The sequence below is a fragment of the Cynocephalus volans genome, chromosome 6, assembly GCF_027409185.1.
Source record: "Cynocephalus volans isolate mCynVol1 chromosome 6, mCynVol1.pri, whole genome shotgun sequence".
NCBI classification, from domain to species: Eukaryota; Metazoa; Chordata; class Mammalia; order Dermoptera; family Cynocephalidae; genus Cynocephalus; species Cynocephalus volans.
This window is the reverse complement of record NC_084465.1, coordinates 135613549-135757727: the sequence shown is the minus strand read 5'-3', so window position 1 is coordinate 135757727 and position 144179 is coordinate 135613549. Positions and strand designations below refer to the sequence as shown.

General features: G+C 34.5%; 1 protein-coding gene across 1 annotated transcript; it reads left to right on the top strand.

The window, feature by feature from the left end:
- The first annotated feature begins 52958 nt into the window (after positions 1-52958).
- On the top strand, positions 52959-134480 carry MINDY3 (MINDY lysine 48 deubiquitinase 3). The gene is made up of 15 exons (XM_063100547.1): positions 52959-53230; positions 64019-64098; positions 67826-67886; positions 69607-69777; positions 73010-73061; positions 73985-74099; positions 76894-76967; positions 77847-77926; positions 94530-94600; positions 99078-99158; positions 118214-118286; positions 123661-123733; positions 126544-126631; positions 130967-131038; positions 134218-134480. The coding sequence occupies exons 1-15, from the start codon at positions 53137-53139 to the stop codon at positions 134365-134367; spliced, it is 1335 nt and encodes a 444-aa protein (XP_062956617.1). The 5' UTR covers positions 52959-53136; the 3' UTR covers positions 134368-134480.
- Positions 134481-144179: the final 9699 nt, after the last annotated feature.

The window sequence follows — 144179 nt, the reverse complement described above, 5'->3', positions numbered from 1 at the left end:
ATAGAACTATTGTACAACCCAGCAATCCCACTTTGGGGTATTTATCCAAAAGAAATGAAATCAGGATCTTGAAAAGATATTAGCATTCTCATGCTCATCAGAGCACTGTTCACAATAGCCAAGATGTGGAAACAACATAAATGTCCTTTGACAGATGATTGGCTGTCACTTTTGCAGAGCAAGTTGACGAGAATCACAATCCGCTACACACAAACACACACAGAAGAACCAATAGAAACAAAAACCAAGTTTTCCCAACCATCTCATTGCAAAGAGGCACAGCTCTTCCTTGCATTGAATCCTAGTGAAATTGGTAATATATAAATCCACTGGGCACATAAAGAAAGTAAAATGGATTGTCGAAAGTGGATGGTAACTGCTACCCTTTCAGGAAGTTTTCTCAATCTAGGCCCAATGAGAGTCTGCCTTAGAGCTAAATTATGCATTAATTTTTATTGTTCTTTTCAATACAGATTTTTTAAATCTCACTTTTTATATCATGCTGAGCACAAGCTCTTGGGAACCACAGATGTTGACCTTAATGTCTCCCCCTGCAAAGTTAGAGTTTTTTTTCTAGCACAGAAAGTTCATTCCAAAGACTAACATCATGTTGTATTATCTACTTGTGTTACAAATAACACTGAATTATTTCATTGAGTTGGTGGAAGAAATTATTTTCTTCTATAAGGCACATTTGTGAATAGGTAGAAATACAGGGTTGTCTCTGTAATGTAATACAAAAGGTACAGAAAATCTATTTTTCTCATTCACAATACATATTTCCAGTACATTCATATATCATCCCAGTGTACTAAACACACACATGTATCTGACATTTCATTACTTTGGATTAATAGATAGTCTGTTAAAAATAAATAAATAAAAATACACAGAAAAAAACTAATGTGAAGTTACACTTTTAGTAGATAAACCAATCAAGTTTTACAGAATACCTGCTCTATGCTCACCTATGTGTCCAGGCATTATGAGAGATACAGACATTCCTGCTCTTAGGCAACAGCTAATAGTTTGGATGGAAAACAGGATAAACCCATGAAACAACATCAAACAAAAAAGATCATATTACCTGAACTCCTAAATTATATCATCCCAACCAGAGGTCAGTAAACTTTTTCTGCAAAAGGCCAGATAGTAGATATCTGAAGCTTTGCCCATAGATGGTTTCTGTCAAGACTGTTCAATTCTTCCCTAGTAGCATAAAAGCACCAAAGACAATCCTAAATGAATAAGCATGTCTGTGTTCCAATAAAACTTTATTTATAAAAAAAGGTGATGGGCTAGAATTGGCTTACTAAGGTAGCTTACTAACCCTAGGTACACTTTATAAATGCTTTTTGATTATGTTCACGGTGTCTTTGGAAGAGCAAGAGTTTGTTTTAAAGAAGTTTGTTTTATCAATTTTTTGCTTAAGAGATGTGATTTCTCTGTCCTCTTTAGGAAAACTTTTTGTAACCAAGACCACCATGGAAACATGTCAAAATGACCCAAGAGCCAGCTTAAGGGTCTTCTACTGGCCAAACTATAACAGTTTTGAGCATTGAAAAGAATAAGATATTAATATAATTGTTGAGTATTCAATGAAATTGAATCAATAAAAATCCATGAACCCATAATAATATTTGAAAAAGGAAAAATAGGAAAATTCCCTCATGGTTCGCTTTTGTATTTGCTACTAAATCACTGTTTTCTTTGAAAACTGAAAACCAAAGGGAAAAATTAAATGAATGTATATCTCTGTCTTTCCAATAGGAACTTTATTTCAGAATAACAAATGACCCCAGTTCATGAGGAAAACTCTACTTTATAGAAGATTGCCAGCTAATAATCATAGAAGGAAGGATAAAATTAGAAAAGAATCATCACTTTGCAATGTCTAATAAAATTTTGCATTTTATACCAGATTGAAAATTAATTTAAAAACCATTATATGAACAGTTTATTGAAAATTGGATACATATATGGTGCCAAAGTGCACCACACAGATTATTAGCTGGTTTAAAAGGAAAATTTTAGTGTGCGCAAAGGTACAAGACTGTCATTGCCCTAATATGTTGGTCAATTTTTGGTTTTAGTGATGGTAGGACAACCAGTATAACATGTTTCCAAATGAACTGCAGTACAATATAATTTATAGTGTATTTCACTGAAAAATGTGTAGCTAAATCTAATCAAGACTTTGGAACTAACTTCCAGGTTACTGAAAATATAAGGTATTGAGTCATAAGTTAAACGACACCATGAGGAAGAAATAAGGCAATGTCCAAAAGGTAGAATATTTAACAAGACTATTGGCCAAGTCCTTGTGTTGTGAAATTGCTTTTGATCAAAAGAGAGACTTAAGAGACAGGTCAATAAGTTGCAATATATGACCCTGGATTCAATAATGTTTGTACAAAGCAATTGCAAAGGACATTTGGGGAACAATTTGGGAAATTTAAATATTGATTGGCTCTTAGATGACACCAAGAAATTACTAATTTTATTAAGTAAGATAATGTTACTTTGTCTATGTGGTAAAATGTTCTGACTTTTTAGACTTGCATATTCATTTCTTTTAGGTTGAATGTTGTAACATCAATAATTTTCTTTAAAATTATTTAGAATAACAAGGGTTGAAAAAAAGTTCAAAGTGTCCTCCAACTACCCCACACCCTCCCACGCTCCAACCCCTGTCCCACTCTGTAGCACACATTGTATTGTTTTCTCCAGGACAGTTATTATTAACTGGAAAGACTGTTTGTTTATTTACCATATCTCTCCTACAGAATGTAATGCAAGAGCTGGGATCTTGCCTGTCATATTCAGGACTGTATTCTTAGCCCTTGGAGAAATGCATGGTGCGTAGTAGATGCTCAGTAAACACTGTTGAAAGTTTTTTTTTTTTAAAGGAATACTTGTACTAAATCACAGTTAATGTTTTATTTGTGAAACTTTTAAAGATTTCCTTTGCTTAGTTAGACACGTACTTTCCTGTGGAAATGTGTTGACAAAATTGGGAAAGGAAAGCTTTTTTATTTAGCATATGAATGGAGCTTACCTTGTGTACTGCCAGTTAACAAACTAAGAGGGGAAAAAATAGAAAGATATGGGATTCTAATTCAGTATTTCTTGAAATCACATGTGAACAGTCTGCTGTGCGCAGCTGGAAGACATCCCTATGAAGTTCAAAGAGCTGAGTGTTCTAGCACCTGTTTCTAAGCTATAACCTGTTTACACTTTTCATAATAAGATGAAACTCAATGTTTTTAGAAAGCCAGTACATGAGTGTTCTAAACATATCCTGTTGGAATTAAATCTTCAGTCCTAAAAATAAAGCTTGCAGTGCTTAGATGAAAGAAAATGAAAACATTTTATTTAAAAAAATGTGACACTGAAAATTGTAATCCAAAGTAACTGTACCAGTGTGAATAGGAACATCTTTTCTATCTACAGGAGGCATATATTATATTCAAGATCAGATTTAAATTTATAGACTACAAAGACTCTTTGGCTCAAAAAATATTAGTAACAGATTTTTGTCATATATAAAAAGACCGGATTCCAGAGTAAACTAATAATAATACCATATGCTTATCATTTTATGATTTGACATTGAAAATTTTGCCTGAAATAACAAAAGCCACCCAAAGAAGAACCCTAGGCGATGGGTCTGGTGGCAGCATATCTAATGGATTACTCTGTATTTCTTACTCTAACCCAAACATGGAGAACTAGGAGTAAGTGTGACTGGTACTGACATTGCAACAGGAAAACAATGGTTTCATGACCACGTTTTCACCAGGATACGACTTTTTTACAACCAGAAATGTGCCTCCCACTGAGCTATAGTTGGCATTGAAAGAGAAGATAAAAAGAGGTATGGGAATACACTCAAGGTAAGATCTACTCAATAATGAGAAGTCAAATCTATCTTTTCCTCCAAACCATGGTAACCACATGTATTCATTAAATATTTAGTGAAATTTTACTACTTGTCATACACTATATATACTAGGAGCTGAGAATGCAAAGAATAAAACACAATCTTTGTCCTGAGGGGGCATGATCTTTGTCCAGAAAGGGCATGTATTGTAGTGGAAACTGCCCTGCCCCCCTGGTATGTCTCAAAAGAAGCTCCATGGAAGGAGCAAAATATATCCTAAAGCTCTGCTGAATTAGATCAGAAGGTCAAGGCTTTGATGTTAGTGTTTTTCTTAAGAGGCACAGTGTAATCTGTTAAATAACCTGTTAATATGTTAAATTTGTGTATTACCTGGGGATTGATAAGGTTAAAGGAAACGTTTATCAAAATTTAAGGCATTATGCAAATGTAATAAAAGTATTATTAGAAAGAGTCATCACCAAACTTATTTACTGATAGTGTAATTTTCATTGAATTTGGATACCTTAAGACCACAGCGGTGAGTTAGACTTGCAGAGGGAGAGAATATACCTTGGGCTGCTACAAAGTGGAGTTGGGGGGAAAGGGGGAGGGGGAGGGAGGTTGGGAATAATTGTGTGAGGGACACAGGGTACAAATGCAATTTGTGGTAATGGGCATGTTGCCAGTATGAATCTGGCCTTCACATCTTGGGTACAAAGGGTGACAATCAGCACTGTATCTCATGAATAGTCATAACCAATAAAAAAAACCATACACCTATCTAAAATATACAAATGCATAAAGATAAAATTAAACAACAAACATACCAAGATCAAATAGGGTTTGTTCTGGAAGTGCAAAGAGATTGCAGTATAATTTACCATATTAATATAACCATCTAATATGGATTCCCAAAGGTTTATGAAAAATCCACATTCACTTAGAGTAGAAAGAAATTTTCTTGACTTGTTAAAAAGTATCAGAAACCAATAGCAAACTCTATACTTTAACAGTGTTTCCTCTGTTTCCTATATGAAAAGCAGTACCACCTTCTAGCTTCATTGTGAGGATTAAATAAGTTAATACATATAAGGCACTTAAAATAGTGATTGATACATGACTAATAGTAATTTTTACTTTTTATATTTAAAAGTGTTAAAACCATTCCAAGTTTTTAGGTCATATCAAAATAGGCTAGATTTGGCCAATGGGCCACAGTTTACCAGTACCCAATCTAGAACTCTATAATTGGCAAAAAAAAAATGTTCATTAAAAATTAAGACAAAGGATTCTGGGAAGATGGAGGAGTCGGAAGCATCTGGAATCTCTCTCCACCTAGATAATAATTGCAATGGCAGAATCTGTCTGAAGAAATAATCTTGGAACTCGGGTGACTAATGAAAGCTTGCTGCTTCCAGTGGAAGTCTTGAACAATATATTGTGGTTAACTTTTGTCAATTTAAGCTCTTAGCACAATAGCAGCTACCCTTTCTCCACACCCAGCACCATAGCAAGAAGCTGTACACATGTGTTTCTGGAGCAACTTACACACAGCTTGTGGGAGCCAGAGTGTCTCCCAAGTATCAGTGTGATCTGCACTTGCATTGCTGATTGTTGCTTCTCATCACAGAGATACAAAGAGGCAGGTGTGCATTGTGGGTGCAACTCCCCAACATGCTGCAAGTCTTTCCCCCTCTGACTGAAATGACATCCAGAGGATTTAAAGGGCTTACACTCTCCCCTCTCATTATTCTCTTTTTTCCGTTTTGAAAGCCAGAAATTAAAGACCAGGAAATTCAAACACAATGGGGAAAATTAGAATTGACCACACACGCTCATGGAAAGGTACAGGCTCAGAAAAAAACACAGAAGACCTTAAGTTTACTCCCCAGGCTGATTACAGAGACAGCCTACAGCAATTTTTTAAAAAAATAAACAAAGAAAAACAAACAAAAAGCAAACTCTGGGGAATGGGGAAAATCTGATTTTCAGAGTTACCATATCATTATATTCAAATGCCCAGTGTTCAACAACAACAAAAAATTCACATCGTATACCAAGAAACAGGAAAGTATGACCCATTCAAAAGAAAAAATATATACCAACAAAAACTAAAGAGACCTGATGGCACATCTATTCAATAAAAACTTTGAAGCAACTGTCTTAAAGATGCTCAAAGAACTAAAGGAAGATGGCTAAAGTTAAGAAAACAATATATGAATGAAATGAAAATATCAATAAAGAGATAGAAAACCCAAAAAGTAACCAAAAAAGAAATTAAAGAAATTATGGAACTAAAAAGTACAACTGAAATGAAAAATTCACTCAAAGAATTCAAAGGCATATTTGAGCAGCCAGAAGAAAAAAACTAGTAAAATTGAAGATAGGACAATAGAAATTATTAAGACTAAAGAACATAAAAAAAAAAAATTAAAGAAAAGTAAAGAGAACTTAAGGGACCTGTGGAACACTATCCAGTAGGCTGACATAAGCATTGTGGGGATCCCAAAAGGGACAGAGAGAATATTTGAAGAAATAATGGCTAAAAAATCCCAAATTTGATGATGTAAATATAACCAAAAAAAAAGCTCAACAAATTCCATGTAAGATGAACTGAAAGCCACTCATACCAATATACATTATAATCAAAATCCTAAAAGCCAATGAAAGAATCTCAAAAACAGCGAGAGAAGCAACTTGTCACATATAAATGATCCTCAAAAAAATTATCAGCAAATCTGTCATCAGAAACTATGAAAGACAGAAGGCAGTGGGCCAGTACATTCAAAGTTCCAAAGGAAAAAAAAGACTGTCAACCAAGAATCCTATATTTAGCAAAACTGTTCTTCAAAAGCGAGAAAGAAATTAAGACATTTTTAGATAAACAAAATGTGAGGAAACTTGTTACCACTAGACCTGCCCTGAAAAAATGGTTAAGGGTTTCCTACAAGATGAAATGAAAAAACACTAATATGCATGGTATAGCCATTGTAATCTTATGGGACAACCCTCGTACATGTGGTCTGTCATTGACCAAAATGTTAAGTGGCACAAGACTATATACATGCATGTGTGAGTGTGTGTGTGTGTGAGTGTGTGTGTGTGTGTGCGCACGCGCATATGTGTGTGTGCATGTTCTGTTTCTCTGGAGAACCCCAACTAAAACAACTATTTTATTTCATGAGAGTTACTGATGTTAATTATCCTGTACGTTAATCTAGACTCTATCATATTGTCATAAGAATAGATAAATAGATTGATGAACCAGAATAGAGAGTCCAGAATACTGCCAGACATGTGGGATCAGTTGACTTTATACAGGAGCACAAATCATTTCAATGGAGGAAGTAAAGACTTTTTAAGAAATGGTGCTAAGAATAAGATAACTGTCACTACACATACAAAAATTAACTTGATTCTAATCATAAACATGAAATCTAAAAATTCACTAACTCAAAACATAAGAGAATATATTCATAATCAAGGATAGGCCAAGATTAAAAAAACAAAAAGTATTAACCATTAAAAGAAGGTAATTTAGATTTCATTAAAATTTAAAATGCTTATTCATGAGAAGATACCATAAAGAAACTAAATTAGGGATGCCCTTGACTGGAAAACATATTCTGAGTGTACATATCTGGAAACAATATATATGGAACGCATACCCAGAGTATCTAAGGAATTCCTACAAATTAACAATAAAAATATGGACAACTCAAAATTTTTAAAGGGAAAGAGATTTGAACAGACACTTCACACACAAAAAATGTACAATACTCAATAAGCAGGTGAAAGGTTCTCACATCATTAGTAATTATGAAAATGCAAATTAAAAGACAATAAGATACAACTATACACAACAGAATGGCTAAAGTTTAAAAGACTGACAACACCCTAAGTTTGTAAGGATAGAAACAATTGCAATGTTCATGCGTTGCCAGTGGGAGTATAAAAAGGGACAACCACTTCAGTAATTTTGTAGAAACATTAAGCTTTTCTATATTCCAGTAATTTCACTCCTAGACATTTATTGACCATGACTATCAGCATCATCATCAGAGCAGCCTTATTTATAAGGCCAAAATCTGAAAACAACTTATCAAAGGGTAATGGGGAAACACATTGTAGTATATTAGTGTCATGAAATACTATTCTGCAAGGAAAAGAAATGAACTATTGAAAAACACAAGAACAGGGATAAATATCAAAAAGAAATTACAAACAAACAAAGGCAGACACAAAAGAGCAGATGCTTTATGATCCATTTATATTAAGTTCAAGAACAGTTACAGTTAACCTTTAGGGGTAGAAATCAGAACAGTGGTTGTTCCACAGGTTCTGGGTCAGAAAAATCTGGGTTTACATGGTTCTTAGTTTGTACTGCTATTACAAAATACCCCAAACTGGGTATCTGGAAAACAATAGACATTTATTTCTCACAGTTCTGGAGGCTGGAAAGTTCAAGGTCAAGGCACTAGCAGATTCAGTATCTGGTGAAGGCTGGTTCTCTCTGCTTCAAAAATGATGCCTCTTGCTGCATCCTCACATGGTGGAAGGGATGAACACTGTGTCCTCACATGGCAGAAGAGACAAAGGCACTTCCTTTAACCCTTCTTATAAGGTCCCATTCATGAGGTCAGAGTCCTCATGATTTAATCACTTCCCAAAAGCCCTGCCTCTATACCACTACGATGGGGATCAGGAATAAATGAATTTTGGAGGGACACATTCACACCATAGAAAAGTCCAAATCTGAGCCCAAAATACTTCCCAGTCATCCATTCTGCCTCATTTCCTTCTTTCCTCCCTATTTCCTCTACCTCAGCTCATTTTACCCTCAGTACAATGTTCACAAAGGAATCTCTAGTTAATTTATAGTACATCATCTGCATATTGAGACATAGTTTCTGTACAGTTCGGTCCAATGAGTTTGCTGGAGAGGAGAAAGCTTTTTAGTATCCCTTCAAGCCTGAGCTTCAAGACAAACTCAGAACTGTCACATTTATGCATGACTGTGGACCTTTTTTGCAGTATTTCCCTGGCCCAGGTTCCCTGGCACTATCACTCTTCAAATGGCCTATACTCCTTCAACAACAGAAATTTGCCTCATATACTTTTTTCTTTCCCTTTTCTTCCTTCCTTCCTCCTGTCCTCCCTTTTCTCCTCCTCCTCCTCCTTGGTTTTAGGCAACGTCTCCTTTAGAAGTAACACTGATTCCAGAGAGTTTCTGAGAAGCTGAGAAGCACTTTAACAGCCTAGGAGGACCACAGGGAGGAGAACTGGGTATGAGACCCCCACACTGGGGAGGAGAGGCGTGCTTTAGGTTGGGAACCCAAAGTTCTGCAACCCCGAAATATGGGTGAACTGGAAGCTGATAGGCCTTCCCTAGACGTGCGGTCCAGTTGCAGAGCAACTCCATCTCTGAAATTGGTCTGAGATGATCCCAAATTGTAGAGCTCTCAGAGGCCTGCAAAAACACATGTAAAGCCCGCCCTGGAGGAAGATAGGACCCCAGGCCTGAAATTATTTCTATAAATCTACAATTGCAATATCGGACACAAACTAAACAATAGCTAAACACCAAAGGAGACATAAAAACATGAAGGTACATGAGCAGAAATGTTATACAATATAATCAGTACAAAAGGAGCTCTAGATATTAATGTTAAAAGATAAAGATTTAAAAATAAGAATGAATCAATCAAATTTCATTTCCATTCCATTCATAAAAATCACCCTTAATAAATTGATCAGAAGGGATCCTAAGAGAAATGAGAAGTAAGGCAAGGATCTGGAGACCCTCTGTCTTCAAGTTCTGTTCCTGGGCACAGAAGGAAGCACCCCTAGAAGGCCACATGGTACAGTCATGCCACTGATGGGAACGCAGAAGGAATGACTGGGATTTGGAATCTCACATTGTCCTCACTTCTCTAGGTAATGTGTCCATGAGGCATCCAAGTACCTGTGCCTCTCTCTGGATACATTTCAGGATTGCTGACCCAGAGGTTTAAACTTGGAAGGGCTCTCCAAGAGTTGAAGAATATGACAGGACATCTGTATTAGTCTCTATTGCTTATGACAAAATACCTGTAACTGGGTAATTTATTTTTTTAAAAAAATGAAATTTATTGTTTACAGTTTTGGATGCTGGGAAGTCCACAGTCCAGGGAACACATCTGATGAGGTGACTCTACACCAATGCAAGGTGTCACATAGCAAGAGCAAGAGAGAGCTAACCTCCTCACTTGCTCTCCTTCTAAAGACCTCAGATCCACACCCATAACCCCCATTAAACTATTCATTATGGCAGGGTCCTCACAATCTAATCACCTCTTTAAGACCCCACCTTTCAGTTACGATAATAGGATTTCCCACCCTCTTAACACTGTCACAACGGGGACAAAGCTTCCAACACAAGAAACTGTCAATCCATTGCAACATCCTTGACAATTTGGAGAAATACAAGATTTGCAAGAGCTAGAATCATTCATAAGGAGATTGCGCATTCAGCCATATCACCATGAGCTTCACTCAGCAAAGTATCATCATTACCTGCTTAATTGAAAGCTTCATGATAACTGGATTATATCTCTCTTATTCAATATGTTTTTCCCAATATTTATCATAGTGCCTGGTATTGAGTAGAGGCTCAATATATGTTTGTTGGATAAATACATAGTCACAAAAATTTTAAAAATTAGGTGAGGCATTCATTAGCATATTTTGATGTTGATTAAATTGAAATATATTGATATTAAGTAACCTACACAGTCACTTAAGTCAGTGAATAAAGTGGTACTTAATTCTACAATTAATGATAATAGCTAATACTTATGTAACACTACTATACTCGTATACCAAGCACTAGTCTAAGAATTTTACATATATTAACTTTTAAGGCCCCTTACCACCCTACTTAGTATCTGAGAATCCCCATTGTACAAATAAGAAAACTGAAGCACAAAAAAGCTAAGTAATTTTCTCCAGTTCCCATGACTGGGGAAAAAAAAAGGGTCGACCTGGGATTCAAAGGCAAGTAGAGCCCAAGAGCCCAAGCTATTAACCACCACCTCCAACTCAATGGAAAAATATTGTTTATTCAGTCTTAGATTTCCTATTTCTAGATGAGTTCCATTATACTGTGCTGCCCCCTTTCTAACATAAAATCAGTTCAATTAGGGCTGTCAAATTTGAATCTTGTTCTCTGTGCAAGTCTCATCTTTTGTATTTTTGTTTTTTATAGTTATTTAGTTAGAAGGTTAAGTATTTCTATTTATTTTTTAAAACATATATTTATCGATATATCAAATCTAAACATGCAGTGACCTAAATGAGTTGCTTTTTAGTGAAAATTAGTCAGTCCTATCTGTGACAAAACCTAGCCCAACTTTGACAAAACCTCCTAAACTTATATTCTCACTACATGAAGTTTTCCTTAAAACTTGTTGATTAACTTGCTGGCCATACTAAATTAATCTTTTCCAAAGGACTTCAGATTTTTCTAATTTAAATATTATATACCATGCAATTATGGCACATATGTTTATGATGACATAGTAGTTTGACTCTACCGATTTGCACATGGCTGATGACCTTTAAACTACCAGTTTAAGTCATGAGTCTACTGCCTAAACTGCTTGCCTTTCCTATTTAAAGGTCATTGGAATGTGTGTCAGAATAGAAAACTGTGCTTTCTATTCCATGCATACGTATTTTTAAAGGCATATTTATAAATTGGCTTTGTCAGCATGCCAATTTCAGGTATCAAATATATGCTTCATATCTGTGTTGTGATAAAATCAATATGTATAAAATCTTCTATTCTCAAATTTATTTAGACATCAATATTCTTTTTACCCAGATATGTGAAAATTGTTATCTACTAAGTCCAATATAGAGCATAAAGAGAATTTTCACAGAACTAAAGCATCATTTACTCAAATTTAAATTGAAGGTGGTAGACTAAAATAATATAGCATTTGAAGAAATTGCATATTGCAGGCAATAAACAGTGAACCCAGTTGGAGAAATTGCTCCACATTATTAAAATGACTGATGCCAGAGGAAAGTGCTTTAGTGCATTGAGAAATACATTCCTTTATGGGATGAAATATCCCATGAGTGAAAATGTGATCTTGAACTCTATATGAAGGCAGGTCTGAGGTCAAAGGCAATGCAATCTCTGGTTCACAATTCACCCACATTCAGGCTAATATTTTACAACAGAAGGCTTTCACAGGCTCATAATATCTTGTTATATCGTGTAGTTCCTGAAGACTGGAATTGCTTTAATTGTACTTGATAAAAACAAATAGAAGGCAAGCCCTGCTACTGTAGGCATTTGTTTGCTGATTTTGTGACTTGTTCAGCACAGTAGATACTCCACAGCGTAAGTACCTTCATTGTAATAAAGATCCACTCTCCATCCTTGATCCTGCTTTTTGTCTTAGGAGGTAACATGTAAGAACAATAGCAACACGTTGTTCTGCCCTCCTGTTTGCTCGTGGGCTGGCCAGTGGAGAGCCCAAGCAGACAACTAAAGAAAGAGAGTTCTTTAAAGAAAGACAGTGCAGTTGGGTTGCCTCAGGGTGGTCATGTCTCTCCACAGGTCACAGCTCTCCTCAAAACACATGACTTTCTTTTTCCAATCTCCGCTCTTCCCCTTGGTCCTAGAGGTGGCCACATTCATGCTATTAGCCCCAAGTCACTGCATCATCTATTGGGATTTCTCTCTTCCCTGATGAATACTTTTATATCGCCCCTTTAAAAATGCCTCGTCCCTCATGAATTATCTTAGTTTGAGTGTGCCATCAGGTTCTACTTGGGCCTTTACTAATAAAAATTAATGTCAGAAAAATGTTTTAAGTTCTCAAATGTAATAAATAGTATTTAGAAATTGTGTTCAAAGTCTTCTGTGAATCAAGAATGTACAACCTCTTTGGGCTTGTAAAGTAAATAATTAAAAATATTTTAACTAAAATGATTAAGGAGCTTACTAAATCCTTTCATTATCCTTTACTGGACAATATAAATGACTCAATATAAACCTCTGACTTAAAAGAACATCTTCCGTTCGTTATTGAGCATCTATTATGTATCAGGCATTCTGTTAAGCAATGGAGATGCAATGATTGATAAGAAACAGTCCCTGCCTCTAAAGATCTCAGATGTATAAGCCAATAATTACAATGCCATGAGACAAGGATGATGACGAATAAGAGAAAAAGTATTATAACTCAGCTTGGGATACAACTGAAAGTCTTCTGCAGAGAGAGGAAATTTTTTTTTCCAGATAGAAGAAATGGAGCCCTTTTATAGCTTGGAGGAAAGCAGCAAATTTCTGGAAGAGATGCCAGAGTATAGAGTTAAGAGTAGGAATAAAACTAAGGTGCCATAGCTAATTACATATCTTTTTTAAAAACCAGAAAAACTTAAACAAGTGATACCTTTTGCTTATATGGATGATGCAGGGTAGAATATTTTAAATTATTAAAATCAGTTCAAGTGCTACAATCCTGAATGACTCCATCTCAACTTGAGGATTTATTATCACTCAGCCATCTGTGATCAATAATCCCTACAGAATTGTTCCAAATGTATTCTCCAAAGTTAAATCTATGATGGAAAAAAAAAAGAAAAAAAAAATCCTGGCACCCTCTCAGTAGGTGAACAACATCTGGATTCATTTTGAATAACAACGAACCAGACAACTGATATTTTAAATTTTTAATGATCATAAGGAATAATGTGGAAATATATTATTCTATTGTAATAAAGTAGAAAGCATTAATTAAATAAATTGGAAGAATACTAAACGTGATTGGAATGTTGAAAGGTCTACAAAACTGCAGAATACAATTCTGAAGATTTAGTTTTTAAAACAGCAGGCCATGGAGAAAAAAACATTCAATTTAAGATTTGTAGACCCATGTTTTGTTTGAATTGGAAGATCAGTCACTTTAACCATTTTCGTTGAAAATACATTCCAAATGTGAATGTCTTCATGTTAGATAATGCACATATGATATGGTTGGCAAAGGTGTAGAGTGGACTTCATTCTCAGAGAACAAAATATAATTATGTAAAAAATATTTAATTATAGGCTCCTTCAGACGAAGGAACTAGAGAGGAAGAATAATCAGAAGCACTGGGTTGCATCTTTTTCTGGCAGTCCTGATCACTGGGAAAACCTATCCAAATGTTCACTCTGTCTACAGGCCCACTGCGCTTTCTCTGAATTCACTGCAGGGATCAGTTTAGATGAATGTGAAGTTCCTAATATTTCAACCTCTAATCTGTCTTGATTATTATCTGGAAAAAGGTGGAGGAAAGGGATCTGACTTCCCAGGCCGCAGGAATAGACACAGAGCAGGCCTCCCACAAAATACTATGACCCATCTGCACAAGAGGGGTGGGGATTAGGGTGGGAGAAGAGAGAGGTCTCAAAAAGAGGCAATAGCAGGGCCAAGAGGTAAATGGTCCCATGTGAAAAAGCAAATCCTGGGCCAATAGTGCCTGTCCACCAAGGTCAAAAGCAGGCCAGCAAGGGGAGTTCTTCAGGTCACTTCAGCTGGGCTTTGCCACCAAGAACTGTGAACATCCCTTCCTGCCTCAAAACGTAACAGGATCATCTGTATATACGTCTTTGTATGAGTTCCTGTATATTTCTTTGGGGAGAATTGATAAAAGTGCTCTTACTAGGTAAGATCTGTTATACATTTAAACACAGGCACATGAATGTATGTATATACATAACCATAGCCAAGATACTTTCTAGAAAATGTAAAAGTTTTCACTCCACCAACGGTCTATGAAGTGCTGCCAATATTAAGTAGCATCATTGTTTTTTATTTTAGCTGGTAGGTAAAGAATTGTATTGTATTGTTATAAACTGTATTTCTTTGTGGCTAATGAGATTCAAATTGTTTGCAACTTTGGATCACTTGAGATTTTTAGTGTGTATGTACATATGTGCGTGTGTGTGTGTGTGTGTGTGTGTGTGTGTGTGTATCCCCTGCTTTAGACAGATATTCTTTCAAATTGTCTGTATCAGTATAATCAGATCAGTATAATCAGTATATACTACTATCATGTCATGCTGAGTGTAATGGAATTTGGTCATAGGATGATCCAGTTGATGACTTCCAAGTGTCAGAGGGAGGTTTTAGAAACTGCAAAGTATTTACATGTTGTCAGGGGGGAAATTATGAATGTTTGCTCTATCTATTCTAGATCAGTAAATTAAAAGTTTAAGAATTTGTGGAGAAATACCCTAGGTTTGGTTTAAATTGTTCAGATTTTTATGAGGGGTCTTCAAAACATTCATGAAAAGATTTATATTATCTTTTAATTTCACTTTTCAACCACTTTTTGAAGTAACCTATATTCAGATTAAGTATACAAAATATATTTATTCAAACAGGGTAGTACCTGTACAATACTTTTTCTTTCCTTTTCAAGTCCAAGTATGGGAATAAACTCATTTTTCTAAACAATGAATAGTACTGGTATCATCTTTTTATAACTTACGTCTTGATTCAACACATAATGCATCTTTAAAATTTAGACTTTCTCTGTAAGGGATCCATAATCACTTTGCAAGAGAATTTTCTTAACCACATCATGTTTCTTAACAACTCAAAGAAATATTTTAAGGTACTTAACTATTTTTCAAATGTTCCCTCCAATTTTTATTTTTTAGTACTAAAATCTCTACTTAGCACAAAGTTCTTTCTTACTGAATGAATGAATAAAAATTCACTGTCAACACGTTAGTGTGATACTAATGCAGATCATTTAAAAGCAGTTATCGTATGCAAAAGTAATAGTCCTTCATCCTACAATAATTTAGCCACATATTAAATTTGACTTTATCATTTATTGAGCAATGACTGTGAGTTGAAACCATACTCTGTGGTTATGAATATAAACAAGACAAAGACTCAGCAGTCAAAGTGTTTATGATTGGAATTGCCAGATTTAGCAAATAAAAATACAAATGTCTAGTTAAATATGAATTCTAGTTGAACAAATAATTTTTAGTATAAGCATGTCCCAAATATTTCATAGGATGTACTTATATAGTTGTCCATCAGTATCCATGGAGGATTGCTTCCAGGATGCCCACAAATAACAAAATCCATAGATGCTCAAGTCCCTGATATAAAATGGTGAACTATTTGCATGTAACCTGTGCACATCCTCCCATATACTCTAAATCATATCCTGATCACTTATAATACCTAACACAATGTAAATGCTATGTGAATAGTTGTTCTACTCTTTTTAGTTGTATTATTATTTATTTTTCATTGTAAATTTTGATTTTCTTCTGAATATTTTCGATCTCTGGTTGGTAGAATCTACTGATATGGAACTTTCAGATACAGAGGACGAACTGCACTAAAGAAAAAAAATGTTGTTCATCTGAAATTCAAATTTAACTGGGTATTTTGTATTTCATCTGGAAATCCAATTATGATCTAATAAAATAATAATAAAAGTCATGTTTTATTCTAATAAACAGCATTCAAACAGTTGTATTAAGTGCATTAAAACAGGAACTTAAACATGATGTAGAAATTGAGAGGTAGAACATCAGAAGATTTATTAAAGAGTTCTTTTTGAACTGGGTCTCAAGCAAGCACGTCATATTCGGGCAGATGATAACCACTGGTGTTCCAGAAAAGGGAGAAAGCATAAGTAAATGTGGATGTAAGGAAAAGGGCCACAGATATTCTAGTAATGTTGTCTATCTTGCCTGGCAAAGAAGTTCATCTTGGGAGATATATAACAAGGATTATAATGAATAGTGTATGAAAAGCCCATGTTTTAAAGTATAAAAGAAATATACACCAATTACATTTCTAGTTTATTAATTATAAGTTAAAGGGTACAACAGTTCAACAATATAGTATAGGTTGGTGATATGACATAGTACAGTACAGTACAGGTTACTAGTGTATAGTATTGTATAGTTTAGTGCAGGTTATTTCTGCCTGAAAAAAAAGATGGCTATTTATATCAAGTGTTTTAGCTCCCTCTACTGATGGAAGAAGAAAAATCCTTTGTTGATATCGAAGATAAATGTAACAGTTAGAGAAAGATTGGAGATTACATTAAAAACCATTTAGTAATATTGGTAAATTCTTAGACTATCTTATTTTAAGCTGCGCGAGTGTTTTCTTTTTCACAATTCAAAAACTAATTAGTGGTAGAAAAAAACTTTAAAAATTAGAGATTAGTTTAAAGCCATAAAACGGAAAATGTCCAATTGCTTAAATGAAGCTCACCAAGGTTCTTGCTTTCTTCACCAAAATTGTTTTTTCTGTGTAGTCTGACTGAAAGTCCTCAGAGGGCAAACACTAACTCTGTTAAATACATTTTCTAATAAATAAGACTCATTCTGTGAGCTTGTAAAAATACTGGTTCTGTACCAAACCCACTAAAACATAAACGCTGAAAGAGGGGCTCAGCGATCTTCGCTTTTAACAACTGTCCCCATGTGATTCCTAAGAGGCCAGCTTGGGAAGCACTTCTCCAATGCTAATATTCTCTAATAATCTAAAATTCTTTCACTGCTAACTTGTAGCTGAACAGCTGATTGACTTCCAAGTATCCTCAATTCATTAGCACCATCTGTTTAACAAAAGCAAATAGCTCCCTATTGTCTATTAGATCAACTCTACAATCTCTGTTTGGCAGGAATTCAGTCTTTCTACCAGCTGGTCTTGTCTCACCTGCTCACATACCTGTCCAAGGCCTCAATTCCAGCTAGGCTTCTCTCTCTTTGACCAATCATCTCCCAGCAGAAAAATCACACCTGAAGGAAAATGTAAGTTCGTTTCTTTTGAGGCCTACCTCAAGTCTCAACATGTAGTGTACTTACTACTATGCCCTACCATGGTCTTAATGCTCCACACTCTACAGCTCTTTGTGTTTTAAACTTTCTCCTACATGCTGAGTAGTATTTACTGGTTTCTTATCAATGTATGGGCCAATACATGTGTGGGCACCCATGGCAGGCTAATAATTTGGCATATTTCTAATTCATACTAGTTAAATGTTAGTTCAATATTCAAATGTTTGTTCAATCTTTATATAAAGGAGAGGTTGACGTGGTATGGGGGCCACAAAAAACCTCCACAGAAGAGACCACAGAGCTCAATCACTACTCTACAGTTGCCAAAATATTCCTGCTCCACTCCCAAAACACAAGCCATGCAGTATGACACAGCCTCTACGAATCTTACCATCCTCTTCCTCATCTTCAAAAAGCTACTGAAGGATATTTGTTCCAACCACACACAGTGCATATCCATTGAAAAGTTCTGTTAATGCGGTCTTCTTGGTCTTGTTATCTACCTACCAATGTTTGGCACACTCTAGAGACTGGTGACAGTGCAATTGCCTGGCTAGACTTCTGTATGGCCAGCTCTCTATATATTAGAAGTATGTTTTGGCTCCCCAGCTAAAATATCTAGGCATTTTATTTTAACTTTCTGTATGTACCATGGGATCTATCATGATTCAATGTACACTAAAGCATGTAAATACTTGAGGAGTTTACCATAATCGTAAACAGTCATCATGCTGCTGTCAAATATTTCTAGTTCAAAGGTATTAAAGAGGTTATAAATTCAGCATTTTGATAATATTATGTTTATGTTTTCAGGCGCTAGAGTATGATTATTTTTTAAAAATATATTGCTTCAATAAAAGCATATCTTACTTAACATATAGTCACTTAGCAATTCCAAACCTAAAGCATTCTTAATACTTCCTTTTCTAGCTGTAGTACTGACTAGTTAACCCGAAAACACAAACATTAAAGCATTAGAAAAGCTAAAAATAATTAGCAAACATTCTTTTAAATATATCAGTCCGAATTTCTTAAAAAATAAGGGAAAGAGGGTATTATCCAAAATCTTAAAAAATTTAAAATGCCTGACATATTTGACAAGGAACCAATCAAAACATTAACTAGAAAATGAATGCTAGATCAGAAGCCCCTACATATTCAAACTTTAAGCCTATTATGTTTACTTCTTTGACATAAAATTTGTGTCTGCAATGATGTCTCTGCTATTGTGAGCTAGAACATCAAGTTATTCTGCTTATGTACATTATATTCAGGACTGAATTTCAGCAAAAGCCCAACATAAATGATGAGACATGGAATATACCCATTAACAGTTTGCTACTTGGTTTTTTGTTTATTTTATTATAACATAGTTGATTGTACATATCTGTGGTGTGCAGAGTTGAATGTCATTACCTATATACAATATGTGATGCCTCTCTCAACATTGGATATAACATCTAGGCAACAAATAAAAAGAGGAACACAGGATTTAAACCATACTTTAAGTCCAAGACCAATTGGACTTGGCAGACATCTACAGAACAACTCATCCAACAATTACAGAATATACATTCTTCTCATTAACACATGGAACATTCTCCAGGATAGACCACATGTTAGATCACAAATCAAGCCTCAACAATTTTTTAAAAATCTGAAATCATTTCAAGTATCTTCTCAAACCACAATGTATTAAAACCAGAAATAAATAACAGGCAAAATTCTGAAAATTATACAAACACATGGAAATTAAACAACATGTTCCTGAATGACTATGGGTCCAAGAAGAAGTTAAACAGGAAATCAAAAAATTTCTTGAAACTAATGAAAATAAAGACACATCATGCCAAAACATATGGGATACTGCAAAAGCAGTGCTAAGGGGGAAGTTTATTGCAGTAAATGCTTACATCAAAAGAATAGAAAGATTTTAAATGAAGAGCCTAACCTCAAAGAACTAGAAAAACAAGAACACTCCAATCCCAAAATTAGTAGACAGAAAGAATAATTAAGATCAGAACAGAACTAAATGAAATAAAAACCCTAAAAATGACACAAAAGATCAATGAAACAAAATATTGGTTTTTCAAGAAGATAAACAAAATAAACAAACAATTACCTAGGCTAACAAAAAAGAAGAGAGAAGACACAAATAACAAAAATTAGAAATGAAAAAGGAGGCATTACAACAGATACCACAGAAATACACAGAATCATAAGAGACTATTATAAACAACTATATGCCAACAAATTTGAAAACCTGGAGGATATAGACAAATTTCTGGACACATGTAAACTACTAAGACAGAATCTAGAAGAAATAGAAAACCTGAACAGATCATTAGCAAGCAATGAGACTGAAGTAGTAACCAGCTGCTGTGGATTGATCAAATTGTGTCCGCAAAGTTCACATATTAGAAGCTTAATCCCCACTGTAACAGTTGAGGGTGGAAAAACCTATTACAGTAATAGAAAGGTGGGGCCTTGAAAATGTGATTAGATTGTAGGATGGTGCCATAATGAATGGATTAATAATGGTGGTCAGAGTCAAGGTTGGTTCTGAGGGCTTCAAAAGAAGAGCACATGAGAAGTTCGCTCTCTCTGCTCCATCATTTTCTGCCATGTGAGACCCCTGGGTTACTGTCACCACCACCAAGACCCTCACCAAATGTGTCCCCTGGACTTTGGACATCCCAGACTCTGAAACTGTAAGCAATAAATGTTGTTTTCTTTATAAATTACTTAGTTCAGGTATTTTGTTAAAAGCAACAGAAACAGACTGATACATCAGCAGTCTCCCAAAAAAGGAAAGCCCAGGACCGGATGGTAAATTCTACCAAACCTTACTGCTAAATTCTACCAAACCTTTAAAGAGAAATTAATGCCAATTCTCTTCAATCTATTCCAAAAAATGGAAACAGGCCATTCTTCTAATTCTGTGAGGCCGGTATCACCCTGATACCAAAACTAGACAAAGACACAAAGCAAAAAGAAAACTACGTGCCAATATCTCTGATGAACATAGATGCAAAAATCCTTAGCTACTTGATTTGAAATGACCAAACCTCCCTGGACTAAGCATGCTGATCTAGGTAACAATAATCAATCTGATGTGGGAACACCTATTATCCACTAATTAAATAAATAAACAGAAGCAGAGCAGGACATATATATCCAATTTATCCTGTGAGGCTGTCCATCATGTGCAGCAGTTGCCCATTGCTACAAAGCAAGTTACTACAAACTCAGTGACTTTAAACAACAGTCATTTGTTATACCACAGCTGGGTGAGTTAGAGGGCTGGGATGGCACAACTGGGTTCTCTGCTTAGGGTCTCTCAAGACTGAAATTAAGATGTCAGCAGGTTGTTCTGGTATTTGGAGGACTTGGAAGAGTCCACTTCCAAACTCATCCAGGTTGTTGGCAGAATTCAGTTCATTTGCAGCTGTAGGATTGAGGTTCCCATTTCTTGGTGGCTGTCAGCTGAGAGTCACTCTTGGCTCCTAGAAGCCACCCACATTTCCTTGGTGTGTGGTCCCCTTAGTCTTCAAAAATAGCAAAGCTGCATCAAATTCCCCTCAAGCTTTGGTTCTCTGATTCCTCTTCTTCCACCAGTCAGTTAAAACTTGGCTTTGAAGGGGTTCATGTAATTACGCTATGCTAGATAATCTCCCTTTGGCCATATAATATAATCATCAGTAATCACGGAAGTGGTATCTCATCATGTGCAGAGGTTTAACCACACTTTAAGGGAATAGGATTATACAAAGTTGAGGGTCATTGGGGCCTTTCATAGCATTCTGCCTACCACACACCAAGTGTATTACGTCATCAGTAGTTTCACTTTATTTTAAAAAGATTGAGTATATATTTATTAATTTAATAAACATTTATGACACTCCAACTATGTGACTTTTCATACAAAGATTAATACACCATGGCCCCTGCCCTCAAGGAGATTGACTTTACTGTGATGAGTGCTATAATGCAGAACTCTAAAAGGTACCAGCAGTGGCAAGAAGGAGGGAGAGGTGGGTCTGAATCTTGATATAGGATCTAGGTGGGTAGTAGCATGAGATGATGAAAGCTAAGCAGCAGACCAGATGGCAGAGGTCTTGCACATCATGCTGAACGGTTTTGACTTTAATATGTAATTGAAAGAGAGCCACTGGTAGTTATGAAGCCAGGGAATGGCATGAGATTCCTGCAAACAGCAGACATCCAGACTTTGAAATTGCCACTAGCAATAAATAGTACAATGCCATCTACAACATATGCGGACTGACTCACCATTATCTTTACTGCACTTCTAACAATCTAGTGGCCAAAAATGTTAGTGCAATTTTCAAAGGAATCCAATTTATAGCTAGACCATCGCCTAGGCACTGGGAAAATCTGACTCAGCCTGGCATCTCCTCCATCAATATTCTGTGACAAATTTCTAATTTACCATAATCTACTCTGTCATGCTTCCAAAATTCCATGACTTTGCCACCCACCCTCTGCCAGGCTTTTCAACTACTCATAAAAAAAGGATTTCTTTATAGACTAGAATAAAAGTTTGGCATGCATTTAAAAAAAAAAAAACTGCACATTTTATACCTGCTGTTGCTTCCTGAGAAAAGGTTATAGGAATCTCAAGTAAATTTTAATGAGTTAGCTTCTTAGGTCTCAGAACTGACTTATGTGGGGAAGCATTTGAGATTTTGTAGTAAGTGCATGGTTGACATGAATTATCATGTAGGTGTACACTATTCCACATGCATAGTCCCCTTAGTTTAAAGAGTAGCCAAGTTACAGAAACAGAATAATTTTTAAATGTCACCACTGTTGGATCTCTGCTAACTACAAAGAACTAAGTATTTAGAAAATCAAATTTCTGCCTCCCAGAAGTGACTCAACATTAAGTTACTTCTTGTCAGTGGAATATATTGTTTTAAAAAAAATAGATGTGGGAGAGGAAGGACTATTTCCTGATTAAGATGAGAAGAAAAAAACTGAGTAACTCCTTTCTCATTACTTTCCCCACTTCTAAGTCCGTCCTGTTCTCCCTCCTGTTACCAGACATGTGTGTGACTCATGAGATCCTATTTGAAGTTTCAGCTTAGCTAGTCTCCTCCCAGAATGGCGTTTTCTGTCAAAATCCATGAGGTAGAGAAATGGAGGAGACTGAACATTCAAGGTTTCTGTCTGCCAAGAAGACAGGTCAATCTTTTTAAATAGAAAAAAATCAAAATATGAGTAAGAATTTTTAAAAGTATAATATCATCTTTCCCTATAGATATTATTTTTAAAATCCATACCATTATAAAGTAATAAAAATTTCTAGGGATTTTTTAAAATTAACTTCTGAAATATTTAAATTTCTTGAAAAGAATTTTGTTTATTCAACCAAAACAAATATATCTGAGCACCTATGATTGTGCAGGTATTACATTAGGCATGGGAAATACAACGGTAAAGAACACACCTCGCCAGATTCTATTTTAACCATAGCATGTTGGGAGTCCGAACTTCAAACACCAACTTCCCTATGGGAAGCTTCAGCAATCTTCCCAACCAGATGTTATAACTTCCTCCTGTGAGAAATTGATTTTATTTTTGCCTTTCTTAGAGCCTTTAGCCCATTATTCATATCCAAATTATTTACACAATTGTCCTTTTAATAATCATTATTATACCAACATAGTTTACTATACCATAACCCACCCCAACACACCCCTTGATGAACTGAAAAACCCCTGAGACAAAGACTCTGTTTCTGTTTCTTCTGCCACCCTTAGAGTACAAATGTTAAGAAACTATTTGTCAGATTGAAATATTTCAGTTACTTACATTTAACTGTCCATAACTTGGACAACTTAGTGAAGGTTCCTGTCCATGATGTGGGGACATGGCAAAGCTACCAAGGAGCTGCAAGGAGTCTCACAGCCCCTGTTCCTGTGGTCTTGTAGAGTTACAGAGGAATCTATTATTTTGCCTTTTCAAGGGTTAGAAAAATTGTCTAAAAGCTTCCAGCCTATTGAACAGTACTAAGGAATGATATGTTATTTTCTGATAAGCAATATTAGAAAATGGGTTTTCTACAATTGAAGGGATGTCTTGTCCTATTCTAAGAATAACTCAGTTGGCATCCACAAAGAAGAGCAGGCAAATTTCTATGAGATAAAGCCCTCGTGTGATTTTACAGGTTGAAAACTCAACTTCTCCATGCCTTACAAAAATATAATAATTAGATAATTTTTTTCAACATATGTAGGGATACTCAAATCTTTATATCAACATCAGCCAAGATACTGGATATTTTGGTTAATTTGGAGAATTAATAAATAGATGCTTTCTGGAACTTTGGAGAATTAAATAATAGTCTTCAAGAATAAAGTTCATTCATTTAGTCTATCAACAGGGGCCGAATTCACATATGACTGGTGCAAACTAGAACATCTACCTTTCAGCTGGAGTTCTACTGATTGGCAAATAATTTCTGCTCTTGCCACCAAGAGCTACAAAAGATGCTTTGTGAGTGATTTTTTTGGTGGTAAGTACCTAATCTTACATTTTTAATAATGTATAGACATGTTGAAAAACAAAAATATGATTTCCATAGTGAACCACACCCATCCCCTGAAATCAGAATCCTTGTTGCACCAGTAAATTTTAAAGAATTTTGTTTTCTTTTCCTTAATCTTTATTGACAAATAAATCTATTTTGTCTCTTAAAAGGTAATGAAGACAAAAACAAAACTCACTTTTTTCCAAAATCGCCCGATACCTTTCTATATTTTTTAAAACCTTAATCCAACAGAAATATATATATATATTGACCTATTTATTTATTATTTATTTATTTATTTAGACTATTCATGAGATACAAAGCTGATTGTCCCCCTTCCTGCCCATGAAGTGGGGGCCAGATTCATATTGGGGACATACCCATTACCAGAAATTACTTTTGTCCTCTTTGTCCCCTTCCAATTATCCCCCAACCTCCCTCTTCCTCCCCTTCTCCCCTCAACTCCAATTTGTAGCCCTGGGAATGTTTCCTCCCTCTGTTGGGTCATGGCACTACTGTAGTCTTTCTCTCCTGCCTTCCTTTCTCTCTTAGCTCCCACATATGAGTGAGCACATGGGGTATTTATCCCTCTGTGCTTTGCTTGTTTCACTCACATTTTCTCCAGATTCATCATATTGTTGCAAATGGGAGTATTTCATTCTTTTTACGGCAGAGTAGTATTCCATAGAGTATATATCTCACAGTTTCCTTATCCAATCATCTATTAATAGACATTTAGGTTGGTTCCATATCTTGGCTGTTGTAAACAAAGCTGCGATAAACATGGGAGTGCAGGTATCTCTTCGACATGATGATTTCCATTCCTCTGGATATACACCCAGAAGAGAGATTGCTGGATCATATGGAAGATCTATCTGTAATTGTTTGAGAAGCCTCCAAATTGTTTTCCAAAGTGGTGGTACTAATTTACACTCTCACAAACAGTGCACTAGTGTTCCCATCTCTCCACACCCTCGCCAGCATTTGTTATTCACGATCTTTTTGATCATAGCCAGTCTAACTGGAGTGAGGTGGTATCTCAATGTGGTTTTAATTTGCATTTCTCTGATGACTAGTGATGTTGACCATTTTTTCATGTATCTGTTTGCCATTTTTATGTCTTCCTTTGAAAAATGTCTATTCAGCTCCTTTGCCGATTTTTTAATTGGGTCATTTATTATTTTTTTTAACTATATAATTGCTTGAGTTGTATGTATATTCTGGATATTAGTCCCTTGTCAGATGCATAGTTGGCAAAAATTTCCTCCCACTCTGTAGGTTGTCTTTTCACTCTGCTAATTGTTTCTTTTGCTGTGCAGAAACTTTTTAGTTCTATATAGTCCCATTTGTTTATTTTTTCTTTTGATGCTTGTGCTTTGGGGCTCATATTCATAAAGCCTGTACCCTGACCTAACTGCTGAAGTGTTTCACCTATATTTTCCCTTAGTGATTTTACAGTTTTGGGTCTTATACCTAGGTCTTTAATCCATTTTGAGTTGATTTTAGTGTATGGTGAGAGAATACATATCTAGTTTCATTCTTCTGCATATGGATATCCAGTTTTCCCAGCACTACTTGTTGAAGAGGCAATCTTTTCCCCAATGTAGATTTTTGTTGCCTTTGTCTAATATCAGATGGCTTATAAGCCTGAGGAGTGATTTCTGAGTTCCCTATTCTACTCCACTGGTCTGAATGTCTATTTTTATACCAGTACCATGCTGTTTTGTTTACAACAGCTTTGTAATATAATTTGAAGTCAGGCAGAGTTATGCCTCCGGCTTGGTTTTTTTTTTTTCCCTCAGGCTATTTGGGGTCTTTTGTTTTTCCATATGAAATGTAAGATTGTTTTTTCCATTTCTGTGAAGAATGTCATTAGTATTTCGATGGGATTGCATTGAATCTGTAGATCACTTTGGGTAGTATAGACATTTTCACAATGTTAATTCTTCCAATCCAAGAGCATGGAATATCTTTCTATCTTTTTGTGTCTTCTTTAATTTTTTTCAGAAGAGGTTTGTAATTCTCATTGTAGAGGTCTTTAACCTCCTTGGTTAAATTGATCCCTAGGTATCATTTTTTTTGTGTGACAATTGTAAATGGACTTACTTTCTTTATTTCTCTTTCTGTTAATTCATTATTTGAATATATAAATGCTACTGATTCTGGGCATTTATTTTGTATCCTGCAACATTACTGAAGTTATTATCCAGCTCTAGGAGTTTTTTGGTAGAGTCTTTAGGTTTTTCTGTATATAGAATCATGTCATCTGCAAATATGGAGAGTTTGACTTCATCTTCTCCAATCTGGATTCCCTTTATTTCTTTCTCTTGCCTGATTGCTCTAGCTAGTACCTCCAGTACTATGTTGAATAAAAGTGGTGAGAGTGGACATCCTTGTCTTGTTCCTGTCCTTAAGGGGGAGGCCTTAAAGAATGCTTTATTTTAGTTTTATTCCCATAATATTAATCATTATTCATATTTTGGAAGAAAATCTGCTAGAGCACTGTCAGCCTAAGCCTTTATTCAACAATGCCTGGCAGGAGAAGTCCCCAAGGGATGCCTTGTCTTGGAAAGGAGAGTGGAATGTTGTATATAAGGCTCTAGCAGGAGAGTATCACAACAGTCAACTAGAGTCAGGAGGAAAGAAACTACTCTTGCATTTTAGCAGCCATTGTTTGGACAACATATTTTTTTTAACTGACACATAATAGTTGTACATATATATGGGGTACAATGTGATATAAGGATACAATGTACAATAATCAACTCAAAGTCCATCACCTTAAAAATTTGTCATTTCTTTCTGTTGGGAACATCCAACATCCTCTCTTCTAGTTATTTGAAATTATACAAGAAGTTGTTAACTATAGTAACCCTACAGTGCCACAAAACACTAAAACTTATTTTATTAAGAGGTGTGGAGAGACACAGGTACTGGATAAAGTCAAGCGAAAGAGAGGCAGTGGGAAGGGAAAGCTGCTGGACTCAAAGACATGAGAATGCCATGGTGGGAAATTCTCAGGTCTCAAGGCCTTCAGGGTTTCTCACAATATTAGTATGATGAAAGTAAAGTCTAAAACAAAATGAGAAAATTGGTTTTTAACAACAGCAACAACAGAACTCCACAGTAAATGGGTAGCTTCTAGCTCAGTATATCATTATAGTACTATACATACTACAATACATGTATAGTACATATACATAGTATGTATATAGTATATATAATACAATCTATAGAATGGTACATGGTATTACAAAATAGTACATTGTACTACAAAACAGTGAATTTTGTTAAACTCTTATCCAATTCTTACTGAGTCAATGATATTAATTTTTGTCAAGATTTTGCAAAGTGATGGAGTCATTTCTTGGTAGAAATCAATTTTGTATAATGGTTACACTAGTTCTTTTTATGATTTGAAAAAGCATTAGCCTTGGTTGCATGATCTTCATAGATTTTTCTGTCTGGATTGCCATGTAAACTACAGAATTAGCTTTTATTTTATTTACTTGTGTATTTACTTGTTCATTTTTAAAATAAATATATATTAAAACACTACTATACATTAAGTGTTTTGCTAGGTTATTACAGAAAATGAAGTATTTGATTTGGAGGCTTTGATCTGCTTGGGATAAAATAGCAATAAAATAAAAATGTTAGCAACATTAATGGGAATTATTGGCACAAGATAAGTATCTATATGTTTATTTTTCATATCACACATATTTATTTATTTTAAACCAATGCATACTTATCTTTTTTAAAAACTAGAAAAAAATAGGAAAATAAAATACATTTTTAAATCATCTACAATCACACCTTCTGATGATAAACAGTATTAAGACTTTATTTTATATCTTTCAACCTTTTTTTCCATACGTATTAGAGAATTACATGTGTCAGGGGAAAATATAACATCCATAGCTTTGTGCTGCTAAACTGTGCAGAATGAGGTTGCAGATGATGGGGAAATACAAGAAGTAAGCCTGGCTTGAATGATTTACATAGGGAAGGGCATTGAAAGAGAATAAAAGATTGTGAGAGAGAACAGAAGAAAGTTTGAGAAATGTATGCTAAATATACCACAATAAAGATTAAAATGCTTTTAAAAATTTTTGGAGAATGTCACACTTCGGTTTATTTAAATGAAGACCAATAGGTGATTCAGCTTTACACGAATGTTTACATATATTTATATGATACTTTGGGATTTCTGCCTGGCCATACTCATTCTCCTTTTTCCATTACCAGCATGAACTCCCAAACCTACTGGGCTCCTGGCAGCCGTGTCTGTAATGACACAATTCTATTACTCTGGCCATACTCGATACAGTAAGGTTAGACATCAGACATTTATATATTTTTAGCCCAAGCCTCTCCAGGAATTTGGAACTGGAATTTACAAAATGCAAGCAGTTTCTAGATATAGCTGGACTGTAACATGTAAAGTTGTGAGTTCTGAGCTAGACATAATCCACCACATATGATCGTGGAATTAGGCAGAGAGAGAGAAAAAAGATGAAGAATATTGAGAGCACTTTTTAATGTATAGTTTAGCCTATTCTTGAAATGTTTCTTCTGAAAAGTAGCCTTGAGATCCTTGAGACATCTCTTCATTTTTGTAATAAATTCCCTTTTGTTTTGCTTTGGCTAAAAAAAGTTAGTTTCTTTCATTTGCAATCATACACACACATACACACACACAGATGTTTGCTGAACTGCTTTCCCTCATTTGACAATATATCAGGAATGTTTTCATATTTACTATAGCTTTACCTCATCTACATTAATCACTGCATAATTTTGCATTGATAAATGCCCCATAATTTATTTAACCAATCCCTATTTTTGTACATTTTTTTGCTCTCATAAGCAATCTTTATCTACATACTTATCCGATAATTTCCTTAGGGTAAATTTGTAGTGACACGCATGCTGAATCAGAGAGTAGGTACTTCTTTTAAGACTTTTGAGACATGTTGCCAAATAGTCCAAAAAGAAAAAAAGTAACAATTCATCAAAAATAGCTATAAACATTTAATAGCTCAATAGGAGGGGAGAAAAGTATCCTGTTTTAAGGTGCATTCTTTTGATCACTAGAGCAGTACAATATTTATTTACATGTGGGTCATTTTATTTTTTTCTTTGTTAATAATACACATTTATATTCTTAACTCATTTTTATAAAGGTATGTGGCTTTTCCCCATTGATTTGCAAAAGATTTTCTAAATATAAAAATATTAGCACTTGGTTTATCATACATGTTGCACATATATTTTCCTAGCTTGTTATTTTATGTTTAGTTTAGTGAATGGTGGGTTTACAACCATTTTATTTTAATTTTTTCTGACTTTATTATATAGCAATCTTTACCTTCTACATTTCTGCCTCTGAGGATACGCTTAGAAATCTTCTTGCATTTAAAGATTACATAACCATTCACTTGGTTCTCTTAGTTTTTCCAGGGAGATAATTATATGATCATCTCTGTTCTATTATTTAAAACTGTTTTTCCTTTCTCCTTCCATCTTTCTTTCCTTCATCTCATTGCATTGACTAGAATTTCCAGAACAATAGTAAAAAGTGGCATAGATAGTAGGCATCCTGTATCTTGTTTCAGACTTTAGTGGAAAAGCATCTAGTGTTTTTCTGTTAATATGTTTGATAACTGGATTCTGAAACACACCGCTATTCACATCTTCCTGGAAGGTTTTGTGCAGATTGTAAGTTGACCTTGCTCAGATGTCTATTCAGCATCCTTAGAGCTAATTTTTTCTGCTTTTACCTATTGATGAGATAAATTATATTAATAGATCTCCTGATATTGCACCATCCTTAAAATCCTACAGTAAATCTAATTTTGTTATTATTATTTTAATATATGCTTTAGTTTCTTTTTTAAAACCTTAAGATCTATATTTATAAATTACATTGTTCAATAATTTATTTTTTTCTATGTTGCTTTCAAGTAAATTTCCTGGGTCCTATACATTTCTCCTGTACTTTGGTATATTTTAATGTTCTTTTCTTGTCTTTTTGAATGGTATTTTTAGCTTATGTTTATGCCTTCTAGTTTAACAATAAACATGAAGGCCATAAATTTCTAATATTTCCTGAAGTTTGTATTTTTACTTTGGCCCAGAAATTATATAAAAAAGTATTTTAAATATTTCTAAGTGCTCATTTTTTATTAACCTTCATTAATTTGTTATTAATTTCTATTTTACGGCTTTGTGATTAAAGAATGTGTCCTTTACAATTTATACATTTACCAAGAAATATTTGTGGCCTTACACACCATTGATTATTATAAATGTTCTAAGGCATTGTTTAAGAGTGTATATACTCATTTTAAAACAAAGTTTATTACACTCATACACACATGTGTGTAACTGTAAAATTGACATTTTTGTCATATTAGTCACACCTATATTTCCAGAAATATAATGGACCAGATATTTTGAAAAATTCTCCCAATTCAAACTGTCTAGAATGATAGATAAAACAAAATAAACCTCTTTAAATGAATAGCTGAGCATCCAAGAAAGTAAGGAAAACTCTTAAGAAATAAAACAGAGGTCAGATATAGGTGGCAGGAACCAGAATGGTAGCTGAAGCTGAAGTTTACTGACAATGTGTTTTATAAGACTTCTGAAGGATAGGAAACAAGGCCTTGTTATCCAAGAAAGGTGCAGCTGAGACACCCACTACTCACACTTGTTAAAGGTTGTAGGGTTTATAACACATGCAAAAGTAAAAGATCTGGCAATAATAGCCCAAAGAAAATGAAAGTACACTGTTGTGGCATTTATATGAGGATACTTCAAAAAATTTTGTGAAAAAATGGAATTAGAATATAACACAAATCTTTCTATGAACTTTTTGAAGTACCCTGGTACACTCTATACAAACTGGTATAGGTTGACTGTAATTGGTTAAAGATATGCACAGCCACTAAAAGAATAAAGCTAACTGAAAAAGTAAAATGGAATTCTGCAAAATACTCATTTGTTCAAAAAGAAGGCAGGAAAAAGGGGAGAAAAAAAGAAAAAAGAACAGACAGGACAATTAGAAAACAAATAGCAAGACAATAAATTTAAAGTCACCAAATTGATAATTGCATTAAGTATAATTTAAGTGGGCCCAGAAGACTGAGAGTGAAACAGACCTGGGCCAGGACTTTATCTACTACCTTACCCCCATATACATGTACCTGAATGGTGAGGGGGGTGGAAGCATGGAAACAATACCACTTTGAGTCCCTGGATATCAGTGCCAGTTTGGATTCTGTAGCCAACAGCTTTCAAGATATCTGGGTATTCCCCTTTTTTCCAGTGTACATTTATACAAAAAAAATGGCCCTGGGTGTCTTTGTTGAGGGAGTAAGAGAATCACTATTTTATACACTTGCTTTGGAATTGAAGAGTTCTTCCCCATGGGGATCAGACTTCTTCAGTCAATGAGTTCAGGGTCTGAAAACCAACTCAGGCCAGACACTGGACAAGGGTTCGGCATGTCAGAAGAAGAGAGTGCACTAGCTGGTGTGATGTATCAGACATGAGAAATATGGGGGAAATAGTAGCTACGAAGACAATGAAAGTGGATGAGTATGATGAAACTGTATTAAATTCTGGAAAAATATAACAGAAAGCTGATTGTGATTAATAGCCAATTGAAATCTAAGTCTGAAAGCCAGATGTCATCTTTTGTAGCATACCAAGCATTGAGAGGGCAGTGAAAGCTGAGGGCCATGTTCAGGGATGAATTGTTGGGATAACTGAGCTCCAGAGAGAGTTGAACTCAAAAGCAAGGCAGGTCCACTATACTGAGGTCAGGGTTTGGTTTGGAAAGAATAGATACTGACACATAGAAAGTTGCTGGCTGGCTGGCTCAATGCCTCCCAAAGTCTTGAATCCCTAGATTCCTCTGAACCCTCTGAGTCTGCACAAGTGCCCCTTGTCTCTATTGAGAGCTAGTATGTCCCACCTTGCTTGGAGACAGTGCAGAAGCCTCTCCCTTGCAAGACAAAACATACCCCACTTAGGATCTGCCCCTACCTCCCTTCCTTGTCTCCAGGCCTATAAAAAGAGTTAAATCACAACATATCCCAGTCAGGAATATGCTGGACCTGATAAGGGAAAAAAGGTCTATACTTCAAAGGAGTTGCAAGATTTATCCTGTATACACTAGGAATATTTGTAGCAGTGGATGCAGCAGTTGGTCTCACTAACCTTCCTCTTCTGTTTCCCAAAGGATGAGAGGCATGTCAGCTAGAGAAGCAGTTTCTGGAAAGTATATGGTAAAGTAGACAAGAGATAGACTGCATTGAACAACCTAATGCATCAACAGATCCCCATTCAGTAACGGACTCATTGCTCCAGTTTCTGTGAGTGTTATTGCCTGATAATCTTCAGCTGCCAAACCCTTTTGGGATTATCTCAGCTGCACAAAGCTGCCTTACTCAAAACTTTATTTGGGGGTACATCTGTGAGGGTGTTTCTAGAATAGATTAGCATTTGAATTGGTAAACTGAGTAAAAAAGATGGCTCTCTCCAGTGTGGGTAGGCAACATTCAATCCACTGAGGACCTGAATAGAACAAAAAGGTGAGGGAAGGTTAGACCCCCTCTCTATCCTATTGCTTAAGCTGGGATATCAGTCCTCCCCTCCTGTTTCTAAGGCCATCAGACTCAGACTGGAATCTATACCACCAGCTTTCCTGGGTCTCCAGCTTGCAGGTTGGCAGAATCAAATCTGCCTCCATAACCAGGCCTTATAATCATATGAGCCAATATTTTATAGTAAATCTCTTTCTAGAGAAAGAGAGAGATTTAGATCTCCTAGTGGTTCTGTTTCTCTAGAGAACCCTGACTAATACACGCGCCTTCCCAGGGTGGCCCATATCCACTGACTGACTGAAGTGAGATAGGACGGCCTGGCCATCTCAGCCCAACTTGGGACAGCGCTATCTCTAGTTTCACAGCTCACCATGGGGTCAGTCAAGCCTGCATGCAGCTCATCACCCTCTGCCTAATGCTACTTTCTTTCCCTCAATTCCATGATTTTCAATCCCAAGGACAGACCTGAATACACAGCCTATTCTTTAAATACCAACTTTTTCCTAGAAAACCCAGCCTGAGGTGGCTGCTCATCTCTCTTGCCCTAAGGAACACCACGTGCATCTCCCAAGATCTGTTCAGATCAGTCTCTCCTGGATGCGATTCCAATTTTGCTACCCATTACAGCAATTATGTTGATCTTGCTTCTGACTCTTATGGGCTGCCTTCTGGCCTCTGCTATCCTGGGATTCATCCACTTTCCCACTAAAATGCTCAGTTCTGTAACACTATCAGCTACCTTCAGCCCCAACCTGCAGAGGACAGACACTACTGAGGTTCTCAAAATGCTGGTGCCCCTCGCCAGGGCATCCCTTATCAACTTGGTAAATGTAGTATTTTCTAAGGACAGTCAGCTGGTGGTTTTGCTGGTTACCTATAATAGATTCATTCTAGCATTCTCATTTCTTTAAACCATTTGATACCTTCCTCCACAATCTTTTGTGACTTTTCTGGCATATTGACTTCACTTAATGTAGGCCATTAGTTTTTCTGAGCTAAGAGCCGTGCTTAGTAACTGTTACTTAGTAACATAGAAAGTGACTTTACAGTAGAGAAGCCTGGAAGTCACCATGACCAAAGTAAATGTCATGGGACAAATTGAAATCACATGCCTCCTGAGAGGGTGCACTGAGGAGAACACAGCATCACCTCTGTGATACTCCCACCAAAGATGCATAACCTGAATCTCATCATGAAGAAACATGAAACAAACTCAAAGTGAGTGATATTCTACAAAAGAACTGTCCTGTAATTCATTGCTATGGATTGAATCGTGTTCCCGCGTCCTCCCCAAATTCATATGTTGAAGCCCTAACTCCCAAAGTGATTGCATTTGGAGATGGTGCATTTAAGAAGGTAATTAAGGTTAAATGAAGTCATAAGGATGAGACCCTAATCCTTATAAGAGGAAGAGAGAGCCAAATGAATTCTCTCTGTACTTGCACAGAGGAAAGGCCATGTAAGGACACAGAGAAAAGGTGGCCTCCTACAAGCCAGGAAGTGAGGCCTCACCAGAAACCAACCCTTGATCTTGGGCTTCCAGCCTCTCAAACCATGAGAAAATAAACACATATTGTTCAAGCCACCCAGTCTGCAATATTGTGTGTGGCAGCCTAAGCGGACTAATACAGCCATGGAAGCCAAGGAGAAGTAAAGAACTGGCATCACCTATCTAATGTGTATACTTGAATCTTTCTCCAGCAGAAGAATGTTTAAAATTATATCTCTGCTATATTATCTGTCTGAAATATCTTCTTTGTGAACTTTGTAAAGAATATTGTGGTTTACTCCTCAAAATCCAATTCTAGCCTTCCTTCATTATGTAGCAGCAGTATGGCCTGAGCTCCAGGAATGGTTTCTGATTTATATAAGCCAATGCTTGCAATAAATCTTCTTACAGACTGGTTCCCAACTTTAAGCCTAAGCCAATCACAGTGCAGCCATCTCCTGGCAACAGTTAGGGGTGGATATATCAACTAAGTTGTCCAAATTAAAAGAAGAGCATGTGTTCAAAGGATGAAGGAGGAGGTGTTTTCTTTATCCCATTGGACGTAAATAAGGAAATAGCCATTATCCTAAAACTATGATAGGAACCTGCCTTAAAATGATGCATATACTACACACACTAGAGCACAGGGACAGTTAGAATACAGGTCCTTGATAGCATTGCTGAGACACTGGACCAACCAGTAGTGACCTTTACCCTACTCCTAGACTTCTAGATATGTGAACTATTTTCATTAGTGGTTTAAGTCACTTTGAATAGAGTTTTCTATTACTTGCAGATGAAAGCACCATAATTGATACAGTTATCGATTACTTAACAACTTTCAAAAATTCATATAATTTTTTCAATAAATATATGATAAGTACTTACTATGACCGAGGTACTCTTCTTTATGCAGTGAACAAATCAAAAATATTATCTTTACTTTGATTTTCCACTCTGTCAGCCTTTCCTATCAGAATTTTATGCATTGCTTGAATCTTTCATCTGAATTCTGGGATTATTCCAGTTGGTCCAGTTCAGTGGTGAACTAATTATATTCTTTATAGCCTCTATGGCAGATCTTTCTTCTTGTGCTGGTTTTAGGTTCTTTACAATCTTCTTGCTGTCTGTCTCACTTTTATATCATCCCTCTCCCTTTTCCTCCTACCTACTGACATTTTATCTAACACTTTCTATTTTATGATTTAAAAAAATAAATAAAGAGCATTTCTTCTTGTATCCTACTGAGAATGCAAACTATGTTCCTAGATTTACTTCCTGGAGTATTTTACAGTGGAAACGTGTTGTCATCTTTCCAGCCCCAACTCTGTTTTCTATGACCTTCAACAACAACAAATTAAAGTCTATTTTCATCAGTTGTTTAAGTTATATAAACTCCAATTATTGAATATAATATATGTCATGCATAATACATATATCCACTTTGCATAAAATTTCTGTGAAAAAAATTAAGAGCCACAAATTTTTTCAATGAATAAAAAGCATGCATTCTACTATCAAGGAATATAAAGTCTTTTAAAAAATAAAAGTTCACCCTCATTAAAACAGCATTATTCACTTTCCTGAGGAAAAAGGAAATGGGCAAAAAGAAAAAAGGAAAAAGGGCAAATGCACACTATTATCTCTCACGGAATGGATAAGGACCCGCAAACAAATTTTAGAAGAGTATAACAGCAAATGGGACTTGTATATTTAAAAAATAAGTCTCAGATTTGCCCTATTCCTTTTGTGCCAAGCAAAAGCATATTCACGACTCACTACTTACCACTCTACTTAGAAAAAATTCCAGATCTGAAAGTCAAAGAGATCCTGCCTGCCCGATTTAAACCCTAATGAAGACAGAACAATATGGTGCATAATATCAATTACCACAATTTAATAAAAATAACATTTGTCCTATTTTATACACTTCCTTTGTCCTCTAAATTACTTTACTTACTCTACTACAGAGCAACTATGGTTAGCTATAGTTAAAATTTAATCTGTTCAGTCCCCATTGTGTAACGAAAAGTACACATACCTTAGAAAGATATGGCTTTTAGTTTGGGCTCCAATATTTACTTTTAGTGTAACTTTTAAAAATTTATCTTAATTGTGAAATAAGGATTCTCACAGTGTTGAGTAATTAGAATGAATGAGAATCAATCTGAGAATAAAATCTAAAATGTGTCTGGGAACCATAGAAATAAGCTATTAAATGAGAGTTACGTAGTCAAACACTCTAAAGGAAAATGATTTTAAGAATACTTCCCAGTTTGTTAATAAAATAAAACAAAATGTGTCCAGTGTATTGATAATTTTATCACTTAACATACGGCTCCTACTTGGGTTTCTGCTCCCAAATAAATTATATTTTGTTTATTTTGAAATTGACTTTTTCATCAGCTAACCTATTCATCTAGTTGATCAAAATGGTTTTAAATAATGTTTGTTTCATTTCATGACATTTGTGTTGCTTACAGTTTTAGTATTACTAAAGAACTGTATCACTTTAAATTACTTTTTTCAGATTATCCATATCAACAATGCAGGACTAATTAGCTTAGAAGAGCTGGCTGTTCCTGAAATCCCCAGGGAAAATCATAAGAAGCCTGAAACTAATCTCTCTGTCAGTGACTTGTGCCAACTTCTTATTACCACCTTCTGTGATCATGCTGTGACTTTGACAACCTTCCTTGAGGAAATAGCTTTGCCAGTTTATATAGTGAGTCGAAGGCAGAACTAGCGATGGGGTAGAGCCTGGTGTCACCCTCTCTTCGTTCCTTTATAACAGGGTATATGGGGTTACCCCTCCCAAGCTGTCCCTGCATGACTCGCTGCAACATGAAAGGGATCTCCACAGTGTTATTCTGGGAACATGTAACCACAAAGAGATCTTTCGGCAGAGCTGTGACCAATGTTATATTAAAAGCATTTGTAAAGGAAGAAACACAAATAGGCATTGGGTATTGTCTTGCTTTCCATTGTACTTAAAGAAATGTGGGGATTTGTACTAATATGAGTAGTCCGCAAAAATGTTCATGGAAAGATTCATATTATCATTCTATTGTATTTTTCCAAAAACTTTTTGAAGTACCCTCATACATAGTATTGTTAAATTATTTTTAAAAAAGAAAAGGAAACGAAAATTGTCATCATCTAAAATATTACAGCAGATATTATGTAGGTATTAATGTATATATCTACATACTACAAATATTATTTTTGGTTTTTAATTGAGTTGTAGACAACACAGCACACATACGGCCTGCAATTATCAGAATTATAATATACATTAGAAGAATCCAGTCAATTTTGTTCTGCAATATAATTTTAGCCATATAAATTTTATGAAACCCAAAGTTTCTTTAAAAATCAAAGTTTCTTAGTCTGCAGCAACAGGGACAGAAGCCTCTAAAATGGTAAGATGCCTATAGGTACAACTACTACAGAACTTTTTTTTTTTTTTTTTTTTTTTTTTTTTTTCCCCACAAAATTCAGACTATAATACAATGGCACCACCTGCTGATGGAATGGCAGAATTGAAATCCTAAAACAACAATGCAATATCAAACATTTGCTGTATTATAAATCAAGGAATAAAACATATGTCATCTGATCAATGGCCAATGACCCATCACTGAGATTACTAAATAATATGTTGGTTACTCTATTGATTTGTTTACATAAATTGCTTCTGTGACTTTCTGACATTCTTCAGAATGGCACAGAATTTTTCTAAGGGCTAATCATTGCATGAACATAATTAAGATTAGTTTTTTACGTATATTTAAATGCAAGCTTTAGAAAAATATTGTAAACATTGTTTTTTCATATAACACATAATCACATTGGATTCAACATTAGGGTTCTGCAGAACACATCTTGGGAATCCTAGACTGCTGTGTTTTGGGGGGAAACATGATGAACTGGACAAATAACCAGTAAACACATTTTATAGCATGGCAAACATTCTTTCAGATTCATACTTATACTTGCAGGAAAGTAAGGAATATCCCCATAGGCAAAACTTGCAGAAGAGCCCAAAAAAGCAAAGCAATAAACCAATGAACTAAGTATTCTTCAGCTGTTCACAGGGAAAACATATGTGTTAAGAGGGAGGGGTGGTTTCGAAGTTCTTTGGTTTTAAGAGTTCAAATCAAAGGATAATAACTTAAGCTTGTGTGATGTAGCTAGTTGAAACTGAGTCATTCAAATGGTTATACCTAAGTGAAAGTGTGGAATAAAAAATATATATATACCCACCAACTCAGGAAAATGAAAAGAAAGCTTGTCTGTCTTGACCTGGAATCTAGATGGATAAATAAAATGTCAGGTTTGAGAGTATTTTATAATAAAGTTTTCTTTATATAGGCTGAAGTTCTTATGTGGTCTTGGAATGTTTCAGCTGAGGAAGCAACATAAAATTGGCCTGTGGCTGTATCACTGCATAACATCACTGGAAATACCTGGATGAACCAAATTCAAAACCACCTGAGGGACACATACTCAATTTAGACCATACAGACATCCAGGTTTCCCACAAAAAAAGCTCCACTGAAAATGAGCTTAAAATTGAAAAATCACAACAAGAAAACATTTCATCATAAATGAATCAGAAAACATTATTGTAAAACTTCAGGCAAATTTGAAAACTAATCAAATGAAATTTGCATAAATAAAAAATATAATCATTGAGATTTAAAACTCAGTAATTTGATTAAAAAGCATCTAAGCATAGAATTAATAAATGGAAGACTTTTTTGCAGATATATACTTCTGCAGAGAAATAAAGAATTCAAAATACAAAGGAGAAGTTGAAACATGGAAGATGAAATTACTAAGCCCAATATATGTCTATTCACATTTACAGAGATGAACAATAAATGTAATTACTGAGAGAAAATATTAAAAATGAAATAGCTGAAACTGTTCGCAAATTAATTAAAGACATAAATCCCCCAATTGACAATGCACACCACCAAGCAGGATAACAGAAATAAAACACACCTAGATAATCCAGAAAATGAAAGATGATGCAAAAAAATAAATAAATAAAGAAGTGATCTCAAATGCAAACAGAGACAAGACATATTTCCTAAAAAGGAATGACAATTAGATAAGCCACAGACTTTTCAAAAGAAGTAATACACAGCAGACAACTGGAGAACAGTATCTTTAGGGAATGAAAGAAAACAATTCTCACCTTATTCATGTATTTTATTTTTATTTAACATTTACATGGCACTTACCATAAGCCAGCACAGTTTAAGGGTGTTACAAATGTTAACTCATTTAATTCACATAATTTAATTCTTATAATAATTCCATAAGGTAGGTACAATTTTAAATTTTCATCAAGCTTCTGTGAGAATTGAGGAACAGTGAGATAACAGTCTTGGAGTCACACGGCTAGTAAAAATTTAGAACTTGGAATTTTATTCCAGCTAAAAGATCATTTAAGAATAATGTCAAAATAGACACCTTTTATACAAATACTTAGTGACTGCTATAGTTTGAATGTCCCCCCAAAACTCATATTGAAACTTACTCCCCAGTGTGGCAGTGTTGAGAGGTGGGGTCTTTGGGAGGTGATTGGATCATGGAGGCTCTGTCCTCATGAATGGATTAATCCATTCATGAATTAATTGGCTACAAGATAAATGGGCCATCACAGGAGTGGGACTGGTAGCTTTTTAAGGAGAGCAAATGAGCAAGTGAGCATGTTAACACACCCTTACCCTCCTGCCACGTGATGCTCTGTGCTGTTCTGGGCTCTGCAGAGAGTCCCACCAAGAAGGTTCTTACCAGATGCGCCCCCTAGACCTTGGACTTCCCAGCCTCTAAAACTGTAAGAAATAAATTTTATTTCTTTATAAATTACCTAGTTTCAGGTATCTGTTATAAGCAAAAGAAAATAGACTAATAGAGTGACCATAAAAAGTCTCTCTATAGAAAAAATTTTTTAAAAAATGCTTTAGGAAGTAGGAAATTAAATACAAAAATAAGTAATGATAAACAGAGAAAGTATGTGAGCAAGCGTAGGCAAACCTTAACTATAAAACATAATTGATATTATAATTTATATTAAAATATAATTTATATTAACCTTAATATATAATTTATATTATAATAATATATAATTTATAATATAATATACAATTAATATATTAACAATTATATTAATTATATACAATATATTATAAAATATAGATTAATATATAATTAATATATATTATCATATATAATTTATATATATTAATTATATATGATATAATATATAATTTATATTTCATAAAATTTATATTATAACTATATATAATTTATATTATAATTTACCATAATATATAATTTACCATTAATATATAATTTATAATAATTTACCATAATTATATTATATAAATTATAGTTTACATTAAAACATAATTTATATTAACCTTAACTATAAAACAAATAAGGGGGCACTAAATATTGACACTGCTACTATTTATTCTAATATTATCTTATAGATAAAAATAATAATTTGTCATATATATATATAACAATTCTAAATATGCAGGTACCTACTATATAACATAGCAATATATAAAGCAATGCTTGACACAACAAAAAAAATTTGACAAATCCACCTTAAAATTAGGAGATTTAACATTCTCCTCTATAAATGGCTAACCAACTAGATTTCTAAATGTTTTAAGATTATGAATAGATAAAACAATGAAATAACCTCTTAATCTGTTAGTAATATAACACTATACCAAAAAAAAAATAGGAGCAGATATTCTCCTCAATCATGCACAACAGTTTTGCAAAAATTGTCCATGAACTAAGCCTAAAAACAAGTCTTATCAAATACCAAAGTATTAGGATCGTAAAATCTGTCTCCCCTAAATAAAATATAATTAAACTAGAAATTAATAATAGATAACTCCAAGATATGTCTAAAGATTTTAAAATTTACTTGAAAATAACTAATGTGTTAAGGAAGAAAAAAATAAGGGGAATCATAAAATATTTGAATTGAATAATAATTATGAAAATATTATATATCAAAACTTGTATGATTCTTAGGTGGTAATTTTATAGTACTACATGCTATATTAGTAAGCATTAGAAAAGCTGAAAAATCATGAACTAATCATTCAACTTAAGAAGTTATGAAAAAGAACAACCAATAAACAGAATGTGATCATTTTGCAACTCTCAATGAAGTAATTGATTCAGGCAAGAATTTTCAATGGATGCTAAACCATTAAATAAAAGGTTGACAGAAAATTGAATTGACACAGAGCTAAAGTGGAGCCCACAGATTACTTGCTGGTGACACCTTACACCAGGGATTAATGTTAGCAACTATTATGGATTGAATTGTGTCCCCCCAAAAGCTTAATATGTTGGAGGCTTGTTCCCAACTGTGACAGTGTTAAGAGGGTGGGAAATCCTATTGCAGTAGATGAAATGTGGGGCTTTGGGGAGATTATTAGATTGTGAGGACTGCACTCTCATGAATGGATGGACCCATTCTTAGAATAATGGGAGTGGTTCTGATGGCTTTAAAAAGAGATCAAATGATGATCTCTCTCTCTGCTCCACCATTTTCTGCCATGTGAGACCCCTGCATTGCTGTAAAGCCACCAACAAGGAAGACCCTCACCAGATGTGTGCCCTGGACTTTGGACTTCCCAGACTCTGAAACTGTAAGCAATAAATTTTGTTTTCTTACAAATTACCCAGTTCTAGGTATTTTATTATAAGCAACATAAATGGACTAATACAGCAACACTAATAATTAAATGGTCAGCTTTTGATGTGATACAATAAGAAACACATAGCATTTTAAGGTATACTTGCAAAGAAGTGTTTTGTTATCTAATTAATTTATTCAAATTAAATAACATCAAATCTTTACACCTAAGTTTCCAATTTACAGGAAATACCAAAACCTATAGTAAGGTACAAATCAAACAATCCCACAAGGAAAAATCATACACATTTTTTTTTTAAATTGCATGTTCTAAAGGGAAATTGATCCAGTCTTTTCAACAAATTAATATAAAAAAGATAGGGGAGAGGAATGTTCTACATTAGAATATTCTTTAGAGAAATGCTGTGTATTGTCATTGATCAAATCATGGCCTAAAGAAACTATCTTTAAAAGGCAGTATGGGACCTAATGGAGACACATGGATAAAGACTGATATTAAGTTATTGTAAGGAATTACCAATTTTGTTAGATGTGATAATAATGTTGTGGTTATATAGGAAAGTATTTTAATTTTTAGAGATGCATGCTAAAATAGGGGTAAATTGTTATAGTATCCATAATTTGTATATTAAAATTTACCAAAAATAGATGAAGCAAATGTATTAAATCTAGATGAAACATGTTTATTATACTATTCTCTTATTTTTTATGTGTTTGAAATGTTTCATAATAAAAGGTTACATAAACAAAAACCAAAGTAAATAGAAGCAGCCTTGGGGCTCTACTATTGTTTGCTTTTGAAGGTGCTAATGGGAGCCAGACTTCTGTCTGCCTGTCTGTCTAGGCTCCAGTCCCACCTAGGCTGCTTCCCAAAACTGTAGAATGTGTGGCACAGAAAGGTCCAGGAGCAGAGGTTATTCATTATTCGGCAAGCATGGCATTCTGCCTGGACAGAAGCCAGGCTGGTGACCATGACACTAACTGAACCAGGGAGTTAATGATCATACACCTCCTCCTCCTTTGGTTTTATACACAACATTTCAACATCAACTTTGAGCCAAACAAGTCTGGACAGCTCCTATTAAGAAAACCAAGAAAACTGGAAAGACAGTATGGGATAAAATTAAAAGCAGTTTCAACTAACGGGACCAATTTCTGTATCCGGTTTTACTACTAAGGACTTAGTTCAAGACCTGTAGAACATTCACGTATGGCTGTCCAAGTCCATCCAGTTTCTGAGCTTTACTCAACATAAATTGCTGGTCTTCCAGAATATGGAAGAAGAGTTTCTTATTATATTGGCAAAAATTAAGCAGCTCAACTCCATCTGCACTTATGGTAGCCTCGCCTGTGTATAGCAGATTTCACAGATGCTGTGAGAGACTCATATTCAGGCAAGCCCCAGAAAAAAGCACAATAACAGTGGGAGAGAAAGGTCCTGAGCATTAAAGGCAGAGTGTACTATACATGTCCAGAGAAAGTGATACCTCTAGAATAAAACATGGGATAGGCTACGAACAATGATAGTTTTGTTCCTACCTTATTAATCCTTTTATTTCTTTTTCTTGCCTTACTAGGACCTCCTCCACTGTGTTGAACAGAAGTGATGATCCAGAGCATTCTTATCTTGTAGTCAATCTAAAAAGGAAATTTTTCAAAGTTTCCTCATTCCTCATTAAGTATGATATTGCCAAAGGCTGTCTTATTTTTGGTACCTGTATGGATGCTATTAGTACTCACATAGATTCCTTTCACTGAACCAGTGTACCCATCCCCCAGCTACTGTAAATTATTGACAGTTAAGAGTTTACAACTGTCCCTTTAAATAAAGAATTCCCCTGGACCAAGCTAGAGCCACAGGGACAACAAGTGTGGATGAGCTTCCTCAACTGCAGTTTCTCAAGGAAGAGATGTTATCTAGTCCACGCACCCACCATAATGGTGGAGCAGGTTGTTTATTGGGTGACCATAAAATAAGATTATTTCAGAGCAGCTAGGTGGGCTCAATGTAACCACAAGAATCCCTAAAAGTGGGAAAGGGACACAGAAGAGGCAATCAGAGTGATGTGATGTTAGAAGGACTCAACTCACTTTTGCTAGCTGTCTTAGTTCAGGCTGCTATAACAAAATATCACAAACTGGGTAGCTTATAAACAACTTATTTCTCACAGTTCTGAAGGCTAGGAAGTCCCAGATCAAGGCACTGGCAGATTTGGTGTTTGGTGAGGGTGCTTTCTGGCTCATAGACGTCACCTCCTTGCTGTGTGTTTTAGTCCATTTTGTGTTGCTATAACAGAAATACCTGAGACTGGGTAATTTATTAAAAATGCAGATTTATTTGCTTACGATTCTGGGACAGCTGCGTCTGGCATGGGCCTCAGGCCACTTCTACTCATGGTGGAAAGTGGCAGGCAGCCTGCAGGTACAAGCAGACAACACGGTGAGAGGAAGCAAGAGAGAGAGAGAGGAGGTGCCAGGGTCCTATAAACAACCAGCTGTCGAAGGAACTAATAGAGTGAGATCTCACTCAGGATCCCCACCCCTCAGAGAGAGCATTAACCAATTCATGAGGGATCCAACCCCATGACTTAAACAGCTTCCAGCACTGCCACATTGAGGATCAAATTTCCACATGAGTTTTGGTGGGGACAACACATCCAAACTCTATCACTGTGTCTTCACATAGTAGAAGGGAAGAGCTAGCTCTCTAGGTTCTTTTTTAAAAGGGCACTAATCACAATTATGAGGGCTCCACCCTCATGACCTAATCATGTCCCAAAGGCCTCACCTCTTAATACCATCACTTTGGGAGTTAGGATTTCAACATGAATTCTGGGGGAATAAGCATTCAGTCCACGGCACTTAGCTTTAAAGATGAAAGAAGGGGGTGACAAGCCAAGGAATGCAGCTGGCCTCCTGAAGCTGAAAAGGAAAAGAAATCAATCCTTCCCAAAGCCTACAGAAAGTAGCACAGCCCTGCTGATGATGCCTTGTCTTCAGCCTGGTGAGACCCATATCAGACTTCTGAGCTACAGACTGTAAGACAATAAATTTGTGTTGTTTAAGCCACCAAGTTTATAATAATTTGTTACAACTGCAATAGAAAACAAATGCACTTCTTCCCTATTCTCTTCAGAGTCACGTATTTGCCTATGCTGTCTTTATTACTAGTTTCATACAGAGGTCATTGCTTTTCTTTTTTTTTTGGCTTCCTTGCAGGCACAGGGGAGCCTATTCACAGCTCCAGTTTTCATATGGTGCTTTCAGTAAATATTAGCCTTCAAACTCAAACTCCTGCTCACCTCTTGCTATTTCCATAGCTCGAATCAAGTAGGCCTACAGCTTTAAACCCCATTTGTGTTTCTGTTCTGTTTCCAGTTGACAGAGACACTAATCTAGTGTTTAAGCATAGTTACATCTTATTAACTTTTTAATATCACCTTTCTTTCTAAGTCACCAAGTCTTACCCATCCTACCTCTAAAATGTCCACCAAACTTGTCCTTCCTTGAAATCACAACCCATCCTTCTTTAGGTCCAGCCCTCAGCCTCTCTTCATGGACTGTTGTGGTCACTTCCTAAATGCTTTAGCTGTTTCCAGGCTCTCTCGACTTTAATCATTATCCTCCCTGCTGGTTATCATAAAATATAAGTAGGATCTCGTCACTTCACTGTTTGAAAATCTTTACTTGCTCCTGTTATCTTTGGAATAAAGTTCATAGTGTTAAGAACCAGTAGTACTGAACATAGGGGTCAAAGCCACAGGTACTGGAATCAAACTATCTGTGCTCTGAACCTAGTTTCTGGGTCAGAAAAACCTGGGTTTGCATCCTAGTTTTTCCATTTATTGCACAACCCAGGGCAAAGTCCTTACCATTTTAAGAGATCATTGTGGCACCTACTTCATAGAGTTATAAGAGTTTTGTGACTGTAATACATCTAAAGAGCTTGGTATAGTGACTGGAACAAAAAGCGATCAATATATTCATATATTAGCTGGTGTTATTTGAGATAGAATTTGGTGATCTTAAGATTTTTTTTAATTTATTTTTTATTTTTTATTTTTCTTTATTTATTTTATTTTATTTTTTAATTTTATTTTGTCGATATACATTGTGGCTGATTATTGCTCCCCATCACCAAAACCTCCCTCCCTTCTCCCTCCCCCCTCCCCCCCAACAATGTCCTTTCTGTTTGCTTGTCATATCAACTTCAAATAATTGTGGTTGTTATATCTTCTCCCCCCCCCCCGGTTTGTGTGTGTGTGTGTGTGTGTGTGTGTGTGTGTGTGTGTGTGTGTGTGTGAATTTATATATTAATTTTTAGCTCCCACCAATAAGTGAGAACATGTGGTATTTCTCTTTCTGTGCCTGACTTGTTTCACTTAATATAATTCTCTCGAGGTCCATCCATGTTGTTGCAAATGGCAGTATTTCATTCGTTTTTATAGCTGAGTAGTATTCCATTGTGTAGATGTACCACATTTTCCGTATCCACTCATCCGATGATGGGCATTTGGGCTGGTTCCAACTCTTGGCTATTGTAAAGAGTGCTGCGATAAACATTGGGAAACAGGTATACCTTCGACTTGATGATTTCCATTCCTCTGGGTATATACCCAACAGTGGGATAGCTGGGTCGTATGGTAGATCTATCTGCAATTGTTTGAGGAACCTCCATACCATTTTCCATAGAGGCTGCACCATTTTGCAGTCCCACCAACAATGTATGAGAGTTCCTTTTTCTTCGCAGCCTCGCCAGCATTTATCGTTCATAGTCTTTTGGATTTTAGCCATCCTAACTGGGGTTAGATGGTATCTCAGTGTGGTTTTGATTTGCATTTCCCGGATGCTGAGTGATGTTGAGCATTTTTTCATATGTCTGTTGGCCATTTGTATATCTTCCTTAGAGAAATGCCTACTTAGCTCTTTTGCCCATTTTTTAATCGGGTTGTTTGTTTTCTTCTTGTACAGTTGTTTGAGTTCCTTATATATTCTGGATATTAATCCTTTGTCAGATATATATTTTGCAAATATTTTCTCCCACTAAGATTCTGACCCTCAGCACTAGTCAGCAAGGGTTGTCATAAAAAAATACCACAGACTAGGTGGCTTAAGCAGCATAAATTTGTTTTCTCACAGTTCTGGGGGGTAGAAGTTCAAGATCCAGGTGCTGACAGGGTTGGTATCTGGCCAAGCTTTCTTTCCGGCTTTTTAATGGCCACCTTCTCACTGTGTTCTCATATGACCTTTCCTCTGTGTGCATAAAAAGAGAACATGCTCTGGTGTCTCCTCCTCCTCTTATAAAAACGCCAGTCCTATTGGATTTGGGCCCCCCCCGTATGACCTCATTTAACTTTAATTACCTTCTTAAAGGTTCTATCTCCAAGTACAATCACATTATGGGTTATGGCTTCAATATATGGATTTTGGAGGAATGCAGTTCAGTCCGTAACATCCTCCTTAACCTGATATTCCTGACTCATCTCTCTCTAGTAAAATAAATGTCAGGATTCTGCCACAGTAATGTTTCATGCCTAAAATACACATTCTCTCTTTCTTCTCTAGTCAAAATTCTATCCAATTTGAACTTCTCTGAAATTTCCCTCAGTAAAAATTCAGAAATAATTCAGATTCTATCTTTATTCCTTTTAATGATTTGTTCAAATCACTAATGAAGCTAACGTAAGCATAGTATTTTTCAGTGTTCATTGTTTTACATACAATATTCTCTGTTAAATATTACTGTCATGGTTTGATGTAATTATTACAAGCTTTTTTTGTAGATGATGGTACCATTCACTGATATAAAACACATTGAGAGTAGAGCAGGTTTTTGTGGGAAACGATGTGTTTAATTTGACACATATTGAGTTTGAGGTGCCCATGACACATCCAGGTGTGCAAATGTTATATGCTCGATTAATATAGACTGTCTTGATTAATGTACAAGTTGGAATTTGATCTTCTCATTTCATGTTCCATGAGTAAGTGGAAAATGGCAAATGACCTCTTCTATGTCTTCATGAAGAATAATAATAAACTATTTGTCTACTTCATATAGTATCTCAACATTTGCTTTTCTCTCCATTGGATTTTAAGTTTGAAACAGCCATTTTTAGAATTTTAAAAGTAAACAGGATCTGGAGTAAGTGGAATCTTGAGGGACTATCTAAATTTAGTCCTATTAATTTACAGATTAAGAAAGCAAACTATAGCTAGTTAAATGACTCACTCAAGGGCAGTTAGTGCCAAAACATTCAGATTTTATATTTCCATTCAAAAATCTATTCCATCATACCAGTGATTCCCTCATGGTATTCTGCAGAATATAAACTGTGTGAGAAGTTCAATGAATAAAATGATTCGAATGTCATTTAACACTGAATACAATCCCCACCCTTGGAGAGCTACAGTGAACACTTATTTAAATTTACTTCCCCAGCATTTAATGATCGAAACCCTTTTCCACTCTATTAATGTCAGTAGGAAGTGCTTTGGGAAGTGATGTACTACGTCATACTTGAGTATGAGGATAGTGGTTTTGAATGAGACTTGGTGTGCTCTGTAGGACAATTATCCTGCTGAGTTGAGGTTACTATGATACAAAAGGAACTAGTTTCATTTGTTTTAATAGATTTTTTTAAATTATTGGAAAGCAGAGGGCATATAAATGAATAAGTTTTGTTAACAAATGAGTATGGGGTTGTTTTAATGACCGGTGGAGAACTTATTGATCCTATTGCAGGGTGGGTTTTGTTCTTTTGTTTTTTGGGTTTTTTTTTTTTTTGGTTTGTTTTTGGTGGCTGGCTTTCAACAACTGAGCTAACTGTCCAGCCAGGGTGTCAGGGATGGGATTTTGAAAGATTTAATTTTTCCTAAATAAGTGGTAGTGCAAATACACTAAATTAGGAGTTGAGGGCTTTCAGGTGGAGAATTGTCCTTTCCAATGTAGTTGGTAGGAACCAGGTAATCAAGCTGTTGTGCTTTCATTTGGCAGGAAAATTTGAAGAAAGACAGGGAAATAATTAAATAGAGAGAAAGAGTCTGATAATAAGCTATTGCTGTGAAGAAGTAAAGCTGGTGAAAGAGAATTTATCATGATGGAAATCTCAGCCCAGTTTTATGGAAGAGCCCTGATGTGAATTTGAAAGAGTATTACTAACAAAACTTACATATAAATAGAAAGTTAAAGATCATTCATGCAACCTATGTACATCTTAATGATACACACCAATTTAGCCAAAACCATAGATAGTCCTAAAAAAAACAACAACATGCTAACACATGGAGTGATAAAATGCATCAAAGAACATTTACATAATTCATTCATTATGATAAAAGAGAAAGGCATTATCATCCAGTACCAGGTAATATGCAATAAAGCTGACTGCCTTCAATATTAATTATTCTATAGATAATCACTGAATAAAAAAATTTAAATAAATATTAATTTGCATTTCTATTGTAGTATAAGCAAGTTCACAGTTTAAATATTATAACTAATGAATAATTAAGCAAATAAATTATTTAACATTAATCAAGTATTCCTTGTTAAAAATGAGTCTCGCTAATTAAAAAATTTTAAATATTGCATATATAACTTAAAGTTGGAAAGGACATCCATATTCTGAAATTTGTCAGAATGAAAATGGAATCACTTTTTTTTCTTTTGTTTTGTAAACCTGACAAAGAGAGCTGGGGAGGGCCATGAAGGAAGAGTTTTCATGCATAAATACCTGATAAGAGCTATCACAAAAGACTGCAAAAACCACAACCTGTCACAAAGGCCATCGCAGCCTTACACACAAAAAATACTTCTGGGAGGATGTTTGCCCAGCTCTGCCTGTCCGGTCTTGCACTGGCACCATCCTTGTTATTGATCCTTATAGCCAAGGATAATTATCTAAAAACAATTATGCAATCCTCCTCATTTTTGCTTTAAAAACCTTTGTCTTGGGCCGGCCCCATGGCTCACTCAGGTGAGTGTGGTGCTGTTAGCTCTGAGGCCGCAGGTTTGGATCCTATATAGGGATGGCGCTCACTGGCTGAGTGTGGTGCGGACAATACCAAGCTGGGGGTTGCAGGTTGCAATCCCCTTAACGGTCAAAAAAAAAAACAAAAAACCTTTGTCTTTCTTTACCTACCTGAATACAGACACAGTTTACTATGATCAGCATATTTCCATTGCAACGCCCACTTCTGAATAAATATTTTCTTTTAGAGAGCCTCTGTCTGTTTGTTATTAATATCTATCCAATAGTTTGCCAGCTTCACTGTGGCTGGAAACTAAGAAAAATCACACATCAAGAAATTTCTCATTTTTACCTTTTTCTTTATATTTACAGACAGGTATTCAAATCTACCTACTATCTTTATATTAATAGAAAAAACCCAAATGTGATATAGTATTATATATGTTATACCCTTAATATTTCCATACATTAACGGCTAGAAATGAAACGTGGCAAACACTTCTGCCACTTATGGGCTGTATACTCATAGACTCTTTCATGTCTTTCTGGAAGTGAAAGAATTATGTAAATTATAAATCACCATACAAATATCAAATATTTAACTAGACCAGTTAATACTATTTTCCCTGATTCCTCATTTGCTGAAAGATAGTGAATTCTTAAGTTCCAGTAAAGGAAAATTTCATTCCTTGGACTAATACTGATTGAGACCCAGTGACGTTCAAGGTTCCATGCTAGGTACTATCAGTAAGATAGAACTTTGGCTTTTGCATTAGTCCACTTCTGTTGCTTATAACAAAATATCTGGAACTGGGTAATTTATAAAAATGAAATTTATTGCTTACAGTTTCAGAGGCTGGGAAGTCCAAAGTCCAGGGAATAATGGTGAGGGCTTTCTTTGGTTGTGGCTTTACAACAACTCAGGGGTCCCACACAGTAGAAAATGGTGGGGGTGGGGAGGGGAGAGAGAGAAAAAAGAGGAAGAGACTGGGAGAAAGGAAGCAGGGGAGGGAAGTAAGAAGGGGGAGAAGGAGTGGGAGAGGGAAGGATAGAGGGAGGGCCAGCTCCTCATGTGCTCTCCTTTTAAAACCCTCAGAACCACACCCACAACAATCATTAAACCAGCAATTTAATCACCTCTTCAAGGCCCCCCCTTTTGATTACCATAACAGGATTTCCCACCCTCTTTACACCGTCACAGTGGGGACTAAGTTTTGGGGGTACATCAATCCACAAATTTATATTTCAGGAGAAGAGTGAATAATTCTTTGCAAAGGACGACAGCAGTTGTCATAAACAAGTTAGAGATAAGGTACTATAAAATTTCAGAAGTTATAGTTATTACCTCAGATTGTAATGACTGGAGAAAGCTTTATTACAAAGTGGCAGTTACACATTGTCTTGAAGAATGGGGAAGATGTGCTTTGCCAAGTAGGGTAAAGGGTATTCTAAAGGGAATAAAAATCAGGGGCAAGCTAAGAACATAGAACAAGCACTTTGAGCAATTCGCTTTAACCACAGCAAAGGGTGCTGAAGTTGGAAATAAAGTATAAATTAGCAAAACACTTTTATTTGCAACCTACAAGATTTTAAATTAAGAGTTAATGTATTTAAATTAACTAATGCAAAGCATTCCTCTACATGAAACTGCATGTCCTTGAAAGTAGGGAACATAAAGTATTCTTATACTAAAATACAACTGGCAGAACTTACGAGTAAAAAATTCATAAACTAATGTCTCAAACTCCCAGAAAATACCTTCTGTAGGTAAAAAATATCGATTATTGTATAAACGCCTTTTATGTGCCAGGAAGTATACTGAGTCCTTTGCATGTGTTGATTTTTCCATTTATTCCTTACAATATAGGAAATATATGTTATCTCCATTTTAGAAAGAAAAATTCCAAGGGAGAGGACAGATAACTTGCTAGTGAGTGCAAAAGTCAGAGGTGTCTGGCCTCCTAACAACTATGAAATACTGCATCCCAAGATACTATGGTTTCCACAGAACACAAAAGTGTCCCTACTTTCCTGAAACAAAAATAAAAACACAAACTTTAAAAAATCAGATTTTGCCCTTTTGTTCTAAATTCAAAGGATCAGGCAATATAACTTTTCTTTTTAAGCAGCACAAGTAGAAGTTTTTACACGAACTAAATTTAACTGAATGCTAGTCAATAAATAAAACCTGGACTTAAAGTACAGGTTTTGCCCACACACCCTAAACTCTCAAAAATTGGAGATCAAAATTCTATACCATTTACCAACAAGTTGCTTTGAATCTGTTTTCCCACAAATAGCTTTGCAAATTTGCATTACACCTGGTAGAGGCATTTCTAACACACATTATGTCACATTCTTCAGCTTTGTTTTTAGATACAAGTTGGTTCGACTTTCCAGAACTTAACAAGGCACAGAGGCTAGGAGCCTCGAACTTATGGGCAGCTCTCTACACCGGCAAGGATATTACTCCACTTTGACTCGACCATCGCTTTGTAGTTTCTAGTTTTGCATAATATTACACATTTTAAAGAATGGGCATATGTTCTTAATGGCCCTAAGATTTGGTCCTCAGAGCCTCCATCTGGGACAGGAGCAGTGCCCAAGGAGAGAAGATATTCCAGGAGGTTAGAAATACGCCAACGCCTTCCGAACGTGCCTTCCCACTACAAAATCTACCATTCTACCCAAGAGCCGGAACAGCACATTAAACCCAGTAGTTGCCCCCAAAGGTCTTCCACGGCTTTTCCCTCCCCTACTTCCGCTTCCGGGGAGGTGGCTCACGATCCACGGGGTTTAGGGGCGGGAGCTAAAAAAGCCGGAAGTGGCACCGGCACTTCCGGTACGGGAAATTCTTTGCTGCCGCTCCGATCAAGCTTGACAGGCGCGGTCACTGCAAGTAGCTCTTTTGCCTTTCGCCCTTTTCCTGTCTAACCTCCAAACTCTTTTGTCGCCGCCGTCCCGCACCTCCTGTCCCCGAAGTCGTCCCTTCCCCATGTTCCGGGGCAGGAGTCCTGAAAGCGAAGATCCGCCCGCCCGTACCCCATCATGTCCGAACTGACTAAAGAGCTGATGGAGCTGGTGTGGGGCACCAACAGCAGCCCCGGCCTCTCTGACACCATCTTCTGCCGCTGGACGCAAGGTACCCTGGCTGGGCTCTCGCTTCCAGCCGCCGCTTCCCTTGCCCTGCGACAGTCTGGCTGCGACGCCTCTCGCCCCAGCCCCTCATCCGCCCGGCTCTCCGTCCCAGTTCCCGTGCTCAGAGCTGAAATTGGACTTTCCAGAAACGCCCTGCCTGCCTTGGGGGGAATGGTTGAGTAGGAGAATGGTTACAGCTGTCCACGGAAGACCCGAAGCGCTTCCACTACTCTCTGGGCTGCCCTTCGGCTGGGGAGAAGGGGTGGGTGGCTCCTTGTTGGGCTGCAGTGCGTGACACCGAAGGTGTGTCCCGTGCCCCGGTTGTCAATTTCTCACAAGGAGTGCTGTGGCCGTCTTTATCTTTATCCCCTAACAGAGCTCTATGTTTTTGGTGTTTGGTCTGTTTTTGGAGAGAGGGAAGTCCGAAAGAAAGTCAAGATGGCTCATTCCAGAAAGCAGTTTTGCTGTTTGTATTGCAGTTATATGGTTAGACGTGACACTTGGTATATAAACATAATGTTGTTCGCTACAAAGTGTTCTCTTGGCCCAGAGTATCTCCGGTTTGGAGGTGGTTTAGGATTTGATACAGTTAACAATGAATATGGGTCACAGCACTTATAGTAATCCAGACAGGATTTTTACTTATATAAGAAGTCTTGTTAATAAATAGAAATAAAAAATAACCAGCTAGCGCTGTGCTGGGCTCTGCTGGGCGCTTTATATTACTAATTATTTAGTAACTAATTCTTCAGTTTTGGTAGTAAAATGCAACTGATCCGTTACTTAAAATTATTTAGGAAAGATTATGGTGAGGTTAAGTGAAATTAAGAGCATAGTCTTCAGAGTCAGAAAGATCAGTAATGTATGTATGTAAAACGCTATTATTAAAGCATTTATTTCTAGAACACGTGTTCCCAAAGGATTTGGGGGAATTTTGGCATAGTAAATATAAATCCTTATTTCAAAATGTGTATTTCGTAACAAAAATTTAGGATTTAAGTAAACCCTTTCTCTCTCCCAAATAAATCTGTTTTAAGAGCGGGTAAAATTAGAATCATGATGTATTTATTATAGTAAGTTGGGTTTTTGAGTCCATCACTCTTGTTTTGGAGATGAGAGAAATGAGTAGTGAAGGTTAAATAACTGGGCCAGAGTTGCACCAATTGGTAAAACTAGGAGTGAATTTCAAATTTCAGCTCTGTATTCATTATTTTCTTTTGAGTTTCTAAACTTTAGTTTGGCTCTTTTTACACATCCAATTAAGTCAATTTTCTGAAATCTTAGACACTTCCATTTGCAGATTTTATTTTAAAACTTACTTGTTTATCCTAATAGTGAACAGCTCTAAAATACACAAAACTAAAGGATTAGGAAAAATTACTTCCATTGTAATCAGTCAGCATTTATTAAGCATTTTACAATGTAGAAAAAGGTAGTAGTCAGCCTTGTTTATATTAATACTGTGATATGGTTCAAGGAAAATTCGTGGGGGGCAGTTCTGTGAATGGTTAAGAGCACAGTCTTTGAAATAGGGGTACCTAGCTTCTAGGTTAACGTTATTTAACTTATTTAAGCCTCAGTTTCCTTTTCTGTAAAATGGAGACAGTAGTAGTGTAAACCTTATAGGGTTCTTGTGAGGATTAAAGGCCATGCAAATATATTTAGGTGCTTAGCACAATATAAACACCCAGTAAATGGTAGCTATTATATTAATTTAAAAAGTGTTTAATTGTAGGCTAAGCCAAAGATCAATTTTGTAGCTTTACTCTGACAATTACAAGAAATTATTGTTTATTTAATGGATTGTTACTATCTACATAGAACTGTCTTTATAATAACATATTAGAATCTCCGCCACCTTTTAGTCATGAAGTTTCATAACACAGTTAGTTCAGTCAATAACATTTTGAAATAAAGTATTATAAAGGATTGGTTTCTTTCTTTTTTTTTTTTTTTTTCTTTTCAGAGAGTGCAGTTCATTATATTGTGGATGTGTAATTCTTCATGGTCTTATTGATCAAGATTTTAAGGCAACCAAACATGTATTATTTTAAGTTATCACCTCTGAATGGGAGGGAGGTGCTGTTATCGGTTTTGGTATGTTAATTGTATTCATTTGTTCATTCTTAGAGGCCACTGCTAAATATTGCTATGGCAAGTCATTTGAGATTGTGAGAATAGGTGCAAGACATTGCTGCATTAATAATGTGACAATCAACTCTGGCTTTATTTCAGTCTGTAACTGTGCTTTGAATTGACAACTGTAATCTCAGTAGTCTTTTATAAGCAAGATATAGGTGGAAGATATTTAAATATTTGCAAAATTATTTCTAGAGATATTCTATATATGAAAGTATATTGATTGTCAAGTTAAATTATTTTGATATGGTTGTTAAAACAATAAGCTGCAGGAGTGGCACATAGTTTGTTTTTAATTGATTTGGCATTTTTAGATAATTCTCTTTTGCAAATGCCTTTTCTTTAAAAAATGTAGGGTGGGTTTGGTTTTGGTTTTTTGGCCCGTTTTTATTTTAAAGGCAATAGGCCATGCAATTCAAAGGCTTGAAGTTATTTTTAACTTGAAAATGTATTCTCTACTCCCTGCTTCTCTCCTGCTTAATTGCCTATAGTGCCTTTTTTAAAAAAGCATGTTTTTCACTTCCTTAGTTTATTATTACTCCTTATTCTCCCTCTCTCTCTCCCACAAACCACACCAGTATACCAGACCCTTGCAGTTGAGACTTGCTTTGGTTGGAGGGAAGACAAACAATAAACATAATATAGCATAAATTAAGCATCTACAATAGTTACAAGATGAGGGAGTAAGGAGTTCTGGGGTGGGGTGGCCTGGATAGGCCTGGTTTAAAGATGAGATTTTTTTTTTTTTTTTTGTCGTTTTTTCGTGACCGGCACTCAGCCAGTGAGCACACCGGCCATGCCTATATAGGATCCGAACCCACGGTGGGAGCGCTGCTGCGCTCCAAGCGCCGCACTCTCCCGAGTATGCCGCGGGGTCAGCCCTAAAGATGAGATTTGAGCAAACACTTATTCCAAACACTGAGCCAATCATGCAGAAATATAAAGAAAGAGTGTTCCAGGCAGAGGGAATGGCCATTATAAAGACTTAATGCAGAAAATGCCGGGCCTGCTGTTCAAGGAACAAGAAGGAGGTAGTGTGGCTGGAGACAGAATGAGTGAAGGGGAGAGTAATAAAAGATGTAAGAAATAATATGGCCCAAATCATATACAGCTTTCTAGCCCATTGTAAGTACTTTGGCTCTCATTCTGAATGAAACGGGTGTCATTGGAAGGTTTGGAGCATGGGAGAGGCACGATCTGATAAGTTTTTAGAGGATTGATTTGGCTGCTATGTTTAAGGATAGACTGTTTTGGATTCAGTGACACAGCAAGATCAGTTAAAAGACAGTTGCAGTAATACAGGAGAAAAAAGATTGTGGCTTGGACCAGGGTAGTTATTAGTGGCGATGTTAGAAAATGGTCAGGTTGACCACATCCCAGCAGAACCAGAACAAGAACCATCTAGATCTAGCAGAAGTTTTAATCTTGTAAACAAAAACATTTTGACTTTTTGGGAATTTATTTTCTTTTCAATATCAGTTGTGTAGCTTAGTGTTTGGCAAATTTTTTCTATAAAGGGCTGGTGGCCTTTGTTGCTGCTGTCTCAATATTTTTCCATGCTATTGCAGACAGAGCAGCAATAGATGGTATAGGTGTGGCTGTATTCCTAACATCCCTTATAAAAACGCAGATGAGGGCTATAGCTTGCTAACACCTGATCAGGATTTTAAACTCTCAGAAGCCATTTAACCTTTTTTTTCTTCTTCCAAGCTTAAGTTATTTTATTTTTTCACCTAATAATTAACCTGAAAGGGAGAAAGTGAATTTTGCTATTTGTAGCAGTTCAGTGTGTTTCTGGAGGGTGGGGATGTAGCTGATTTAAATTAGTTTTGGGATTTCAATATAGGACAATTTTTGTTACATAATATGAAAAAAGTGAGATTTAACAAGTAACTTGGGAAAAATGAGGGATCAGTTAAAATATAAGGATAAAATGTATTAGGAGTTAATACATTTGGGTTAATGTTTGAAAGTATGTTTTGTGTTTATTATAATGTGATTCAACATTTTACCGAAGTAATAAAATGATATACCAGTTTTATTAATTTTTCTTCCATAGTGAAGATAATGTAGAACACATCATTTCAAAGATTTTGTTGTTGTTGTTGAAAGCCTTTTATTTCTAAGTTAGCTTTTCCTTTCTCCAACATACCTAAATTATAATTTGCCTAACAACCAATTTTTTAAATTCATAATTTGTAAGTGTATATGACAAAGTTAATTCCTTGGTAATTTGAACACATAATGTGTTTTTTAATTCAAAGACTTCAAAGTATCTATCATAATATCTTGCATTTGTATCATGCTTTACAGTTTTTGCAATTTAATCCTTGCAGCAACCCTGAAAGACAGCAAAGGACAAATGTAGTTATCCTCATTTTTCCAGATGAAGAAACTAAGTCCCAGTTCAGATACTTGACTCAGCCAAGATCATCTAATTTGTAAAAGTCAAACCAGCTCTTTCTATGGCCTTTTGTGTACATGTAAAGCTAGAATTATAGAGGCTGTAGTTGTCAAACTGGTTTGAATAATGTATGTATGTATAGTAAGTCTTACGAAAATAAAAAACTGGGAAATTGCAAAGAGGTTCATGGCTCAGGTTTAAATTAGTTATGAGCTATAAAATGTGAAGCTGAGAAAGACTTTCCTGTGATCTCTAGTACTGTGGAATGTGATATAAAATTGTGTATTTAAGACCAGATGTTTTAGTTGGGTAGTTTCAGATATAATCAGGAAAAAAGCAGCTGCCATTTTGTGATAAGTTCATTTTTTTTAAAAATAGGAAAATAATTTGTGTATGAGAAGACTTGAAAAGAAAAGTAACTCTATGTCCTGAGAAACTCAAACTCGAGTGAAATCTTAGTGTAAAAGGAAAAGCCTACTTAGCATAGTTCTATTTTGAGACAGAATACTTAATTTCCATTTAGCTGACTTTATTTCATTTTAGGCTCTAATAGCCTTTGTTCATTATTAATTAACACACTGAAACATGTATACCGGAATTTGACAGATTTGGGCATAAAGCATATCTGCCTAGAATTCTCTCTATGGGGTTTTAATATTCAAAGTATAAAAGTAACTCACTATGATGCAGTTCTGACAATAAGCCCCACCCATGGATCTTGAAAATTGTATTACATTATTAGAATTGTTAAGGAAGGCAAGAATCCATTACTAATTCACATTTAAGGAAAACTGAGAGTTTGGAAGAGCCAATTTCGCCTCTGCACTTGGATACAACACCAGGGGCCCTTTCCTTATTCCTGTAAGAGAAGAACTGAGCAAACAGGGAAGGCCTCTTGGCTTCATCTGTCGTTCCTAGGTTGGACCTTAAATATAGTTGTCTTAACATGATAACCAGCACTTAGCTGTCACTTATTTATCCTTATTATATTTGTCTCATCCACCTTACCTATTTCCAGTTCTCTGTTTATCCTATCCCAGGCTGCTGTGTATTGCTGGAGAAAATTGTATCCAATGTCAATACAAATGTAATTAACTGTCAGCTGAGCCCTCAGTGCTTCTCTTAGTTCTTTATCCTTGTCAACTTTTCTTAGGTTTTTCAGAATTATTTTCCTCAATTTTCTACCCTTCTTATTCCCTTCATTCTTAATGACTAACATCACTTCCTCTTTGCTTATATGTTTAACTTAGAAGCCTTCTAGTATTAATTTCTTCTTCTAGGCCAGTGGCCCTCAAGGTTTTTGAAATCAGGACTCTGTTACACTCTTAGAAATATTAAGGCCTTCAATATGAAAAATGAAAAAATAGTGAGACACATGACATTGTTTACATTTTTGCAAATCTCTTTAATGTCTAGCTCATTAAAGACAGCTGGATTGTCACATTGACCAATTCATTCAGTCTGTTGCAATGTGTTGTTTTGGTTGAAATGTATGAGAAAATCTGTCCTCACACACATTTGTAATTGAAAGAAGTAGGAATATTGTAATAGCCTTTTCAAAGATTATGAATATTCTTTTATGTCACACCAAAACTGGACAAGTCGTAGTGTCTTAGATGTTAGTTATAATATGGATTCTGAAGCCACATCAGTGAATTTTTTATACTGTGATAAATTGAAATCCATTGGTCTGTCTTGTACTTTGAATGGACCTCTTACCTAGGCATTAATTTGTAATAGCATGCATCAGGCATTTGGGTATTATTGGTCCACTGGTTTATGATGGTGTTCCAAATGTTAATGTATTTAATTATATAATATCAAAAGTTACATTTGTTACTATAACTATTGATCTCATCGGAAACATCTTTAAGTATTGAGAAGCTGTCAAACTTACAGTGGTGGACACAACTTTTCCAAGTTATTGCTTGAAAGCTTGAAATTTTATCAGTGGCAAATATTCTACCAGTTATTTTCCTTGATGTGTCACACTCACTTCATTTATGAGAAAATGTCTGCCAGATACTCAAGTCTGAATAATTGTAGTTTATTGGTAGTTCTTCAAAAAACAGCTCTCCATTAAAACAAAAAAGCAGCTAGTTCAGCTTGCAATTCAAAAAACTGCACATGTGCTTTTACTTGAGGTAACTGTCAACTCTCATACTTAAGTATGTAGCAGGAGTGCTTTATGGCCACCTGCTATTTTGTCACAGAGAATATTTAAGAAGAAAAAGTGCATTCAAGGTCAAGATTTAATAAAATTAGTCATTTTTAGTGCGTGAGTGAAGGCATTCTTAAATTGACAGTGTGTGTGTGCATGTGTGCATGTTGGTGTTTACTAGTATAGTGACTATTAGTACAGCTTGCTGTCCCTGACTTAATGTGTGTTAGCAACCAGCAGTTTAACCCATCGTTGCTTTTGAACTATCATTGTGAATGTCAACACAGTGAAAAGGGCAAATAATGTTTTAGAATTATTGTGAAAATCATTTTAACCTCTAGTGGGCCCCCCCGAAAGGGTGTCTAGAACTTTCAGTGTATCTGTGGACCATATTTGAGAACCTCAGTCTTTGGTCAGTCCCACCATGACCACACTACACTTTCTCCGCTCTCTTTTGGGCCTTGGAGTCTTTAAACTGTTTTTCTTTTCTTTTCTTTTTTTTTTTTTTTAGCTCTCTTCAACCTACAAAAATAATAATTCTTTATTCAACTATCCTTCAAGCTATTATCCTTTTTCCTTTCTGCCAAACTTCTGCTATAGCATTTAACAAATAGTTAGCTTTTACTATTTCTCTTTCTAATCTGAATCACCCTTCAACTCTTTAAAATCTGAAAATCTAGCTACTCTCCCTGGCACTCTAAATTTCTTTTTTAGTATTCCCAGTGACATGCTTAATCCAGTATTTTATGTCTTTACTCAACAGCATTTTTAACAGTTGACTACTCTTTGCTTCTGATCCTTCCTAAGACTTCAGTTAATGTGTTTTTCTCTTACTTAATCTTTGTCAGTGTCCTTTGCTCACTCAGCCTCTGCTCAGTTTCTGATGTTCCCAACTTCATTATCATGTGTTCTACATTCTCTCATTCACTTTAACTGACATGTTTAGGATTCAAATTGCTATATCTAATCCAAACTCCTGCCCTGAACTCCAGATCCTTATCTCCCATTTCTTCTAAATGTTGCCAAATTGTTGTCTTACATGTTTGAAACTGAATTTGGCATTCCTCGAAACACACCCCCATTATCTTCCTTCCCAAAACTTCAACAAGCATTAATTGAGCAATGACTGTACTACATACTGTGGGAAAACAGTAGTCAATAAAACAGGCAGGATACCTGTAAGGCAAGGCAGACACTAAAAAAGTAAACAAACAATAATTTAGTTACAGATTATGATAAGTACTGGTTGTGCTGGGCAATGATAGGAGAGACTAATTAGGTATGTTTGTCAGGAAATGTCTCTCTGAGGAGTTAACACCTAAACTGAGTCCTGAAGGATAGGAAGGATTTCGCTATATGAAGAGAGTAGGGGAAAGAACATTTCATGCAGAGAACAGCAAGCATCGAGGTCCCAGTAAAGACCTTGGAGTGTACTAAGGACCTAAGATCACTATAGATAATGAAGGTAAAAGTGAACTGAGGGTCGGCTGGATTGATAGTTCATACAGTGTCTTTCAGGCCATGAAAAAGAGTTTGGATTATATTCTAATTGCAATGAGAAGCCAGTGAAATGTTTTAAACAGGCTCTGATAAAATCTGATTTTCATTTTAAAAATATTCTTCTGACAACTTTATGGTGAATAAATGGGGATTGAAGAGGAGGTGGGGAGGAATGGGGAAACTGGGTGGAAGTTCTTAACAGCATTCTCGGTGAAAGATGATGATTTGAGCTATAAAGTGGACTAGAGATGGGACAGAAATGAACTGTTCAAGATGTGTTATAGGCCCTTGAACCAAGAGATCCTCATTTTAGGGTGGAGCCTAAAAGAGTTTTTTGGAGAAGAGGTTAGCAGGTGTTTCAGGCAAAAGGAACATCATGTACAAAGGGTAAGAAACTAGAGAGAAAATATAATATTTGAGGACTCAGCGTACCTGGAGTCTAAAGAGAGAGAATGGAAAAGTATGAAGTAGGAGATATACGCAGAAGCCAGGTGATACAGGATCATGCTAAGGAATTTAGATTTTCTGTGTCCAGAATTCTAATATGGGCTATATTTGGGAATTACCTGGTTATAACCAGTAATGGAAATTTTGAGATTAGATGAGATTATCCAGGGAGAATGCATAGAATGAAAACAGCATAGATCCTAAAGCCAAGACCTGGGAAACATTAGCATTTAAAAGTTTATCTACAAGACTGAGAAGAAAGAGAAAAGAAAAACTCAGAACAAGGGGGACCAAAAGCCGAGGGACAAAGGTTTTTCAGAAGTTTGTGGTGGTCAGCACTTCAGGTGATTTTCTTGGAGGTTTAATAAGATAAGCCTTGAGAAATAGCCTGTCCTGGTCATTGATGAACTTGGATGAGAATCATTTTGGTGTGGTCACAGTCGAAAACCAGATTATCGTGGGTTGAGTAAAATTGTGAGGTAAGAAAATTAAGACAGTGCATATAAGTACATATAGATGACTAGGTGGGCTTTGGGAGGACCAGAATGTGGGAGTGCTGGTTGGAGTTTTTGGTGAAATCTTAAGGTTTTTTTTTTTTTAAAGAGATGTGTGAGATACCTGTTTACATGCTGTTTAAACGAAAGAGAGAGATTGAAGTTAAAGAGAGAAGAGGTGGTGGGATGGAATGGGATCCTTGAGAATTTTTTGTCTCAATTGCTATCACCTAGTGTCTCAAACTAGAAACTTCAGAGGCAGATCTCATTTCTTTTGTTCCAAGCCCTTGCCCCACTTACACATACTAATTGGGCCTTGATTTTACCTTAGAAATATCTGTTGAACATAGTTTCTCACCTCCTCACTAATGTTGCTTTTATTATGTTGGCACAATCTCTATAGAGCTGTTGAAACAACCTCTTCCCCATTCTGGTCCTTTAAAAAAGGAGGGGAAAAAACCCAGTATGATCACTTACCACTTTACTAAAGGACCTTTGCTAGTTGAGTCATGATTTGGCCCTTTGCAGTATTAACCTCTTGTCATCTTCCCTTCTCCCACTTCCATCTTTCCCATTCTATCCCCTACTCCCCTTTAGCTGCATTAAATTTCCCACTGATTCATAAACCCATTTTCCTTTGGTAAAGATATTTCTTTGCCTGAATTGTATGCACGAACACAGCCTCTCTGGCAAATTCCTATTCAAGATCAGCCTCAAAGTCATCTGTTACGGGTTGACTCAGGCAGAGTAAGCCATACCTTTCTGTATCCACAGCACTCTCTTCAGTCTTCTGTTAACAACATTAGTTTATTCCTTTATTTCAGTACTTGTCTGTTTGTATGTCTGTCTTCACCTGGGCTGTTGGCTCCTCCAGACTAGGGCCTGTGTCATTCATGCATATATCCTGGATGATTGGTTTAATATCTGATGTTCATTAAATGTTTGGTGGCTGAGTGACTGAATTGTAATCATTAATGAGATTTTACAGATTCCTGGCATGTTGGAAGTGGAAATGATCATTTTAACTATAAGAACACAGAGGCCTAGGGAGGTGAAATGATTTACCCCAGGTTGTCAAGATAGTAACTGGATTCTCCTGACTTCTAGTCAAGAGCCCTCTTAAATACTTCCACTAGCTTCTATCAGTTAATGCGTTAGGTAGTATTTAAATTAGGATGAAGCCAAAGCACGTTTGCTTCTGTGACGCCATTTAATTTCTAGTTTATAGAACATGACTTAAAGATTGAAATGATAAAAAGGGTACAATATGGAAAAAGTCCTAAAAATTCTGTTTGAATTCAGTAAACTATCTAGCTTTCCTTAGAGCAAACTGAATTATTTAAAATCCGATTTAGAGTCCTTCTACTAAAGTCCATACTTTATCCCCCCGGAGGGGTCCCTGGGTTGCAAAATTGTGTCTGTGGATCAATGTGTGCACTTATGTGCATTTGGGAGGGGGAGCATAGGTTCCATAGCTCTTTTCAAAAGGATGCTTTTTTCAAAACTTTAAGAGCCACTGCACCTGATGACTTTTGGATATTTTGCTGCTGAGATAAGTGGTCTTTCTCAAAGTAAAGTGCATGAGAAATTCTTTTAGCTGCTAATTGAATTATATTTTTAATCGTTGCTACTTGCTTTCATTTTTAGGGTTTGTGTTTAGTGAATCAGAGGGATCTGCATTAGAACAGTTTGAAGGTGGCCCCTGTGCTGTTATTGCACCTGTTCAGGTAACATAGACTACTTTACCAACTCCATAGAGGAACGTGTTCAAACATTTCATAGTTTTTGTTTTCTAATGTTTGTGCTCTTTATAATATGAGACATGATCAGTTAACTCTTTTGCTTATGTAAATTGCTATAAATATCCAAAATAAAAATGAATTCAGAATATGGGTGAGATGTACAACAGTAGTGTTTTGACTGTCTTTGTTTCCAAGGAAAAGCAATAGGTGTTTCCTGACTTTCAGAAATTTAGGAATTACTGACTTTGACATCTTATGTAATACAAAGATTCTATTGAATGATAACATTTTATATTCTAGATACATAGAATCATAGTAATTGTCTGTTTTCATTTCTTCTGTCTATAAAAATGATTTTCCTAAAAAGTTGAAGATGAGTTAATATTTTCATGGTCTAAAACTTTTAAAATTTTTAAAATAAGTATATAGTATTTTAGGCTATAGCTTTGGCCTTTCCAAGTAAAATGAGCAACTGATTTCAAACAGAATTTTAAAAATAAAAAAGTTTTTTTTTATTTTTGCGCAAAAGATCAGATTTATCTAGATGGTTTTATTTGATTTTGAATCTTGATGTGTTACATTGTTTGAATTTCAAAGGCTGATTTGCTGTGAACTGTTACATTGGCAAACCAAGAGTTGCATTTTCAGTTTATTGTAATACTTATAATGTCCATGAACAGCAGTATAACTTCAGAACTGTTATAAAAGCTATAACTTATTGTTTATGTTTTAATCATCACATTTGAAAGTACATATTTAATGTGGTTTTTATGATTCATTGGGCATAAAGAATGCATTCCTAAAGTGTTAGCTGCAAAGTAAATTTGTCTCTCAAACCTTATGCTCCATATACTTATATTATTCAAATTTAAAATGTATTTCCCTAAAGAAAAAAAAAAATTCATTCATGGTTGATTCCAAAATATATCTTTTATAAGTTATTAGCCTTTTTCTTTAAAGAGTAAAGTTGATTTTTTTTTTGTATTAGTAGAATTATTTAAAATATTAAGAAAAATTTGAATGTCTGAACCTTGCCTTGGAGTTCCTGAATATAAAGAACGAAATTTAACTGAATAACTGAGGCAAAGTTTGATTGCTAGTGGGAATATTACCTGAATTCAAAGATTCTTTGTCCTGTCCATATATGAATTAGATTATATAAACATTGCCCCTCTTGGTTAGTAATAGAACCTGTAGTGTTTTTATTGAAAGTCTTTGTGTATAGTTAAATGCAAGGTATATCATACGAATTTCCTGTTTCATAAAATTTAGTGTATTTCAAAAATGGTAGTTATTTTTGCAAATGGGTTGCTAGGTAAAAAGGTCCGACCGGTTAGCTTAGCTGGTTAGAGCATGGTGCTGATAACACCAAGGTCCAGCGTTTGATCCCTGTAGGGGCCAGCTGTCACAAAAAATAAAATAAAATAATGGATAATATTCAAAATCCTGAACCTATCCTAGTAATTTAGTTATAGTCCCATAAATCTTTTCAGTCAATAAAATAATTTTATTTATATTAACATTTTCATTTAAAACTGAAATTTAAATCATTAAGAGCAATGAGGGAAATGAGCAAGTCCAGATACTTAAACTTTTTTAAACTATGAAAATTAGAACATGATGCTACTGCTAGAAGAATAAGCATAATAATGGAACCAAATAGATAATATAGTCATAGAACTAATTACATGTAACAATTTACAAGAATTTATCATATACCCTGATAAAGAAATAACTAGGATCAATGGTGAAATAAAATGAAGTTTCATAGATGCCATTGGTATTGGTTGGCAATTTGAGGAAAAAAATGAGTTTATATCATCTTATATCATATACCAATATTCTTGGAATAATATTTAACCATAGGACAACTAAAAATTAATGTACTATTAACACCCTAAGAGAAAGGATGGCTTCCACACTCAGTAAATATTTGCAGGAAATATTTGCAATAAAGGGATATTGTCTTTGTTATACACAGAACTTATACAAATTGATTAGAAAAACACGAAGACCATAGTGGTGGCATGGACATAATTATGCAGTCATAACAGGTGGAATGATGCTGTACAACAAAAGAATTAAGTTGTTCAACCCCACTAGGAATCCAAGAAAGTAAAAATAAAACTGTAACTAGATTCTATTTCCTACTTGTTCTGATCTTTAAATATAAAATTATAACGGCCAGAGCATGTAAGGGTGGGATGATGCTGACACATTCATACACTGCTATAATTTTATAGGACAAATTTGTACTTTGATTTTTGGAATTTTACATTATAATTGAACCATAATATTGCAGATTCTTTGATGCAATAGTTATACTTCTCTGAGTCTTAATAAGGATTATTAAGGAAATAAGGCTTAATATAGAAAAAGTTGTATTCAAGAAGTTCATATATTTATAGTAGCAGAAAAAATTTGCAAACGAACTAATGTACAATAATGTAATTTAAACATGAAATAATAGTTAAATAAATTTTGATAATAACTTGATAAAACAAGTAGTGATTAAGAATTAATTAATTAAGTAATGACTCCTGTGGAAAAATGGAGAACAGCATATACCCATTATAATTCTCACTTGTAATAAAATTAAAAAGTTATGAAAAAAGGACCAGAAGGAAGTATATAAAAATGCTAACTATGTTTGTATTAGTAGTGAAATAATGGATATCCCCACCTTGCTTCCAAAGTTTCATAATGTAGTTATACTACATTTAATGGTGGTGGTTTTGGGGAAAAGTCAGAAGCACTTGATGGTAGAATTTGTGGATTTCGTTCCATGTGAATACAATAGAATATTTAGTTTCTTCTTAACAAGAATCGATTGCTTATTAGGTACTAGGTACTGTGCTAAGTGCATTACGTAAATTTTTCTCATATAATCCTCGCTGCAACCTTTTAAAGTTTCTACCATTATTATTTTTAGTTAATAAAGTAATGGAACCAGGATTCAAACCTAGGTCTGTCTGATTGAAAGCAGTCCTCTTAAACTGTGCACTAATGCTTTCAAACACATGTGAGTAAGAATCATCACGTGAACCTGTTTTTCTTGGCTCCGCCCTCTAGAGATTCAGATTCAATAGGTGGAGCCCAAGAATCTACATTTTAAATAAGGCAGGTGGTTAGGATGCAAACACCCTTACCTACATTTGGAAAAGGAAGCACTACACTGAAATGCTTTCTATCAAATAATGAATTTAACATAGTTGACTCCCTTAAGGGAAAGGTTAGAAGTCAATTTTTTGTTTCTTTTGAATTTTATACCTTTTTGAGCTAAACCAGGATGTCTCTAAAGAGGGATTCTGTGTCATAGATCGGAGCTAATGGAGCAGAACCGCTTTTATATTTAGATTTCATTTACTCCAAGGAATCTAAGAGAAATATAGACATATTCCTGTTCTATAGGGCCTTCAATTTGTGAATAGAACAGTAAGTTTCTGTGATTTTCAATTATGTGTCTATTATTTGCGTCAGTTCTACTTGTCAGAAAATATGCATTAAAGAAGAATAATTTTATGGTTGTAGAATCAAGTTTATGTTAGTATATTCTGAGTAAATAACTATGCACAGTTACCGTCAAATGTGAAGGAAATCCACTTGAAATGTTATAGAACTATTCAGGAGGTACAAATTAGTTTTTCTCATTTTAAAATAAAAGTATATCTTTATAATGCATTCTACTAATTATTTCTTTAATTTTATAAAGGCATTCCTTTTGAAGAAGCTCCTGTTTTCTTCCGAGAAGTCTTCTTGGCGGGATTGTACAGGTATGATAGCTGTCTTTTAGAACTTTTACTTCATCTTTTGTTTTAAAGATGATCTGCGCAGCATTCATTGTCAATATTTTGATTAAAAATTTCTATCCTAAAAAGTAAACTATCAATGGGATATTTTTTTCTGAGGAGGTTTATTTTTACAATGTTCCAAAAAGTTTCATGAACAGTAACTCCTATTTTTAAAATGTATATTTTCAAATTTGGTTTTCCTAAATAAGAGATACAGGACAAGATAATACAATTAAAGGAAAAACCTTTGGCCTCTTTCTAAAATATGGAGCATTTCCCAGAACTATTAAATGATAGCATACCATAGTCATTTATGTTTTTTTGTTTTATTTAGCTCTGAGCAAGAACTTGAAATTATCTTTGTATTTCTGCATCTTTTAGTATAATGCCTTACACAATGCAAATATAACAGATAATTCTGAATTAAATTGCAAATGAAGTATATCATAGCTTCTGCAACATGATTAAGTCGAAGAGTTGTATAGTGCTACCTGAGAATAAACATTTGCATTCCACTTGACAGTTTACAAAGATCTTTCCTTTACTTACACAATTTCCTATGAACCTCATAATAATTTCTGGAGGAAGGTAGGATATATTATAATCCTAGTTTTGTCTATAAGAGTATAAAAGCTTCCATTCCAAACCATGGCTATAGAATCTGCTGATGATTTTGAATGTAAGAGTTAACGTATCACTGTCATATATTTTTTATTGAATAATAGCTGAAATGCAAAATAAGTTTTTGTAGAGAAGAAACTATTCAAGAGATATTATTAACATGAACTTTTTATTAATAAAGTTATAATATTTCTTGCACAGAATATCACTTTGATAAAAAAATTGTAAAGCATTGTCATAAATTTCGTATAGAAATATCATAAATGCTGTGCTGGTTATAAAGTGAATGACACAGTTCCTGCCTTTAAAGAACTTTTAATCCATTAGGAGAGACAGAAACCTCCTTATCTCATAAAATTTTATACAGAATATGTACACCTCTTATCCCCTTTTTTTGAAAGTTTCAGAATGTGGTACTACTTCTGGAGAATAATACTGCTTGAAAAGGGGAGGGTGGCAAGGTTCAGGAGAAATGGTATGAGTATTTTTGCTGTTTTTTAAAATAAAATTCTAATGCTCTAATCACTGCAATACAGTATCAGTAGCTTCTGTATTATGCAGCATAACCACTATGGCCTCTGCTAATGTAATAGATTGTAGTATTATATGTTACAATGGTATGTTATCTCATTGTTCTTATTTTTGTGGGACAGAATGATCAAAGACATTAGACTAATACAGAAGTGGAGGGAAAAAATAAAGGTCTCAGCAGACCTGTACATTGTGCTTGGTTCTGCAGTAATGGCAACCTCATGGCTTAAACATGGATGATGTTACGTTGGCAATTTAAGAAAGAGATAATCAGTATCAGATTATTCCAAGTAGCATATTCTTCCTCATAATGTTTGATTCTACATTTTTCAGGATTCTTTTTCTGATTGATGGCAGTATTTAAAGTGATCTTTTATCTCTCAAGCACATTGTTTTTCTAAAATATAATTTAAAATCTATTGCTTATGGATTTTTCCCCATTCTTAAAATGCTTGATTTTCATCATTAAATTAACACACTTAATATTACTATTCATGACATTTTTTTTTTCAGAGAAAACCATTATAACTTATACTTTGATTGTTTTTAGAGGAAGAACAGAAGGAACTCCTTTGTCATACCTTATGTGATATTTTAGAAAGTGCTTGTGACAACTCTGGATCATACTGCTTGGTTTCATGGTTAAGAGGAAAGACAACTGAGGAAACTGCTAGTATTTCTGGGAGTCCTGCAGAGTCTAGTTGCCAAGTGGAACATTCTTGTAAGATACATTTTTATTTCCTGAAGTTATTTCTTATGCCTTTGTTTTAATAAAACTATTGAAAATTTTGAAGAGAAACTATTTTTAATTTTCGTAACATATTTTTTTTTCTAGCTTAAGCTTTAATAATGAGCCTTAGTATTTTTCACTTCTCTTTTAATTATTTTAATTACTGGAATATTTCTGCAAAAACAAAAAAAAAAGGAAATGCTTCTCTAAAATAACCTTTTTAGAAAGAAGTTCTAGTTATCTTCTACTTGATAGCAATGTCTTTTGAGCTTTAGAACTCTTATTTAGAAAGTTTAAAGAACCTATTTCTATATATGCTAGTTTCAAATGCCTTAATGTTTTTCTTTGGTATTGGAAAAAAAGTAATTTTTTTGATATCAGAAAATTTCTAAAATATCTTTTCTTAGAGCAAAGATAGTAACATTTTTTCTTCATTACATGCTATATACATTTTTCTCCCGAACTTTTTTGGAAAGTTTAATATATATATACGTGGCTTATTTTAAGATAGTTTAATTATGCCTTAAGGTTTTCATATCTTGATTGAAGATTTTTCTCTTTAAAATAAATTAAATAACAACTCTTCTCATTATTCATAAAAATTCATAAAGAAAATTCTGTAGTCTTTAACCTTTGAAAATTCCTATGTGATTGACATAAAAACTTCCAGAGTGAACTAGTAAAATGGAGACTTCTGGTGGTATGGAAGCTAGATAGAAGAGTTGGTTTTCTGATTTGCTTTTTGGGAATAATCTGGCCAGTAGGTGATTTTGATGATTGGTAGTCTCAAGTGCTTATAATAAGTAAGTGACTTATTCCACCTACAATGAATTCCCCTAAGTATTATGTCTACTGAAATTGTTTTTAAAGAAATTAGATACCTGATTTCTAGAAAGTAAATTTCAATTGCTGTGGTATACATCTTGCTTTACAAATGGAATTATTGATAAGGCTGTTGTCTCCCTGGGCTGAAATACCCCTGTGTTGTCAGTGTCTTCTCTCGCCTATCTCTGTGATTAAAATGCCTTAAGCTTGGCATATTCTAATAGTAGTACATTTGCAAGAAATAATTTTTAAAATTTAAACAGTTGAATAACACTTTCTTTTCAGGCCTTTCAAACATAGCCTCTTAAAAAGAATTTAACATTTTTAGAGTTGATAATGACACTTGAAGACAAATGGAAAATACTCACATGGATGATAGTAAAAGATGTCATTAAGATTGGTTCTAAAATATTTTCCAGGTTTTACTGGGTTGCATTTAAGCATGTTTATAGTTTTATTTAGGATGTTAAAATTTTGAGAGAGGAATAGTCAAACTATTTAAAAGGTGTTTTAAAGAATATGTGCTAAAAGCCGCTCTATATATTAATATGTGAGAAAATAATAACTCTCTATGTGCTTACTGTGGAATATGCTCTATATTCCTATACTGATAGGTTAAGTTGCTTTAGGTTAAATGGCCTCATAGTGCATTAAGTTTGGTACCTCAGTAACTAATTTAGATGGGTATATTGAATGCTCCCCAAAAAACATATTTTAGTAATTTTTCAGTTTTCTTTGTGCCTCATTTTAAAAGTTGACATGAAAGAAAACTATACTTAATTTTTTAAAATATTGTGTACATTTGAAACTTTTTAACTGAAAATTTGAGAATTTACCTTAGATATTGATAAATGAACTGAACTTTTATTAAAATTTTTATTCCATATAACAATCTCTCACCTGTTCCTTCCTTTATTCCCAGCTATGTTCTTTTTCTTGTGTTTTATATTATCCACCGTCCCTGCCTGCTGTAAGCTGTTTATTTTGCTTGCCTCTTTTCTTTAAATTACTATCTTTATGTCTACTTTTATAGTATACCCACTAAAATTATTGGGATAATCAAGCACTGCAGAGCAGTTAGTACAATTTGGTAAAGATTAGGTGGAATTTTTATTTTATCCTGAAATTTTAAATGTAAAATATTTTTCCCTCTTGTTAATATTACATTCTGTACAAACATTAATTTCATTGGCTTACGTGGTGTGTATAGTTTTGGCTTGTTGGTAATGCACACTTGTTCACGCAGTAGTGAATACTCAGGTTCAATTTCAGTTTGTTTCCCACAAAAAACAAAAATTTATTTAAATTAATTCATTTGAACTTCTAAAGATCTTAAAAAGTAATTTGAAACATTTGAAAATTGAAACGAGGCTTTGAAAAGCTAGGATAATGTGACATTTTATACTGTAAATTTTTAAGATTTTGAATTCATAATTAATCAATTTCCTTAACTCACTAGTGAGAATTTATGTTTGAAAGTAATAAGATTTGCTTTATAAAATATATGTGAAATTGTTCATTGTGACGAATTAAAGTAGACATTTTGATTCATTTGTGATTTCTTTAAAGACTTTATCTTCCTGGAGCCAAGACTATCTTGCTTAAAGTGTCAGCTCTGTCGTTTATTGCCGTGTGCTCTTATTTGGATTCTTCTCTGTGCCTCAGGTTCCTCTTCTGTAAAATGGAGATAAGAGGGTTGTTCTGAGGATCAAATGAGGTTAAGGCCTACAGAGCACTTAGGAAAGAGCCTAGCACTTAGAAAAGTGCTCAGTAAACATTACCTTTGATTGAAATGCTTGCTTTGATTTCCTTTGGGTTTTTAAAATTTATGCTTGTACTATATTAATAAACATAATCTAAATAAGTTACTGAAAACTTTTTAACAGTTATACAGATAAATGAGGAAGCAAACTTAAAGTTGTTGAACCTTTGTAGTTTCAAAGTGCTATGCCTTTTATACATATTTGTTTAATAATTAAGCATTAAACCAAAAGATTTTGTATTATAAAGGAGGGAGACTAGCTATGATGATTTTACTTGGATCTATAAACTGAGAGATTATTTAAAAGTGCAGGACACATTAGAATAATGTGTGAAGCACTGATTGTCAATAATTTCTCATATTTTTTAAAGTATCCTAGCATAACTGAATTTAAAAGAAATGTTGTTTGACCAACCTTCTACATTCTCAGTATTATATCCATTTTAGTTATAATCATGGTAACTAAGATGTTGAAATATAAGTTCATGTTTTAGTCAAGTTGAAAACAAACAGAATTTTAAGGGAGTGAGGAAATAGGGAAAGTTTTGATTGCTTGAAAGTATTTACAGCCTGCTGTGTGTATCTTGTGTCATTTATTTGCCATGTGTAGTGCTGAAAAGTGTCTTTTATGTATAGCTGCCTTGGCTGTCGAAGAGCTTGGCTTTGAGCGATTTCATGCATTAATTCAGTAAGTAACATTGGAACATTTAAAATATTTACCTTGTGGACACATTGCCATTTTAAGTCTGTTCATACTGTGGAAAGGTTCTTAGATTTATATAGTACTGCACTACTTAAAAAAGAATTTTAAATCCATTAGTTGAAGATTAATTTGCTTTCAAAATTTAAAAGGAAGAATAATTTATAAATGTATACTTAAACTGTTCTGAGTCCTAAATTAACTATCCAAATACACTTTTTAAAAGACATTAAAAGTTTTGTCATTGTTACAATGAAAAACACCATTTTAGACTATTTCTCTGTCTTGAGTGAATATAAAGGTTGTTGGTGGGGAAAGTACTAAAGTTATTTCTTATTTGCCAAAATAAGCTTTCTACAATTCTTGTTAAAATGGCCCATATTTTCATTAGAGTTTTAACGTTTTATTACAAAATAAAAGGTAAGGATGGCTATGTTGATAGACATTTGGTTTGAAATTTAACATTAATTTCTTTTGAAAGAAGCCACAAATGTATACCTTATCTTTAGCATTCATATATTTGTGAAATAATTTTCAGGCTTTTAAAAATAAAGTTTTCTTTGTTATTAAACACTTCTTTGAAGAGGGCTACTCTATTAGTAACTCTATTAATAATAACTGTATATTATTGAAGAATTTATTGCTGCCAAACAGTTCACCTAAGAGATGAAGAGTTTCCCTGTGAAATGGACATTTTATCTTAATGGTATATATTATATATAGTGATAGTAGTCGCAATAGTTTTGCTTTTAATGGCTAAATTTGTATTTAGCCATTAAATTTGAGACACTTACAAAAATCTCCTGTTTGTATGTGTGTGTTTTAATGTATAAGACAATTAAAAATTTTTCCCATTTATGAATGTAGTCAATCTCATCATGATACTAATACTTAATTCTTTTTTCCCCCAGAAAAAGATCTTTCAGAAGTTTATCAGAATTAAAAGATGCTGTCTTGGCGCAGTATTCAGTGTGGGGAAACAAATTTGGAGTATTGCTTTTTCTCTATTCCGTGTTACTAACAAAGGTTCGTTTAAGAAGATGCTGCTTCTGCCTTTTATTAATTTAATGTAGTTCTGTTTTTTCCTGCTATGATGAGTAACGGTATCCCTGATGCTGTTTCGAAATCTCAGAATTAAATATCTTGTGCTGATAATAAGGAATTAACTTCTGTTTCCTCACCATTCATTGGTTATTTAGCCAGTTTAAACTTACTTTTACTCTGCTCTTCTGGACTACAGAGGTTATCGATAATGTTCTAATTATGAAATGCTGTCAGTTCTGAATTTTATTTTCTTGGATTTTTGGCATTGTCTTATACTTGACCCCTTAATCTGTTCTTGAAGCTCTTTCTGACCCCCCACTCTCCCAGTCACTTTTCTGACTTATCTAATAAATCACCGTGCTAGTTTTCTTTATATAATGTCTCATGATTCTTTTTTTGTTTTGTTTCCTTTAATATCTTCATTTCATTCTTTACCTGTTTCTATACTTTTCTCTCTCCTAAATTTTTATATTCCAGAAATTTCATCCCTGGGTCACACATGCTTTTTCTTTAATGGATATTTCATTCTCTCAGCTTACCTTTATGCGGCTAATGTCAATTTATACACCTTTTACCCTTTTTTCCCAAATACCAATCTCATATCTCTGGAAGCCTGTTAGTCTCATTTGAGTATCCTACTATATTTACTATGTCTGAAATCGAACTTCTTTCATTTGATAAATGTTTACTGACTAGTGACGGTCTGCCAGAGACTATGCTTATAATATGGTATACATTTTAAAAATGGTTTCTATTCAGTATCGTAAGAAAAAAAAAATAATAACATGTTAATTATTACTTTCATATGGCGGTGTTTTTGGTGTTTTATTTTTTGCAGTATAAAGCATGGTGGGAAAATAGAAGGCATGCCTCTTTATCAGGTGAAGTCAAGGGTAGACTTTATATCGTAGGGACCATTTGATAGCTGTAAAGACTTGATGGATGAGTAAAAGTTTTTTATATGGAAGAGCTGTAGGAAAATTTTCCAAGCAGTGGGAAGAGCAAATGTAAAGGCATAAAAGATTGGAGGTATAACACAGTTTGCAGAACATTTGCAGATCAACATTACTGCAGCATACTACGCAAGAGGGGCAATTGTGGAAGATGAGATGGGGCACTGTGTAAAGAAGGCTCAGAATATGAAGGCCTTTGCATACTTTGCAAAAAATGCTTTAGATTTCATTTGGTCAAAATTGGAACACCACAAAAGTTTTGAACAGGGGAGTGGGGGAGTGATGAGATCTTTTTGTTGATAAAGGATTCCTTAACTTGGAGCAAGAATTGTGTTGCAGGGAGTCAGTGTATTGAGTATAAGACTAGAGTCAGGAAACTGGAGAAGTGCATATTGAAATAGGTGAAGCCTAAACCAGGGCAGTGACCATGGAATGGAAAAGAAAAGGAGCATGTTTAGGAATATAAATAATAAGAAATATAAATATAAATAAATAAGAGAAAGAACCAAAGGTACCTGGTTCTTTGTTGGGAATAGCAGTGACGGTGGTATCTAAAATGACTGGTTTCAGAGCTGGCCAGTTAGCTCAGTTGGTTAGAGCACAGTGTTATAACACCAACGTCAAGGGTTAGGATTACTGTACTGACCAGCCACGCACCTCCCCCAAATAAATATAAATAAATAAAATGACTGGTTTCTTATGAGTTCTTCTTGACTGTCCGTTATCCTCCCAGTTTTTTAGAAGCAAAAATTTGATACCTCCTCTGCCTCTTGTGTTTTACAGCCAATAAATCATCATACTAGTTATTCTTCCTTGTTCTGGTTTTTGAAATATATCCTTCCTCCCCAGTGATTGTGTCATTTGTTCATATTATTCTTTTTGATTTTATCATAGCCTGCTTCATATCATTGTTACAAGGATGGCTAGCACAAGATCTCCTACTTGTTTCCTTCTTCAATATTTAGGCACTCATTAAATATTTTGATTGTTGATTAATCATCTGGTTAATCCTTAGAAATGGCTAATAATGTGAAAGAACCAATGGTTAAAGTTATGAATAGCACAATGAATGACAAAATGAATCTTTGTCATTTTGGAATTGATGAAGTTAAAATACCTAATGCAAGGTTGTCTTGTACTTATCAAGTATCTGGAACTTTTGGAATTTGAGTGCCTTTTGGGGAGATTAAAAAGTATCAGGAAATTGGTTTTTGAGGAAATAAGAAGCTTTCTGCCCTACTAATTTACATTTTATTTTGTCAGTACACATTTGAATTACTAATGTTTGTGAGACAGCACAATCAGAAGCAAACCTTACATTTTCTTGTATATAGTTATACGTTTTTTGTATTTAAATTTATATCTCAATCAGCACCCATGTGTGTATGTATTTAGTACCAATAAGCTTTTAAATGACCTAAAAAAAAATCAGTTGCCTTAGCAGATATATTAGGTCTTAATTTGATTTTAGCCTAAAGTTAAATAAATATTAAATTTGTATTAAACAATTTTCTCCCTCCTTTTCTTGAAACTGAAATGTTGTCTCTCTTTACCCCTTAAACCAACATTTGATCATATAACTTATGACTCAATTAGTGTTCTTTACATAGAGCCCATTATAGAAAATAAAAGATATTCTTTGAAGAACTACTACTCACAATTATCATCTCAAATGCATGCCCACTTCAAATCTGGGTAATTCTTTAGAAGAAAAGTTAATTAATTGTATTTTACTAGTTTTTAGTACAAATTGATCAGCTTTTAAACTACCCTGATTTTTCTTTAGTTTTTAAAATAAGCCAATGAATTTTTGTTTTCTTTAGGGCATTGAAAACATAAAAAATGAAATTGAAGATGCAAGCGAACCTTTGATAGATCCTGTATATGGACATGGCAGGTAATTAACTAAAATCTATTATGTCCTTATGTGGTCTTTAGTTTTTAGGAATACTAAAACATGAGATGAAATGTGACTGACTCAAGTAATTTTGTCAGTTGTGTTGACAGCATAAAGTCTATGGATTTGACCAATTTTGTTCTTTGTGCATTGCTTCTTTATGTTTAAAATGTTAACATCCAGTTTAGATTTATGCATGTATCACATTTCTTGTAGCAAATATTTTGTTTTAAGGTAACAATGGGGAGGTATTTTAACAAATTCTGCTTTGTTTCACTTATGAAATTTACTCCTTTTTACTTAGAAATAAATATATCCTTATTTGCTTATAAATGCTTTCCTGCTTTATAACTTGTTACCAAAATCACTAAAACAGTGATAGTTAACCCACTCTACTACATGAGTCCTTTTTAGACCTTTCTGCCTCAGGGGTTAAAATTATCTTCTGTTAAAGACAAAATATACATCACTAATAATATGTATCTTGAAGATGATTATAATTATTAAGTAAATTATTGGTTTAAGTACCATCAAAGACAAAATATGTATTATTGATAATTATATATGTATTTTAAAGATGATTGTAAATATTAAGTAAATTATTAGTCTATTTAAAAAATTATTTAAATACGATATCATGGATAAGGTTGTTAAATTTTTATGAATATATAGAACAGTAGATACCATTGTGGTGATACATTTAGTCATTTAGTGATACATTTAGCAAGGTGGAGTATATAAAATGGAAAATGTAAGGTTTTCCTTAACTTTGTTTCTTAAACAACATAAGTTAATGTAGAAAGTCATTACCATAGGAATTGCTTGATTTGAAAGGTAGTTTTATTCATTTTTTAATCACTTTTTAACTTTTATTAATAGCCAAAGTTTAATTAACCTCTTACTGACGGGACATGCTGTTTCTAATGTATGGGATGGTGACAGAGAATGTTCAGGAATGAGTAAGTATATTTTTATTGTGTTTATCTCTTTTATGATTAATATTTCAGTAAAATATGATTGATATTCATCTCTTTAAAGGCTTTACATTACTTAGAGGTTAAAATAAGTGTTTTCTAACAGAAGAATCTTTTACAGTTTCCAAGGTACCATAACATTAAGAGCATAGATTTTAGAACCAGGCAATCTTGGGTTTAAATCCCAATTGTGTAACTTTAGTCAAGTTACATAACTTCTCAAGCCTGATATTGGGATTGTAGGACTAACTTATTAGAAAAAGTAATGCAGGTTGAGCATCCCTTACCTGAAAATCCCAAATACTCCATTCCTCAAACATTTTTGAGTGCCATCATGATGCTCAAAATAAATGTTCACTGGAGCATTTCAGATTTCAGACTTTCAGATTAGAGATGCTCAACTGGTATGTATTCTGCATATATTCCTAAATTCTAAACATTTCTAGTCCAGAGCATTTAGGGTAACAGATACGCAAGCCATAAATAGATCTCTTAACATATATGAACATAGTACAGTCATGCAGCACTTGACGATAGGGATACATTTTGAGAAATGCAATTTTGTCATTTTGTGAACGTCATAGTGTCATTAGGTGATTTTGTCATTTTGTGAACATCATAGAGTGTCCTTATGCAAACCTAGATGGTATAGCCTAGTACACACCTAGGCTATATGGTATAACCATTATAATCTTATGGGATCACCATCATATATACAGTCAATTGTTGACTGAAATGTTTTTGTGTAGTGCATGACTGTACATATTTATCCAGAGACACTGTTTCATTCTTTGCTTGAAGTTGAGGAGAATTACAAAGTATTGTGATGTGAAATATCACAATACTTTGAGGGTCTAGTGGTGTTCCTATGTTACTTTTAATTCTCTTTAAAATACTGGGCAAATTTAATGACATCTGAGACTTTTAAACTACCAACCATTTAACTACCATTTCCATTTCTAGTCTCAATTATTTCTTTCTTATAGCTTCATATGTTGCCATGGACATTGAAGTAAAACACATTTTGGCCAGTTCATTGAGTTAAGGAGAGCTGATATATAACTCTGCATAAAATTCCCTTAAGTTTATTCTGGGTCAGTCTAAATTCATTTATTTACTCTTTCAACTTACACTGAATAATTATTATGTGCTCCTTACTGAAGTATGTATTCTAAGTCATGAAGCTCCATAGTTTCTACAGTTCAAAGGCAAATGTGTTTCTTCTATAATTTCTTCTAATTAATAATTATATAAAACTGTCATCAAATGACAGAGCAAATATTATGATTGATAAAATATTAGTTAACACGTTTTGCTCCCATTTAAATGATTCTTTGTCTTAAATTCGAATTTTTCTTAAATTTTAGGAATATGTGTAGTTAATTAACAGAAACATGAAATGATATAATATTAAGGAAAAAAATCAGTAAAAATTATGGAACTTTGGAATAAAAAAGCACCATAGCATAATCCAACCCTTTATTTTACTGTTTAAGAAATTTAAGAACTAGCTACTAGTGATCCCAGTGCATGTTTCTACACATTCTGCAGATTCTCTCAAGTCCGTCCTTCTCCCAAAACCAGAATACTTTTTCTATCTCCCTAGGCCTTTTCTTCACTCTACCTCCCATAGGCTCCGTAGGCTCTTCTTCTTGTCATGAAGTTGTTACTTCCTTTGCAGAACATGTTAGTCAATTATCTAAGTTTTGGTTCTTGATATATACAAATTCATCCTTTTATATTTCTTGAAATATTGCCTTTCAAGGCTATCATCTTACCGTGAATATTTGTTTAAGTGTAGTTTAATAGTCAAAACTAAGCAGTGACTTTGAAATATGTGTCTTAGAAAAGTAAAATAAGCAGGGTATATTTCTTGCATTTTTCCTCAATCTTGAAGTTAAATCGTCACCAAATTTAAAATAAATATTCATACATTCATTCAACATTTATTGGATTTATTTCCTGCTCTGACAATATGATAGCAGGTATATAATACATAGAGAAAAATTATAATTAGATAGTTATGAGTTTTAAAATGCTTAGGCAAGGTACTTTTCTTCTCTTGACTTCATTTTCTTTCTTTATAAAATGTGGAAGTACATGTTGAATATCCATAATCCAAAAATTCAAAATCCAGAATGCTCCAAAATCTGAAACTTTTTGAGTACTGACATGGTGCTCAAAGGAAATGCTCATTGGAGCATTTCAGATTTTAGATTTTTGGATTAGGAATGCAGAACTGGTAAGTATAATGAAAATATTTCAAAATCCAAAAAAATCTGAAATGTGAAACACTTCTGGCCCCTAGCATTTTGGATAAGGGATATTCAACCTGTAAGGGTTATTTTAAAGATGATTTCTAAAATGCCTACACTGGCCCATAGGAAGAACTCATTTTTCCCTCAAAAGATTATGTGCCTAGTTTAGGGAAACAGAACATGTGCACAGACAACTATGATGCCGGGTAAAATGAAGCACGTTGAAATAAAGTACCATAGATGTTCAGAGGAAGGAGAAAACTTTTCTTACTATGTTTATGTTGGGATAAGTGGAGAGACTGTAAGTAGGAGTTAACGTTTTAATGGAGCCAATTGGAATGAGCAGGTGGACATTTGGAGGAGGGAGGCAGAGCTGTCTGAATAGAGCAGTGGTTCCTAACCGTGACTACACATCATCACTTGGGGAACTTAAGAATATATGAATGCTCAGACCCCAGCTGAGAACAATTAAGTTAGAATCTGTAGGTGGCAGGGCTTAAGCATATAGTTTAAAATTTTCCCTAGATGTTTCTGATGTGCAGCCAGGTTTAATAACCAGTAGATTAGAGCACTGTATTTGTGAAGGAGACTAGTAAAAGTAAAGATTATAAACATAAGGTGAGTAAGAACACAGAGACTTTTGAATGCTTAGAAGTTTAAACTTCAGTTGGCAAGCATAAGGAGAAAAGTCATTAAAGGCATTGAGCAGAGAAATAACATAATAAGACTTGTAAAATAAAAACATTATTCTGTCAGTTTGTAGAATGTATTGGAGTAGAATGACCAGTTCAAAGCCGTAACACAGGTGAGAAGTATGAGATGATAATAGAAATGGCAAAGGAAGAGGAAAAAACCTGCAACTAGTAATTACGTACTTGTGCTAAGCAGTATGTTTTGGATATGTATCTTTTTAACCTCTATGTACAGTTAAGAAAACTGAGGCTTGGATAAATTAGTAATTTGCCCAAAGTCAAACAGTCAAGGCATAAGCTAACTGGTCTTTTGACCACACCCGAAGCCTGTGCTTGTTCCACCGTAGTACATTCTCCTGCTGTATCCTTCTGCCTCTGTGTGAGAGTGTACAGCAGCATAGAATCTCCAGGATAGACCAGCTAATTAGATACATGTGCATAAGGTACAGATAAAGAGTAGGTTTTCAAATAAAGCTTGTTGAATAAATTAACATGTAAAACATCATGGTAAATTGCTTAGAGGTACTTTGTATGTTTTGGTACAGGAAGAAAACAATCCTTGTCCTCAAGTGTTTGATTTTCTTTAAAGAACAATTACAACTATTGATGATTGATAAGAAAGCTCATAATGCAGTGGTGGCAAACATTTACTTAATAGTGTCCACTTTTCTTAAGTCCTTGATAAATATCTATTTTTTCCATTTGCTCACTTCATTATTATAACTATCCTATATTGATCATTCCTGTTGTACAGATGAGGAGACTGAGTTACAGAATGGTTAAGTATATTGCTTGATTTCATACAGCTTATTAAATAGCAGAACTGATATTTGAACCACAGTAGTGATTCCTTACTTGGGGTCTTCAAAAAGTTCATGGAAAGATTCGTATTAACTTCTAATTCTATTTTTCCATGAACTTTGGTTTTTTCCCTCGCAGCTGGCCTCCACAAACTTTTTGAAGTGCCCCCCCACATAGCCAACATACTTAGTCATTATGATTTACTGCCTCTTATACCACATTTAGAGTCTTGAGTACTGTAATAAATATGTGAAATGGTGTGGGAGTTTATCGTACTTAAATTTCACAGTAGCTCTGAGAAGTAGGAATTGGTCCGATTTGTAGAGAGGAAGCTGAGATTAGAATTTAACCCAAAGATTCTTGTCCATGGTAGAGAGTAAGCCATGCAGTATATTTCATTCTGCATGACGGCTAAGAAAAAGCTATGGTTTTAGTAGTTAGCATTTTTACTTTAGAAAAACAATTGAGAGAGAAGCCAGATCATAGGGAGTAAATATTTTAGCAATTTAGGCGAGGATATTTTGCTGGTGAAAGGATGGAGAGGGAGAAGTCCGTTTCCTGGTCACAACATGGCCAAGAGATGATATACTTCACTTCTGTCTTAAGGGTTAGAAGCCACCTAAATTGTTGGCAAGAGAGCCACTTTCAAAAGAAGAGATAATGAACAGGTTCAAGTGTAACAGTAACCTTGCAAAGATGCACAGTTCTAAAACAAGAAGAAAGTATATGCCAAGAAGAGACATTTTGAGGTATGAAAGATTTAAACTAGGAAAATTTGAGATTTCAAAGTCCCCTGAGAGTGAGTGGGCAGAGGTAAAGTTAAAGACAGATAAAGAAGGGAAAGGGTTTGAATCAACTGCTTTGAGAACAAGTAGGTAAAGGAGTTATGAGAGAAATGAGAAACTTTACAATGTGAAATCAACACTGAGAGTTTAGAGTTTAGGTGAGATTAAGCGGGATTAATTTCAAGTGGATCCAACCAATAAACCTCATAGTCGGGTTTTTTAAATTTATTTTTTGGTGGTGGTGGGGTGGGAAGGGTACCTAGTAATAATCACCAGTCTGGCTGAGAAAATATGTTTATTCTGTGTTACCCAGGAAAGGCCAAGAAGGTTCAGTAAAAGATAAATGAGTCATTTTCCTCACCATTGTATATTTTTTCTTTCTTTCTTTCTTTCTTTCTTTCTTTCTTTCTTTCTTTCTTTCTTTCTTTCTTTCTTTCTTTCTTTCTTTCTTTCTTTCTTTCTTTCTTTCTCTCTTTCTTTCTCTCTTTCTTTCTCTTTCTCTCTTTCTCTCTTTCTCTCTTTCTCTTTCTTTCTCTCTCTCTCTTTCTCTCTTTCTCTCTCTCTTTCTCTCTCTTTCTCTCTTTCTCTCTCTCTTTCTTTCTTTCTTTCTTTCTCTCTTTCTCTCTTTCTCTCTCTCTCTCTCTCTCTCTCTCTTTCTTTCTTTCTTTTTTTTTTTTTGTGGCTGGCCAGTATGGGGATCCAAACCCTTGACCTTGGTGTTACAACAATGTGCTCTAACCAACTGAGCTAACTGGCCAACCCTCACCTTTATTTATTAAGAATATTAATACTTGATTTGTCAATATATAGGAAACATATTATTTCCTACTCTGTCTTTTGCCTTGAGTTTACTTATTATGAACATTTAGATTGTTTCCATTTTTGGCTATTGCAAATAATGCTATAGTAAACGTTTTTGTTTATCAGTCTTTCTGTACATATTAAAGTATTCCCACAGGATAGATTCCTAAAAGCAGAACGTGTATTAAAAATTCAGGTATCTGTTAATTTTGTGTTTTTTGCCAATAGTTTTATTGAGATGTAATTCACACACCATGCATGTCACCCATTTAAAATGTACAATTCAGTGGTTTTTAATATGTTCCCAGCGTTGTGCAGCCATCACCAAAATCAGTTTTAAAATATTTCTTATCACCCAAAAAGAAACCCTGTTTCCCATTAGCAGTAATTCTCTCTGAGCTGTCTTCCTTCAGCCCTGGCAATTACTAATCTAGTTTCTGTCTCTATAGATTTCCCTGTTCTGGACATTTCATATAAATGGAATCATATGATAGCTGGTCTTTCGTAACTGGTTTCTTTTACTTAGCAAGATGTTTTGAGGGTTCATCCATGTTTTAGCATGTGCCAGTACTTCACGCCTTTTTATTGATGAGTAATATTCTATTGTATGGTATGGATATAGCACATTTATTTACTCGTCTGTTAACAGACATTTGGAGTGTTTCTACTTGGCCATTATGAATAGCGCTTTAGGAATATTCATGTACATGTTTTTGTATGGACATATGTTTTCATTTTTCTTTGCTGTATACCTTGGAGTTGAAATCCTAAGTCTTACGATAACTCATAAGGTCTAAATCTTTTGAGGAACATCTGTTAAATTTTAATAGTGCCAAATTTACTTCTAAAATTTCTTTTACCAACTGGTAACATAAACTTATGCTTTTGACTGGGCAGAAGAGTTCCCATTTTTTTGCATCCTGGCCGACACTCAGTACTGTCCATTTTTAAAATTTTGTCACTTTATTGATAAATGAGAGCTTGTTTTAATTCTCTGATTCCTTGTGAGTCTGAACTTGATCATCTTTTCATGTGTTTGTCATATTTTTAGTATTTCTTCTCCTGGGAGTTGCCTCTTTCCTTCCTTTTGGCATTTTTGGGGGAGGGGTTATTTTCTTTTATTCACAATTTCTAGGATTTCTTAATAAGTTCCCTCTTATTTCTTTGTGTATTAATTCTGTGTTACAAATATTTTCTCCCAGCCTTTTCTGGCCCTTAACTTTGCTAATGATGTCTTTTTTACACCCAAGGCTTTCATTTTTATGAGGTTAAATCATTTGATCTTGTTTGTTATGGTTTCCGTTTTGTTTTGATTTTTCCCCCTTGTATCAGTTTTGTTTCTCCCAGCCCAAGATTAAACTAATATTCTCTAGTATTTTCTTCAGATGCTTTTGTGAGCTTTATTTTTTTAATGTTTACCTCTTTCATCCATCTTGATTATTGAGTGGTATGATGTAGGGATCTACCTTTTTACTTTTTTTCAAAGAATTACCTAATGTCTTAACTCTAGTCTGTTCTCTATAAATATGAAACTCCCTCCTCCTCTCTTACAAAACAGAACTTCCCATATTTACACGAGTCATTTTTTGAACTTTTCTATTCCACGGGTCTATTTGTGAGTTCTTACGCTAAAACTATAGTTATATAGTTTTATAATATACTTTGATATTTGTTAGCATGTTTCCTGATGTTGCATTTTTTCAAAACTTTCATAAACATTTCTACATTCTCTACTCCAACTGAACTTCTTTCCCAGCTTTTCAAGTTTCAGTTTTAAGTCTGTTAGGATTTATGTTGAGGTTACATTAAATTTGTGGATTGTTTTAAATAAATGATATCTTTATAATATTAAGTTTTCCTATCTAGATTGTTTTGTGTGTCCTCTAGTAAAATATATTTAATGTTTATGATATAGGTCCTGAATCTATGTACTTCGTTCTGTCACAACTGTTAAAACTATCTTTTGCTTCTGCAATAGAATAGAAATAAACTGCAGTAGAACTAATCACCCTACTTGCATTCTTGCCCACTCTGTGTCTTCAGACTAAATCAGATCATGATTTTCTCTCGCCTGAAACCATTTGATGGCTGGCTTCCCCATCCACTCAAAATAAAATCCACACTCCTTACCAAGCCTCTCAAATCTTTTTGTGGTCTGGCCCATCTATCTGCCATCTGTCTTCATTTAATGCTGTTGCATCTATTTCAAGCTGAGGTTTTCTTTGATTTTGTTTTCCTGTAGATCAGTTTTTCTGTGGTTTCTTTTCTATCTTAAAGGCGTCCCTTAATATTTGTATATTCTTTTGCATTGTACATTTATTATTTTTCTATTTTATTAGATGATTATTTTTATTTTAGTATTTTCTTCATTTTATGGGATCAGGATAGAGATGACAACTCTTGTGAATGAGAAACCTAGAGGTTTCTTTGTTTTTCATTTTTTTGTTTTTGTTTTTTTGAAAATGGAAATCAGTATGGTTCCTCAAGGCAGAGTTAATTAAAACTTGATGAACTCATAATACATAGAAAATAAGAGAATCTAAACTCTTAAGACTAAGATCATTTTGAATCTTTAATATTTATTAAGTAATTAATATGGGTTATAATTAAGTGGCTAGGTGCTAAACAAATTTGAAAATATTTGGTTTATCAGATTTAATATAAGATCAGAAATTCTGTCTTCCCTAAATTGTATTACTTGCAAACATTTTTAATTAGCCAGAATCAGGTTGTCATATAAAATACAAGTCTTCCAGTTAAATTTGAATTTCAAACAACAATGAATAATTTTTTTAGTATGAGTATGTCCCATACAATATTTGGAATATATTTGTACTAAAAAAAAATTTGTTTTCAATCTGAAATTTAAATTTAACTGGGAATCCTGGGTTTTTTGTTTTTAATTTGTTAAATCTAGCAACCCTAGCTGAATACCAACTCTGTAACAACCTGACTTCTTAGGAATACAGCAAACAACCAGTAAGTAGGTTTAAGAAGCTCCTTGTGAACAAAAAGGATTTCATACTCAAATTTCAGGTACTTTTACTTATAAGTGAAATAGTGAAGCCTTTTTCAGTATCTTATTTTCTATTTTAGTTATAATAGTCTTATAAAAAAAGTCAACTTTTTCGTTTTTAACTACAGATTCTTTATTTACTCAAAAACTCAACGTTATCTCATCCCACTTATTTTTTCAGCCATCACGAACCTATGCTTGAACAAAATTATGCTGCTTGTTTTCATATCTTTATTCATGCTAATCTCTGTGCCTGAAGACCTACATTATATCCCTCCCATCTGTGACTGTTCAGTCCTTCAGTGCCCACTTCCCATGCTGTCTCTTCCAAGGACAACTCTGATTCTTACAGCTGAAAGTGATCTATCGTACCTCTGAGCATGTTGCTCTCATGGCATTTGGTGCATCATACCTTGTTCCCTAGTGTATATTACTAAATTACACTTGAGAAGATCTTGTCATCTTCATCTTCTTTGTGGTATCTTTGTATTCCTGTACTGTGCTTAGCATTGTTCTTTTCAGTACTTAGCATTCAGGGTGTGTTTGTTACATAAATGTAGCACAGTTATCTGGTTTCCAAGTCAGCATCAAATTTGAAAGGTCCATGAGAGACTTTTTTTAAAAAAAATTTATTTTATTTTGTCAATATACCATGTGTTTGATTATTGTGGTCTATTACTGAAACCTCCCTCCCTCCTCCCGCTCCCCCCTCCCTCCCAACACCTCATATCTGTTAGCTTGTCATATCAACTTCAAGGAATTGTAATTGTTGTGTCTTCTTCGCTCCCCTACCCAGTTTATTTGTGTATTTATTTATTTATTTTTAGCTCCCACAAATAAGTGACAACATGTGATATTTCTCTTTTTGTGCCTCACTCGTTTTACTTAATATAGTTCTCTCTAGGTCCATCCATGTTGTTGCAAATGGCAGTATTTCAGTATTTTTTATAACAGATTGGTATTCCATTGTGTAGATATACCACATTTTCTGTATCCACTCATCTGATGATGGACATTTGGTCTGGTTCTAACTCTTAGATATTGTAAATAGTGCTGCAGTGAACATTGGAGAACAGGTATACCTTCGACTTGATGATTTCCATTCCTCTGGGTATATTCCCAGCAGTAGGATAGCTGGATCATATGGTAAACCTATCTGTAATTGTTTGAGGAACCTCCATACCATTTTCCATAGAGGCTGCACCATTTTGCAGTCCCACCAACAATGTATGAGAGTTCCGTTTTCTCTGCAACCTTGCCAGCATTTATCATTCACAGTCTTTTGGATATTTACCATCCCAAGTGGAGTGAGATGGTATCTCAGTGTGGTTTTGATTTTCATTTCCCAAATGCTGAGTGATGTTGAGCATTTTTCCATGTGTCTGTTGGCCATTTGTATATCTTCCTTTGAGAAATGCCTATTTAGCTCTTTTGCCCATTTTTTAATTGGGTTACTTGTATTTTTTGTTGTAAAGTTGTTTCAGTTCCTTGTATATCCTGGATATTAATCCTTTGTCAGATGTATATTTTGCAAATATTTTCTCCCACTCTGTTGGTTGTCTTTTCACTCTGTTAATTGTTTCTTTTGCTGTGCAGAAGCTCTTTAGTTTGTTATAATCCCATTTATTTATTTTTCCTTTGGTTGCCCGTGCTTTTGGTGTCATATTCATGAAGTCTGTGCCTAGTCCTACTTCCTGAAGTGTTTCTCCTATGTTTTCTTTAAGAAGTTTTATTATTTCAGGTTGTATATTTAATTCTTTAATCCATTTTGAGTTGGTTTTAGTATATGGTGAGAGGTATGAGTCTAGTTTCATTCTCCTGCATCCAGTTATCTCAGAACCATTTGCTGAAGAGGCAGTCTCTTCTGCAGTGTATAGGCTTGGTGCCTTTGTCAAAGATCAGATGGCCATTTAATTTCCATGGGTTTGTATAGTTTCCAGAATTTCGCTTGTTATTGATTTCTAATTTTAATCCATTGTGGTCTGAAAAGATACATGGGAGAATTCCAATTTTTTTGAATTTGTTGAAACTTGATTTGTGACCTAACATGTGATCTATCCTGGAGAATGATCCATGTGCTGATGAGAAGAATGAATATTCTGAGGTTGTTGGATGGAATGTTCTGTAGATATCTGCCAAGTCCAATAGGTCTAGAGTGTTGTTTAGATCTTGTGTTTCTCTGCTGATTCTTTACCTAGATGATCCGTCCAATATTGACAGTGGGGTGTTCAGGTCCCCTTCTGTCTATTTCCTTCTTTAGGTCTAATAGAATTTGCTTTATAATTCTGGCTGCTCTGACATTGGGTGTGTATATATTTATGATTGTTATGTCTTCTTGATGGATGAATCCTTTTATCATTATGTAGTGGCCTTCATTATCTCTTTTTATGGTTTTTAGTTTAAAGTCTATTTTATCAGATATAGGAATAGCTACTCCAGCTCATTTTTCATTTCTGTTTGCATAGTAAATCTTTTTCCATCATTTCACTCTTAGTCTATGTGAGTCTTTATAGGTGAGGTGGGTCTTTTGAAGGCAGCCTATAGTTGGGTCTTTCTTTTTAATCCATTCAGCCAGTCTTTGTCTTTTGATTGGGGAATTTAATCCATTTACATTAAGAGTTGTTATTGAAAAGTGTTGATTTACTCCTAGCATTTTATTGATTTTTGTTTGGATGTCTTAAGTATTTTTTTTTCCTTTCTTTCTGATTTTCTGTTTGTCTTCTATATTTGTTGGGTTATAGATAAACTTTTTTTTCTTTTCATTGTTGGCATTTTTATTTTACTAGTGGGTTTTGCTTTTTCTTGAGTTTTTGTGGCAGTGGTAGTTATTTTTCAGGTACCCAACCCAGTACTCTCTTGAGAATTTCTTCTAAGGGTGGTCGTGTGGTAGTGAACTCCCGCAGTTTTTGTTTGTCTGAGAAATATACTATTTGCCCTTCATTTCAGAAGAATAGCCTTGCAGAGTAGAGTATTCTTGGCTGGCAATCTCTGTCTTTTAGTATTTTGAATATATCATCCCATTCCTTTCTGGCTTTTAGGGTTTGCAATGAAAAGTCTGATGTTAATCTATTTGGGGCTCCCTTATAGGTGATTTGACGCTTGTCTCTTACAGCTTTTAAGATTTTTCTCTTTGTCTTTGAGTTTTGCCAATTTGACTATAACATGTCTTGGAGAAGACCTTTTTGGATTGAATACAGTTGGGTATCTTTGAGCTTCCTGAATCTGAAGATCTGTGTCTTTTCATATACCTGAGAAGTTTTCTGCCACTATTTTGTTGAATATGTTTTCAATGGAATCTTTTTCCTCCCCTCTAGAATACCCATGACTTGGATATTTGAGTGCTTAAGGTTGTCTAATATCTCTCTTAGATTTTCTTCAGTGTTTTTAATTCTTTTTTCTTTTTTTTTTTTGTCTGCCTGTGTTATTTCAAACAGCCCATCTTCAAGGTCAGAAGTTCTCTCTTCTGCTTCTTCAAGCCTGCTGGTTAAACTCTTTGTTCTGTTTTTTATTTCATTGAATGAATTCTTCAGCTCAGCAGGCTCTGCTACATTCTTTTTCAGGGTATTGATTTCCTTGTACATTTCTTCTTTCATGTCCTGTATACTTTTCCTCATTTCATCGTGTTGTCTAGCTGAGTTTTCTTGTATCTCATTTAGTTTCCTTAGAATTATCACTTGAAATTCCTTGTCAGACATTTCAAGGGCTTCTTATTCTATAAGATCTGGAGCTTGAGAATTATTACCCTTTGTTAGTGTACTTTCTTGGTTTTTCATATTTCTGGTATCTTTCCTTTGATGTTTAGTCATTGTGGCAAGAGATTTCACGGTCCACTGGTTCGACACTATTGTCTGGCTAGGGTGCTGCCAGGGCTGCCTGTTTGGCACAGCTGTCTCAGTGTCTGCTAGGTCCCCCACTGGCGCCTTGGGTGCGTGGTCACCTCGGGTCTTGGGCCTCTCTGGGGAGGTGCCTATCTGGTTGGTGCACACTCGGCTGGGCTGGGGATGGAGTCTGGCAGTGGCGAGCCCTACCTGGTCAGTCATGCGCTGGCACTGCAGGGCATGTGGTCTCCGCAGATCTCGGGCCTCTCTGGAGATGTGCCTCTCTGGTCGGCAGTCACTCAGCTGGGCTGGGGATGGAGTCCGGCAACGGTGAGGCCTACCTGCTCGGTCACTCACTGGCATCGTGGGGCACGTGATCTTCGTGGATCTCGGGCCTCTCAAACAGGGTGCGTCTCTGATCGGTATGCACTCAGCCGGGCTGGGGATGGAGTCCCCATGAGAGACTTCTAAGATACAGTGACAGCAGTGAGATGTAATAGTTGAGGAGAAAACTATAAAACAGCAAACCCAAGTACTCAGGAATATAAAAGTCTGCATATGTAAATGTGGTTGGTCACATTGACTTAAGCAGATACAAGTTGATGGAGACTGATCATGATTAATCTTAAATGCCAGCTAAGGAAATAGTTAAACAGAAAATTCTAAATTATAGTCAGATAATCTAAAAAAGACAAACTCATTGAAGCAGAGAATAGAGTGTTGGTTACCATGGGATTGAGGGAAAGGGGTCAGTTGGGGAGAGGTTGGTCAAAAGATACAAAATTTCAGGTAGGAGGAATAAATTCAAGAGATCTATTGTACAACGTTGTAATTATAGTGAGTGACAAAGTATTGTATACTTAAAAATTGCTGAGAGTAAATTTTAAGTGTTCTCATCACAAAAAATAAGTATGCGAGGTAATTATATATGTTAGCTCAATTTAAATATTCCACAGTATGTATACATATTTCAAAACATCACGCTATACACCATATATACAACTTCTATTTGTCAATTAAAAAAAAAAAAGATAAAAACAGATACAACAGTTAAGCCAAAGAATCATCTTGTTTCTCTGGTGTTATCTGGTTTAATCCATTTAATATGTAGCACTCCTGAAAATTCAGTCAGAAGCTGGGTGAGTCTTCATGGTTTGTTTCACTTTCTTTTATAAGATAATTAGTATTAGAAAAGAAAAACTAAAGATAAATAAATCACCAAATTAATAGGATTTTCTGCAAATGTAAATAGCCTTCTTTGACAGTTATTGAGAAAGTCTCATACAAATAAATCTGTAATTTGTGATATGTAAGAATATTACGTCCTCACTGTTTATAGCGTGGTATAAAAATAAATATTCTTATGATGCACTTCATTAAAAAAATATAAAAAATTTTAAGTATATATTCTGCTTAAGGAAATAAACGTAATGCATTTGTTATATATTACTATCCAAACTATATCCCTAAACATAAGATAACTGACCTAATCTGAATAATTCATTACCCAAGCATTATGACCAGCTAGTTTGCTGCATTTAGTATATACTATTTTGTCTAGATATTTGTTAAAATTCCAAGGGAGTAAATGATGTAGTATCTAGTCGTAACACTAGGTGGTGGTAATTTATTTTAGAAATTAAATGATGAAAATGTTTCTTAGCATATGTGATTCTTTGAACATAAAAACATTCAGTACTGCTCACATTTCAGAAGGAAGGTAGAGAAAAGTTTGCGAAGCTATAAAGTATACATTTTTACCTATTTGGCTGTTCCCCTCCACTTCTTTCTTTCCTTTGGATGCTCTAACCCAAAGATTCCCAAATTTTTTGGTCTCGTGCCCTTTACTCTCTTAAAAAGTATTGAGGATCCCAAAAAAGGCTTTACTAACGTGGATTATAGGCAAATAATGATCAAAATTTTTTGTTAGAAATTTTTTAAGGTACATTAATTTATTTTAAAATAACAATATCCTTATTACTTATTAAGAAAAATAATATCTTTAATACAGAATAATTCTTAAAAGCAAAAAAATTAGTAAGAAGAGTGGCATTGTTTTAAATTTTTGCAATTCTTGGCTTATACCATCTGGATTTTATACTTAAGGATGCATACTAAAATATTTACAATAAAAATGACAGAGTTAATAATATTTTTTATTTTAATTGTCAAAACATAATATCCCAATGGAAAAATGGATGAAACATGACCAGATGGTGAAAAGGATGTGAAATTATATATACATTGTATTTAGAGTGGACATAATTTTTAACTAGAATAGAAAGGTTTTTTACATATTTGTATGGACCCAAATACGGTTTACCCTTGAACCACATTGGTGGCTAGGGGTGCCAACCACCACACAGTAGAAAATCCATGTATAACTTTTGACTTAACTACTACTTAAGTATGTCACATTTGTGGGGGGACGAGGATGCAGCATAGTAGCTTAGTTACTTAAGAAGTAGTTAAGTACTTAACTACTGTTAGCCTACTAATGGCCTACTAAGTAGTTAGGCTACTTAACTGTATGGCTAGGTATGTCATGAACACATTTTTTGATATATTTATTGAAAAAATTTTTCTATGTGTTTATTGAAAAAAATCTGTATATAAGTGGACCCACGCAGTTCAAACTTGTGTTGTTTTTGTATTGTATTCTTCTTTGAACATAAAAACATTCAGTACTGTTCACATTTCAGAAGGAAGGGAGAGAAACATTTGCGAAGCTATAAAGTATCCATTTCTACCTATTTGGCTGTTCCCCTCCACTGAATCTTTCTTTTCCTTTGGATGCTCTAACCCAAAGATTCTCAAATTTTTTTGTTGTTGTTGTTCAAGGGTTTGCTGTATGATAGTTCTACTTAATGTGTGTTAGCTGAAGGCCACAGCCTGTGAAAAGACTTTATTATGATAGTTACATCTCTGTTGTGAAAGAATCTCATATCTTTTCGTGCTGTATGCTTTGTCTGTTCTGTCTTATCTACATCCGTGGGTTGAGCTGTCATCTCTATTCTGATGACTCCCAATCTCTACATTCATCCCTGACCTCTCTTGCCTGTGTCCCCGAGCCTTACAACCAGTTGTTTTTCCCTTTCTAGCTGGAAGTCCTAATGGTAACTCAATCCCAGCTTGTCTAAAATCAAACTCGTCCTCTCTTCATGCAACTCCAGAACCTACTTCTTAATTCTAGTTAATATTTATTAGGTTTCCCAGACTAGAACCATCTAAGGAGACTTTGACAAATTCTTCACTCTTTAAATACCTCATTTTTTTCATATTTATTTGCTCCTTTTTTGTGTTTTGTTTTTTGGGTTTTGGGGGGTTTTTTTGCTTTGAATTTTCTCTTATCCTCTTTTGTCCTGGAAAACTCCTACATATACTCAAATGCCGTCACTTCTGTAAGGCTTCGCTAACACTGTAAGCAGATAGATGCTCTCATATGTGCACACACAGGGAGAGAGCACATGTTTTTCCATCCGTCTCCTTCGGTAAACGCTTAGGCTTTGTAAGGTAGAGACTATTTTCTTTTCATCTTTATTTCTCTAGTCTTAAGCACAGTTCTGTGTTTATTTACAGGCGAGAGGGATAGCATCAAATGTCCATGTTTTAAGTATTGTGCAAGTAGGGTCGCTGCTACCTAATGAGGAATTTTACTAATTGTGATCAGTGTATTCATTTGTTTTTCAAAATCAAAGTCAATTGAAGTTAGCCCTTTTGCACAGATATTAAGTATCTTTGTCTTCTTTTATTGTTGTCAATAACTCCCTGGATTTCAGGGAACAAATTATTTAATTAAAAAAGTGAACATTGAATATAAAGTTTTACAAATACATTTAATGTGCAGTTGGCCCTCCTTATCTGCAAGTTCCCCATCCATGGATTCAACCAACAGGGATCAAAAATATTCAAAGAAAAAGAATAAAAAATAACAATACAAGAATAAAAAATAATACAAATAAAAAACAATACAGTATAACAGCTGTTTACATAGCATTTACGTTGTATTAGGTACTATAAGTAACGTAGAGATTATTTAAAGTATGTGGGAGGATATGCATAGGTTATATGCAGATACTATGCCTTTTTATAAATGGAACTTGAGCATCCATGGATTTTGGTATCTGGAGGGAGTCCTGCATGGATACCCAGGGACAACTGTACATCTGAACTATCATATTTTCTCACCACAAACCTGATCTAATGGTATTTTATAATGAATAGTACCATAATGATGATTTGATGTAACCTCTTTAATAAATATGGGTTAAGTTTTAAAGTATAGGTTTGGGTGAAAGTAAAAGTTTTGGTGTAGTATAAGTATACATATATATGTGTGTTTATATACATATATACGTACTTTTCAGGTTTATATATACTAATACAGTGCTGTTTGTTTTTGTTTTATTTTTTGCAGAACTTCTTGGTATACATGAACAAGCAGCTGTAGGATTCTTAACATTAATGGAAGCTTTAAGATACTGTAAGGTAAATTGATTTTTAAGGTACTTTAATTTTTTTTTTTTGATATGTCCACTGTTGTGGATACCATTTTTGTTTCTATGACAGCATATTTTAGCTTATTACTATTAATATATACCACTCTCTTTCATTTTTTCCTATCTCCCACCCTAAGCTAACAGCATTATTAAGGATAGTTTAGCTGGCTGATCATTCTGAGTTTTCTATGCCAGGTCTATTGGTTTCTTTTGGGGGGGTGAGGGGAGGCAGAACCCAGTACAAAATAATACATAAAAATAGAGACATCTATTATTGAATGTAAATGTATTTTTTGGTAAACTGAACAAAAAGAAAGCACCATTTCTTCATTAACTATCAGAGTATCCTTCGCCAAAACAACTGGTAATGCTTTATCAGGCAAAGAAAAAAAATTTGCCAAATGCCTGAAATTCTAACTTTTATCTATTCCATTAAAAAGTGATTTCACATTAAAGAAATTCCAAACATTTCATAACATTAAACTCTTTAACAGATGTGCAAGGGTTAGGAACTACCATCATACTTCTTCATTTATTGCTGTACATTTCATTCCTTCCTACACAATCTGAAATAACTGCTAGGTATTCCAAATAAAGTGAGGTTTAAGTTGCTAATGATTTGCACTTAATCAGATGGCAGGATTTTGGAGAAAGAAAGTAGTAGATCTAATTTTCTTTTCCATTTTAGAATGGTTGTTCCATGGCAGTGGTTCTTGTGGTGATGATTTTTAGTAACAATAACAGTGTCTTGTCGTCTTTTTTTCTTTTTCTTTTTCTTTTTTGGCCAGACAGCTTTTCTCTTTCTCTTTCATGACAACACTTGGACAGGAGTGATATGGGTATGATAATCAAATAGGTCTCATCCTGCCCTTACTCATTAGTAGCGATCATATTGCTAAATAGTAGCAGCTCTTTTATTTTCACTGGCTTTAATTATATAATCTAAAGATATTCTGAGACAGCCTGGCAACCAGAGAATCAAACTGTGCCCCCTTTCCCCCAATACACACACACACACACACACACACACACACACACACACACACACACACACACACACACACACACACACACGCACTCATATATTCTAAAAGAAAGTGTTTGTGTGTGCACATCCATACACCTATGTGTTTTGCAGGAGGCTAGGGTATAGAGATTTTATATTTTGAAATATTTACCATGTAGTCTGTAAGACCCTAATGATCTGGATCCTATCTGTCTTTCCAGCAATGCTTGTATCCTGTTACCTGGACCATGTGCTTCAGCCATGCTGGTGTCCTGTCACTTTCCCAAACATGTCTAGCCCTTTCCTGTGCAGTAGGCCTTGGTACTTTCTGTCATTTCTATCTGGAATAGTCCAGCCCTTTAAATGAATGGTTCACTCTCCTCTTCAGGTTGTACTTCAAATTGTGCCTCAGACTCTTTCCTTGACTGCCTCCAGTTACTCTTTTTCACATTAGGAATAATTACTTACAGTGACCCTTTTTGCTTACTTAACTTTTTCAATATTGAATTTGTTTTTCTATTGTCTTTCCTAATGGAATATAGACCTTTTGAGGGCAGGAACATTATCTTGCTGGGTACATATCAGGTGCTCAGTAAATAAATATTTGTTGAACGAATGAATGGACAGTTTCACCAGAATTGTAAGGTTTTCTAAATATGTGCTTTTGCTTTTCTTTAACTTTCAGGTAGATCAGAAGTATATCTTTTTTCTCCTCTTGATCTTAGTGGGAAGTGAATAGCTGCTGTATGTTCCTGTTCACATATTGCTCTAGTGTTCTATCAGTTAACTATGTTTTTGTTTTTGTTTTTTAATAAGATTTAAAGATTTGTTTAATGGTGTAACACAACACACTTGGATAGTTGAAAGGTAGAGTGCTGTTCCTTTCAAACTCCAAATGAGAGAGGGCTGCCAGGCAGGGCCACACAGAAGGTTGCATCTGGGGACAGAGTAACAGCAAGCTGGAGCTGAAGGTGCAGTTTATGTATGGCAAATGGGATAGGAATAACTGGGCTTCGTGAGCTCTCTGTGGATTGGTTAATTGAAATAATTTCTGTATGCTCTGGGGCATGGGGGCTGTCTCTAGTTGTCTGGAACCTGACTCCATGGTGATCAGTGGGAGCTTTTTCAAGGAAACTGGCCTCTAGCCAGGGCCTTGAAACTGAGTCAGGACAGCATTTTGAAAAAACTAAATTACCCTATGGTGTTCATCTGTATATAACTTTTCAAAAAAATCTTTGTACATTTACTTTTTACCAGATGCTTAGAGAAATGGCATTAAGGAAATAATTGTGCTTGTGTTAATTTTGTAAATATGAACATTTTCCCATTCTTTGATAGTGTAGCAAATTGCCCTTTAAAAATGAATTTAACATTTTGCATATCATTTTGACCATTTATGCTCATTAATAGAAATGAAGTGATATTTCTGTATACAACTGCCCCTCCCACCAGGGAAGGTGGTTTTGATTGTGCACTTTTAAAAAAAATTGATTTATAACTCCCATGCCATAAAAGTCACAATTTTAAAGTACAGTAGTCCCACCCATCCACAGGGGATATGTTCCAAGACCTCCCAGTTGATGCCTGAAGGCAAGGATATACCAAATGCTATATGTACTTGTTTTTTCCTATATGTACATACCTCTGATAAAGTTTAATTTATAAATTAGGACACTAAAAGATTAACAACAATAACTACTCATAAAATAGAATAGTTATAACAATATACTATAATAAAAGTTATGTGAATATGTTCTCCCCCCCACCCCCAAATATCTTATTGTATGTAATATTTTTGAACTGTGGTTGACCACAGGTAACAGACCATGGAAAGTGAAACCATGGGTAAAGGAGGACTAATACATACAATTCAGTGTTTTTTAATCACAAGGTTGCACAATCATTCCCCTATCTAATTCCAGAATGTTTTTCTCACCCCAAAAAGAAGCTCTAAACCCATTAGTGGTCACTTCCGCTTCTTCCCCAATTCTTTACTTTCTGTCTCTATGGATTTTTCCTCTTCTGGACATTTCATATACTATTAAGTGGAGTCATACAATATGTAGCCTTTTGTGTGTGGCTTCTTTCACATAGCATAATATTTTCTATGTTCTTCAATATTTGAATATGTACCAGTGCTTCATTTCATTTCTTTTTTGACCAAACGATATTCTGTTGTATGATAAACCAATTTTGCTTACGCACTTATCAATTGATGGAGGTTTGGGTTGTTTCCACTTTTTAGCTATTGTGAATAATGTTGCTGTGAACATTCATGTACAAGTTTCTTGTGAACATATGTTTTCATTTCTCTTTGATGTATACTCAAGGGTAAAATTGCTTAGTCATATGGTAATTCTGCATTTAACTTTTTGAGGAATTTCCAAACTGTTTTGCAAAGCAATTGCACTATTTGTGCTCTAAATTAATTTGTTTTTTGTTATTATAAAACACTTCATGAGTTCAGCATTTACTTACCTTTTTATCCTACTGTATAAAATCTTATCCTGTTTCTCACTTCTACCTTAATTTAAATATACATACACAAACATGCTTTTTCAAAAAGAGAAATTAAATAATACCTAAACTGTTCACCACAAGAGGCAGCATGATGTAATAGAAATCCACCAGAGTAGGAATCAGAGAAACTAAGTTCTAATTCTAGGTCTACACTAGTTGCTTAAATTCAGACCAGGCACTGATCCTGTATATTTCTCAGGTTTCTTATGTATAAATTGAAGGACTTGCACTGCTCACCTCTAAAATCCCCTTCTACTCTGAAACTGATCTGAGGTTTTCCTTTTTCTTTATTCTTTTCTTTTATTCTCTGCTGTTCCTAAATCGTTCTTACTGGTTCAAGATTTCCATACGTGTTAGCACATCTAACTCATATGACAAAAATACTAATATTTCTATATGTGAATACAAAACAGTACCTATTTTCTACTTCCCTCCTAGTGATAAGAATAAATTCCATGGGGCCACTGTGGTGGTTGCAGCAGGGGTTTCGGGCTGATTAGAAAAGAATAATTTGCCCTGACTGGCAAGTATTCACTTGGAATTCCTCAATTACAGGCAGTCTGTGTGAGAGAAGAAAATTTAGCAAATTTAATTGATAATGTTAGCTGTTTTTAAGTTAAGGTGTCTTTATAAAAGTGTGGAATTGGTTAGTATGAACATGATGGATTTTTTAAATCTATTTTATTTTTTGACTATTAAGCTTTCTTTTTTTCAGTCACACACACGCAAAAAAGTTTTTGTACTATATGCAGTGTTTATAGATTAAGTATATAACCTTGAAGGTTTGATCTCTCTCTATGGGTATAGCACTCTGGCACAATACATTCCATTTAAGTATGAATTGGACACTTTAGTTGTGCTTCAAATATTCACAGGTAAATATTTAACAGGCAGTATAAATTTTTCATTTATTTGTTTAATTTTGCTGCATTTGTTCTAGGTTGGTTCTTACTTGAAATCTCCAAAATTCCCTATTTGGATTGTTGGCAGTGAAACTCACCTCACCGTATTTTTTGCCAAGGTATGCTTATAGCAGGATTTTTTTAGAGTATGACATCAGGCAAACAAGTAACATAAGTCCATATTTACTTTGGATCTTTGTGCAAACTTAAGCCTGTTTCCTCTAAACAAATGAATTGTTCCAAAATCTAAATTAATACTAAAGAACATATTGTTATTCTGTTCTGATTTTGGAATCATTTCAATAAAATCTGTCATGATTTTGTTATAATTTCTTTATCTTTTCTGACTTTGAAGCTTTAGCTTTTGCTTTTTTTCAGAAATCATGTGTGTTATGGAGAAAACAGTTGAATGTAAAAGTTTTGAATTGCTCTTTTGTAGGGAGGATAAAAATCTAACTTACATGATATAAAATATTTTAATTACAACATCTCCTTTAAAAGTATTTTAAAGTCTGTTAATCGTTCAATAGTATTAAAGTCAAGTGCTCTTTTAAGATAGAATATTTCTCATAATTTTACAATATACATGATTATAATATTGAAATAGATGAATTGCATTTGAATGTTTATTTCAAAATTTTTATAAAAAAAAGCTATTTCTAAATCTCAGCCTTTAACTATGTATAATATTTTTCCACAATTGAGAGGTTAAAACTTAGTGTCAAACAGCCTTTATTTGAATCCCAGCCTTGCCACTTTCTAACATCTCTCAGCGTCTTTTCCCAGTTCTTTTAAATAGGGATTAGTTATAGTACCTAGCTCTTAGAATTGTTGTCAGGCTTAAATATAAAATGTTTATCAGTGTCTAGTACAAGTTAAATGCTCAGTAAATCTTAAGTGCTGTCATCGTCATTGTTCTCATTATTCAACAAATATTAAATGTCTCTGGTATCACAGGTAGAGTTGCTAGAGCTAGACTGAAGGGGGAAATATAAAATTGTATTTTTGAAGTCTCAATTCTAACGCACTTTTATGATTACTCCATGAGCTTTTTTATCATGTATTTGTCGAAGTTTGTTTCTTTAGGAACTATGAATTATATAAATTGCACCAAAGTCTTAATTGACCATCCTGAGTTTTGTGGATCTAATTTATTCCTTATTACTGTATTTGCTTTTACTATCCTGGCAAAAGTCCAGCTAGTGGATTTAGAGCAAGATACTTTATAAAGTACAACTCTAAAAGTACAGACCTTACTGATATGAAGCATTTAGTGTGAAAGCTTTTGCTCTCCTGAGGTAGGGAGGAAGAAGTTAAAAACAGAATGTGAATTATAGAAACCAAACAGCTTCTAATTCCTGAGTGAGGATTTCATCATGTTATAAATTTCCAGAAAAGAAAATAAGTTTTAATTTACATACAAAGTGTATTTTCCAAAGAATTATTTATTATGTTTACCTCCAGCCCTATTCTTAAACATTAGCAAAACTAATAAATTACATGAAAGTCTGTAAGTTTTTAATATTAAATAAGATGAAAATATTTTGAATCTTAAATTTTATGATTGACATTTAAGAAATGATTTTGTTATCAAAACAGTAGGAGAGATTTCACAGAAAGTTAATACAAGGAGCAGTGTCAATTGAGCTATGAGACTTTGCAGACATTTTGTATTCCAGCATCTGAAAAAGTTAGGGTTGTTGACAGAGTCACAAGAGTGTTTATGCCCTCCTTCTTATGAAGTATACTTCTTACCTACCTATCCTAGTATTTTTTTGTTGTTCCCATAGCTTTTGTTCCATTATGCTGTTGCATTTATCACACAACACACAGGGACTATTTCTCGCACTCTTTTTTGGATGCCCATCTTAGGCAGTGAGCCTTGTCCAGGGCAGGGGCTGTCTCATTCATCTTCTTATCTGTAGATCCCAGCCACGGGCAATGAAATGTTGAATTAGAGACATGGAGTTCATAAGAAAAAAGCACAAAAAATCCTGCTACATAGATGTAGGCCTGACAAAACACAAATTCAATGTATGCCATGTAAGTCATGCATAATATTTAAGTCTGTCTTTATTTGTTGTATCTGTGAGCTACCAGAAAAGTCAGGATAGGAAAGAGCACACGCACATAAGGTGATTATGGAAAATTTTATAATAAGACTTTAGATTCTTTATTATAAATGTTAAAAATCATACGTATCGAGTACCTTATCTCTCTTTTAGAACTCTTTGGTTTTATACTAATCGTTACTGTTTTGAGACTTACCTTTGTAGTCTCACGATATGGTGCATAGTCTGGCATGTTGGGTAGGGATTCATTAGTTGAATGAACAAAGCTTTTGCACTAATTTTCCACACTTGGGTTCCAGTGACATTTGTATTCCCTAAAAATATTTTTTCATGATTCATTAAGAAGTTTTTTAAAAGTATAGATACTTTCTTCTAAATGTATTTTACAATAATTGAATTTGGACTTTTTGAACATGTTTTTAAAAAGAGTTTCAGGTAAAGAATTTCTTCCCCTTTGAAATAAAGTAAGACAAAGCTGGATGATCACTTAAATGGTAAATGAGAGCGATAATACTTGACAACATTTATTGGGTCCATTTTTAGATGTTCTTAAGTATAAACTAGTGTTTGTGTAGTTTTCATCATATAGAAAGTACTGGAAATTTTGCTGTTCTAGAAATTATAACAAGAACAATTATTTGGTTATTCTTTCTTTAATATTTCTAAATTTGAGCAAGCAATTTTGGCTGTGGTCTTGTTTCTGTTATTTTTTATTTTTGAGTTTTGGTTTGTTTTTCGTGGGTTTGTTTGTTTTACTATATATGAGGTACTTCAAAAAGTTTGTGGAAAAATAGTATGAAAAGATAATATGAATCTTTCCATTAACTTCTTGAAGACCCCTCCTATGCTCTGTGGCCTCAAACATTGTTTTTATTTTTCCTCAGGAATTTATTGTAAATTTTGATGTCTTTCTATAGAACTGTTTGTTTGTCTAGATGTACATTTCATGTGCTGACTTCTTTGTACTCATTACAAATAAGTTAAAAAGCATATTTTAAGTTTGTAATTTGTAATTTGGCATTGTAAATGCCTACGTAAAGCAATGGAACTCTTCGTGTGACTTATGCGCTGAAGGTGGTAATACTTGCTACTATCTTTATCACTCATGTACTTATTTATCAGATATTTACTGGGCATCTAGTATGTACCTGACCTTATGCCAAGCATCATGAATACAGTGGTGAGCAAAAGTAGATATGGATCCTGTTCTTATGGAGGAGTGCATTCTAATGGGGAAGGCATTACTCAAATGATCACACTTACAAAATTATCAGTGTGATAAGTGCTGACAAAGCACTGGTCTATAATGCTGTAAGAATGTCTCCTAGTTTTGGAAGACTGGGATATTTCCTTGAAGAACTAATATCTACAATGAGCGCTAAGGCATCTATAAGATTAAATGAAGGGAAGAGGGGGAAAGGCCCATTCTCTACAGAGGAAGTAGTTGGAGCAAATAAATGTCTGTGGAAGGAAGGAGGGAAAGACTGTAGTGAGAACAACTGAAAGAGAAGTGCTGGAGCACTGAGACTTAGGACAAGGCGTAAGATGAGGCTGGAAAAGTAGTCAGCTGTGTTACTCTTTATTTAAGAGTAATGACCACCACTGTGCTTATTAAAAATTGGTGGTGGAAGTAGGTTGGGGGCACATAAGAAGGAAGGGAACAGGATTAAATTTGCATTTTGAAAAGATCACTCTGGCTAATGTGAAGAACAGACATATTGAAGGATAACCTAGGGGATGGGTAAACAAGACCATTGACATACTTCAGGTAAGCAAAGAGTATAATTTGATCCAAGGTAATGATGTAGAGAGGAATAAACTACATGAATTTGAGAGATTTATTCCTGAGATAAAATGACAGGACTTGGTGATGGACTGGATTTGGTAGATAAAGGGTAGAGATGTCTAATGAGACGTATGTTTCTAATGATTAGATCTTAGAGCCTCAGAAAGATGTGTGCTCAACAGCTTTGCTATTGTAGAATATACCCACTTATGATCAAAGCAATTTATTCATATATGTACTTCACATAAGAGTGGGGTTGGGGGTTGGGAGGTAGGCATATAGAGAGCTGTGCTATAGCTGTTCTGATATCACTTCCTTCTTGTATATCCCTCCAAAGGTCAATGATGGTTGGGGATCTATTATTGCAGACTAATGCTTGGTGTACCATGTAAATAACTTAATTTATTTAGTTGAAATGTACCACTAATAAGAGCTGTGAAAAGCATTTGACCCAAACTTCATTCTTTATTCCAAAAGAAACCAGTCTGTAGAGGGATAAAAACTTTCTTAATGTTGGATAGCTGGGAAAGTAGAAATCTTTAGCTGAGGTAGAGTAAAATATCAATATCAGATAGAAGCTGTATTGAATTTAACCTGTATGGGTTGAAAGGATATGTATTAAGCAAATTAATAACATAAAAGATATTGCTAGTAATATTTAATGCATGAATAATTGTGAAGGAATAATTATACTATTTCCTAGAAATGATGGAACACTGCAATTTATAGAGCTAGATTTTGCTCTATTAAAGTGAAGAATTAAGCAGATGTAAATGGAAAACTGAATTAAGTATCTAATTAGACAGATTTTTTTTGAGTTTTAGGTTATAATTACTAGTATTATATGTTCTGTATGCATATCATTAAATTTTTGTAGAAATAAAAGCTTTATGTATTAGACTCTGATAATAAGTAGAAATGTTTTTTTTTTCATCCTGAAAATTAAATTAATTATTTGGACAAAAATTATTAGTAATATTAACTGCATGTTATAAGTAAGAGAAAATACAAATTTACATTTCATCAAATAAATAGTAGCAGTTTTGATTTCTACTCATTTTTTCATTATTTAGAAGTATTTCTTTTAAGTCAATGACATTCAAATATATATACCTTTAATTTTTAGAATAATTTATATTTATGTTGTGCCAAGGAATATGACTTCTAAAATTTCCACAAATATTACCCATGTATAGTCTCATAGTTGGCACTGAAAATATTCTAATGTCATGTGGTTAATGGCTTTGGCTCCTTATTCCAAATTTGGCACATAAATTTGCAAATTTTCCAAATAAATATCTTTGATGTATTTATGTACAAAATTAACAAAGGTCTCAAATTTTGCATATGATGAGAATTGTGGCATATTGACCACCATTTTAAATTCTAGTATTTTCTTTCCCAGAAAAAAATGTCTTTGGCATTTCAACTTCGGTTTTATTGAAAATTGTATCTATTTAAATTTATTTAACTTATTTTTTTTACTGAATTTTTTTTCTTCTTTCCTTCTCCACCCTTCTTATTTCTAACCTACTTTCCTTTAGAAGTTGAAGCTACTGGCTCATGATGGTTTGCATTATCAAAATGATGGACTTGGTTTGAAAAATGAATAGTTTACCTAGCATTGTTTTCTTAACAGCATGTATTTTATTTTTAATTGCAAAATAACGTATGTGCATTGCTAGCTTTAAAAATACAGAAAAGTGTCATACAAACATAAGAATCACACACAGTCTCACCATCTAAATAAAAATTAACTTTGCAAATGGTCCTTAAAATGCTTTTTTTCCCAGCTTTTATTCCTCTCCCCACAAGGATCCAATTAAGTTTTCAACATTGTATATGGTTATTTCTATTTCTGATTAGTGCATTTTTCTGTCACTTAGAGTACCTGAAACTGGGTAATTAATAAAGAAATAGAATTTCTTACAGCTTTGAAGGCTGGGAAGTCCAAGGGTGAGTGGCAGATATGGTGAGGGCCTTCTTGGTGGGGCTTTCAGTAGCGTCCCATCTTGACACAGGGTATCACATGGTGAGGGCTGAGCAAGAGAACACTAATGTGCTTTTTCCTCTCCTTATAAAGCCATGAGAGCCACTCCCACAATAACCTACTTATCCATTAACCCTCTTGTCCATTAACCCATGAATTCATGAATGGATTAATTCGTTCATGAGAGAGTAACCCTCATGATCCAGTCATCTCCCAAAGACCTACCTTTCAACACTGCCACATTGGGGATCAAGCTTCCACATGAACTTTGGAGGGGACAAACATTCAGACCATAGCAATCCCTTTGTCTCTTTTAATTTAGAACTTGACCTTGGTTTATTGATGTTGATTTTTTAAGTTTATTGTATTTTATATTTATAGATAATCCACCAATCAAATTGTAATTATTTCTTCTTCACTTTGAAGGAGTGATTTACCAAACAGTTAAACTTTCCCTTTTCAACAACATGTTCTTGATTTAATGTATAATGTTCTTGTTGTGCATAGTTGGAAAATAAGATTTTAAATAACTGGGAGGAGGGAGTTGAGTAAGTAATGATAAAATCTCATAAAAAGAAGCAATTTTACGAGTTATCTTCCTGAAAACATTCTTTTTACCTAAGCCATATAATTATATGTGTTTCATTTTTAGCTACGTGAGCCACAGAAAGAATTAGAGCTGTGGCAAAAGATCTTTAACTGAAACTTTCTGGCAGTAATGTGTACTACACATGTCTAGTTTTAAGCCTTTGGCACTTTTCTAGCATGAGTGCTGTTTGTTAAATGTTTCAAGATTTCCTTAAATTTATTGTGATACCTTTTCAATAAAGATTTTAGTACTTACCACCATTTAATTCATCACTTTTAAATGTTCACTTAAAATTTAAATTTTCTTCTTAAATATAATATGAGAAAGAATGATTTAGAATACCTTGCATCTTTTGGTAACTTGGTACAATATCACCTACACTGTTTCAAAGTCTATGAGTTTCTCTGTGGAAGTAACTATTCTAAGCTTTCTTACTTGATGCATTTCTCTTGAGATTATCTAGCACTAATAAATTGTTTTGTTTTTAAGTAATTTTGTAAAAAGCAGAATCTTCAGAAATTTCAAAGTGACTTTAATCTTGCATCATCAGGCTTTAGAGTTTTGGGGCTTAGTAGTCTTCATCTAAATCATATCATAAATGTTTGATTTTTATTTGTACACTTTCACAAACAGAAAGAAGCACAAATTGATTTGCCCAAGGCTACAGAGCAAGACAGTGACAAACATGAGGTAAAAATTAAGATGCAGTTATTTCTCAGTCAGAACCTTTCCACTGATCTTATGAAGAAAGGCCTGACCACTGACTGTCAGGGATTAGAAATGAGAGCTCTTTGGGGTGGAAGGAGTTTGGAATAGCCTGGTATTATTTATGGGCAGTAGAACTAGGCTCATGGTGAGTGGTTAGTAGAATCTCAGTTATGAAGACCGAGGGCAGGTAACCAAGGGATTTTTCTTTGGGCAGATTGACCAGGTTAAGAGAAAAGATTGAGGTCCTGCAGTTTAGGGTATCTCAGTGGAATGGCCCAGTCCAGTAACCCCACATTGAGGTTTACAAGTCCTGCCCACACAGACAGTTCTCGTAAATATGAGCAGACCACAAAAGGATCACCAGACATTTGAGTAATAATTATTGACAAGCAGAAATCAGCACAAATGAAAAAAAGGACAAGGGAAATTGAAACAGTGTAGGGATCAAAAGAAAACTTCTAAAAACTGTTAAGAGAAGAGATTACATCCATGAAACTGTGAAGGCTTTGACAAAGTCCCTTCCTGAAAGGACTGAAAGAAAAAATCGGAGAAATCTCTCTCCTATATTATTGCAATAGCTTCCTAACTGATGACCATGCTTTTGCTCTTGTGAAGCTATAGCATCTTCTCAATCAAGTAACTTTTGTGTTCCTTTTAAAATGTAAGTCATGTCGAGTCACTCTTCTTTCTGCTCAAAACCCTGCATGGCTAAGAGTAAAAGCCAGTCCTTAGAAGAGCCAACAAGTCCCCTCACCCCCAACCTCCTCTGATTCCCTGTTACCTCTCTAATCTCATTTCCTACTGCCCTCCCCTCCTGTCTTTCCGGGTAACACTTGCCTCCTTTCCTCTGCCTCAAAAACTAGGCAGGCCCTGTGCACCTGCTCTTTTCTTTGCTTAAAGTGATCTTACCTCAGATATCTGTATAAAAGATTTATTTCTTCCTTCAGGTCATTATTCACGTCTCCCCTTAGTGAGCCCTTTCCTGGTCACTCTTTCTAAAATTTCAACCTCTCTCTTTGCCCTTTTTACTAACCTTCCCTCTCCTGCCTTTTCTGACTTTGTCTCTGTTGATAGCCAGACAGACAGACATGCTTATATATAGATACATTTTTTTAATTAAAGTGAAATTCACTCAACATAAATTTAGCCATTTAAAAGCGAACAATTTAGTGGCATTTAGTACACTCACAATGTTGTGCAACCACCCCCTCTATCTAGTTCTAATATATTTTTTATCACCGCATGTATCAGTACATCATTCCTTTTTATGGCTGAATGATACTCCATTGAATGCATATAACACAAGTTGTTTATTCATTCATCAGTTCGTGGGCATCTGGGTTGTTTATACCTTTGGCTATTGTGAATACTGCTGCTGTGAACATTCATGTACAAGTGGTTGAGTACCTGTTTTCAATTCTTTGGGTATATACCTAGACATGGAATTACTAGGTAATATGGTAACTATATGTTTAACTTTTTGAGGAAGCTCCAAACTGTTTTCCACAATAGTTGAACCATTTTACATTCCTACCAGCAGTATACAAAGGTTCCAGTTTCTCCATATCTTTGCCAACATTTGACTTTTTCCTTTATCATTATTATTATTATAACCGTCCTGGTGAGTGTAAAGTGGTAATTGTGGCTTTGATCTGCATTTCCCTAATGACTAATTGTTGCTTTGTCTCACACGGATTTATCACCTCTCTTCCCCTGGGTGATGGAGCCGCAAAAGGATTACTCAAAGCCCATCTCTTCCGAGCAGTGAGAGACTCTGAAGGGGTTAATATCCCAGAACCCTCAAGAGCCAGGCATTCCTTCCTTGTGAAATTAACCACAATTTGGGGTTCTTACCCTGCATCTATTCTCCAGACCACGAAGTTACAGGAAAAGAACATAGGTGGGGTAATAGTTTAACAATAGAAGCCGGTAACAAGCAAAGTGACATTCCATAATTCAATTTGCCAAAGGTTAAGTTGATCCACCAACAAAAGTTTGATCTTAGCAAACACTGTTTTTTCCTACAGCAATTTCCCTGTATCTTTACATATCAATGAGTAACTTGTCTGTCCTTGAGCCAGCAACCTTGCCCTGTTACAATTCTTTATCTTACAGCAGAGACTTTTAGCCTTGGGAAAGTTTCCTGTCTTTTGCAAGATTAACATTTTATATGTACTTTTAAGAAGTTAGGCTGAACCTGAACCTATAGGGAACTAGACTCTGTGAAATATATTTGCTTTATAAATGTAAGTATAATCCACAACTAATGATGTTGAGTCTCTTTTCATATGCTTGTTGGTTGTATATCTCCTTTGGAGAAATGTCTGTTCAGGTTGTCTGTTTTTTAATTGGGTTGTTTATCTTTTTTGTTATTGAGTTGTAAGAGTTTTTAAAATGTTCTGGGCACTAGTCATATACTATATATTTTACTTGCTTGTTTTATATATTATCTGCCTTTCTAGTAGTAAGATCTGTGAAGGCAGGATTTTTGTTTGTTTTGTCTCCTACTGTTTCCCAATGCCTAGAGCAGTGTTGGTGCTCAATTAAGTTTTGTTGAAAAAAATAAGTTACTGAAAAGACTGAAGATTAATCTTACCAAAAATCGTGATAAAACCATGTTGTTAGATAAGCAAGGGGTGGGGGCGGGTGAGGTTTAAGATTGCTAAATGGTCTTTGATCATAATAATTCAGTAGATCTCTAAGTTATAAATCATTTAACACATGTTACATCCTATATGGAAGGCAATTAGCAGAAGAGCTAGCATTCTCTGTTCTACCTGATCAACTTAAATCACCACTATTATTGAATAGAAACAACTTTGATAAATATTTCTGAATGTGCATTGTCAATCTATTCTATCATATTTAAGATTTACTTTCATGGTTTGAGGATGGGTAAGAAAGTTGTTTTCATTCAGCAAAATCTCTTAACTATCTTGTTTTTTCTTTTTGAAGTGTACAGTTTAATTTAGACTGTAAGTAGTTAACTGTAATTTTTTAGAAGAGTTTTAGTATAAGTTCATGATTTTAAATTTGAGTGCTGAACTATTTACTTAATAAAGTTATTACTTCATATTTGAGATGTCCAGTGGCCCAGGACTTACCTTTTCAATTTTATTGAACCCCTTTTCTGATGTATAGATAATCATTGAGTACATTTTGTAGGACTGGAAGAGATTTTTTTCACAGGTCAGTTTTCTTTGAAAATCAGCAATAAAAGTAAATTTGATAATTAACTTATGTGAATAGGTTGTAAAACTTCCAACTGATTTATAACATATTTCTAGCTTTTTATGAAGAAATATTTTTTTTTCTAAAATTTTTTAATTTGACTGTCTGCCATGTTTTATAAATCATCTTACTATTCCATCTGATATGGACAAAGTGATCTTCTTAACTTACTAAATATCTCTCTGTGAAGCGACAAAACTGATATTGTACTCCTTGACATAGTATATTATGGAGTCTGATTGTGAGAACTGCATGCAAGCCATCCTATATAAATGGGAGTATTGAGGGGGAGTATCACAGAATCTAACTACAGCGACCTTATAGGAGCTGCAAAGTCATCAAGCAGCAGGGTTCCCACAGAAACTTCTAAAAAGAGGATGTGGATGAGGTGAAATGCAGTATGTAAATGGACCTCTTCAAAGAAGGAGACTTAATTCCTATTAAGGAGAATGGAAAACTTTCCAAGCAGGTCATCTGAGCTATGGCAGAACAAAACATTTAGATCTGTACCTTGAGTGGAACATGCCCTGTGGGCATGGATTTTTAGAAATTGTACCATGGCACTTGTTGATGAGGTTAGTTGAAAACTTGCAAACCTACTGCACAGGTAAAAAATGTATTTTGAAAAGTAGATGCTTAAGAAATTTAGAACCTATATTTAAACTTATTTACTTTTTAGAATCGTTTTCCCTTAATTTCAAAAGAAAAAGCTAGCTCTTTTAAAACAAGGCTGTGTAACATACATTTTATAATGTTAAATATTTTCTTATTTTAGGAGTCAGGTCTTTTCATAATGATACATATGTAGTACTGTAAGTGCCCAAATATTACCTGATTGAATATTTGGGCATTTGTCCTTGTACCTTTTTCTTCTCTCTAACCATTATTTTCCCTTTTGATTCTTTGTCTTCCTTTTTTATATTTGGGTTTTAAGAATAAGTTATTTTGGTTACTTTCTTAATTTTCCCTTGAATTGAGAACTAATTATGAAATTAATTTTCAATGCAAATTAAAGATGAGGGATTTAAATTTGAAAACATGATATTTTAATATTATTAGAGTTATGTGGATTAAATAGTAGACAAAATAAATTTGTCTTTTTGTATTGTGTATTTGAATCTCAGTGTGGGGTGATAGCTGCTGCAGAATTAATATAAAAATAGTTGGAACCTACCAGTAACATCTAGTTTCATCTTCAGAAGATCAGTGACTAATTTCCTTGGTAATCCGTTTCAAACTTTCTTTTGAAGTTGGAGAGATGAGTTTTACATCCCTTTTTTGTTCTCTCTTACACTTTTAAGAGGACTCCTTTGTATGCGTGTGCAGGACATCATCTTAGACCTTTCCTGTAATAAAGCAGTTTTCTTCTCAGGTAAGAACACATGAAAACGCATTACCATTTAAACACAAAATATAGAAAGAAACTGAATTTAATGAGAAGGAGAAACAAAACAAATAACTGTTCCTATGTGAGTTGACTGTTCTTACAGTGGTATCTGTTACAGGGAAACTTAGGTAGAATTATTTCTACAGAGCAAGCTGCTTTTGTGTATTACTCTTTGGTGTAACATTAGGAATACTACTGCAATTAAGTGGCAGAGCCCTTTTTTAGGTGTTCAGAAATTGGGCAGTTCTACTATAACATTTATACATTTCTCTGCATGTAATAAACCCAGTTTCAAAGAAAAGAAGTAAAATGATACTTTATAGACTTTACTGTTTACTGTTAGAAAATTCACCTTTATGTATCTTTATTAGGTAAAATTCATGGGATTTGAATTTAATACAATTAAATTCACAGTCAGGCATTTCATAACAGAGGTTTTCCTATATTTCAGTGCACTTTGGTTATCCCATCCATTTATCTTAAGTAAATTAAAAAATTTCTGCATATGTTTAGATTTAATTCCTTATCTACTACAAAAAGAGATGGATTTAAGAGGCTAAAGTATTGTTTTTATAGTTTAAATCATAATGTCATGTGACTTTTAACACCATCTTCTAAAATAAAAATAGCAATTTACAACAAAGGATACTGAAGTTAATCTCTTATGTGAACTACTTGGAAAGTTTGGGTAGAAGTCTACCCATACTATTCTCAGTTATTCGAATTATTAAAAATATGTGAATTTTTAACCACAGGCTGTTTCCTCCTACCTTCTTAGCACACCTTGGGGCTAACTCTAATCAGTTATCTAGGGTTATACCAATGATCTCTACCACCATAATACTGAAACTTTTTAATTACTTTGACCAGAAATCTTTCAAACTATACTATAAATGTTTTTGCCTTTTTAAACAAAGTGAACATTAATTGTCCTGATTTGCTCTTTGCTACGACTCTGAGTGCCCTAATGCAGCTGTATTTGTATATCTATTTTTTTGAAATTTTTCTGAATTTTCTTTTTCTTTTAGTTATCACTTCTCAGTCATGTTAGTGATATCAACCTGCTTCCTGGAAGAAGTCCCTCTTTCCCTTTGAATTTATTTTTTTCTTAAAAGAAGATAAAATATCATTGATAGCAGGGCCTATAGGTGTGCTGTCATGAATAAAATCTGTGAGTTTTCATTAGAGTGAATATTGCCTGCCCATAATTGATGAAAAATTATAGAAAGTAGAGTTGATAGCAGATTAGGGCAAAAGGTCTTACATATTTAATGCATGACTGTCACTAACCCTTAATAAGTTTTGAGAGTTTTCTTGGTTTTGTTTTTTTGTGTGTGCTTTTGTTTATGTTGTCCTCTGCCCAGAATGTGCTTATCAAAATCCTGCTCAGCATTTATGGTCCAGCCTTGACATCTTTTGTGTTGTAACTACTGATTCTCCTATTCCCTTGTTGCTCCTGTTCTTTCTTTCAGCTTCCTTCTTTTTGTGACACTACTTGATTTATCTTTGTTTTCCCACAGTATCTAATGTAGCAAATATTTGGCATTGTGCTAAGTACCTTTGAAATTTAAGGATTAATAATACATTGTAATAGTTTACATTTACTGAGTATTGTCTATGTGTTAGGCACTATGCTAAGCATTTTACATGCATTCCTCATTTTAATCCTCAAAGCAGTGCTGTGAGTTATCATTGTCATTTGCATTTTCCAATCTGGGGCCAATGAAAAATGACATCTCCATAGTTGTTTACTAAATAAGTACCAAGGCCAGGACTCAAACTCAAATCTTGTGACTCCTGAGCTATGCTTTTAATTACTTCCCTCCCTTAGGAAAATAAAAAACAAATCATTATGCTAGGGTGTGGTAAAGACTGGAAGAAGGGAGAGGCAGGTGCAGGGAGATGACACTTAGTGAAAGAACATGATAAGTTTTAGACTTACATGAAAGGAAGATTGTGTTCTAGGCCAGGGAAAAAAGATTAAGCAAAAAGACAAATGTGGTATGTGACAGTTTGTACTATATCTGGAGAACAGTAATTGATTTATTAGAGCTAAGCCATGCTAGTTGTGCTAGGAGATTAAGATGGAAGCAAAGGTTGGGATCAGACATAAGACCAGCTTGAATAATCAGATTTATTCCCAAATCATATTCATTATCCAAAGGTTTATTCTGATATGAAAGGCCAAACTTGAATATCCAAAGCATGAATGTAAAGCCAATTCATGGAAGTAGAGCAGCCTTCAGTAAAAGCTTTTCTGTAAAGCTATGATAAAATTTTAAACTATTATAAATTCAAGTACTGTTTTTCAATCATTCAAACCTTATTTAAAGTAGTAGAAAAGGAGGTAAGATGGGTTGGGTGGTTGGAGATGTCCCTAATTTTTATTCATACTAATCCAAGCCTACAAAGGTTAAATTATTGGTATTGAGTAGTCTACAATTTCACTAACCTTAGGCATTCATTTCCATATGAAACTTATGAAGTTTATATATGTGGAAATTCCCCTATATTCAAATCATGTTGTTAAAATCAATGTCACTGGGTAGCATGAGGAGAAAGACAAAAGAAAAAAGTAGGCCACGTATGAATAGGAAGAGCAAATATAGTACCTGTGCTACAAGCAAAATAAAACCCCAGCCAGAATATTAGGTTTTAATTCCTTTTGCCAGCTTGCTGCAGTTATAAACAACCCTAAAATTTTAGTGTTTTATACAGTGATATGACATTCAAGAAGGGAACAATGAGAACAGTCCATGCTCCAGGTAGAAGTATTTGACCACTGACATTGTTTAGAATTGCCTGCAGTCAGTTTTATTAGTCACCTGGCCAAACCTGATGTCAGTGTGGCAAGAAAGTAGACCTCTCCTACAGAAAGGTACTTCAGATCCCTTAGCAACAGGCAGTGTATATAATCCTCTTACAAGGAAGGGAGGAGCAACTAATTGAGAACAATACTGCCACCTACCACCATAGACAGTTCCTGACACAGGATGCTTCAATTTATGATTTTTCAACTTTACAGTGGTGCAAAACTGATTTGCATTCAATAGAAGCCAAATTTTGAGTATCCATACATACATCTATTCTGTTTCACATCCAGTACAGTATTCAGTAAATTACAGGAGATATTCAACACTTTGTTACAAAATCGGCTTTGTGTTAGATGGTTCTGCCTACCAATAGGCTAATGTAAGTGTTCTGAGCACGTTTAAGGTAGGCTGGGTTAAGCTATGATGTTTGGTAGGTTAGGTATATTAAATACATTTTTGACTTACTGTGAGTTTATCAGTACATAACCCCGTCATAAGTCAAGGAGCATCTGTACTTTGTGTCCAGGTGATTTAACAGAGTTTAAATTAATTCTGATGATACAAAGAGTTCTTACTTAGAAGTGAAGAGGAACTTTTTTATTATCAGGTTTATTAAGCCTTTTACCCAGGTATTTCTATAATTCCACTAATTATATAAGTCAGATAATCGTTTTTCTTCAATTATGTAGGTATTCGTGCCTAGAGAGTAGTGGCTTAAGTTTGCTGTTTTCTTAATGAAATACAGTAGTTCAAAAACTAACAGCTTTTCTCAGCTGAGTTCTTTATGTAAATGCAAGAACACCGAAAGTGATTTGAGAGACTGTTTTCTCAGTTCTCCCAAAGATGTTCCATAAATAATAGTATTCTAGGTGCATAGGAGAGTCATTGCACAAAGTGTATGCCTTAAGCATTAGGGATGAATCCTTTGGCAGAAACCACCTGAGAAAAGCTGAAAAGATTGTTAAAGTGAGTTGTATGGTTTTGATACGAGGGAGAAAAGCCCATTTGTGGGGCTTTTAATGATTACAGTATAAGAGATCATGTCCATTGGAGACATTTCCTTCTACTGCATTTTTTCTACTTGTACATTTAGAGTTTGTTTTTCTGGAGGAATAACCTCAAAGGGCTCTTTATGTTTCCTATTCTGACTTCTCTGCTGACACAACACAGATCAGTGCCACACAGCAGTGGGTGGGCAGCTGAAGAGATAGCCTGGGGCTTTTGCACATTATTTGGAAAATAATGGAAGAGTAAGAAAAAAGACTACTGTCCTACCTACTTTCGAATGATTGGATTAACTGAATACTGTTTCTAACATGGCGCTGAAGAACAGTATATATTTTGAGAGCATTTGATAGTTGACTTAAAATCTGTTTCTTAATAGTTACCGAGTCATTTTTATAAGTAAAATTATTGAGTAAAGTGTCAGTATGAAACAGATTATAAAGTAATTTTAAAGTGAAATTTTTCTTAAAGCTTAAAGGTAAATTATACAGAAAGATAATATATAACTACATTTTTGGGGGGGAAGGGCTCTTAATAGCACTATAAAATGCTGTCTGCAAACTAAAATGTAATTTATATATGTGTGATCATTCCTGAAGTTAGGTGAGGCTCTTAGAAGTTCCTTGATTACTCATAACAGCAGATTACTCTTGATAATGCTGAAAGGTTTAATGAATAAACTTTAAAGACCTTTTCAGTAATGGACTACTTATACCTAGCCAACCCACTGAATACAAGCCTTATGTTTCAGTAGGTGTTTAGAAGGAGAGTTAATGTTACAACATATTAAACGGTTTATGGTGAACAGTGAATAATTAGACTGATAATACAAGCAGAGCTACATGAAAAAAGGGATATTTATTTCATGATTGTAGGATATTAGATAGTCCCATTACAGCTTGGTTTTCTTTTTCTTCCTTCTCTTCTGTAGCACTTTGCCAATTAAGTAAAGTTGGGTCAGGCTAGATAATTTTAAAAGCTATATTGTTTAGCAATCCCCGTAAATTGGCTAAATAGGAATTGTTTACTCTAACATTCCTCCGATCAAAGCATCTGATTTTATCAGACAATGTGACGAACTACTTTAGAATAAAAATAATTTTGATGGTAAATCAGAGCTTAAGTAACTAAAACAGTATTTAAATATTTGACTCTTATGTTTAGGATGTTTTCCTACTGAGAGTACCTAAAAGAGCTTCAGATGCAGTACACATTGAAATTTTCTCTTAAGTGGTACAACTAGGGATGAAGAAAAGAAAACACAAGTAATCCTGCTGACTTGGATAACTTAGAACTACACCATTAAAATCTCTTTACTTAATTATAATTCAAGAGTCTGGCTGGTGGCTCACTTGGGAGAGCCTAGTACCGGTAGCACCAAAGTCAAGAGTTCAGATACCCAGACTGGCCAGCCACCCCCCAAAAAATTATAATCCAGCAGTTTGTGGGGGAAGGTGGAGAATTAGTGTGTGTTGTTTCTTTGATCCTCATTTTAAAAGGTAATTTTCTTAAGATAATTTTAATAACATTTATGGAAACAAAAATATAATAGCATATTTTTCTCTCAAGTGCACAGACTAGATCTTTCTCTAGTGAATAGAAAAGATGAGTGTATCCTCATCTTGTGCCTCTATAAATTCCTCCCCGCATAAAATTTGATCTACAGCTGTATACCTTCTCCTCGGCCAGAATTTGTTATCCACAAATTCCAACAGCCATTCTAAAGAGGATTGAAAAAAGAAAGAAGCAGGGTTGCAAATAGCTAAGATAGATAAAACTTATACTAGAATAAATGTAGGAATTTTTGCAATTGAGGTTTGGATGTGATAAAGGAAGCTAAGTAGTAATAATAACCCCAGTGTTAGCAATTGCTGCCTAAGTCTAAGAGCTGACACTGCAATCCTAGCTTTGACACAAAGTTAATTAAAGAGGTAAGACTGTGTTGGTGATGTATTACAAAAAGTAAAGAGAATTTTAAGAAATATTGTTTGAAATAGGTTAGACAACATAACCCAAGAACCTGGCAGTATCTATCGAAATTACAAATGCATTCTCCTTTGACCTAGCAATCCCATTCTGATGATCTGTCCTACAAAATAACTACACATGTATGAAATTACATGTTCTGGCTTATTTGATGCTGCATTGTTTATAACAGCAAAAGATTAAACACAATTCAAGTATCCAGCAATTAAGGACTGTATCATAAAATCAGAAAGGCATTGAAAGGCCAGAGGAAAACATGTCACTTGACATGCACCTTGTGAGCAAAATAACATTGAAAATGTAGGAAAGGGAGATCCAAAGAAGTTTTTGACAATGGATAGCAAATGGGAAATACTTGTGCATTACTTAATTTTACTAATGTTATAAAATATCAGATAGTCATTTTAGTATTTTACCTTTTATTGTAATACATTAAAAATGTGTAAGGGCTTACATAGATTGCCTTGTTTTGATTCTCATTCCTATTTTTCATAAAATTTGAATATGCTATTAAGGTTTTCAAGAACCTAGTCTTCATGGTTGGGTAAGAACTACTTTAGTTGATTTAATTTTAATTGACTTTAATTTGCTCCTTTCCCTGTGAACAAGGTAAAGGTGAGATGATTAGGACAATAGTAAGTACATTTCGTAACAAAAGTTTTTGTCCACAGGGAAACAGTGTTTTAAACTTTATTTAACATTTATACCCCACAGCTTCTTCAGAAGGATGGAGATGGTAGGAAGGGATATTTGAAAAACTTGTTTTCTGATGAGGTTTGCCCTAGTGAACACAATTATAGGCAAAGGCTTAGACCAAAGCTATGACCAGAGGTAAAGGACAGGAGCCTAGATTCTTGATTTATTTCGATCATGTTGTAGAATTTCATAACTGCTTACATATGTGGAGTAAAGCTTTGTGAAGAATCAAAGATAACACTGAGTTTTTGTGCTTAGAATTTTGATAAACAGTAATGCTTAGTGTGATAAAGAAGTTAGTCATGATAGAGAATTTGTTTTATGGAGAAAAGAAATAATCCTGTCTTTAGGGTGTTTCATTTGAGTTAAGAAAATTTAAAATTCTAGATATGCAACTTGATTGATTGATCTTTGGCTAGGTATTGCTATAGCATGCTTACTAAAGTAATAAATTTTAAATGTATTGCTATATAATTGTCTGTATTATTCCTTGTTCTAATAAATCTCTGAATTTTATTTTTGAATATTTGAAAACTAGAGTATGCTTTAAGTTATATTTCTCCTTATCTGGACAATAATGTGAAATAAATGTATGTCATTAAATTTTGCAGATTGCATTTTATAGTGATCACCTGTATAATATTAGACTTTCCAAGTGCTTGTGTAAAGTTTTACATGTAATTCTCAACAACAGTTGTCTGTGGTTGGGGTATTGTTCCCATTGTTCAGACATAAAATTAAGGCCCACAGAGTTTGTGACTTCTCTAGTCAAACACCTTTGATATAAATGTATCTCAAAGTCTTCTGACTTCAAATGTCATCATTTCTTCACCCTACCCTAGTATTTCTTTTCTTTGTCTTTAATGTCATAGTACTGTAGCTGGCTGACAGCATGCTTTTTATCTTTTTAGGATATGGCTTTAGTTGCCCCTGAGGCTCCTTCAGAACAAGCCAGGAGAGTTTTTCAAACCTATGATCCAGAAGGTAAAAGATTTTATTAACTGCAACTCTATGTTTTATATTTTTATGTATTTGAAATATATTGATATTTTCCTGAGTTTCAGTCAAAAGATTTCTTAGATTATTGAATGAAACATAGGTTGGGTTTCTTGGAAATTTTTAAAGGGAAATTGTGAAAATACAAATAAAATAGCACACTTAAGTGCTCCTCAAGTTCTGTTGCAGTGTAAGGTTTTTATGTTTCTTTGAGTAGTGAACCCGTAGTTACTTAAATCTTGACCTCTGGTATTCAGTGTCAAACAGAGAGAAATACCACCTTCTGAATAAGCTCTTTGAAAAGTAGTAGGTCATTGTCTTTATTTATTTACCCAAATGAATATTAAATAAATAGATCTTCCAGGATATTTCTGTATAATTGATTATGCCAGGATAAAGATGCAGAAGAATAAATCATCTTTATCATTCCCTTTTGAGCCCATGCTTACCTATTCTTCCTATCAAAGCTAAAGTCATAAAGAGGAACTTTTTAATCTATCTAAATTTTACTTTGAACTAGTATTCTTAATTTAGTGGAACAAGGATTTGATATTGAGTTTCTTTCTAGTTGAGCAATTAGAGTAATCTCTATTTCAGGTTCTTTAGTGTTTTAGGAGCTTAATTCTTATTTGATGTCAAGCATACTTTTAAAATAAGATCAAGATCTTTTTTTGTTTTCTGGGGTTTTTTTTGTTTATTTTGTGTGTTTGTTATGGTGGCTGGTTGGTACAGCTATAGGAACCCTTGACCTTCGTGTTACACTGTGCTGTGACCAACTGAGATAACCAGCCTGCCTGAAAAATATACTTTTTGAACTGCTAATTTCTTATTTGGAATACTTCCAAAATTTTAATTTCAGCAAGACCTTTATATATCACTTCTAATTACTTGGTTTAGTTTAATGAGCAATCCCAAATTTAGGAATGAAAATAAACACCAGTATGTGTGCTCACAGCCTAAAGAGGATCAGATATCAGGCATATGCAAAGTGTAACACATGGACTTTAGAGAAACTCCGTAGTTTATTTTATTTTATTTTTGCGTATTTTTTGTGGAGGGGAAGTGTTTGGATATGTATTTTGTATTCAAGTATATGTTTTATAGGAATTTTTGTAAAATAATGATAAAAGAATAGGGATGGAGGTAGATTGATCAATGTGATCAAAGATACTGGACACCAGAGGAATTTTGTAGTGCCTGCAGATACCAGAAAATGGCTCTGTCTCTGTGACTCCTCACTTGCTGTGTGATGTTGGACAAGTTGTTAACCACAGTTTCCTCATCTATAAAATGAATATTAATATTAAAGTAGATATTAATAGTAATATCTACTTCACATGATTAATCAAGTACTTGATAAATTGGCCATACTGTTGCTTTAATTTTTTTTTTTTTTTTTTAATTTATGACATAGAGCTTATTTGGTAATCTGAAAAAACACTGACTTTTACATAGATAGTATTTGAAATGATAATCACAGATTTTCATATTACACAGGATGAGTTTTTTCTTTTCTTTTCTCTCTCTCAGACTTTCTCTCTCTTCTCCACTCCCAATCCCTTCACAGAATTACATCTCAGGAAGCAATTGTATTTGAACAAGAGAGAAATATTTTGATTAAAAAAAGACCCCTGATGCTGATGCTATTTTTTTAAGTTGCTAAAATATATGACAGTCATCTTTCTTCTGAACAGTTTCAGTTTGCTACAGTTTTTAATCTTTAAGCATAATCATGCTATTGTATATGTAGATTGAGTTTAATACATACCAGTCCTTAGACAGTCTGTAGAATTGCTCATTTGTCTTTTCTGTTCTTCTTAAATAAAGTTTTCCTCCCTGTGCCCTTGCTGCTTGCTTTCCCAGCCTTTTGTCACTGCCACTCTTCAGCTTGCTGTAGTATTGTCATCACTGTTTGTGTCATGCTGCCCCAACCATTGTTTGTCTGTATTCTGCCACCATGTTTTATTTGTTTTGCAACTTTTCCATCACATTGTAAAACTAAATTTTCAGGAAAAGCTATGAATTAGCTACTCAATTATTTCTGATCTTCATACATACAGTTCCAGAGCTGTTTTTGGTTGAACCATGGTGCCTGGATGGAGTACTTTGTTTAAACTTGAAATTAGGATCATTTTCAATAATTAAATGTAACACCTGTGTCAGGTGCTGTCTTGGCCCTGAGATCTGCAATTTCTGCCCTCCAGGAGTTCATCATCTTGTGGGGAACCAGATGAGCAACCAGTAGTAATACTCAGGCAAAGAGAGAAAGGAAAGCTAAAATCTGAAAATGTTTACCTTTGCCTAGGGGCAGAGGTCACGTGCTTTTTTCAGTAAGAGTATTTATTAAATTGTAGGTCTATATTATTAAAGTTTTAAAGAATATATTGTTAGGTAAAGTATAAAACAACAGTTAGTAAAACCAAAGTCATTTGACTATCTATTAATTATTCAGCTAAAACAAATGGCATTAAACTCTATTTAATTAAATCTCTATTTTTTTTTTTTTATTCCCAAGAAACTTTCCTCTCACTCACCTACAGTGCTTGGAAAATGTTAGTCCCAGTGCTCTGTGCTCAACAGTCTCCTCATAAGCTGTTTTTAGCTCAAATGGGAGAAACCTTTTCCCTGCCCTGTCAATTCTTCTTTTTCCTTTACTTTCCTTTTTTTTTTTTTTTTTTTTTTTTGAGCATCCAGCTGCTTGAGTTCTCTGTTAATTCAGAGTTTCTGATATTTGCTAACTTCCCGCAGCCCTGAGTGTTGTTAGTGCCTCTGTTAAGAGACCTGCCAGGCTCTCCCTTTTATTCCGTAGTCCTTCAGAACAGAAATCATGATTGGTGTACCTTTCCCCTTGAAGACCAACTCTGTTTTTCTGAGTTCTTCACAATTATGAAATGGTGATCTTATCCACGGAATTACTAGCTTGACCGACTTTCACTCTCCTCCATCAGCACTCATCTGTTTGAGTTATTCCCCTCAACCTCAAGGAGCTTGATGCTCCTACAATCTGACTTTTTGCTGGTAAAAGAAAAAACAAAACAAAAAGCTTTCATTTTTAAACAAGCAGCTTTTTTCCTTTTTTCCAAGTGTTCTAAAACACAGTCTCACTGAATGAGAACTGCAGGAGCAGCTTCCAGTCGTAGCTTCTGTGCCCTCTTTTGCTTTCCCCACCTCCTGTTCCCCGTTCTTGTGAGTTTCAAAGCTTGTAGAAGTCTGTTTTATATTCATGCAGTCAATTCACCAAAGCACTGAAGTTCTACTTTTTCTTCTGGTTCTTAGATCTACTTGACTAATCAAGAAATTAGATTCCCTTTACTGTTGGTATTGAGGTTTCTTATCATTGTGTCTCTGTTTCCAGATTCTCTAGGGATTCAGTTGACTAAATGCTAGATGACCTGGGTTTCATCTCTTTTTAGACTTAGTGATTCTGTTCTTTTTCTAAAGAATTTATCTTTGTAGATATGATTGAATAAAGTAGCATGTCAAAATAAATGTTCTAAAAAGATAAGCAATTTCAAAATCTTCTCTGATCGTGGGCATATTAGAAATCTTTGAAGTATTGAGAAAATTATAGTACAACTCTAGTTTAAAAATACTATTCGTACAAAATGTGGAACCACTGACTTGGTACAGTAATCGTTACATGTCGGAATATGTATTTATGTTATTAATCCCATAAGTACCTTAAAAATGTTTTGAAATGTTTATGCTTGGGGCTAATCATGTGTAAATTAAGCATGGTGTTAAGAAGGCCACTTTATTGTTGTTGTGGTGGTGGTTTGCACCTTCGTACAGCCAATCTGCTCTTTCGAATTGGGGGTGGGAGCTGAGATGCAGGTTATGGTTTCTGAGGTAAGGCTGCCAGCCAGTACAAAGTACATGCCATCCAGTGCTCCTAAAGAACATTGTGATCTCAAGTGGATATACACACATGATAGCCCGCAAGCACAGAAACTTGTCTGGGTGATTGTTCCTGTCTGCTGGTGGCCAAATTAAGCCTGTTTTACATTTGGAGATTCTGAACTTTTAGCTATGACTTAACTAAGCAAAATAAATAATTTCTCTCTACCTGTTAAACTCACAAAAGCTAAGTTCACCAAGCCTGAATGTTTTTACAAGTGCCTTCAAGCAAGTTCTTCTGTATTCTCTATATTTCAAATTATTGGTAGCTTGACACATTGGAATTACTCTAACCCTTTACTTGAGAAATTGTACATTTTTTATTATCCTAAATGATGCATAGCCTTTTAGTCAAGGTTAATCTGTCTTCAAATGGGTAAACAGTTGCTTATGAGTTTTAAGAACAGGAAAGACCTTTCTGTAGTCATAACTTCTTCATTTCCCTCATGAGAGAGACTGTACAATTTCATATCCTGAAAGAGCAACTACATACTTTACTACGTAGTTTACTTATAGGAGCAGGGCTTTTGGACATCTTGTTCTCCATGGCAAGATTTTTTTAAAAAATCATGTATTCCGTGAAAAAGATATTGTGTTGGAAGCTGATTTAAAACTGAGGTAGTCTTCAGGAATGAGTAAATGGATAGGGGAACTTGGCACTGTACATTTATGAGAATAAACAACTTGCTTGTTTAAAACTACTTTCACTTCAAACCAGCCTACAGGGTTTTTTTGTGTGTCATATTCCACTGCATCACCAGAGTTTGGGCCATTTGCCAATGCTATTTCCTTATCAAGCCAAAAAATAATAATAATAATAACAGGGTTATTTTCCATAAAATAGTCATTATCAGCATTTGAATTTCAACTTTGAATTTTTTTCCATTAAATCTGTGGCTTTTATTTAAATCACCAAGTCTGCTACAGGATATCTTTTCTTGTTCTTACATTGTCAGTTATCTAAATAACATGGGATCACTAACATTCTTTGAAGATGCTAAATAACATTGTGACAAAAGGAATTTGTTGGTAAAGAATTCTTTTAATTGAATCTCTTAGTGGGAATTGAAAGGTTCACTTCGTTTATTAACAGATATACCTAACTACTAAATTATTTATATAATCTTAAGTAGATAAAAGCTTTTACCCACTTAAACTTGTAAGACTGTTTAAAGAAGTGATTTTATTTTAAGATTTCATGGGAGTTCTCAGAAGTTATGTGGTTAATTTTTATTTGACACTAACCTTGAAAATAAATCTTTGTCTATGTGCCCAAGAAAACTAATATGAAAGTATCTAATAATATCGGCATTGTGCCTAAAATAAACTTAATATACTATTCCTTAACTCCTTGTATCCCTTTTATGTGATTTTTCCCTGGAATCTGATCAGTAATAATAGCATTTCTTGAAGCAAATTCTTATTTCAGGTTGTTTCTGATCTTTTTTTTTTTTTTTTTTTCCAGATAATGGATTCATACCCGATTCACTTCTAGAAGATGTGATGAAAGCGTTGGACCTTGTTTCAGATCCTGAGTAGTAAGCTAAACAGAAAGTGTTATTTAGCCAATTCAAAAAGATTTCATTAAATTTAAAACATTTTATACATTTTTGCCTTTTTTATCTAAACCTGCATACATGAAACACAGCAATTTATATAAAGCAAAGATTTAGGAAGAAGTCAGACTAATCCAGTATTATAGCAGAGACTTGATGTATTTAAAATGAGCTTCTTTTCCCACCCTGCACTTATTGTCCTGCTTTTTAAAAAGAGCTAAAAATATAAATACTCTTTTCCTATAAACTTTCAGTATACTTTTTCTCTGAGAAGACTTTTTCAATTTTTTAAAATTTTATATCTTTTGTAGCTTCAGTGAGAATAATGATAGTTCTGTGTAATTTCGATATTGCTAGTTGTCCTGCTTAAATAACCAGCAGGCCTCTGGCTTTCTGTTTTCAATAAACATTTCTAAATGATTAAAGTAACTGATCTGAAACATTTCTGCAGAATGTAGTTTTTCAGTATTGTCTTAATATCTTGTCATTGTCTTCATTCTCACTATTATGTTTTATACATCATTGTGTCTATAACTTCCTCCATAGATTTAGGATCTTTAATTATTACCCATGAGAAAATAACTCTCTTAAGTGGATGCATGTATTGACCAAATATAGAAATAAAAATAAAGATCACGTAGGATCTATACTAACTTTTCTTTTTTCTGCACAACTTTTTTTTTCTTCTGCAAGTTTTGTCTGATGATGAACAACCTTTAGCTTACAAAACATAATGAAAGGGTTTAGCAAAAGCAACATGAAACAGTAGTATACAGAGTTTTTAGAATTTGGTCCTGTTCTATTTTTAAATGAGTTCAAGTGTACTTTCTTTAAAAGTATGAAATACATATGAACATTTATAAACTAATTACATCTGAATAAATATTTCAGTCTTACTACCTAGAGCTGAGATTTTATCTGTTCCCAATAGTGAGACAAATTGTTGTTTTCACCTGAAGGAGGGTAAATTCAGAGAGAGTTGAATAAGTCCCACGAATGGTATAATAGTAATTACCGTATTTGTTCTAAACTGACTTCCAAGTACAGACCATCTTATTTACACTGCTCTAATTTGCAAAATAGAATTGGATTCAAGTAATTTCGGTAACTAACGATTCTTAAGACAGGGAAGAGGAAGAATAAAAAGTAAAAATTGTTCCCCAAATTCTTACATAGATAACTACAAACCATCCACCTCATTTTTCTTATTTTACCGGAATATATAACATACCTTGAATTACAAAGTTAGTACAATTGATTGTCACATTATTTTTTTTAAAAAGTAGGTGAAAGATTGGACTGAGTTATTCATTCTGTACTCTGGCCTAGTTACATTTATAATATGTGATGTCCCATAAATTTACTGAGCCATATTAAAGATTAAATAAATTAAATATGTTAAATATAATATGACCTTGCCTTCATTCATTTCATGTCATACCTTCTGGCCTTACTCAGGCCCATTAAAATGTCATATCCTTTGTGTAGTATACTAAGAAACATGTCATGGCTGTAGGATTAATGGTGGTCATAGGCCCACTCAAGCATCTCACAGGGCCAATACTGTGTGTCGCTTACTAGTGTGATGCAGTCTGGACTGGGGGTCTCCAGGAGAGGAGGCTACTTCAGCTCCGATGCAACTTTCAAACACCTTACAGCTTACCCTTACAAGAATAGTTTAAATTCTCTTTATGAAAGAAACACCTGGTAACTGTCCCAGGCTGAGTACAGATATAAGAAGGGGGAGGGATCCCTCCAAACTCTGAATGGTCGTCTGACCCCCTGACTATATTTGGCCCATGCCATGAACCTACTCTTACTCTCTGCCTCTTAAGAGCATTGCTGTTGCTTGAGCAACTGACAGTATCTAGACTTATCCTTAACATGAATCAAACTGAAGGGGAGAAATCATTTCTAGGGAAGTTGGTTAACTAGGATCACCTGAAACCCCTGAACATGACACTTTGCATGTTGTATAATAAGCTATATTTAACTTGGCATGTATATTTTCAGATAACATGGAGAATTAGACTTTTCTGAAAAGACTTTTTTCATTTTAAAACCCTTCAAAACTGCAGTCCACTTTTTCTCTGACTTCTTTCTAGTTGCACACATAATACCTTTCACCAGCCTTCACCACACCTAAATGGTAAGGGCTATGCAAAGCACTAGTTACTTCAGGCTGCTAGGGACCCGTGAAGGTCATATCACTTACTATAACTCACTATACTTTAGCTCTTTTATGATTAGCTTACCTCTTTAACCTTCAAGTTACATTCTCTAAGAATTTTAACCCTCCATCTCCTTTAGTTCTTGAAAGTAAGCTTTTTAAGAGATGATTTTGATTATCTGATGTGCCGCTGCCTTTTGACACTGTTTATTTCTCCCCGTGGGCCTAAAATAACATTTTTTTAAAGTTAAATGCCTCGTTTGATTGTTAAATTCAGGCAAACCTATGAGGCAAGGAAAATTTGCCTTTGGGAGGTTACAAGACTGAGTTTATAAGCCTTGGTTTTTAAATTACTTTACCTAATAAGGAACAGTATTCCAAAGTCATCGTCATAATTTAAATTTTAAATAGTAACAGATTACTCTGGTTTAAAAATAACCAAGTTTTGGCAAATTAGATGTCATTCCTGTGTATTCGTCATTAAGGTTCTAAAAAGAACAGCTCTTAGGATTTTTGGCAGCCCAATGTGTTATAGTACCAGTAATTTAATCATGAAAGAAAAAAAAAATAAGCTTTTTATTTTCCTTTGGTATCCACTGTTTTTCTTTTTTTCTCCCCATAGTATAAATCTCATGAAGAATAAATTAGATCCAGAAGGATTAGGAATCATATTATTGGGTCCATTTCTTCAAGAATTTTTTCCTGATCAGGTAACCATAGTTAAGGAAATATGTTTATTGTTTTGTTCTATTGGGATGATCATCTGTAATTGTTTCACATTTTTTCTACTCCTTTAAAATGTCCTAACATGCCGATATGAGATGAAGAAAGCACTACTATCTAAGGACCTCCCCATATGGAGAGGACAGAAGGGTATGTGTGTTCCAATACAGAAGTGCAGTACTTTGAGGGGAGAGTGATGCAAGGTAGTGCATACACCAATCTATACACATAATGCTGTGTTTTTCCAAAAGAATGATAAAAGTCAGAAGTATGTGGGGGGAAAAGAGGAAGATTCTCTTTCTCCACTCCCACCCCCATTTTCCTTCTCTCAGGTAACTGTTGTTAGATTGGTATATATATTTTTTTAGAACTTTTTAAATACTGTACAGGAAAGAAGGTAAAGGTGCCTGTAGGTAGTCGGAGCTCCTATTAATGAAACTAAGTTCCAAGAGAATTCCACTTGAGTGGAAGAAAAACCTTTGAGCAAAGCTATGCTGTTTCATGTTGGGAAATGTTTTCCAGTGGGCTTTGGTAGGAGCTCAATTATTAGGAATCTGTGCTAGTCTCAGAACTCTTGAGTTAGGTGTGCATCATTGGCAAGCCAATTCTGTATCCTACTACTGTCTTTTCTTTGTTCCTTGTCTAAGTGAAGGATTTTACCACTAAATAGAATTATTTCTATTATTATTATATAATGTATAATATAACATTATTTATATATGATTGTTAATTATATATTATGGTCATTTCACCAGATATCAGCATAGTTTAAATTGAAGTTTTTTGCTACAATAGAAATGGTAATTTCTATCCCACCTTTATTATAAATGAGATGTGTTGACAAATAGAAAAATTATAAAAAGTGATAGAAGGAAAATATTGAGATATAATTATTAAATTTCAAGATGTAATTATTAGTTTGATGTCTAGATTTAAATTATTTTTAACAGAGTAGACAATTATTATTGGCATTCAATGTTGGTAATTTAAAAAGAAAAAAGAACCCATATTTTCTAAACCTGTATCTATCTGTTGTGGTTATTGTGAATAAAGAAAGTGAATGAGGTAAAATTGTAAAAGTAACCGAGAATATCATGATACTTTAGGCTCTTGGACTTTTTCAAACTTTGGTAAATGCATCATGAAAAAATAGACTTACTTTATTTTCTGACATCATTAGAAAGACTCTACTGCATGGCGATGTTCTGTTTGTTTACATTCCAACTCCTAGAGCTTTTTTGGAAGTTCTTTTTTGGAATCTAATATTGTGTTTTAGATATCTTGATAAGTGCTTATAAATTATAACATTTTAAACTTTTTTGCAGCTTTAATATTAATTTTAATATTATATTTTGAGGCTGCTATCAGAACATTTGATAGAAATATTGATTTCTTAGTCCCGAATATAATAGAAAGGTAATATTCCTGTTTGTCTTTCATTTAATTTTGGGAAGATTTTGAAAAGTGCTTCAGAAATGTAAACAAAGTGAGACAGTGTCCATCTCCTTGGAAGTATGTATCTTATATTTAGTTAATTACATGACGCTGCTTATAATTATAACAACTTATTAGTTCAAGGAAGTAATATTTTAATTGTAGTATTCCTTGAGGTAAAGAGGAGGGTTCTAATGTCCTTCTCTTTCACATTTAACAGACATTTCCATTTGGTTCCTGAGTTTATCTCTTACTGTTTGCTTATTTGCTGCTATTCTGAGCAAACTCCCCATCTGAGCCTGGTTTGTCATGTTGCCCCTGAGTGGTTCATGCCCTTTCCTGACCAACCAAAACATGTGATTCTACTTTTGGTTTCCTTTAGAGCAATGGATTTTCAAAGTGTAGTCTCAAGAATCTGTTATAAATACAGATTCTCAGGTCCCTCCCCAGACCTAGTGAATCAGAAATTTGGGGGATGGGTCGCAGGACTTTGGTTTAACAGGCCCTCTAGGTGATCCTGATGGAGGCCAGTTTGAGAACAGCTGCTTTAGAGGAAGACCTGTCATATTCCCACCTATTCACATCCTTTAAGAGCTGAGTAACCCTCTGTGTCACACATCTTGTCTAATCCTGGCCCACACCAGTGATGTCCTCTTTCTCTGTGGTCCCAAAACACATTTATTTAGTCAACCAGGAATAAATGAAGTAAAGTTGCAAACCTGGAGTCAGAAAAACTCCAGAAACATATTTATCTAACTTCAGTAGTCTTTACAAATGCTTCAAGCAGGTGCTGTGGAAGAGCATTTCTTTGCCATGAAGTAGAGGTTGATGAAAGGAGAATCGGGGGATGGAAATAGTCCTAAACTTTTCAAAGCAATTTGTTATAATAAGAATAGCAGAAGCATCTACCATTTTTTACTACTGTTGTTTTCCCCATTTTGGCAATAAGGAAATTGAGGATTAGAGAATTTAAGAAAATTACTTAAGGTCATACAACTAGCTAGTCAGTGGCTAATTCAAGAGTCCAACATAGGTCTATCTAACCCCAGTGTCTAAGAACTTTACCACTGTGTTACACTGTTACAACTTTTGTTGGTGTTTGTATGTTTTATGCCTATTGTTAATTACTGGAACTAGTACTACAATATACATTGTACTCAATTTCAATTATAGCAAAATGTTTGTTTTTTAAGTTAAAATAAATTAACTGAAAATCAAGAGCCAAATTATTTATCTAAATAATTAATTGCATTCACTTATGTATACAGTTAAGGAAATGATCAAATGAATTATTAATTTTTCTATTTTGTGTAAAACATTTTGAGTGGGATATGAAAAAATAAGAGAGCTTAGATTTTAGATGGGAGTACAAGATATGAAAAGTTAAAGGCAGTTAAAAATTTATACACTTTCAAAATAACAATAGGAGAGATGGTACAAAGTTGCATCATGATTCATCTAAAATTAATTAGACAACTGTTATTATAAACGTTCTAATGAAGGTAGCAAAGAACCCAACTAGTTTTCAGGGAAAACTTTACAGAAAAAGTAAAATTAGAAACAGGTCTTGAAAAATGAGAAAGGAGGAAGAAGAGGAGGTCATTTTAGAGGGAGTAAAAAAATCATGAATGTGCAAAAGACCAACAAAAGTTCTTTTCATGGGAAAATGAGTCATGTGCTTGTCTAAAACACAAAATACAGAAAGGTGAGTAGATGAAGATAAGATTGAAAAGACAGATTAAGTGCAGTAGGTTTTTAGGATTCTTGGTTGCAGATCACAGAAGCCCAGCCTGAATAGGCTTACTTGGAGGGAAAAGATATGAATGAGAAGGAGTGACTCAGAATTACTGAAGAAGCAAGCACTGGCAGGCAACCTCAGAGACAGGAGCAGAGGTCTCAGACACTGCCAGGAGACTCTCTGCCTCCCATCCTTTCTCTCTGTAAGGTAGCTGCATTCTCGCAGCCCACCTTTCTCTAAGCCACGGTTGCCAGCAGCTCTCTTCCCTTAGTTCCAGCTGGAAAAATTTTAAGGAGGGACTCTGGCTCAGTTTGGGTCACATGCTCATCCCTGTTGTCTATGGGATATGGCCAGGAAGACAGGGATTAGGGACAGGCATATTCATCCATAGGCACTGAGGAAAGTCATTGGGAATCAGGCACCTTCAGTGGGGCCAGACCATTAATGCCTTGAATGCTAGGTTAGGAGAGTTGAACTTGATATTTAGCTAATTGAAAACCATGGAATAATACGATCAGTTTTTCTGCATGTTTAGTCTGATAGTGATTTATAGATCTTTATTGAATGTCATTAAAGTCTCTTTAAGCACAATAATGATATGTTTTTATTTTTCACAATGCTCTTTTCACTAATTACAAGTTGACAATATTGAAATGATATTTTTTGGAATGGAAACCCCCAACTCAATATTGTGGACCAAACTGGAAATATTGGTAGATATATATTTGTGATCTGAGTAAAAGTGATGCTACTGCTCCTCTGTATTTATTGAGTGGAACAAATTACTTACAAAGAGAAAAAGCAGAGATATATTTTAGGAAATGTTTTTATATTATAGAAACTTGTCCTTTTAAAAATAATTATGGTAATTGGTACACGCATATAGTTAAAAACAAAGTAAGCTAGCGCAGAAGAACTTACAATGAAAGTAAACACTTCCTTACTTTGTAGTCTCTTCTCCAGAGACTTTATTTTGGCTTTTGGGTTTTCTGGTAGTTAACTCCACAAATCTGTTTTGTGCTTTATCAAGTATTTCCCCAATCAAAGGATGAGGATTTAAGAAACTTGCAATTTTCTTTTAATTGCTAATTGGAAATTGCCTGGTATAAAGATATAATTTAAAGTTTTAATAGTACTTTATTTATACTAGGGCTCCAGTGGTCCAGAATCTTTTACTGTCTACCACTACAATGGATTGAAGCAATCAAATTATAATGAAAAGGTATGATAATTCACATAGTAATGTGTCTTAAAGTGGATTGATAAAATAAGTATATGAGTATATAACAATGTTTGGTTCCCATACAACTGCTACCTAAGGAATGAGAATTATTCCAGGAGTCTCTTTACTATCACAGTATATTTCATAACTGGTCATATTTCAATTTGACCAATATATGATACTCTGTGGAGATCTACATTGGACTTTGGAGCAATGACAAATAACTGTGACAAAATAAGTCTTCTATATACATATCATTACCCTGGGCTATGTACATATTTTTAAACATTTATAGTTAGTCCAGTGAAAGTTGGTACTGATTTATTTAAATGGAGAAAGGGGTAACAGTGAGGTTTGATTTAGAAAAATATTTTTAAGAATTAAATAACTAATAGCTATAGCTAGCATTTATTAGACATTTACTTGGAATTGTATTAAGTACTTTGCTTCATGTTAAGTTTCACACCACCTTGTGTATTAAGTATTGTCTGTATATCCCATTTATGGAGGAGAAAACTGAAGTGCAAAGAGGTAAGAAACTTGCCCAGGGTCAAGCAGCCAGGAAATGGCAGAGCTGGAGTTGAAATTTAGATGGTCTAGCACGGAGCCCATCTCTTGCCCATGCACTTTGTTGCTTTCCTTTGTTAATCATTGACAAAGGCACGTAGGTGATTCACTTCCAGATATACTCAAATTTGATCTCACCAGTTCACTTTTTGATTAAGTGTTTGCTTTGTGTACACTTACTATCTGTCTATTATGTTTGCATTTCTTTAAGTAATGGTCACAGTAGATGTAGTGAATAATGCCTAACATTCCTTTTTGATTTGATCTACCCATACTGGCTTCATAAGTATCTAAACTGAGGAAGGCTACAGGAAATACATTATAATGTAAATTAAATATATAATTTTGGTTAAGACCAAGTCTAAAAAACTAAAATTTCCTTTTATTTTTTATAACAAAATATAAATTAGAAATTTTATTAGGTCCAAAGATGTTCTTTCACAAGAATATAATCTATTGCTCAATGTAGTAAAGAATATAAATTGTCAATAGGAAACTCGGGTGCTGTTTTCTCGGTTGTTAATGAATGCTTCCTCTAAATTTTGAGGTTTCGCACAGCTTTGTAATGTGAGGTGCTTCATAGTCACTAACTAGTTATTCACCTACACAATCCCTGCAAGGTAGGTCAGTCAAAAATTATCCATATTTTACAGATGAGGCATCTGAGACAGGAATATTAAGTGACTCACCCAGTGTCACACAGCAAGTCATTGGCAGAGCAGGGATTGGAACTGAGAGTCTGATTCCCAATCCTGTCCTTGGTCTGCTTGGCCACGCTACCCGTATATAGTAAGTTTTCAAATCATGCTTGTGACAAGCATCTGGCATACTAACAGAAAGATCAGAAATCCAAAAAGATGAAATGTTAACGTGACAGTAGTGTATAAGTTGCAGAAGTGTAATGCTATAAAGTTACATAGGAGCTAGAAATGTGATAGACCTTAAATTAAGATACTATTAAAAATATCCAAGGAAACAGACAAAAAGAGAATGCTGCCAAAATGCATCACAGCCCGAGCCACTAGGCAGCAAAGGCTAGTTGAGGCTACTAGAGGTGGGTCACAAGACTGCCCAAGCACTTCTGCTCTAGTGCTATGAGCAAGTGAAGTTCTTTGTGAAAACAGGCCCTGTTTTATTTGTTGAGTCTAATAACTTGAGTTATATTTCTTTTATACAACTTTTCAGAAAAGCAGTTTTGCTTTGAGAATTTGAAAAGGAGTTGTAGTTTTAATAGTAAACTTATTTCAGTAACACCAGGAACAAACTAATATATTAACCAAAATAAAGATGCAAAAAAAATATGTTTTTCACATTAAAGTATGTCTTTAGAGATTCCTAAAAAATGAGTAGGTTTATGGAACCTGATTATCTGACCCAGTAATGTAATATATTCTATTCCTATATTTAATGTGTTTTAAAGGGAAATAAGGTTGCTTCTTATGGCTCCTTAGTTAAATAACTTACAGCTTTTTGTATTGGAAGAACATAATAACAATCATGTGTATCAACCACTGAATGTGTAAAAATAATTATATATATTTTGGAAGAAAGCAGTCTGTATCTGTTTCTTTTAAATTATGTAGACGGCTGGCCAGTTGGTTTAGTTGGTTAGAACCCTGCCTTGTAACACCAAGGTAAAGGGTTCGGATCCCCTCATGGGCCAGGTACCCCCCCCCAAAAAATTTTTTTATAAGTAAATAAATAATACAGAATCAGAATTTACAAAAAGAAATTAATGACTGAGTACCTTAATGTACACAATGACATCTGGGTAATGAGTTAGGTTTTTTGTTATTGTGTTATGTCATAAATACTTTTAAAAGTTTTTCATTGTCAATTAAAGAAATCAAAACAAAATTTTTTCTAGTATCCACCTGCCAGTTTATGCAATCATTGCCACTGCATAAAAAGTACCTGGTTAGTGTGTTCTGTTTACCTCTTTCTACTATATGTTTTTTTGTTTCTGTTCTAACATCCTTTTTAATTTTTTCTCCATGATTTTTCATGCAGTACAAAGCATACTTATGAACTGCATTTCAGAAATATTTAATACAGTAATAGCAAATTTTACTGACAAACATGAAAGTTGTTTTCAGCTCTGCAAATTTAATACTTAAATTGACAGGAGAAAGTAAAGTCCTCATCAGAATATACAGCTATATTTTTATTATAGTTTTCCATTTCATGAGGCAGCATGAGCCTCCAAATGCCTCAATAGTAAAGCAATAGGAACTAAATAAATGATATATAAATACAGTAATTCAAAATTTCTTCCAAATGTATATATCATTTAAAGAATTATTTTTCTTTTATCAGAAACAAAACGTGTTGTGATATACAAGTACTTTTTAAAAATCATGATCTTTAATTTTAAAAATTGCCTAGTCAGCTAGCAATTAAAATTTATATCACCATCTTGTTTACAAATTTATTTTCACATTAATCAGTAAGCATATATTCTTGCTCATAATTTGTATTAAAATAAAATTAAATGTAAAGTTACACATGAAACAGTATGTAATACCTTATTTACTAGCCTTTGAAAACTGTGTCCCACGTAAGAATTTGTTAAAGATATCAATTGACCTTGGTGGCTTTATTTTGTTCAACAGGTCATGTATGTGGAAGGAACGGCAGTGGTTATGGGTTTTGAAGATCCCATGCTACAAACAGATGATACTCCTATTAAACGCTGTCTCCAAACCAAATGGCCATACATTGAATTGCTATGGACTACAGATCGCTCTCCTTCACTAAACTGATTTGCCGAAGTATTTGTAAGGAAGCTCATAATAATAGATGTTGAAAGAGGGATTCAAGACTGGCAATTAGCTAAATTAAGCTGTACACTGGTATCATTGACTAACTGTAAATAACAATTAAAAACACATTTTCAGTGTTTACAATATGTTTAAATTATTTGTTTTAAAGCTTTATGTTAAAAGTTATTCTATTTTAACCCTTTGAAATTTACTAGCAAAATTAAGCTTATCACAAAAAAGTTTATCACTTTTGCAGTCAGATAATTGGTCATTTACTTATTAAATTATATCATAATACTATAGCATTTCTATATTGAGTATCTAAGTTACTATTTATAAATTTCTACTTCTGGGTTTTATTTCATTCAGGCATGTTTTGTTGTTTGAATGATTCTAGCTTATAATATATCATTCTCCACACTGAAATGCAGAAAAGTTAATTTTTGGTATTTCTTTTCTAATATCTGTTTTCTGTAAGAAATATTGATAAATAACAAATTATCAGACCAGAGCCTTTGACAATTGGCTTAACTCCCGCATGTTTACAGAAAGGGGATACTACCATTTAATCACAGATGTATAGGGGATGTATTTTAAAAAATGACAGCAAAGAGAATCTGTTTGATAGTCTTAACACTGTTAACTTTCACTGTGTTGCCAAATATACTTTTCCAAATTTGTCCCAACATCCCTGTAAGCCAGCTTTCTTGTATATTTATAAATGTGATAAATGCATGAAAACATCTGTTATTACATTGGTATATTGCATTATTTATTATGATCCTAGTTGATGGCCTAAATAAACTTTTTTTCTTTAATTGTACCCTTGCGTTTTTTATACTAGTGGCTCAAAATGAACAAATACTTTTAAACGTTTCTGCCTAGCAACCCTGAGAACACAACATACAACAAATAACTAATGGACTCATACGGGACTTTGAATCAGAGACCAAACCGTACGCTTACCAAAGAGCTCTACAAACTCACTCAGCCAGCTAGAAGCATGAGAACTTGGGTGGCAGCTGTCTAGACCAGTAAGCAAAGATGCAGAAGCCTCATCCTGTTTGCTTTAGAGAGAGATTTGCTTTATTCCGGGTAGGTGTGTTGCCCAGCATTTTGAAATTTGCATAACCAGAAATTCTTTCCTTCACTTGTGAAGCAGACGATTGTTTAGTATTCTCTTAAACATTTCAGAATTGAAATTAACTCCAACAGTATAATTTAAATGTGAATCTGTTTTGGCTTTTACTTATGTTTTATTTTTATACATATAATTATAATACAATAAGTAGATTTTAGCGTAAGAAAAATATGGCACAAGATTTTATGTGTAATTTTTGATGACATTCTGTTCAAGGGTATGATCAGCTAATAGAATTACAACTGTAAAATATTAATATTTTTGGTCTAATATTGGCTACTTTCAAATGTATATAAAATGAGTTATGATAAAAATAATTTCTCTAATTCCAGTCCCAAATTCCATAAGAATTATTAAAAAGTATAAATTTTTCTCATAAATATTTGCATACAAAATAGTATCATACTTTCTTATTGTTGCTATATAAACCACCCCAAAACTTCATAGCTTAAAACAATCATTGTATTATTTTCACAAATTCTGTTGCTCAGAAGTTCAAACAGGAAACAGTGGGATGGCTTGTCTTCTTCTCAGTTGGGCTCAGCTGAGAGATTCAGTAGCCTGGGGGACTGGAATCATCTAGAAGTACCTTTGCTCATATGACAGGCATGGCTGGGACCTTAGTTTGATCTCACTGACATAGAGAATATTACATCAAACCACCAAAAAGCATTTGATAAAATTAAAAACTTGTTCATGATTTTTAAAAAAAACTCAGTAAACTAAGAATAGAAGGAAATTTTTTAATAAACAATATGTTCACAAAAAGCACATTCTTAATGATGAAATATTAAATGCTTTTTTCTCCAAGTTAGGAGTATGAAAACTATGTTCTTTTACTTCTTCTGTATAGAATTGTCCCATGGAAGTCCTAGCCAGTGCAATAAGTCAATGAAAGGAAATAAAATATATAAAACAATTGGAAAGAAAAAAGCTAAAATGTCATTATTCACAGCTAACATGATTCATAAGTGATATACAAATAATCTGCAAAAACATTTAGAATTCAAAGTAAATTCAGTTAATTGCTGCATACAAGGTTGTATGAGTCCGTTTTGGGTTGCTATAACAGAATACCTGAGACTGGGTAATTTATAAAGGAAAGAGGTTTATTTGGCTTACGATTCTGGGATAGCTGCGTCTGGCACGGGCCTCAGGCTGTTTCTACTCATGGCGGAAAAGTGGCAGGCAGCCAACAGGTACAAGCAGATCACAAGGTGAGAGGAAGCAAGAGAGAAAGAGAGGAGGTGCCAGGGTCCTATAAACAACAAGCTCTCACGGGAACTAATAGAGCAAGAACTTATTCATTATTCCCCCTTCCCCCAGGAAGAGCATTAATCCATTCATGAGGGATCCGCCCCCATGACTCAATCAGTTTCCAACACTGCCACATTGGAGATCAAATTTCCACATGAGTTTTGAAGGGGTCAACACATCCAAACTCCATCAAAGGTCAATATTAAAAAATATTTTTATTAAAAACTGGCAATTTGAATTTGTTAAAAGAATTGTTTCCAGTAGCAGCAAAAAAATAACAGATACCAAGGAATAAATTCCATGAAAGAAGTATAAGTTTTCATGCTGAAAACTAGAAAGCATTGCTGAGAGACAATGCAATAAATGGAGGAATATACCATGCTTATAGATTTGAAGACTCAATATTGTGAAGAGTCAATTTTTCCTGAATAAAGATTTAAATTCCGTGAAATCTTAATCCGAATCTCATCAGTTATTGTTTGTGAATTTGATGAGCTGATTCTTCAATTTATATGGAAACTGAAAGGGAATGAAATTAGCCAAGATAATCTTGAAGAAAAACAAATTTGGAGGATTTAATGTGTTTGATTTTAAGATGTTTTATAAAGCTACAGTAATTAAATGTGGTATTGGTAAAAGGATAGGAAAACCAATGGAACAAAATAGTTTGGAAACTAATACACCAGATTTGCAATGAAGACTCTACTACAATTAAATAGACGGATGGTCTAGTTGATAAGTAGTATTTATCAGTCAGTATTTGGCTGAAACTAATGGGCCTTTACCCTACCTCACTTCATACACAAAAATTAATTTGAAATGGAGAATATGATGGGACTTCAAAGAGTTTATGGAAAAAGGAATTAAAAGATAAAAATAAAAAATATAAACTTTATTTCTCAACATAATCTCGGTCAAGTTTAAGATGCTTTTGTATGTGATGATACCAGCCATTTAATTCATCCCTAAAGAACTGAGGGCCCTGGAAAATTAACCATATCTATACAGTCTTTTTTACATTATTAACTGAAGAAAAATGGGTACTGTTTAAAGATTTTTTGAGATTTGGAAACAAAAAGAAGTCAGAAGGAGCCAAATCATGCCTGTAAGGTGGATGTTTAATGATTTTCCACCGAAACTCTTGCAGAAATCGCCCATGCTTGATGAAAGGAATGAGCAGGGGTATTGTTGTGATGGAGAAGTACTCTGTGATGAAGATTTCCTGAGCATTTTTCTCTTAAAGGTTTAGCTAACATTCTCAAAATACTGTCATAAGAAGCAGATGTTATTGTTCTTTGGCCTTCCCAAAAGTCAACAAGCAAAATGCTTTGAGCACCCCCAAAAAACGTAGCCATAACCTTTTCTCTTGACCGGTCTGCTTTTGCTTTCATTGAACCACTTCCACTTCTTGGTGCCATGGCTTTGATTGTGCTTTGCCTTCAGGATCATACTGGTAAAGCCATGTTTCATCTCCTGTTATAATTCTTTGAAGAAATGCTTCAGGGTCTTGATCCTACTTGTTTAAAATTTCCATTGAAAGCTCTGCTCTTGTCTGCCGCTTACCTGGGTGCAACAGTTTTGGCACCCATTGAGCAGAAAGTTTGCTCAAGTATAATTTTTCAATCAGAATTGTTTAAGCAGAACTAATTGAGGTCTCTGTGGTATTGACTTTATTTCTGCTGTTAATCACTGGACTTCTTCAATTAGGGCACAAGCAAGATTAATTTTTTCCTCACAAATTGATGTGGATGGTCTGCTGCTGAGAACTTCATCTTCAACGTTATCTTGTCCCTTCTGAAAATGAGTTATCCATTTGTAAACTGCTGATTTCTTTGGGGCATTGGCCCATAAACTTTCCTTAAAACATCGGTGATTTCACCATTCTTCCACTGAAACTTCATTATAAATTTGATGTTGGTTCTTGCTTCAGGTTTAACAGAATTCATGATGTTGCTTTGATAGAGGCTCTTTTCAAACTGATATCTTATCCTTCTTAGTGCGTCAAACTATATCCTGTTCAGACATGTGATAACAAGTTAGTATGACTTTATTTTGGTGTAAAAAGACTTTGGAATTCCTGCATAGTTTTTTCATAGGGCATGTTTTCCGTGAACTTTTTGAAGACTCCTCATAGACCTAACATGAAAAGTAAAACCATAAACTTCTAGAAGTGAATATGGGATAATATTTTTGTGACTTTGCAGTAGTCAAAGATTACTTGAACAGAATACTTAAAAAGGAAACAAAATTAATCATAAGATTGATTGATAAGTTGAATATTATTACGTATTTGTATTTGCCAAAAGACAACATGAAGTGAGTGCAAAGGCAATACAGAGACCAGAAAAAGATATCTTCATTACATATATATGACAAAGGACTTGTATCCAAGAATATATAAAGAACGGCTACCAATCAAAAAGAAAAAGACAGCCAAATTTTAAAATGGGTAAAAGACATGAACTGGCATTTTACAAAAGAAAATGTTCATGTGATCTGTAAACATTGAAATGATGCTTAACTTCATTAGCAGTCAAGGAAATACAAATTAAAACCACAGTGAGGTACCACTATACCTTCAACCAAATCAGTTAAAATTTAAAGGACTAACAATGCAAAGTATTGAGAACAATGTGGAAAAACTGGAACTGTCATATATTGCTGATGGGAGCATAGTCTCATGCAATACTTTGGAAAAACTAACAATTTCTAGTGAAGTTGAATATACCTATATCTGATGATTCAGCAATTCCATTCCTGCACTTATACCCAGCAAAAATGAGTGCTTATTGTATTAGTCCATTTTGTGTTGCTATAACAGACTTACCTGAGTCTGGGTAATATATAGAGAACAGAGGTTTATTTGGCTTATGATTCGGGGACAGCTGCATCTGGCATGGGCCTCAGGCTGCTTCTACTCGTGGCGGAAAGTGACAGGCAGCTGGCGGGTACAAGAAGATTACATGGCGAGAGGAAGCAAGAGAGAGAGAGAGAGGAGGTGCCAGGGTCGTTTAAACAATCAGTTCTTGAGGGAACTAATAGAGTGAGAACTCACTCACTACACCTCCTCCCCAGTGAGAGCATTAATCCATTCATGAGGGATCCGCCCCCATGACTCAATCAGTTTCCAACGCTGCCACATTGGAGATCAAATTTCCAGAGATTTGGAGGGGACAACACATCCAAACTCCATCACTTATGTTCACCAAAAGTCATATACAAAAATGTTCAGGGCAGTTGTTTTCATAATAACCCTGTATTAGTCCATTCTTGTGTTGCTTATAACAGAATACCTGAAACTGGGTAATTTACAAAGAACAGAGGATTATTTGGCTTACAGTTCTGGGACAGCTGCATCTGGTGTGGGCCTCAGGCTTCTTCTACTCATGGCAGAAAATGGCAGGCCACCAGCAGGTACAAGCAGATCACATGGCAAGAGGAAGCAAGAGAAAGAGAGGGGAGGTGCCAGGGTCTTTTTAAACAACCAGTTCTCATGGGAACTAATAAAGTGAGAACTCATTATTCCCACTCCCCAGGGAGAACATTAATCAATTCATGAGGGACCTACCCCATGACTCAAACAGCTGCCACATTGGGGATCAGATTTCCACATGAGTGGAGTCTATCAAACTCCAAATTAAAATCATTAAATGTCCATCAGTATCCTAAGGCAAATAAGTTGTGTTATGTATTCATAAATGGAGAATGACATATTAATGAGAAACAATGAATCTGATGTACGCAGTACATGGAAGAATTTTATAGATGTAATTTTGAGCCAAAAAATAGCCTGTCACAAAAGAATACATGTGATTCTAATTTTATGAACATCAAGAGCAGTCAAAACTGATCTGTGATGATGATGGAAATCAGAATAGTGCTTTCCTTTTCAGGTGGTATTGACTGGGAGAAGAGATGAAGGATCCTACCAGGTTGTAGTATTCTATATCTTTATTTGGGCAATGGTTACCTGGGTACATACATGTATACAAATCCTTAGCATTCCACATTGAAGATTTAGGCACTCTTCTGTAAATAAGTTATACCTCATATAAAAAAAATACTGCTGGCAAAAATCTTGGAATCTTGCATAGGGAAAGATGGCATATGTTAGGCATCAAGAGGTGCATGACAGTTGCACTTGACTTTGAGTTCTTCCCATTATGTCTTCATGATCTATAGTAAATTCCACTCTGTTGGGTTTTTGCTCCAATTTTGCTTTCTAGTATAAATATCCACAGCTTCACAGATGTTCAATTTTTCAACGTTTGTTCCTCAAACATAAAAGGATTTTCTCTATGTATTATTTCTTTCAATAGATCTCTATTGAGCAATTCCTACATGTCAGGTTCTGCTCTAGGCACCTTGTATATATCAGTAAAACAAAAATGCTTATCATTGCAAATCTTCTATTTGGGGGAGACAATAAATAATAAACATAATAAGTAAATTATGTAGAATGTTATGTGATAAATTTGATGGAAAAAAGTGGAACAGGGTTAGGGAGATTAGATGTGGGATTGTGAGAGTGAGGGGAACTGGAGTAGAAAAAGGATTAAACATTGAGAGTGGGTATTATTGTACATGACTTTCTAGTGGTAGAAAGTTCCAAGATTAGTGAATTCAGTGCCTCAACGACATCACCAAGCAGCCAGGTTCTTTTCACTTTTCCTCTTTGTCTCATCAGTCTTCATTGTCCTCAGGTGAGCTCTTATCCTAGTTGCCAGATATCTGCCATAGCTCCAGGCCACACATCCAGTTGTGACAATCTCCAGCAGAGAGAGCAAGAGCTCCTGTCTCTTCCTATGGGTCTCTTTTAAGGGAGAGAAAGGCTTTTCCTGGAAGCCTCCCAGTTGATTTCCTTTAATGTTTCATTTGCCAGAACTGGACAACATGCCTAAACCTAACCAATCATAGGCCAAAGGAATTAAGTCTGTGGGGTGGCATAGACTAATCAGGGCTTACACTAAACTGCCAGTGAAGTCACCATTTCTGAGGAATGGACACCTGAAGCAAATAGGATTCTATTAGTGAGGAAGAAAGAGGGAATGGATTTAGAGTAAGCTATCAGTAGTGATATCCTCCGCTAGACTTCTAAACCAAAAAGTGTCTCCTGTTTGGAGATTGATGTTCAAAATACCCTCAGAGACACTCTTCAGGTTATATATATGGCTTTAAAAGCACATATGCATGCTTATTGGGTATAGAGTTTTTGTTTGGAGTGATAAAAAGTTTTAGAAATATTACTGATGTTTTCACAATATTGTGAGTTGTATACTTCAAAATGACTTAAATGCCAATTTTTATATTATTAGTATTACATCACAATAAAAAAATTCATAGGCAAATTTTAACAAGCTGTGCTGGCTAAGAAGTGGTTTGTGGAAGACAGCACATTTCAGTATCCCCTTACGAAGTTCTTCTAAGGAAGATGATGGACTAGAGTTTCCCAGATGCACTCCTCCCACAGAAGAAGATTGAAATGGGCCCACTGCCACTGGCACTGCAGTTGCCAGAGCCATTGTCCTGTCCCAGAACCATCACCTATTGCAGATCAGGGAAGGAAAGTAATAGAAGAAGCAACTGCTCTACCAGATAACCAGACATCAAAATACATATACTAGAAATACAAAAAAAATAAGAAAATATGAGTATACCAAAGGAATACAATAACTCTTAAGTATTAGACCCAAGAGAGCTGTAAACCCTTGAAATGACTGAAAAAGAATTCTGCGTAAAAATCTTAAGGAAACTGAATGGCATGCAAGAAGATACAGTAGATGACAAAATGAACTAAGCAAAACTATCCAGGATATGAAGGAGGAAATTTACAAAGAGACTAATACTTTTTAAAAGTATGTAACAGAACTTATGGAACTAAAAAAGTCATTCAGTGAAATAAAAAACAACTCAGAGCTTGAGAAGCAATCTAGAGAAAGCAGAAGAAAGAATTTCTGATCTTGAAGAGTCTCTTTGAAATAGCTCAGGCAGACAAAAAAGAATTTTAAAAATTGAAAATTTTAGGGCCGAGCCCGTGGTGCACCCGGGAGAGTGCGGCACTGGGACTGTGGCGACGCTCCCGCTGCGGGTTCGGATCCTATATAGGAATGGCCAGTGCACTCACTGGCTGAGTGCTGGTCACAAAAAAGACAAAAAAAAAAATTGAAAATTTTAAGAGCAGACAACATTAAGTTCACATACATCCAAATCACAGGTATTCCTGAGGGGGAGGAAAAGGCATTGAGAATATATTCAGCAAAATAATGGCAGAAAATTTCCCACTTATAGGGAGACACAAGGACCTTCAGATTCAGGAGACTCACAGATCTCTAAACAGATTCGATCCAAACAGGTTCTCTCTGAGACACATTATAGTCAAACTGGACAACTCAATGACAAATAATTCTAAAAACAGCAAGAGAAAAGTGTCAAATCACCTTCAAGGGAGTCCCTATCAGACTAACAGCATGTTTCCCAAACTTTACAAGCCAGAAGAGAATGGGATGATACATTCAAAATACTAAAAGAAAAAAACTGCCAACCAAGAATGCTATACCCAACAAGACTGTTCTTCAGAAATGAAAGAGAAATAGTGTATTTCCCAAACAAAAGCTGTAAGAGTTCATCAACACATGGCCAGCCCTACAAGAAATGCTCAAGAGAGTCTTGCCTCTGGAATCCAAAAAGCTGTAATCACTACCATGAATACACAAGAAAGAACAAAACCCACTGATAGGAAAAAAATGCAAAGGAGAAAGAAAGAAACTGTGTCATACCACCTCACAAAACCAACAAACACCAAAGACAGACAATAAAAGAGAAACAAACAAAAGATACTTAAAACATCCAAATGAAAATCAATAAAATGACAGGAGTAAGACAGTACCTTTCAGTAACAACCCTAAATATGAATGGATTAAATTCTCCACTCAAAAGATAGTGGCTGATTGGATTTAAAAGCTAGACCCAACTATATGCTGTCTACAAGACTTACCACAGCTGTAAAGATGCCCACAGACTAAGAGTAAAGGGATGGAAAAAGATATGCCATGCAAATGGAAACCAAAAAAAAAAATAAATAAATAAGCAGGAGTAGTTATTCTTATATAGTATAAAATAGACTTTAAACCAAAAACAGTAAAAAAAAAAAAAAAAAGACAAAGAAGGCCACTACATAATGATAAAGGTATCTACCCAGCAAGAAGAGATAACAATCAAATATATGTGCAGCCAACATTGGAGCACCCACATATATAAAGCAGACACTATTAGACCTAAGGAAAAAGATAGACCCAAATATGGTAATAGCTGGGGACCTGAACACCCCTCTCTCAACATTGGACAGATCATCTAGACAGCAAATCAACAAAGAAACACAGGATTTAACCCACACTTTAAACCAATTGGACTTGGC

Excerpts from the sequence above, each read along its gene's own strand:
- MINDY3 (XM_063100547.1), top strand. The coding sequence starts at position 53,137 with ATGTCCGAACTGACTAAAGAGCTGATGGAGCTGGTGTGGGGCACCAAC. Across the intron at positions 73,062-73,984 it reads CGATTTCATGCATTAATTCA|AAAAAGATCTTTCAGAAGTT; the intron begins GTAAGTAACATT and ends TTTTTCCCCCAG. Across the intron at positions 76,968-77,846 it reads CCTGTATATGGACATGGCAG|CCAAAGTTTAATTAACCTCT; the intron begins GTAATTAACTAA and ends TTTTATTAATAG.